The sequence below is a fragment of the Festucalex cinctus genome, chromosome 1 (genome assembly GCF_051991245.1).
Source record: "Festucalex cinctus isolate MCC-2025b chromosome 1, RoL_Fcin_1.0, whole genome shotgun sequence".
NCBI lineage: Eukaryota > Metazoa > Chordata > Actinopteri > Syngnathiformes > Syngnathidae > Festucalex > Festucalex cinctus.
The window spans coordinates 15,949,157-16,093,335 of record NC_135411.1 but is presented as its reverse complement, the minus strand read 5'-3'; the positions used below and the strand labels follow the sequence as shown (position 1 = coordinate 16,093,335).

Sequence of the window (144,179 nt, the reverse complement as noted above, 5' to 3'; positions counted from 1 at the left end):
CCTGCTGTCTTCCGCGACTGAATTATTCACCATCCATTTTGTCATTTATTCCTCGATTTTTATTTATTTATTTATTTTTTTAGCACCTCAGCAGTATCATCCTGGCTTCCTGGCGGCTCCAGGTGGCCGCCTGCCCACCTTCGGTCAGCACAGCCCACCACCTAGTCACTTGAAGCAAGACGACGGGGCCCCCCAAAGCGCCGCCACTGCCGCCATCCTCAACCTCTCCACTCGCTACCGGGAGAGCGGCGAGACGGCGGCCGCGCGGCCCCTGGCAACCTCTACAAAGGTAATCAAATCAGACCACTTGGAAACGGGCTGTTTAATGTGCTCATTCGAAAGCAACTCTGATTTGTGTATAAAAAGGGAAGACATCAAAAGAGAGATGTTGGCAACGAGAGAGAGAGAGGGATCAGGTAGTAAAAAAATATTAAAAAAGGAAGGGTTGACTGCACCTCAGCTTTAATGTACACACATGAAAATTAGTGTAATCATATGAAAAGAAGATTACAGCCACTCATCCTTTCTTTAAACTAAAGCTATTTGGACATCAGATGGTCTGGTGTTGAATATTATGGGAATAAAATCCTATATTAACAGATTAAAGTTATACTTTTAAAAGGATATGTGTACTTTTAGGAGATTTATGTCAAAGAAAAAGACATGAAAAGATTTAGGTCGGAATTTTACAAGGAGAAAGTCATGATTTTAAGATATTATGAGAATTAGGAATGGGTGAGTACCGATACTGGGTATCTGTATCTGGTCTGAATTCAAGATAGCAGTACTCGCTTGAACAGCAGCCAATACTAGTATCGGGTGGCCATTTTATGATCAGGAACTAGAATTTAGAAGAGGAGAAAATTGCCATGAGCATCATGCAATTTTAAGGGAAAACAAATGAATTGTATTTATTTTATTGAATTTTACGTTAAAGTACTAGTAGTATTAGTACCTAGTATCTGTATCAGTGACTACTCAAGAGTTGAGTTCTCGCACTGGTATCGGTCTAAAAAAAAAGTGGGTTTGAACATCCCTAATGAGAATAAAGTCAAATTATTAGGAGATTAAAGTCACGATATTAAGAGAATTTTTTTTTAAAATTTACAAGAATTAAGTCAGAATGTTATGTGGGGGGAAAAAAAGTCAGAATTATTAAACGATTTAAGTTAGAATTTTTAATTAAGTTGTAATATTACAAGGAAGTAAAGTAAAAAAAAAATCCCTGTAAAAAGTTGTAATTAAAACCAATTTAAGTTGGTAATATTAAGCACAAAAAAAAGCTACAATTTTATCTGAATTTCACGAGAATAAAGTCGATATCCTGTGGGATACGGTGGAATTTTTTTTCAGAATTTTTTTTATTAATATACGGTAAATAGATTACACCAGGAACAAGTCTGGCTTGAGCAAGAAATAGTCACAATTTAAAAAAAAAAAAGAAAAGGACAAAGTGTCCTAGTATTAGAAAAAAAGGCTAGAATTTTTCCAAAGTTGAAGTCAAAATCAGAAATGTGAAGGGAAAAAAAAAAAAAAAAACCTCCTAACTATTTACTTCACAGTCAACAGTCACTACTAATTTTTGGAGACCAAAGTGATTACATTAAAAGAAAAAGTTGTTAGCATACTGAATTGATTTGGAAAATGGTGCCATCTTATCAAAAGAAGATAACAGCTACTTAGGCGGCACGATGGGTGACTGGTTAGCACGTCTGCCTCCCAGTACTGAGGACTCGGGTTCGAGTCCAGGCTCCGGCCTTCCTAGGTGGAGTTTGCATGTTCTCCCCGTGCCCGCGTGGGTCTTCTCCGGGTACTCCGGTCTCCTCCCACATTCCAAAGACATGCATGGCAGGTTAATTGGGCGCTCCAAATTGTCCCTAGGTGTGCTTGAGTGTGGATGGTTGTTGGTCTCTGTGTGCCCTGCGATTGGCTGGCAAACAGTTCAGGTTGTACCGCCTACTGCGCAAAGCCAGCTGAGATAGGCTCCAGCAACCCCCGCGACACTTGTGAGGAATAAGCGGTCAAGAAAATGGATGGATGGGTGGATGGATAACAGCTACTTAAACGTACTATTCCGATGTTGTACAAATATATTTATTAGCTCACTGATGCATCCCAGCCGCATCCTGCAGGCACTCGTAGTAGTTGTCAAGAGATTTCAAAAAAAGTTGAATTTGCACACATGTGAGGCGGTTGCGTAACGTCGCTATCACCTTCCATACTGTACGCTGATGATTCGAGGTTGTTGTTGCACACCTACACCGCCGCGCCGCACACGTCCTCGCCTCCCTGGCCTGCTGCTGAGCTGACGATGTGCCCCCCCCGCCCCCACTCAATGTCAATGAATAAAACAGTGTTCGCAGGTTGGATCATCTGTTCCCCTTTTGCAGCTTAGTTGTCTGCGGGCGCAGAAAATAAAGAACAGCTTTCCTGTCTGGAAGGTTTGGCGAAGAGGACCAGACATATTTAGAGTGTTATAAATGCGACCACATATCTGCATATGTACGGTACAATCTAGAATATGGCGTCAGTACGGGTTCTGGACATTAGACGATTGAAGGACTTGGAAGTCAGCCTTAAATATTTCTTGACAAAATATGTGAGTCACATATATGTGACCTCACTAGTCTAAACTAAACATGACATTCTGATTAACTCATTCACTGCCTTTGACGGAAAAAGACGTCAAATGATGCAATGCATTTTTTCTGGGCTGGCAGTGAATGTGTTAATGTTACATTTTTGGAATATGAGTTATGAAGCAAAATCCAGCCATGTGCATCCATCTCAGGGAGCGGCCATTTTGTCACTTGCTGTCGACTGAAGATGACATCAATGTAGCTCAGCTCAGGCAACGACCAATCAGAGTTAACCAGTTTTCTGAAGCTGAGGTGTGATTGGTTGTTATCTGAGACCTGAGCAAATGTGATGTCATCTTTAGGCGACAACAAGTGGCAAAATGGCCACCCCCAGAGATGGATAAAAATGGCTTTATTTTGCTAACACTTTCCACTAACACAATATTAACCAGATAATCATATTTAGACCAGTGGGGCTGCATAGAACATATTATGTCAAAGAAATTTGGGGTGGTTGACTTCGCCCTCTATCTCCTAACTTTTTTTCTTTTCTTTTTTACTCTCCCTGCAGGACATGCATATAGAGATGGATGAAAACGGCACCTTAGACCTGAGCATGAAGAAAAGTAAGGAAAGCGTCCATTCCAAAGCGCCTTCGGACGACCAAGCGCATCCCGAGTCGGCGGCGGGGGCGGCGGCCAAAGGCTGCGGGGGCGTGCTGATAAGCCCCGCCTTCTATCATCAGCTGTGCGACAGGGACAGCTGGGACAGCCCCGTCCCCGTAAACTTCAGTCAAGCACATGTTTTGCATGACAATGAGGTAAAATTCATATCAGCTCAAGTCTCCGTATCAAGTTCACTTCTAATGGACAATTCATTAGCCGCACCTGCAAAACGGAATGAGATGCAAATGCAATATTTATAAATCATGCTTTTACAAAGATACTTTGGCTCGTATTTGATGTGACTCTGCCAAAGTGGTATCAATTCATTAAAAATAATTCGAGCATATCTAATATGGGAATCTGCTTCAATAGCGTATATTCAACTGAGTCGTAGCCAAGCAATCTTCAATGGAAAAAGCTTAGAGGTAGAAATTGTACTTTATCGAAATTGTAGAAATATCCTTTTTATTTATATGCGAAAAATTGTCATGGGAATCCAGCTTATTTCTGCTTCCAATGTCAAATACTTTGTGCGCGCCTCTCCTGCGCTGAATTTAAAAGGAACGTGGGGAGCCTCTTTCATTGGCTGGGAAACAATGTTCACTCCCACAACGGCATACCAAAACACCAAATGAAAGAAAACTCCACCCATGCGCACAGTTTGACGGTACTTTGCACTAGGCACTAAAATATGATTGTAAAATGTGTGTATTTGTCATGTCAAATTACAACTTGAGCTTTGCATTTATCATGATTTTCTCCTTGTAAAATGGAGACTTTATTCTTCATAAAATTAGGTTTTATTTTAGAAAAAAATTGCTTTTTTTGTAACCAACCAGGTGTATTGATGTAGTCTATATATATATATATATATATATATATATATATATATATATATATATATATATATATATATATATATATATATATATATATATATATATATATGTATACACACACACATAGGTTTATTTTTTTTTTTTTTTTTCATTTTAAAAATATTTAGCAGGTCAGCAACAAGCCATCATTAATATCAGGTTTACTTAGTTTTATAATTCCGCACATCTAAAATGTAAAAATATAATGATGTACTGATCAAAATATCATATATATTTGGTGTTGTCAGTTCCATTGGTTAACTCTTTTACTGCCACAGGTTATCAAAAAAAACTTTGATATGACAAAGGCTTTGATCATTCACGAAAAGAGATACAATCTGCTGGCCATAGTTAGTGTTTTTGATTCCACAACCCATTGACCGGGCAGCACTGCACTTAGAGGTTGCACTGAGAAAAAAATAAATAAAATAAAAACGTAGTTCATGTCATTTAACGTTTATGGCGGCATACGTAGTGATTTTACTGATCATTATTAAACGTTTTTGGCAATCAAAGAGTTAAACAAAGAAGAACTTGTTTGCTCATTGGCCTGAATATTTCTTAATCTGGGCTTTAGGGCTTTTGTTTTCTTTTAATTTCACTCATTTGTTGATTATATCTAGCACGTGACCTGCTTTCTTTCTATACAACATCTGGTGACTCTTGTCTAGAGGGTAGGAAAAAAAAATCCATACATCATGATAAATATTTGGATTAAGTGTGAGTTTAAATGGATGTATGGTATAAGTATCCTCAAGGGTAATCTCTTTGCCTTGCACTCTTACCCCGGGGTTTGTCTTTTAAGAGTATTATAGTGCCAAGGGGGGGCTCAGATTAATTAGTGACTTTTAGGTCAGTGCAGCATGACACCGATATCATGTTGTCTTTTGTGTGAAAGCAGGAGGAGTTCGATCAAGTCAGCGTGGAGGAGCAGCATTACCAAGGCGAGGCGGGCATGATGAAGGCCAAGATGCTCCTACGAGAGTCCAAGAAAGAGCTTTTGAGGTGCGTCTGCGAAAAACTTTGCTCAACACAGCCGTCGTGAGCTTACCTGACAGATGGTGGCTCGGAATAAATAGGTGACAGACAGACGCATATGATACGGTGCCGGCAAAAGTTTTAGGCCACCAGTTTTGTTTGAATTAACTTTTTTTCCAAGCAGTCATGTCGACTGGAGTCTGATGACGGTACTAGCGATAGACGGATAATCGGCCTGGCCGATATTGGCCATTTTGACGAATATCAATATTGGCCTTATTTCAAAATATGACAGCCGATAAAAAAAAAAAAAAAAAAAATGATGACGGTACTAGCGATAGACGGATAATCGGCCTCGCCGATATTGGGCATTTTGACGAATATCAATATTGGCCTTATTTCAAAATATGACAGCCGATAAAAAAAATAAAAAAAAAAAAAAAAAAAATGATGACGGTACTAGCGATAGACGGATAATCGGCCTCGCCGATATTGGGCATTTTGACTAATATCAATATTGGCCTTATTTCAAAATATGACAGCCGATAAAAAAAAAAAAAAAAAAATGATGCCGGTACTAGCGATAGACGGCTAATCGGCCTCGCCGATATTGGGCATTTTGACGAATATCAATATTGGTCTTATTTCAAAATATGACAGCCGATAAAAAGTGTATAGCTAAAACCATTTTAACCTCCGGGGACTATTTATTGAAATTTTCAGTTAACTTTATAAGAGATGCTGCTGACTGTGGGAGCCTTCTGAACCTTTTGTTTTTGTTCAACACTAAAACAAAGAAATGTGTTTCCAGTTTCCATTTAACTTTTTAAGATGTACTGATAACCTTGGGAGCGCCCTGAACATTTTTTTTAATTTAAAATTAAGTATATTGTCTAAGATTTTAAAAAAAGAAGAAAAAAAATTCTACATTTTGAAAAGTCTGAAAATTGTTCAAAAAGCATTAATGCTTTAAGATATAACAAAGTCAAGATTGGCATTTGTATTTAAAAAAAATTGATGCCAATATTTTTCCCCCTTTTTACTGGAAATGAACGGCTTCAAATATCGTTATCGGCCTCCTTGATTATTGATAATCGGTATTGGCCCTGAAAACAAAAACATATCAGTCTAACTCTAGACGGTACACACAAGTAGTTACCAGGGTTAAACAAAATATAGAATAGCACAAAACTTTGGCGATGATCTGAAGCATCAAATACAATTCAAAGTTGTGACTTGACTCTAAAAAAATATTTCTAGACCTAACATTAAACTTTCTTCTCAAACTGTTCACGAACTAAACTAATCTAACTAGCATCACTAGGCTCTAAAAGCATAAAAAAAAAAAAAAGAAAAAAAAAAAAAAGAAAAAAAAAAAAAAGCTTGACCACTTTTTAAAAATATTCTTTTTTTTTTTTTTATTGAAAATCTTATTATTATGACTTAATTTTCTAACATATTACTTTTTTCTTATTTCGAGATGTGCAAATTTTACAAAATTTTGTATTCGTCAGTCCGTCCTCTTTTTTTTTTTCTTTTTTCTTTTGTTAACCACACAGAGAATTGTTGAACCAACTTAAGTCAAGTCATCTTTAAGTTTACAAATTGAATTGTTGACCAACTTAAAAAAAGTCGCTTCACTATTAACACACGATTGAATGAAGTTGATCCAAAGCGAATATATTAAGTTTAATTGATTATGAGCCCTGCGATTGGTTGGCAACCAGTCCAGGGTGTCCCCTGCCTACTGCCCAGAGCCAGCTGAGATAGGCGCCAGCAGCCCCCGCGACCCTTGTGAGGAATAAGCGGTCAAGAAAATGGATGGATGGATGGATAATAATTATGAGTTCATTAAACTTATAGTTCAGTAAACTTATATATTCACTTGAATTAAGTTAATCCAGAATTAATTCAAAGTGAACACTGTATATTAAAAAAGAAATAGTTTTTGTCTTACATCAGCAACTTTTTACGCCCCAAAAGTTTACTGCTTAATTCTACTAACATTGTAACTTTAGGCACTAAAAATGTTAATATTATGATTTTATTCTTGTAAAATTACATCTTTAATCCGACAGATCGATGGATTACGAGTTTATTTTTATATTACAAATCTTTTCATATGATTTTATTCTTCTAAAATTACTTTTTTTCTTCTATTACTGGTACTATTACTTTAGTTGTAAAATATCGTTCGCTTCTTATTACCGGTATTAATTTATTTGTGTTACCTAATTCCTGTGAAATTGTAACTTTACAGTTGCAACATAATTTTATTCTTGTAAATTCTAACTTATATATATATATATATATATATATATATATATATATATATATATATATATATATATATATATATATATATATATAATATTATGAGTTTCTTCATATAATAGAAAAACTTTTCATATGACTATATTTTTATAAAATTACTTTTTTCTTCTATTACTATGACCTAACTTCTAAAATTTCGGTCTTTTCTTACTACCGGTAATACCTGATTAGTGTACCGTACAATTGTGATCTCATTCTTGTAAAATTGCAATTTTCTCGTTGCAACATTACACCTTTATTGTTGTCACATTAACTCATTTGCTCCCAAAAATGTATAAAAACGTTCTATTTTAAATATTGCCATGGTCCCAAAAACATATATTTTTTAATTTTTTTATTATTATTATTATTATTATTATTATTTTATTTTTAATGCTAGAGCATACAGGAGGCTTTGATGCAGCCTCTGTCATGAAGAGGTTGCTTAAAGCAATGGAAGTTATTACTAAATATGACCAGAAGGTGGCAGCAGAGTATAAGAGATCAACCAGGGTTATGTTGCAACAAGCTCTTTTCCCCAGAGTTTTCAACAGGTTTGTGAATAATGATGAAACTTAATATTCTAATGCTAATTGCTGCAAAATTGAAACAGATACAAATATACTTTTTCCTTCCGATGAAAGAAGAGACTCTAATCTTTATTTTGGTTGGTTCCATGTTTTTATAGCAATAGAATACAATATACTCTGTGTCTTGCAAAATCAGTCAAAATCCAGTAAAAGAGAAAATGACCGGGAGTGGATGAGTTAAAAGCAGCAACTACAATAATTCAAATAGCAACTTTTTCTTCATATGATGACCACCTCATTCTACACTTTATATTATTATTATTTTTTTGCTCTGGTAAAATGATGAAAACATTCCACCTCAAAGAGTGACCCTACCCGTGTCCTCTGGTGACATTCTCCTTGTCAAACGGCGTGAGGCAAATAGCGTGGGAGTGTGTTGCATCACGTTGTAACTGGTATGTCCGCAGGTTGATGTGGCCTGAGAGGAAATGTGTCACTTTGAAAAGTGAGTTTTTGCCTCTGCTAGTTGGAGTGCATGCTCTGCAGAGCCGTGAGCAGCGTTAGTAGGACCCTCTAGTTTGGACCCTCACTGACACTAGCGGACGTCATTAAACAAACATGATGACTTTCTTACTAAATGTACTAACCCCGCCCCCTCCCCGACTCCACCGGCCTGCTTCCTCCGCTTCCTCTTCCTCCTTCCTCCCTTTACGGGAAGCTGCTCGCGGTCATCTAATCTGTGTATGAAATGTGTGCCCTCCCGCAGCTGTCCGACCCCGGGCTGTGACGGCAGCGGCCACGTGACGGGGAATTATGCATCGCATCGGAGGTACCGTAATGAATCACTCGCTCATTAGCATGACACACCGGGCCAGGGTTGCACTTCTTTCGAATATTCAAAAGGATGTAACAAAAAATGGGGGAGGAAAAAAAAAAAAAAAAAAAAAAGAACTTTTTTTTCTCAACTTGATTCCCTTAAAAACTACGTAAACTAAAAATGATGACTTTATATATTTTAATGGTTTTATGCAAGGTTGTCTTTTATTTAGATTTAGATACAGTAGATGTGCCAACTAGGGCTGGGTATTGCCGCCAACCTCACGATACGATACGTATCACGATACAGGGGTCACGATACGATACGTATCGCGATACATATGTATCCCGAATAAGACACATTTTATTTTTATTTTTTTTTAAACAAAATATAGGAAAATTGGTACACTGAGACACGTGCCATGATAAGTTTATCAATAAATAAATGTTGACATTCTTCCTCTGCTTTTCTTAGCAAGACACAGTGTCCAATCACCGGTGAGCTATTTTTGCATTAATTGAAGGCAATTAACTTCAAAGACGGTACTGTTTTTTATTTTTTAGGTACAATGCAAGCCGCAAAGTCAAACGTGAACTGCCGATTTAAAGTTAACAAGCAATATCGATTCTGACGCCTGCGTATCGATACGTGTATTGCGATGAGGCCCGCAACGATATATTGCCGTATCGATTTTTTGAGCACACCCCTAGTGCCAACTATATTATTTTAAAATCATTACTTTTTTCCTCATCAGAACAGAATGACTTTTTTTCTTGTAATATTAATACTACATGAAAGTACAACTTTATCTCTGAAAAATTTATCCTTATTCTTGTAGCCTTACAAATTCAATATGTTTAAATTGTTTTTATCCTTCTTAATGAGCTTTATTCATAGAAGATTTTGACTTTGTTGCTCGTTCACTCTAAATAATTGGTCGTATATTAATTGGTGGTAGGCTTGCGAAGTGTGGACTTTATGAGGCACCGTCGCGTGCGTGCTTTAAAATTGTTGCATTCTATTAGGTCACCACTAGATGTCACTAAATAATACACACCTTCCTTTGAAACAAAACCACAACTATTTTAGAAAGTAACATTTGGCTAACTTGACTTTATTTGCCCAATTTTTCCTTCATTAATCACAGAAAAATGTCGCATTAATCACGTATTAACGCATATTAATCGCACTATTTTTTTGGACCGCACTTGAGCCTTGAACGTGACCGCGGATGGTTATATTGAAGGCTGCGCAGGTCAGTGATGAGGTCAATGCACGGCATTTCCTATGCCTGTTGTTCCAAAATGAGCGGGGTGACTCCAGTTGGTGTGCTCGGTGGTAAATTTCGCCTTAAAAAACACCCCGACGGGACTTTAGATAAAACAAAAGTAATTTGCTTTTAATTAATTAATAATTGCTGAATTGCACCCAATTGCAATTGTGTACATGCATTTAATCAATATTTGCAAATGACATTCAGATAATAAAATTTGTTAATGTCAAAATATTACGGTATTTTGTATTTATATTACGCGAATACTCAAGTAAATTGATTAATCGTGTTTAATCAAAATTAAAAAGTGTGATTAATCAGATTAAAAGTTTTAATCGTTTGACAGCACTCATTTTTACTCATAAAAAGACTCGCTCTTGTAAAATAGCAAAAAATCACAAATCATAACTTTTCTTGTGACTGGGATAACTACAGCCATTTTCATGAATACCGTGCGACTTGTTTGACCTTATTGACCTTTTTTTTTTCTTTTTCCTAATTTCTTTCGCTTTTCACTCAAAAGGACAGCTTTCTTCCTGTGAAAATTTATGACAATATCTTAAAATTCGGTATTTTCTTGTTGTATGACTTTAAGTAAAACTATAACTATTTTCATCAAAAACGTTTGACCAACTTTTCCCCACGTTTTCCTCATAAAATTTGTACTTTTTTATGACAACATTATGACTTTAGTCAAGCTAAACTTCACTTCATGACTGAAACAAATGCCTTCCTCATTAGCTTGCTGTAGCTATATTTAGAACACATTTTTTGTCTGAAGAAAAGCGCTTTCTAAATATTTGCAAACAAATAAAAAAGCACGTGCGTGTCGTTTAAGATGCTTTAATGCAGCGGTGTGATCAAAGCGTGCACTGAGATGACTGTTAGCTCTTTATCCTCACCGCAGCGTGTCTGGATGTCCCCTGGCTGACAAGACACTCAAGTCACTGATGGCAGCCAACTCTCAGGAACTCAAGTACGTATTTAAAACCTCGCCATTGTTGTTATTGTTGTTGTTGTTGGAGGATTTGACACCTCAGAACAAGCTGCTTCTGCTCCACCCTTGCCTCTCTAGGATGCATATTTCTACGTACTACTTAGCGAGAAGTTTGTTTTTTTTGGCATTTGCAGCGCCGGCTATTTGCATGATGAGCATGATGTGTGTCTCGGCTGTGCAGGTGCCCAACACCTGGTTGTGATGGATCCGGACATGTGACGGGGAACTACGCGTCGCACAGAAGGTAGCATGAGTGAGGGGCGGCGGGAACGCGCACGGCGACGGCGAAACACATTTGTCAGATGCGTGACATCGGAGCAGATGGTGAAAGTCTCACTCTGTGTCGCAAACGCGCTGTACTTTTTTCCATTTCACTTCTTGTGTTGCTTTTGATTGATTTATTCGGCGGGAGACGTCTTGTTACCAAATGGTTGGAATGTGTTGAGAAGGCAAAATTTGCGTGCAAATATAAATGAAACTTGTGTCTATGATATAATAATGACTTTGGACTGGTAATGCTACCATTAATCATTCATTCATTTTCTTAACCGCTTATTCCTCGCAAGGGTCGCAGGGGGTGCTGGAGCCTATCTCAGCTGGCTTTTCGGGCAGTAGGCGGGGGACACCCTGGACTGGTTGCCAGCCAATCGCAGGGCGCTACCATTAATCCTTTTCCTAAAATTGAAGTTGCAACTTAATTATTTGCGATCGTCAAAATGATTGATTACGGCTTCTTTTTTTTCTTTTTTTTTGCACTAAAATGACAATTTATTCACTTATTAATCACACAATTTTCTTATAAATTCTACTTTTGTAGTTTTGCAAATTATTCTTTCGATTGATTTCTGATTAATCGGATCTTTTAAACTCAGCATAAATCGGCCAATTTTTTTTCAATTAACATATTTGCATTACATTACACATTTTACACATTATGCACACCACACACACCACCATTATAAGTTCATTAAATATGTACTAATGAAAATATATCCAGCCAATACGATCATATGCATTAGCTGGACATTTTTCAATATTAGAGATGCTTAACTAGTGATTTTGATAATCTGTCAAATTTTTCGTTTGATGAATCCGATTTTTTTTTTAAATTCTATCCAAAATGTCATCCCTTATTTACAAAAAAACAGAACATTGTTTAAAATTGACCATGCAGAAAATACACAATCATAAAGTATGATTCAGTTTCTGATTTTGGTCTGTAACAAAAATGAGCGAAAAATGTTGATGGAATAAAATTGGGATAAAATCCAAAACATGTTTTCCGCTAAAAGCAGGGGTTTGCTCACAAAAAAAAAATTACAAAAAAAACATTGAAAAACTACACAATAGAACTTTTACTTAGAAAAGAACTATTTTCAAATAATGTAATGTTTTTTTCTCATAATATTAGAACCTTTTTTTTTTTATATCTTTAAACTGGAACTTTTCTCATTATGTTGACTAAAACTATAAAAACAAGCATTTTTGCTGTACAGCATCACTTCATACACTATTCAATGTGTGCGTGTGTGTGTGTTTTCCACATATCAGAAGCTAGCCCAGTTAGCTATCGTTTACCTGTGTACCCAACAAAACTCAGTGCAGCTCTGCTTACCTTTCGGTTTTGACACGAGGTGATGTGATAACAGGCAATAGCACAGATGAGGAATGTGGGCGTTGCTCCATGATAGTGATGTTATTTCATATGCTGTTGCTTGAAAGGGGCTCTGGATCTTCACCCAGTGTAGTTGATCCTCTTATGGGCCAAGTACACTGTGGGGGGCGGTTATTATGTAATTTAGTAAGAATCAGAAATGGTTAGATAGCAAAAAATAAATTAAATAACAACAACAACAACAACAATAATAATAATAATAATAATAATAATAATAATAATAATAATTTAACTCGTTCTTCACAACTTTTATGAATGGACAGGCAATCCTCAGACCCAACTAATTGTATACAAGTCAATAAAAAGTTGTCTCAATTTTCAATATGTCCCCTGAAATTTGCCCTTCTGTTCTTCCTTTCCAGCCTGTCAGGATGTCCACGTGCCAGAAAAGGAGGTTTGAAGCTCACCCCGAGCAAGGAGGACAAAGATGAGCAGGAGCTTAAGTAAGACATTTCTGTCTCTGTTGGCTCTTGTTTTGCTGGCTGTCACAAAAGCGGGAAAAGTGTCACGCTCGCGCAGCCTTCGTATACCTGCAGGCCATCAAGTTGCACAAAGAAAACCAGCGGCTTTTGTGCTCACATTAGTGAATTACTTCCCTGGGATTAGTACGCTCTGATGTGTTTTGTGGGATTTGAAAGAGAATATCAGGCTTATCACTCGCTCGCTCTCTCTCTCGGCCCTCTCCCTGTCGCTCTCTCTGAGAGCTTTCTTTGTAATTATGTGAAGAAAACGTCGCCGGCGGCCTCATCATCCAAAACAATCATGTAATTGACACGTGAGCCTTTGTGGACGTGTACATCTGGACGCTGATTTCTGGTCTTTTTAATTACTAATGCATCAGCTTATAGGCATTAAATGGGTATGGATCTCATACACATGAAGAGAGGAGGGAGGGGGGATGGTGGGTGCCCATATGGCACCGCCCTTTTGTGTCTACCTGTGCGTGTGTGCGTGTGCGTGTGTGTTTGGGTAAATACCCGAGTGTCTAATCTGCCAAACTGCTGCTTGTTGTGAAGTTGGCTGCCACAATAGCTAGCACTCACAGGGTTCTTTTTTGCTTGCAACGCATGACAAATAACTACTAGTATTACATCTTTAGTCTCCTAAACATAGGTTATTATTATTTCCAAAATTATGTTTTTAATAAATATATAATTTTGTGAATATATTCACATTTTGTTGTCTCTTGCAATGCTAAAGCTGATGAGAAGATAAAACAAGACATAAATGAAACAAAAGTATCTAAAAAAAAAAGAAAAAGAAAAGAAGACACTTCTAAAATTAGGTTTTCATCCCAATATTACGAATTTTACATCAGAAAAGTGTCATTTATTTCTTGCACGATTTCGACCTTTTTCCATGTAAAATTTAGACTTCTTTCGTAAAATCCTTTGAATTGAAAAAAGTTATTTTTTTATAATGTCTTTACTCTAGGAATATTTTGACTTTATTCTGATAAAAATGACACTTTTAAAATATGTAATACTATTCCTATATGTTAAATTTGTATTTATTTTTCTCCCTTGTTGTTTTACCTCAAAAGATTCCATGCATGTAGAAATGTTGAACTTTTTGTCTTTATTTTGTTACTACTTACGCTTGTAACGTTGCAACTTCCTTTCTTGTCAAATCAGATTTGTATTCTATTATTGTGAAATAGTTGTCTTTAAAGTAAAACTTTTTCCTTGAATGATTACATTTTTTTTCTTCATAAATCCTTTTTCCTGAAATATTTTTCACATAAAAATAATAAAGTCAAGTTTTTATTCTCATATTTCCATCTTAATTGTTTTGACGTTTTGACATTTTCAAAAAAAACAAAAACTTTTGTCTTTAGTATTATATAACTTTATCCATATAAAATTCTTACTCGTTTTTTTATTGGAATATTACAAGTATTTTCTTCATAAAATTCAAATATTTCTACATAAAGTCTTGTAAAATGGCTTATAATTTACAATATATTAAATTTTATAGAATACATAGTATAACATTTAAAATATACACATTGCAACCTTATTCATTTAAAAAAAAAATACACTTTTCCCACCATTTTGCATTTTATGGTGTTACTTTATGCTTGCTATATTACACCTTTCTTCCCCGTAAAATACCAGCCTTGTGTCATAAAATCTTTTTCATAAAAATCATAAACTGATGTTTTTATTCTTGTCATATTGCAACCTTATTCTGCACCCCACCGATCCCCTTTATCAATAATAGAAATGAGGACATTCATGGGCATATGAAGGGAGACAATTTGTATAATTCACTTCACTCCATGACTGAAGTTGACATGTGACATGCAACAAAACAAGATGAACAACAAGGCCTGCAAATGCAACTCTTGATGAAATTCCCGTCGGCGCGCTCCCATTAAAGTTCAGCGTGGATTAGTTACTTGCACTTAATGCGATTATTTGAGTCCATTTCCAGTTTTGGCCACTTCTTTTTTTTAATCAGCATTTGGCTGGATTAATCAAGTTAATGGTCGACAGATCTTCCGGTCCAGTTATTGAAAGAGATTGTTTTAATGATCTCAGACTGCAATTTGCTCCAGTATATAACTGTAGATTTTTGCTTTTGTGGTTATTTAGTAACACTTATACACTGGGCAGCCACTATATTAGGTACACCTGCACGAACCCAATTTGCAAAGATAATAATGCTCACTTTAGATTATTTTTTTTTTAAACAATGTCTATTATTGTGTTTGTAGCTGACAACAGTATTTTGAACTTCTCATGTCACTATATCAGCTAAGCAGAATATTAGCTTATTGCTAAAATAGTACGATATACATCGACATAATATCAAAATGGAACTAGACAAAGTGAAATTTCTGCAGAAATTCCGTGGGAATGCTGAAAAATGAATGCTAATAAAATATTTCCCAAGCGAGATTTGAACCACGCACATGTAACCACTTCACATAATTGCCATTGATACGTTTGCAATGTACAGTCAGAGGTGGGATTCGAACCCACGACCTCCTGATTACAGGACAATGCATTTTACCAAGTGTTCCACTGAGCAGTATCACAGAGCTGGTAATGATGAGAAATTGTATGTATGGAAGTGAGCTTGGAAAGTGGAACTTGGAAAAAGTTCAATATCAGTCCCATTGAAAATGAATGGGGAAAAGTTTATATTTAACATGAAATTATAAGTAAATCAGATGATATATTCCCAAGATGGCGTGAATTTTTGAAGCAAGTTGCAATTGAACGGTGTAAATTGGAAGTATTATGTGGGAGTTATGACACGGCAAAAAAGTGTGGAGAATAAAAAGTCGAATAACATATGTGGGAATGCTGAAGCAGTCCTACAATTAAATGGCAATTTTTTCCAACCCGCATGTCCGTTTCTCCATCAGGTGTCCGGTGTTTGGCTGCGAGGGCCAGGGCCACATATCGGGCAAGTACACGTCCCACCGCAGCGCCAGCAGTTGTCCGCTGGCCGCCAGGAGACAGAAGGAAGCGTCCCTCAACGGGCTTCCCTTCGCCTGGAAGAGCAACAAGCAGGAGTTGCCTCACTGCCCCCTGCCCGGCTGCAACGGCCTGGGCCACGCCAACAACGTGTTTGCCACGCACAGAAGGTAAAAAGCTCACCTTCGCGTCACGAGATGATATGGGTCAATGTGCCAGCATGATGCTAATTCTTGCATCAAATAGCTTGTCAGGATGCCCGCTGAATGCGCAAAGTATCAAGAAAAAGCACTCGGAAGAGGAGATGATGACTATTAAACTGAAGGCCAGCAGTGGTAAGTTTACACAAGTGGACACAAGCACACGCACGCACGCGAGCACAACATTAGGTACACCTGATCAGGTCTGCCAGTGTTGTTTTAAGTAGGATCTGACCGATTAATTGGCCGAGATGTTAGCTCTGTTGAAATCAGCAAAAGAATTTGCTGATTTTTGTCTTTTTTTTTTTTTTAAATACTTTTTTTTTTTTTTAAATACTTTTTTTTTTTTTTAAATACTTTTTTTTTTTTTAAATACTTTTTTTTTTTTTTAAATACTTTTTTTTTTTTTTAAATACTTTTTTTTTTTTTTAAATACTTTTTTTTTTTTTTTTACACGCTATCCGGAAGAATATTAGGGCCAGTGAAGGGGGGAAAAAAAGGTTGGGGAGAATGATAATGACATCAAACACGAACTAAAAATTGGCCAATTTGTGCCGGTTTTTCGCTTTATTGTTAAGGTCAACAAATTGTTGTTAATTCATGTTTTTATCAATGTATTTTTTTTTCTTAAAATCTTTTTCATATTGCTGCATTATTTTTGTCATGTTGCAACTTTTTAAAAGTCTTTTAATGTAACTTTACTTTTGTCATTCTCATATAAATTAATGTAATTAAAGTCACATAGAATTAGACTTTTTGGCATTATCAAATAATTAAAAAATAAAATATTATTGTCATGTGTATATCCAATAAACAATTAAAACTGACTTTTTTCTCCCATATTACTTTTTTATTATATTTTTCTCAAAAACTACGACGATTTTTCTTGTAATATTGTGACTTTGTTGTTCTACCCTGTCTTGTAAAATTAAGAACTTATTCTTGTAAAATGAAGACCTTTTTCTTGTAATATTGCAACATTTGCCCCTCCTTTTTTCCCTTGCTTTTTACTTGTGATATTTCTTAACTATTTTCACATAAGAAATTAATTTTCCAGCACTATTATATAACCAACTGACTTTGTATATGTGTTGTTATTCAATACAACAACATTAAAATAGTGTGATTATATTTGTTTGCAGCAAATCAAGCTTGCATGAAAGCAACTGTTTTATTTTGTTTTGTTTTGTTTTGTTTTGTTTTGTTTTGTTTTGTTTTGTTTTGTTTTGTTTTGTTTTGTTTTGTTTTGTTTTGTTTTGTTTTGTTTTGTGATGGGCGAGTACCGATACATGGTAGTATCGGGCCAATACCGGGCTATTTTAATGTATCGGGTACTTGCAATTAGGCTGGATACCTGTCACTGAGACCAAGGCGCCCTCTGGTGGCAGTCAAACTGGTATTTTTCCTCTGGATGGTTGTATTTTATATTTTATTTTTAGAGTAATCTATTTAATATATAACACAGTCTCATACCTAACAGTTAAGAGTTGAACATGCATTATTTTGTACTTCAATATATTATATGGGGATGTGGATGATTGGTTAGCACGTCCGCCTCCCTGAGGACTCGGGTTCAAGTCCAGGCTCCGGCCTTCCTGGGTGGAGTTTGCATGTTCTCCCCGTGCCTTGCGTGGGTCTTCTCCGGGTACTCCGGTCTCCTCCCACATTCCAGAGACATGCATGGCAGGTTATTTGGGTGTTCTGAATTGTCCCGAGGTGTGCTTGTGAGTGTGGATGGTTGTTCGTCTCTGTGTGCCCTGCGATTGGCTGGCAACCAGTTCAGGGTGTACCCCGCCTACTGCCCAGAGCCAGCTGAGATAGGCGCCAGCAGCCCCCGCGACCCTTGTGAGGAATAAGCGGTCAAGAAAATGGATGGATGGATGGATAATAATTATGAGTTCATTAAACTTATAGTTCAGTAAACTTATATATTCACTTGAATTAAGTTAATCCAGAATTAATTCAAAGTGAACACTGTATATTAAAAAAGAAATAGTTTTTGTCTTACATCAGCAACTTTTTACGCCCCAAAAGTTTACTGCTTAATTCTACTAACATTGTAGGCTCCAGCACCCCTGTGACCCTTGTCAGGAATAAGCGGTCAAGAAAATGGATGGATGGATATATTATATTATCTTTTGAAATATTCATTTATTATAATTATGAATCCTGCAATGAAAAAAAATATTTCTCAATTGCTCAGTTTTATTTTTGTCAAGTGGTTGCACAAAATAAAATCATTTGGTTTCCAGATACATTTTTTTTAAAGTAGTTTTATAGTCTGCTTAAAACATGTTTATGAATCTGGATGATTTCATTTCATGCTACAACTTGATGAAAGAAATTGAGCAAATTAAACAATTTTGTTCAGTGTATATTCAGAGCTGCGTTTTGTTTTGGACTTAAATTCTCGATTGCAAAGTGATTGTTCCGACTTTGTTAGAAATGAAAAAAAGAAAGGGCTTTCTTTAAAATTGTCATTGGTTTAATCCAAAATGTTATATATACCAAAACTCTTAGTGGTATCGGTTACTTGGTATCAGTGAGTACTCATACTAGTATCGGTATGAACATCCCCCTTTTTTCCCAGATATATTTACCAATTAAAATGTGTGCCTTGCAGGCATTGAAAACAAAGCAGACAGTCAACATTTGGAGCACGACATTGAGGAACTAAATGAATCCAACATGCAAATGGAGGCGGACATGAAGCAGCTGCAAACGCAGGTAAGCATCAACTCCTTCGCATATAAAAGTGGATCGCGCTAATATATGTATTTATATTTTGTTTTTAATGTGACTGTTGCGCTGCCGTTTTTGTACCTGAAAGCAGATCTCGTCGATGGAGTGCAACCTGAAGAGCATCGAGGAGGAGAACAAGATGATGGAGCAGCACAACGACGGCCTCCTCAAGGAGTTGGCTCGCCTCAGCCAAGCGCTCATCAGCAGCCTCACCGACATCCAGCTGCCCCAAATGGTACGACACGCACACGCACTCGCATTAGCCGGACACCTGCGCATTGCATTTCAATGGCGACACGTGTTTGGCTCGGCAGGGGCCCATCAGCGAGCACAACTTCGAAGCTTACGTCAACACACTGACGGACATGTACAACAAGTCGCAGCGCGAGTATTCGCCCGAGTGCAAGGCGCTGCTGGACAACATCAAGAAGGCCATCAAAGGCATCCACGTCTGAGTGCAACCGGCGAACGCCGCTTTGAGGGACGGCCACGTTTGGACTGCTTTTCACTTTGGTTTCTTTGATCCTGCTGAGATTTCCACTCCTCTTGCACTTGCTTTTCTTTTCGGCTATTTATTATTATCATTATTATTATTATTATTATTATTATTATTATTATCATCCATGATTATCGATATTCTATTTGTCCATCACTGTATTTATTATTATTATATCATCATTTAATTCATGTGTATTTATTTCTAGAGTTGTAAATGATTGAGAAGTTCAAAAAAAAATATTCCAATTTTGTGGCTCGCGTGTATTCCAGTTAGCTCTCCCTTAAAAAAAAAAAAAAAAAAAAAAAAAGTACTAGTACACCAAAAGTGAACCTATTTTTATGAAGCTTTTGTTTTCTTTATTGGAATGTGAATGTATGCTAGATGATGTTAACACTGCAATGCCACTGTACTGTACCTTTTTTTTCTCTAATTTATTTAAATTTAAATCAGCAAAAACACGTAACAAAAATCCACTTTTTCCATTACTATCAAATATAGTTATTATGAAACTGCCTTCTGTGCACACACACACATACACGTGAGGTGTGCATGTCGTACGTGCCTAAATGTATATGAAACCGTTGAAAACAGTTTAAAAAAAAACAACTACAAGTACTATGTTTTGTTTGTGCTAGGGCAGTATTACGTGGATGGTGTCTCATTTATTCGCACAGTATAATTATTTTCCGAATAGGAGGACAGTGTTCCCGATGACTGTTTCTATATCTCAGTAGCTGATTGCAAGATGGGGACAGACAATTATTATTATTATTATGATTATTATTATTTTGCAAACATTATGAGGTAAAAGCAAACAAATGGACTCCTGTTTATCTTTACATGTGCTTAAAAAAGCCTTAACACTTCTTAATTTAAAACACTTGGTATATTCTTCTATCGTGTGGGGGAGATTTGAATGGTAGCTCCTTTTAAAAATGGCAATTTACGTTTTAGTTTCATCAAATTACCCCCATAAAAAAAAGGACGTTACCGTGTTGATAAATCAATTCTTTGCACTTTTGTAATTCACAATAAATGCCATCTCACATATGTTCATGATACTGCATATCATAATATCTATACATTTTGCATCATTTTCCTCAAATTTACTTTGGCACTTGGAGGACGTTCCTGAAAACTAAATTATTTGACCAGCCCTGCTTCTAAATCTTGTATTATGTTTTTTGCTCTCAATTATTTTTCCCGACAAACAGCAGTGCACATTTAATTTCTATCCCCATGTCGCCAAGCTTACTTATTGCCATGAAGGGAAAAAAAAGTGACATCAGCAAGAGCCAAATTGTCCCAGCACCACTTCTATTTTATCCAAATATTTTAAAAATAATCCTAAAAATTTGAATCCTCAAATGTAATTCTTTATTTATATTTTCTTATATTGAATTCCTACCACACGCATTGTTTGCTCAGGAAGTTCTGTGAATAATATTTATTTATCCCCCCTACAATCTTCCTGTTAGTATTTGATGTTTTGTAATGTGAAATGCTTCTTTTTTGTGGAACGATTATTATTAGTATGATATGAGATTGTATTGTATTTTTTTTCTTCATTTTTCTTATTGAACATGACGTAATGATTTTCGTTTTCCGTTGAAGTAGTTTGTATATTCAAATTACTTTTACGATTTCATAATTGACACACACACACACACAAAAAGATATGCGCTGTGTTGTACAGTTTGTGTATGGTAGAAATAAACTTTTGAAACTGTTGCTTGTCTGTTTGCTTTCTTTTCTTTGACTTCCACTTCCGATCAAACCGGAAGTAATACCGAGAAAATTCATTTTGCGAGAGCATGTTTAGGTGATTAGGGGAATCCGCCGAGACTTGACGAGCGTAACATTTGCAAATCTTCCAACCATACAGCACAGCAACATTACGCGTTACCTTGTGTTTTAGCAGCCCCTGGTGGTCCATAGCAGGTATTACAACCAAAAGTGGGCCATCGGTGGCAAACCTGAAAGGAGGCAGAAAAATACATCATGTAGAAACTGGAATCATGTGTGCAAATCCAAGTTTGTGTTATCAAGAATAAAAACATATATAAAATTGTCTTATATTAACGTAATCCATTCATCCTCATTTGGTTCCATTTAATCATCAAACAATTATTCATCAAATCACCACCGACAAAACTGCAAAACAGTGAGGAGGAAATTTGGAATTGTTTCTTTACTTTTGAAAACTTTTTCCCCCCCTCAGTGCAATGCAACTAACCAACACCACCAATCTCATCACAGTGATTGGATTCTCAGTTGGATGACTCATGACTATAATTAGCTCTTGGAGAAGCAATTAGCCTAGGTGTTGTTTTTCCACAATGCACCTTGACATTCAAATGGTGTGTTTTGTAAAAACACGGCAACGTGATTGTTATGACCAATTTAACTAGAGCTCCGACTTTATTCATCAAGGTTCACATACTTTTTCTTGCAACTGTACACGTCACATGTCGAAGATATCAAAGTGTGGTTTGTGTGTTTCCTTTGGCGCTAAAAATGTTTGTTGTGGTCCTCCAAAAACAAAATGCACACTTTAAATAAACGGAAAATGTAAACTTCACATCTGCAATAATGAAGCAAAGTGTGACAAATCAAACATCACAAAGTACAATTTAGGAATAAACAAAGGAGTGTCACTTTCATGAGTTTTACAGTCACAAGTTTTAAAGCATAATCAAAATGACTAATCAAAATCTAAATATAAAAACGCACATTTAGAACTCACTAACATGATTGAGAAGTCATTGGTTATCAGCACATTCATAATCCGAGAACAAACCTCAGTAAAAATCAGTTCATTGTGAAGAATGAAGACATTTTTGTGTCATTGTGCTTTTTAGATATGATCAGAATGATTGGGCCTTTAATCGCCATGTGCAAAATGGTGTCAGCTGTGATTGGTTGTTAGCTAACAAATGCTAATTATTGCACGAGATAAGACGTTACAGTCGTACACTTATATTTAAGGTAGGCAAAACAATTCTGCTAATGATGTCACAGAACGTGACATGTCACACGTTTCCCTGTGATGTCAGAGAGGCCCCGTCTCATCCTTTGGTTGATATGGGGTGTGTGCGTGTGGTGAGTGCAGGCTTATTAATGAACTTAATGGCCTCACAAAGCCCTCAGATGTTCGCCACTGAACGTTTACATCAAGCTAAGCACCACACTGAAGGGGAAAGTATTCCGATTATTAACCATTTTACACGATTTTATTGACACCGAGCTGGACATGTGACTCCATGAACAAGTACTTTGAATGTTCTGAACTCTTGTTTACATGCCGGTGAGTAGAAAAATGCCGCCCGTAGGATTTGTGCGATGTGCGAAGTAGCGGACATTTTACCTCAATTGTGTCATATTTTTCACGTCATTTCACACAATGTACAGTAAATGAATGAACCCTAATCTGCAACCTATTTGGTTCCGCATTGTGATGCACCTTAAAAAACTCACTGCAAGCATTGAAGTCGCCAAAGGAGAGAAAGTAAACAAATTATTCACCTTAATAGGACAACCTATGAGCGGAGGTCGTCAGTCCCTTAAGCCGCACGTTGCGCACAAAGCACATTAAGTGTGACAAATGATGGCATTATGCCTTCATACAATAAACGCTGATGATGACCCTAATGGGCTCGAAAATCAACTTTGAGCTGACTCTTCTTCATGTACAATAAAAGAGATGGACTACTGTTGGAAATTGTTTTAATATACGTAGCATATTTGCAGATCGGCATATTTGCGGAGTTGTTTTTCGGCACCTATGCTCTGCTGGTTGCAGAAAAGCTAACCGATTTGGTATTTTTTGTTGTCAGGCCAAAGCAATAAAAGTATTACTTTGCCGCCATCTTGTAGAATCTACATGTTGCTCTTGTTGTTAGGTTGAATTCATCGATTGTGTTTCATCGTTTGCGTTTGAGATGTCCTTTTTTTGTTGGCAGTGCTTGAAGTCACCTTGTGGACATTCAAATTTGATGCAGCTACTAACACCCATAATCGTAATCTCAGTTTGTCTTTAAAGTGACAGTGTGTAGAAACTTTTGCCATCTAGTGGTAAACTAATAGAATGCAACGACCTCAGTTTGAAGCATATTTTGACGCACGCGCACGACGGTGCTTCAGGTAGACATACCACTAATTACGTATACAGTGTTCCCTCGTTTTCCGCTGGGGTTAGGTTCCAAAAAATACCTGCAATAAATGAAATCCGCGAAGTAGTTAGCTTTATGTTTTACAATTCTTATAAATGTTTTAAGGCTCTAAAATCCCCGACCGCACAATTTATACACTTTTCTCATTGAGGCATTTACATGTTCTCACATTTCTCTCTTGTTCAAACTTTGACAATGTTCAAACGTTCATAAATTTTATAAAATGGGTATATTACTGTAAAAAAATATGCAAAATTGCACTTTAAAAAAATCCGCGATACAGCGAGACTGCAAAAAGTGAACCGCGTTATAGCGAGGGAAGACTGTACATTCGCAAAATTCTTCTCCTTTGGGTATCCTCTAAGGCATCGCGTGACCTATGTAATAAAATTAACGAAATTAATGAACACTGAAAAATCTGAAATGTCTCCACACTGCCCCTTTCAGGCGTGAAAGTTCGGAATTTTCTTAACAATACATTTTCTTTGTGTTCATGTGCTCCTAAAAGTCTAAACACGGCATTCTAATTAATATTGAGTTTTGTGGAATATGAGTTAAACAGCAACATCATAACCTTGCCTGCAATCTTAATTCTCGCGGTATTTGCGAGTAAACAAACCCCCGAGAATCCATCTTATACCGAGCCCGCTACTAGTGCACCGGTGGTTTGGACGAATCACAAAGCAACACCAAGGCCGTGGGAAACAAACAAAGCGAACATGGCGATGACGGTGGACGAATGCATACAATTAATTTTGTTTTTTGATTTACCCATAGTTTCGCATTTGAAAGAAGAACAGCAAAGTTTTCATCCGTTGCCATGATTGGTCAAAACAAATGCCACATCACCCAATCAACTCTAAGTATTGTGCTGAATGCTCCGCCTCCATCCATCCATCCATTTTCTTGACCGCTTATTCCTCACAAGGGTCGCGGGGGCTGCTGGCGCCTATCTCAGCTGGCTCTGGGCAGTAGGCGGGGGACACCCTGGACTGGTTGCCAACCAATCGCAGTGAATGCTCCGCCTTTCCCGAACAAATCACATCAGAGTAGTCCCAGACTGATATTGTGGAGAACACTTTTGAGTGATTCATATTATCAATCTGGGTCTTGTCAGGTGAGCAAAATGTATAATGTTTTTATCCATCTCAGGGGGCAGCCATTTTGCCACTTGCTGTCGACTGAAAATAACATCAGAGTTGCTCAGGGCTTGCTTTGGTAACGGCCAATAACGGCTCAGCTTCATGTTAAGTTTATTTATATCGCCCTTAATCACAAAAGAGTTTAAAAGGCCTTGCCACACCTGTAGCTGACAAATATTAACAACATCCCCTAATCTTTATCCCACAGAAGGGCAAGGAAATAACAAAACAAAAAAACGACTAGGCTGCAATTGATGCAGAGTGGGCGGCAATTTACACAGTATATGGATATAATGACTAGATAGAAGAATGCGAGAGTCCAGAAAAATCTTCAGAAAATTGTGAGCCGTGATAGGTTGTAACCAGAGTCCTGAGAAACAGTGATGTCATCTTCAGTTGACAGCAAGTGGCAAAATGGCCACCCTCTGAGATGGATGAAAACAAGTGTATTTTGCTGCTTAACTCATGTTCCACAAACACAATATTACTCAAAATACCGTTTTTGGACTAACAGGGCTCCATAGAGCATATTAGTTCTTTACCACCACCTTATATTTTCTATAAGCAATTATAAAACCCCTTTAGGGGGACTGTCAATCATTTGTGTATTTTTAACAGGCTCAGTACCTTTATGGATATACTATCGTAAACGTTTATAATAAAGTATTGTAATTAATGATTAGAATTAATGTATTAGTATGGCACTTGGTGGAGTAAAATGGCCACGGGTTGAGGTGTCAGATTTGGTACGGAGTAGGATGGCTGTGCCTTGGCAGTTAGCATGGCTGGCTGTTTAAAATTGACTTTGTCCTATTATTTGCGTATCAATTATTTCAAATTATGAACCTGGATGCTTGTCAGACTAGATAGATAGATCAATTTGTGTGAGGAAAGTTCTTATTGACAGTCGCTGAAGGCAACACCTGATATAAGCTATGCAGACAGACAGACTGACAGAGGAGAATTTAATTTCAGATTGTCACTGAAGGCAACAGAGGATACATCAGTTGTTTCCCAACTCATCGAGCCTGCGCACATATTTTTAAATCTTACTGCACACTTACAAACAAAAATGTCACCAAAAATACAGGCATAATAAAATAGTGATGATCTTGTTTCAATTTACAAACAAGAAATTGACTTATTCGGTGTGCATGTGTCATTAATGTTCTATTAGCAGGTGTCACTAAGGGCCACATGAGTATCCCGGGGGTCTGCTCTAAAAATAGCTAACAACCAGTTATGACATTGTGACTTTCCAGGAACTTTGTTGAAATGTCTCATTTGAAAATAAACACTGGCACATTAAGGGACATTGTGACTTTACAGGTAATTTTATGTACCTTCTGCTATTTATTAAAGAGCATTATATTTTTAATATTAATAGATAGGTAGATGCATTTATTCTCGATAGATAGATAGATAGATAGATAGATAGATAGATAGATAGATAGATAGATAGATAGATAGATAGATAGATAGATAGATAGATAGATAGATAGATAGATGTAAATATCAACAATGCTTGTGCTTGCCTCTCTGTGGACGCGTCCGCACACCACGTGACGTGCTGTGTTTACATCCTCTCCTCTCAGCTGTTTCTTTCCACCACTCCGACAGAACCACTCGCTCCTTTCCACTTTCTCTTTCGGAGCCCGCTACCAACACACACAAAATCTTAATCTTTCGATGTTTCCTCGGGCCTCCATGAACCGCCGCATTGCACCCGGAGACGAGAAGTGACTAAATGCGACACGGCATCGTTGTGAGTATTGTTTGGTTTGTTTACACGCTAACAGGTTTTCCGCGTTGAAGTGCAAAGTTTGTCCACCTTAGCTCGGTGTTTCGTGGTTGTTACCTTTGTTATTTATGGTTGTAAAGTCGAAGTAAAAAGAGGGGGAGGGGGACATCTTCTAAAGCTGCTTTGTGTGTTTTTGGTGATGGCGCACTCAGGCCCTCCGAGCTAACGTTAGCTAGCTTGCTACTCCATAATTATCTTTCCATTTAACTCCAGGTTAGCCGTCACATTAGCCATCTTTAAATGTCGCTACTGCGCTTCCTTGTTTTGTCGTTGGCTAAAGCGAAAAATGAAAGTTATACCACGCGGTTTATTGTTATTGTTGCTAATAATACTTGTTAAATGCTTCGTGGTTGAATCTGAAAGCTCTTTTTTTTTTTACGAACCGGTTGACCTAGTCAGTCGCCGCTTTAAAAAAAAAAAAAAAAAAAAAGATTTGGGTTAATCGCATTGCAGGGAACTGGCAGTTGTTATTGCTGCGTTTGTGCTCAAACAGAACAAAAGATGTATGAGGATGCAACACACACGCCGCATTTTTTTTTGTGTCGCTTTATGTAACCAATGCCTGGTTCGCCACTCACTTCACACAGACGTGCTGAAAGAACCACAACAGACGTGATTAATAAGCGCTCTGTGGTCGACGCGGTGAGATGAACGCTGTTGTTGTTTTGGCTTCGTCGTCACACGCAGTGTGGAACAAAGCGTCGCGCCATTCGATTGGCCGAGAGGCGCTTGTCTCCTTGGCAACTGCGCCATGTGATTAACCGACAGGCTGATTGGCTAATGAAGGTGTCACTCAAATGGAACCCGGAACAACAACATTAACAATATAAAAGAAAACAATTTACGAGTACCATTTCGAACATCTTCATAGCTTATACACCACATTTAGTTAAAAAAAAAAAAAAAAGTAAATATATTTTGTTTATTGATTGAAAGGTGGCTGTTGCTATGGCAATAGCATATGACCAGCCGTCACGATATAATGATATTAATATGATGGTAAGAACATCAAATATGGTATCCCTGTCACTTGACCAACCTGTGCACTCAATTGGATCCAAGAACACGAGGGAAAGCATATAATCTTAAATTATACGTGTCAAAATAAAGCAAACTGGTACATTAATCGCTTGTTTATTGCAGGGGTTACGCTCCAGACCACTCCCATGATAGATGAAATTTCAAAAGTAGCAACCAAATGTTTATTTTACTATTTATATACATTTTAAAGCTTCATGCATCCATCCATCCATTTTCTTAACTGCTTATTTCTCACGACGGTCACAGGGGTGCTGGAACCTATCCCTGCTGGCACCAGGCAGTAGGCGGGGTACACCCTGAACTGGTTGCCAGCCAATCGAGCTTCATGCATATAATACCAAAATATATGCATGTGAGATGCATGTGTTATTATTACAGTACTGTAATATCTGTGCCTATTTAAATACGTAACCTGGCGTGTTGAGGGACGTTGCAGTCAGCGAATGAGTGTTCTGTCGTCTTGGCTGGCTGTCAACTGGCTAAACCTTTGTGTTGAGTGACTCAGCATCAGTTGTGGCAAGCTGCAGGTCATGTGTGATTATGTGCCCTATTTTTATTTTGCTACCTTTGTTCAGTAAAGCAACAGAAAGTGCTGGGCTGTGTTTATCCTTGGCTCCAGATTGGGGGTGGGCGGGTTACAATTCATTATAATCAGCAATGGTACGCTGTATTCAATTGAGCGAACAATTTTTACTTTATCCTAGATCTTTATGTAACTTTTGCGCTTACTGCTCTGCATTAATAGGCTATATAGAAAATATATATACAGTAGTGAATAAGCCGCGCTATAATTTTGATAAAAACAGTCTGTAATGCAGTGCATTGCTTATTGTTAAAAAAGAATTAAGAATAACAAAAAAACGGCTTAAATTCTCATGTCATATCATGAGCCAGGAACACCTAATAAACCATAGAAACCTACATTTAATATTGACTAATTAAAAAGAATCATAATCCCCAAATTTTTCTCATCCAAACCAATCGCATATATCTAAACTGAATTGTTTATGTGTAGGTGTGCACCACCAGTTCTAATGGAAATGATACATTTCCACACTGGAGCACACTCATGCTTAATTAGCTAAATTAAAGAGATGTGAGAAGGGCTCAAATGGTAATTAAAAATAAACAAACAGGTCTGTACTGCTCTGAGGTTAATTCGCACGTAATGCGATCTCAAAAGGTGTGTTCAGAGTGAAGTACACGAATAACAGCAAACAGTGCACAAACAGCACCTGTTGCATGTTAAGTTGCTAAATAAATAACAATTTGGTTCATCTCGTAAATAGGAGGGTAATCCTCTCATGTGCTATTCCCAGTTTTAGTGGTTTAGCTCTGCAAACGGCAATGAAGTATAGTATAGTTGCTTTTGAGCATTTGAGGTTTTGGGAGATCTTGTTGTGAGGTGGCAATTACAAGATAAATTCCCAATTTGATACTTAGGTTGTTTCACGGGGGGCCCGTTTCCTGCCGTGTAAAGTTTTGCATCTAGTTGGAAGCAAAACAATGTGGCGGCAAATAGTCTCATGTGCTGCGTAGCACTGCTGTGATGTCATAATTCATGTCGTTGTAAGTACATTTCCTCTTCTGTGGTAATCATCTCACTATTCCTTTTTGCCACCTCTGGTTGCCACACACGCGAAAAAAAGCAGAAGTCATGTGAGTGTAGTAGTACAGTATATGAGATAAGCGTTTTGGATGATCAGAGCTGTGGTGTTAAGTTGACGTGAAGAGCTCATTTTTTCCTGAGGATCCGTTTGGTCATGCGGCATGATTCACTGTGGTGTCCCTGTGCGGCTCTGCGCTGTCAGACATGACCCGGGTTCACGTCCAACCCCCACTTTTCCGCACAGGGGCCAAAGAGGACATTTTTATCACTGGATGTGTCAAGCCGTGGTGTTCTTAGGCTGGATTTATACTGTATGGTTTAAGTGACAGAATTCTAGTGCACAATTTGGATACAGTGTTGTAATTGTGCCACTTGCTTTCTCATTACACTGCCATGACACACAATGTCCTCCAAAAGTACTGAAATGTCAAGTCAAACACCAGACCTTAACTCGATAGAGCATGCATTTTATCTCCTGATGGGAGAAGGTAATAAGAACTGAAAGAGACTGTAATAAAGGCCTGGAAAAGCATTTCAAATGAATGGGTCGCAGGCTTGTTGCAGTTTTTGCAAGTAAGTAAGGGTTATGCCACCAAACGTTATTCACCTTAAGTTAATTCAATAATGTCTGTTCCATTACTTTTGCTCACTTGAAAAGTGGGTGGCTTCAAACAAAAGGTGCTCTATCCTGAGTTAACACATCTAGATGTAAATACCAATACATACGTAGATGGCAACTTTTGTTTCATTATACAACAAAAACAAAGGAAGCGACCTCTTGTTCCAATACTTTTAGAGGAGGCTGCATGATATGTGCCATGGCAGCATAAAGAGAAAGAAATATGGCTAAAAAAATTATATAAAAATAATATAACAACACATATTTTCCCAAAACAACACAAACATTAAATGAACATCTGCTGGAAATATGAATTACAGTAAAAGCTTAGACAATTAAATATGGTGTAAATATATTACAAAAAAAAAAAAAATTATAATGGCAGCCACTGGAGTTATGTTGGGGTTATCAATCCAACAATTTTCTTAACCCACTTCCTATCCCAGCCCTCATTTAAATCAATGGAGGACAAGTAAACCCAGGCCAACTGATTGTGTGATGATCTTAGTTAGTAAAATTGATCACGTATTACCGTATTTTCCGCACTATAAGGCGCACCTAAAAGCCTTCAATTTTTTCAAAAGCTGACCATGCGCCTTTTAATCCAGTGCGCCTTATATATGGATCAATATTGAGCCGCAACAGGTCTCGCTGTCAAGACGCTATCGGTGACCCTGCACGATCGGTGACGCGCATGCGCGGAAGATCCCGCCATCTTGGATCGCTAGCTAATACTAATACTTTACCTCAGAGAAAATAATAAAACAGCTGTTTATTCATTTTGGGAGTGAATGCAGTTGTCAGAAAGCTGGTTTGTAATCTATTAATAAAGTTTGACTGACCTATCTGGCTGTTTTGTTGACATTCCCTTTAGCGCAGCACCATCTAATGGATGCATAACATAACCCCAGCCTCTACTGTAGCGCCTTATATATGGAAAAAAGTTTGAAAATATGTCATTCATTGAAGGTGCGCCTTATAATGCCTTATAGTGCGGTAAATACAGTATTCGCAGGGAATAAGGACTAAGACCTACTACAAATATTTTTAAAAACGCACACAAAACAGTACGTTTATAATTGCCCTTAGATGCCACAAGATGACACTAAAGCACTAATCCTTTATCAGACATGGTTTTTGTCTGTTATACTCCTTCCCTTGTTCATAGTTCCTTGGAAACCAAAAGATGGTGCCAAAACACAGGGCTTTATAGCACCACCGTTTCAGAGAGAACACCTACAACAGCAAAAAAGTTCCCCCATAAATTGAGCGAACGAATAGGTAAATTTGCAAGTACAGAATCGGGAATGGCCAGGGACGCGCACACTACATGAAAATACGAAACCAGGTTCAGGCACTTGGACCAACAGTGTAAATCCAGCCTTAGAGTAGCAGGTGGATTTTCTCCTGTAAGAATGTACCGCAGTGGGCCAAAGGCGCTTTATTTGTACAAGATTGTGCCTGACCTACTTTTTCTTCTTTGCACTAAAAGTGACAGAAAATGACCAAGCAGGGAAGGCAGAAGGAGGGGAAACAGAAAAATGCGCAGCTGCTGATGGTGAGCAAAATGGATGCTGATGGAAAATGACCTCAGCGCAGGCTTCCCCTCCTTGCTATCGAGTGGCCCCGAATGTAAATTTATGGGCTGAGTCAGACGGAGAGATGCTGAGAAGGCACAGAGGAAATTCGAGAGACGTCTTCCCTCGGGTGTATCGCCAACGACGCACAATTCGCTGTGGGGAAGAGTGGAACTGTATCAAAGCTCTGTAACAGCATCACACTAGCACTCTGATGTTTACGCCAGGCACTGTAGTAGGATTGTAAAGAAACCAGAATTAATGTGATTGTGTTTTTATTGTGGAGGGGGATATATCCTGGTGTTTTTGTTCTCAAGCCAAAGCATTAACAGCTTTGGTGCCATCTGGTGGCATCTTAAGTGTCAAGGAAATTTAGTTGCTCTGTTTTTATGTGTATTCTGTTCATATGTACTCGGCTAGCCTGCAAATTTCAAAAATTCACGTATAATTGACGCCCATTGAAATGCATTGGGGTTTTTTCTTGTAACACCGAAAAAAAAAAAATCTTTGAAAAACACTGATAAACCTCCAATATACATTGTCCACAAAAAAAAAAACAAAAAAAAAAACAGAGGTTGCCCAACAAAAAAAACAGTGACAATTTTAAATAATACAATGCCTCTAAACGATAAATACATTATCAAAAATAATTATCAATTGATTTGATAACTGTGGTTTTTTTTTTTTTTTTTGTTAGTTTTTTTTAAACTGGGTCCTCAATCGATTCAATTTCGATTCAGAAGAGTTCAGTTCGATTTTTTTCCGATTCGATTCACTTCAATCCGACATCGATTAATTATGGCACATCAATTCTTCTTAAATGCAAAGGACATGAAAAAAAACTCTACAAATATTAAATTCCAAATTAAACTTTGCAGAAGCAGTAACTGGTCAAATGATTTAGTTTTATTAATGAAAGTAAACACATGTTTATAATCACTTAAGTGTTACACAAACATTGATATCAGCAAGGATAGGATGAAAATATTTTCAGAATCTAATTCAATAATTGTAAATATAAATTAAAAAAAAATCTGAATTGTCTTTAAGTGCAATAAGTCAGATCTTTCATAAATGTACGAAAATACTTTTGAATAGTCAATTTAAAAAAAACAGTAACAAAAAAATGTGGCCTTTAAAATACTATTGTCTTAAGAATTTATGGGGAAAAGTGACATAAAAAATAATTCATGGTTTAAATTAATCGATATCGGGGCTTGAAAAGAAAAACTGATTTGATGTCGATTTTTTTTTTTTTTTTTTAAACACAGCCCTATTTTTTGCTACTTGTCTGTGACCTGCATAAGCCACTAGGTGAAAATCACCGTACCAGAAAATTCGGTGACATTAAATTGCAAAGCTTTTTTTTGCCATTGTCATCAAATATGGGCAAATTATCACGTCAAAGTGTGACAATCATTTCAAGATTCGCCATGAAGAAGGAGTGTAAGGGCCCATTTATCGCTTCTTGCTTCTTTAACATATATATATATATTTTTACCTGTGTTTATACCATTTTCGCCAGGTCACCTGCTGCCCGGAGATGACTGTTGCGTGAGAAGTCACATCAGCTGGATCTTTTTTGGGCCCAAAACACTTTTTTGTCGGCATGGGGGGAGCCGTGAGCGCCGGGGAGGACAACGATGACCTCATCGACAACCTGAAGGAGGCGCAGTACATTCGCACGGAGAGAGTGGAGCAGGCTTTTCGCGCCATCGACCGCGGCGACTACTACCTGGACGGCTACCGGGACAGCGCGTACAAAGACTTGGCGTGGAAACACGGCAACATCCACTTGTCGGCACCGTGCATTTACTCCGAGGTGATGGAGGCGCTCAAGCTGCAGCCGGGACTTTCCTTCCTCAACCTGGGCAGCGGGACGGGCTACCTGAGCACCATGGTGGGACTCATCATTGGTAAGCTTGCCATACGGCATGGAAAACAGTAAGGATGATTATATGATCTATCTATCTATCTATCTATCTCTAGCAAGCTAGCTATCTATAGCTAGCAAGCTAGCTATTGTTATCTATGTAACACTCTCTCTCTCTATCTATCTATCTATCATCTATCTCTAGCTAGCAAGCAAGCTAGCTATTGTTAGCTAGCAAGCTAGCTATTGTTTATCTATCTATCTATCTATCTATCTATCTATCTATCTAGCAGCGAGCTAGCGAAGCTTTTATTTATTTATTTATTTATTTAACTATTTATTTTTCTTATGCGGCAATTAATTGGAGTTCCTTGTTATTCGTGCAGGTCCATTTGGTGTGAATCACGGTGTGGAGCTCCACAAGGATGTGGTCGAATATGCCAGGGACAAACTTGACAGCTTTATAAAGACCAGCGACAGCTTCGATAAGTGAGTGTTGGATTTATGCACTGCTGTCAATTTGAAGCGGGAAATCAGTTTTGATTTAAAAGATGCCAGGGCATGAAATCGAATCGTTCCACTTTAAAATATATTGAGATACGTATTGAATCATCTTTTATTTGAAAGATATATTCTTTTAAAGAAATGCCACATTTACAGTCCAGTGTTCCCTTATTTATCGCGGGTTCATCTTTCACGGCCTCACTTTTTTTTTTATAGTGTGCTTTTTGTTTGTGTTTTTTTTGTTTTTTGTCTTTGTGCAGCCGTATCTCTCGAACCCTACCTCCGACCGGGGACATACAGGCATCCATGGATTTTCATTTTCGTGGGTAGTTTTTGGAATGTAAGACCCGCGATAAACGAGGGAACACTGTACTGACAAATTCATTCATATATATTTTGTATGTAGGCTACTGTATTTTTCAGACATTAGTACTTCGATTGCGCAATATGTGCTGCATTCGAGGATGGTCGGAAGTCGGACTTTTCCGAGTTCAAACCAGACAAACTCGTTAGCTTTCTTCATTCATAAATATTTGACATAACTTCACGTAACGCAACGTATGTGACAATATGCCGCTATCTCTCGGCATGAAATTATACGGTCAACTACTGAATTGTATGGAATGCTTATGAAATAAGATAAAAACAATAAATGAAGCAAAATTACGAGAAGGTAAGTTTGCTGGAGGTCAAAATGAGTTTTGAGGACCAAAATAAAAAACAATTTACCACTATCCGCCATTTTGGTTGTTTACTTTCGCCTCAAACGCTTTCAGGTCGGAACTGGGAAAAACCAACTCGGATATATCCGACTTCCGACCGTCCTCTAATGCAGAAATACAGTAGTCCACTTGCAAAATGCACAGTGTGAATATGAACCGCACTAAATGAAAAATAGAAAGTCCGCTTTTAGGTCCGGACGAAACAAGCGGACTACAGGATTTCTCTGGTCCGAATACACCCTTAATTGAACTTGTACTGCACTTCGGCCTCTTGCTCAAACCGTTTAGTTAGCTCCGCCCCGGCTGACTGACGGGTGAGTGTTCGATACTCCGTGATGTGTTTTAAAAAAGTTAACGTCATAAGACAGCACATCATTAAATCTGCAAATTTTATTGAAATTTTTTTTTTTTTTAATCCATTTTGAAAAATCCGTGTGGGCGGAGTCGAACGTTTAAGTCTACCTGACTTGGTGGTACGCCTCGAACTGCACTCTGCATGCAGGGCTACTTGCTTCAATTTGAACTGAGCCGTATCATATCACTCATGTTTTATTGGAACGATACACACCGTATTTAGGTTTCCAAATATGATAGCAAGCCTCAAGTACAAGAACAGTTAAATGTTTTTGTGTCCTAGTAGTGAAGCCGAGCTGTGCTGGGTGTGCCTGTTGATGTATTTCCTGTTGTTGTTGTTTTTTTTTCAACCTGCATGGCTGACTGTGGAGAGGAAATTGATTGTGCATGGCCCAGCTCAACGACTTTGCCATTTTGTCTGTTCCACATTCTGTGTCAAGTGATTCTGTTGAACCCACATAAGCACACTGAAACATATATGCACACCCGAGAGTGGGTAGTAGATCCATTAGTAGTGTAGTTTACGGCAATAGAAAAGAGCATACTGTTGAAACGGAGACACAAACGTCCATATATTCCTTAAAGAGAATTTTTTGATTTTTCAATGTTCAATCATTTTAAAAACCCACTATTAATTTCAATACTATGTATAAAAATATGTTCTGTCACATCAACGCACATTTTTTAAATGTAATGGTAGGTCTAGTGATCGCAAATTATATTACGTAGGTCGCGCCACGCCAGACAGGAGGCTGACATGTTTCACCGCTCTCTCTGCTGCGGATACGCTTCAAACTTAGATCATTGCATTTTATTTGTTCATCACTAGATGGCAAAAAATAAATACAAATTCTACACACTGTATCTTTAAGTATTGAATGAGCTGATTTTATAGAACCAAAGTTCAGATGTAGGTTTTCACAAAAGCTATTTTTCTCTGGATTTTTTTCTTCTGGAAGTGACTGAAATTCTGGAAATTTGCATATCGTCGCTGCTATGTGAAAAACACTTATGTTCATTTTTTTTCTCCATTTTTTTTTGTTTTTTTTTTTTTTTTTTTTTTTTCGGATGAAACTGTATGCAGACATTGTTTTTTGGGATGCAACTGAATACAGACATCCCAAAAAACTAACAATAAAAAAAAAATATTGACATAAGTGTTTTTCACATAGCAGCGACGATATGTTCTTCTGCTGATTATTAGACAACAGAAAAAGGTAGAATCTTTCAAAAAATAATCATTGAACACATTAACACAATATTCTGTGGGTTTGAAAAATCACTCAATGCTCTTAAAATAAATAAATAAATAAATCACTGACACTGTAGTGTTGTAATCAACGCAATCGGGTAGTGGGGTGGGCTGGGGTGGGGGGGGGACTATCCACCCCCGTAACTCCGGAAAAGGTCATCATGACAAAAACTTCAAGAACAAATTGCTTGAAAGCTAACAGGAAGCTGGCTATTTTAGTGGAAAGAAGACAGTTTTAGTGGCATCTACTCGATCAAATGCCTCCTAGTTTTTATTTTTTATTTTGGTTTTGCTTATGATGTCAAGAAATGTATGTATTTATTTATTTTTAGTGTTACACTGTGTTCCTGTATATTTTGTGTATTTTCTATACATGATAGCCACATAGGGCTCGTCGTAATTGGGCTTAGACGTTTTGTATGTTTCCATCTGATGTGATGTGCCCTCCCCCCTGCAGGTTTGAGTTCTGCGAGCCCGTTTTTGTGGTGGGAGATTGCCTGGAAATCTCCACAGACAGCCACCAGTATGATCGCATTTACTGCGGGGCCGGGGTGCAGAAAGTTCATGAATATTACATGAAAGTCCTGCTCAAAGTCGGGGGGATCCTTGTGCTGCCCATCGAGGATCAGGTGAGACTGGCAGACTCTTTATGCTGCTTTTTTATTGGAAACCAGCATGCGTATCAATTTTTCATGGCTGATTGTGGAGCTGCGTAATAGGGGCTTCTGCTGCATTTAGGATGCTGATAGACAAGGGAAGCAACTTATCATCCTGTATGAAGTGATGATTTGAGGGAGGCATATATTTCTCTTAAGTAGACACAAACACCAATTGATTGGTGCTCAGTGCCTATTTAAGAGAGGCGTTTATTTGTTCTAAGCTGATGATGCGCCTGAAAACTAATTGCCACACCTGCCAAAGAATTGTAGAATAGTGTCTATTTGAGGGAGGATTTTATTCACTTGCTGCGACTGTCTAGTTGAAGGAAGCGACTGGAAGTGGATAATGTACCTGCAAATTAATTGAAACATAACATCTTTTTGAGAAAGGCCTTCATTGTGGGAATGCTGAAAGCATGCTAAGTTAGCGTGCTAATGCTAAACTAATGCTTAGTTAATGCTTAGCTAATGCTAGTGGTAATTTAACATGCGAAGCTAATACTTATGCTAAGCTAATGCTAAGTTAGTACGCTAAACTAATGCTAAGTTGATGCTAATTTTTAAACAAAACAACAATTATCGGCTTATCGGTAATCAACATCGGCACTTTCTAAATTATAGGTTTATCGGTATCGGTTGAAAATAGTATTATCGTGCATCCCTAATAAAAATTATTTTTAAATGCACTAAATACACAACTTATATAATAATATTACTACTACTACTACTACTACTACTACTATTTATGTAATTACTTTGTAATTGTAACATTTCCTTCATAGGCATTCAGCTATTATCATTCAGCTTTCAGCATTCCCCCACAATTTTTCCAGAAATTGCACTTAGTCTAGTTTGTCTTAAGCAGATGACACACCTGCCAACATATTGGGGCTCAGTGTCTATTTAAGGGAGGCCTTTATTTTTCATAAACAGATTACACACCTGCAAATTAATTGAAACAACATCTTTTTGAGAGAGGTCTTTATTTTTCATAATCAGATGACACACCTGCAAATTAATTGAAACATCTTTTTGAGAGAGGTCTTTATTTGTCTTAAGCAGATGACACACCTGCTTCTGTATTTTCAGGACTATAAGCCGCTATTTTTTCCTTCCTCTCTGACCCCTGCCGCCAATTTGAGGGTGTGGCTAATGTATTTTTATTAAAAAAATTTAGCCGCGGATACCTCTGTGCGAACGCCTGCTCCTAAATATCTAATTTCACAATGTACAGTACAGTATCCGCGCCTCATAGTCCAGCGTGGCCAATATGTGAAAAAAAAAAAATCCTCACCAGGTGGGCGCGACTTATAACCCATTGTGCTTTATAGTTGCATCTACTTGAGGGAGGTATTTATTTTTTTAAGTGGAAAGATGCATTTTTTTCACTGGTGAACGGTAACCATCTGAGGGAGGAATTTATTTTTCTTAAGTGGATGACGCAGCCACCAACTAATTAGACCATGGTGTCTCTTTGAGGGAGGCGTTTGTCTTAAGTTAGGGGTGTCTAAACTTTGTCTTCCGAAGGCCACATACAGAAAAATAGAAAGACCACTTTGAATTTTATTTATTTATTTATTTATAAAAAAAAAAAAAGAAAAAGCATTGTGGCCATGTCAAAAATGATTTTTAGTATAAGAAGCAGGCCGCCAAAACATGTATGGCGGGCCACAAATGGCCCCCGGGCCATAGTTTGGACACCCTTGTCTTAAGTGGATGCATTTGAAACTAATTAGGGCGGGGTTTCTATATGAGAGAGCCGTTTGTTTTAAGCAGATGATGTACCTGCGAATAAATTGGGGTACGGCAACTATTTGAGGGAGGCATTTATTTATCTTGAGTGCACACCTACTATCTAATTAAGGCACATGTGTTTGAAACGGCCTTTTCACTGTCTTAAGAAGACTTACCTGTCAGCTAATAGAGTCATGGTGTCTATCTAAGGGAGGTGTTTATTTAGCAAGTGGGTCGATGTACCCGCCAACTAATAGGGAAGGGTGTCAATTTGATGGAAGCATTTAGTTGTCTTAAAGGATCAACCCTCCAACTGACTACATTTGGGGAGAGCGTCCATTTAAGGGAGGTGTTTAATTATCGTAACCACCTATTGATTGGCACTCGGCATCTATTTGAAGAATGCTTTTGTCTAAATTGCAACTAAGTGGGGAACAGTTGTGTGTATGTCATTATTTGAAGAAATAAAAGCATAATCACACTCGCTCCTTTTGGAGCCCATTACAATAGATGAAGAGGACATCTGGCATGAAGCTTTAATGGACCCATTGTCCGCAATTTTAACACCTCTGTAATTATGACATCCCCTCCACTAGATTTAACATTACCATCCATGCGTGATGAGAGCGTGCACTTTAATTGTACCTTGATAGCATTTACGTACACCGCTCACATTAGCAAGCGTTTTTGTGTGCGTACAATAACAATGCAATGGGAACTTGATTGCCTCTTTCAATTTGAATTGAATTGAATTGAATTAGAACGAGCACAAGAGCGAGAGTTTGGGTGCTATATTGGAAAGAAAAAAATATGGTAGATAAATTATAGGGGTGAAAGGTGAATAATTAAGTTTAGTAAAAAAAAAAATATATATATATTACATTGTACATTGTGACTTATTTCATGTTTATAACAAGAATTTTATGTTACAAAAAATCTGATTGTAATGAGAAACGTGACAGAACTAGCATTTTTTTTTTTTTCCACAGCTGACCCAGATCACCAGGACGGGCCAGTGCACGTGGGACAGCAAAAACATCTTGGCCGTGTCATTTGCGCCGCTGGTCCAACAAAGCAGAGCTGACGGCGACAAGCCGGACAGTGTCCAGTTGCGTGAGTTCCTCCGATTCTCTTCACATGTCCTTTTTGATCAAAATTGCAGATATGCAGAACGCAGTGTACAGGATTACTTCAATAGCAGCTGCTGACACATTTGTGCTAAATAATGAGCTGATTCAAACTTGGTTACAGTTACGGTGTCAAATTCAGCGAGGTGTTTATTTGTGGCTAATGCACCTGCCAACCAATTGAGACATAGTGTGTTTTTTGAGGGGGGGCTTTTATTTTTCTGAAGCAGACAACGTACCCACCCACTAATTGGAGCACGGAGTCTATTTGAAAGAAGTGTTCATTTATCTAAAGTACTTACTGGGATGAATCGTTTATTTGAGGGAGGTGTTTATTTTTCCTAAGTTGAGGATGTACCCGCCAACTATTTGTGACATGGTGTCTTTTTGAGGAGGTGTTTATTTGTCTTACATGGCTGATGCACTTGCCGACGAACTGGGGCATAGTGTGTATTTGAGGGAGGCATTTGTTTTTCTGAAACAGAGAAAGTACACGCCCACTAATTGGGGCACATAAATCACTTATTTGAGGGGATATTTATTTATTTGCTTAATTTGCAAGTAATTGGGTCACAGTGTAAATTGGAGATGTTTATTTATCTAATCTTTAATGGACTCTGCTACTAATTGAGGCATAGTGTTTATTTGAGGGAGGCTTTTATTTTTCTGAATCATGCAATGTACCCCCCCACTAATTGGAGCACAGAGCCTATTTGAGAGAAGTGTTCATTTATCTAAAGTACAACTAACTGGGATGAATCGTTTATTTGAGGGAGGTGTTTATTTTTCCTAAGTTGAGAATGTACCCGCCAACTATTTGTGACATGGTGTCTTTTTTGAGGAGGTGTTTATTTGTCTTATGTGGCTGATGCATTTGGTGACGATCTGGGGCATAGTGTGTATTTGAGCGAGGCATTTGTTTTTCTGAAGCAGACAAAGTACCCGCCCACTAATTGGGGCACATAAATCATTTATTTGAGGGGGGTATTTATTTGCCTCAATTGCAAGTAATTGGGTCGCAGTGTAAATTGGAGGTGTTTATTTATCTTCACTGAATGGATTTTGCTATTAGTTAGGCATAGTGTTTATTTGAGGTAGGTGTGTATTTGTCTTAAGTGGATGCACCTGGCATCAAGGTCTCTGTTTGAGGGAGGTGTTTAAAAGTCATAAGTGGACCAGACACTCAGCGACTAATGGGCTCTTTGCACACTCCCTGAACTTAATACCACTCCTTTGTGAGCGCTCCAAGCTGATTAATCCAGGTGTGTCTGGCCATTGTAGTCATGGTTACTGAGGTCAGGCACACCTGGATTAATCAGCTTGTCCACTCATGAAAGACAGGAAATGAAGGTGTGGTATTGACTTCAGGAAGTAGTGGAGTTGTGCAAAGAGCCCAGTGGGATATGATGTCAGTATAGGAGGTGTTTATTTTTCTGGATTGAACAAAGCACCTGCCGACTAATTGTGACACAGTCTATTGGAGCGAGGTATTTTATTTGTGGAAATCACAACTAAATGGAGCACCGCATTTATTTGAAGGTGTTTATTTTGGTCTAAAGTTTGGGGCATGACATCTATTTGAGTGAGGTATATTAGAACTGCCAAATAATTGAGGGCCGTTGTCCATTTCGAGGGAGGTGTTTATTTTTTATTTACAAATGTATTTGTTTCAGTTGGACATAAAATTTGAGGCTTGGTGTTCATTTGTCTTCAGAGTTTGACACATAAGCTAAGTTTCTCAATTTTATAGATGTGTTTATTTGCCCAATTTACAATGCACTCATTGGGGCACGCACACATTTTTCAGGGAGGCGTTTGTTTTTCTAGAGTGGATGACACGCCCCCACCTACGACTTGTTGGTACACGTCATCTATTTGAGGGAGGTGTTAATTTGCTGCAAAATTGATTACGGTCTCAGCTACGTCTGTAACACGAACAGCTTGAACATGCTGTTTCACCAACTCTAAACATCCTATTATGTGATATAGGGATGCCGATACTTCAAGGTATCGGTACTCGTGACGGTGACCGATACTTATGATCAGGAGCTGGAAATTAGAAGAATAGAACATTAATTACATGCACTTTTAAAGAAAAACACTATTTTGGGATATAGAGTACTAGTGGTATCGGTACTCGATATCAGTATCGGCAACTACTCAAGATTTGAGCACTCTTACTGGTATCGGTCTGAAAAAAAGTAGCATCGAACATCCATAACTGTGATCTCATGTATCAGTTTGCTGCGGTGACATTCCATTGCCAGCAACACACGCAAAACTTGCGTTTATGTTTGTGTCCCTCTTTGCCATCAGCCCCCGTGACGGTGCGCACCCTGCAGGACCTGTGCCGCGTCTACATCCGCCGCACCCTGCGCGACTTGACCGGCGGCGGCGAGGAGGACAGCCAGGGCCGGCGCGCGGAGGGGGCGCAGCGGGCGCCGCAGAAGCGCAAGCGGCGGCACTGCCGGCGGCGGCGCATCAACACGTACGTCTTCGTGGGCAACCAGCTGATCCCGCAGATGGTGGAGAGCGAGGACGAGCACGCCGACGACGAGCACAAGGTCGGCGAGGCCGCCGTGGAGGAGGAGGAGGAGGACAAGGAGGAGAGGGACCTCGGCGACGTGGAGATCCTCAAGCAGGCCAACGTATTTAGAGACCAGATCTTGGCTCTGCCGCTGCCCGAGTCCCTCAAGGAATATTTACTGTACTACAGGAAGAAGTGACTGAGGCGCACACGTAGCATTATTTCCACTCTTATCGTGATGGCGGAACTCCACGGCACCGATCACACTGGATGATAATGTTGACATTCCCCTTTGTATATCTTGCGTTCCATTTCATTCTTTTGTATATAAAACGTACACGCGATGAAAATGACGATTTCAGATGAGCTCAATTGAGCGTGCACTGGAACCTCCAAAGTGGAATTTTAACAGGGTTTTTTTGTTTTTTCTTCAATGAAACCATTTCCCTATCATTTATTTTCATAAAAACCTAAGTATTTTAGTAGCATTAACATTGTTGAAAAGTGTAAACATAAACGTTATTAAATATTTGTATTTAAATTAACTAGGGATGTCATGATATACAAACATCACAATGCAATATCAGGATATGATAAACATCACGATATTGTGGGGAGGATGGTGATATTAAAAATGCTCACGATATTGTAGAAAAAATGAGCTCATACTAAAAAAAAAATCACACAATATTGTGCTTTTGTACATTATAGAAATGCATATAAACAACCTACAATCTAATAACACTTAATATTGAGGCACTTACTCGCTAATGCACGCACACATCGAGTTCTTCCACACATTGACTCGATTGACAAGCAGATTACATTCCCCTTCATCTGACCATTAGCGTGGATTTTAAACATAGAAGGGCCAAAACATGCCATATGAAAATTAAACTGCACTGAAAAAAACTAACCACCAGAGGGTGCTAGAACTGCACAAATGGAAACCAACTCGACATTTTTTAACAGATGTGCTGCTTTTAAAATCGTGACTGACAACGATATATTGTGGCAGTTTTTATTATCGCGATATCACGATATTGCCGTTATCGTTACATCCCTAAAATTAACATACCTAATATCTAAATAAGAATTGGTGCGCAGAAGTCTAGCGGTTCGCTCATCTGACTCTCGTGTGAAGTTTTGGGGTTCAAATCTCAACTTGAATGTTCTCACTATGCATGTGCTTCCTCCTGTATTCCAAGGATTCCGAGACAAAATAACGAAAACCAAAATTGGGGAGAAAAAAAAAACATTTTTTTTATAATGAAATAAAATGAGTGCTTTTGAAAAATAATAAATTGAAACTACTTTTTACGTTATAAAATTATCTTTTTAATTATAGCAAAATTGTTTCGTTTTCATCATTGTTCATTAATTCATGCATGACCTTTAGGGGATTTTAAATGTCATTATTTTGGTATTATTGTACAGACGTACAGAAGAGGAAAGTTGGAACAGTCATTTGGGAATTTTAGATTAGTGTATTTATTACACGAATGACGTTTTCTAAAACTAATGAAATCTCATCTAAAGCATGGGATCCCCCCCCCCCCAAAAAAAAAAAACAAAAAAAAAAAACTAACTCATAAAACGAAATAAATACCGTCTAAAACCGAATTAAAATGAATTGAATTGAAGAAACAAAAGTCAAGCCAAAATCCCAAATTGTACTACTACTGTCGCGGTGCCCTTGAGCACGGCAACTGCAAGGCTGTTGAGTTGCGGCACTGTTTGCATGCCCCTTTCACACTGACGTCTCCTCATGTCTGCAAATGTGTAATTTGGTTGTGTGCAACACAACATTTATAACAGTGTGAGAGTTGAATTTGCCCTTAAGGGATTATAATGAGTACAATAAATTCAATTTCTTGTCTAGAAAACGACCTTCTCCGTTTTTCCTGTTGGGAATCATGTCAAGTAAATCCTACCGTTCCCACGGCCTCTTAATTACCAATGTTTTAAGCATCATTAGCATTCCTTGCTTCCATGCAAGTGTAAACACAAGTATTGTATAAAATGAATATTGTTTAAGTTAAATTGGATGGGTTAACTAAATCTTAACAGTCAAATAACTCACCCTTAGAAGATGTAATCGAGAAGCAACAGGAAAGGCATATATGCTGTCACCTAGTGTCAAAGTCCCTAATTGGAAATAATGTAAATATGAATGAAATATCCATCCATCCATTTTCTTAACCGCTTGCACCTCACAAGGGTTGCGGGGGTGCTGGAGCCAATCTCAGCTGGCTTCGGGCAGTAGGCGGGGTACACCCTGGACTGGTCGCCAGCCAATCGCAGTGAATGAAATAGTCCCATAACAAAACCATGCTTAAATGTGCAGGCAGGAGTTTAGTTTTCATATTAGCCAATGCTACTCAATTATTACTTCAGGAGGGAAAAAAATATTTTGCACCCCTCAACTCTCCACCACAGCTATAAATAGTATCATAATAAGTATCAACATAAGTACGGTTCTGCAGGGGAGCTAATATTCCTTACACACTGACAATGACAACGAGAGCATCACTTTCACCTACTGTCGTGGATGTGCAATTGCATTTTATTCTAGTAGGCTTTCGAAAGTGCTTGGGCACAATATGGTGTAGTTAAAGCGCATTATAAAAACAGTTCATTTACCATTTTGCAAAAAAAAAAAAAAAAAGACGTTTTGTGACGTTCCACTTTGGAGGTTCTACTGTATGTACTAATTACAAGGAAATAATTGTTTCGTGATCACCAGTAATTGGAGACTTTTCTACCTAAGAGGTGTCAACATGTTTTTTTCTACGGGGACACCTTTTAACGCAATCTTTTCTAACAGGAGCGCTGACTTGACGTGATGTGGTATTGGTTGGAGCGGGAGGAGAGGGATCCTTCCGTGGAGTGTCGCGAACACACGAACGCACTCGTGATTGATTCATTCATGCCAATCAATTGAGACGAATCTGAAGTGATTTTATCTTTTGTATTGAAAGCAATGCAAATTTTAAAGCCTTTTTGTATGACAAAGCACCTTATTGTGGTTTAGGGTGATTTGTGTGCGGGGGGGGGGGGGGGGGGGGGATTTTTACTGCAGACTTGTAAAATATTTGATGAAAGTATGATTGGTCTGCACCACTTGTATAGCGATGGCGTTTTTTTTTTTGTTTTTTTTTTGTAAGTGCCAACGTCACATGTAGGAGGCGACATTCCACGTTTTTGTTTTTTTTTGTTGTTTTTTTTTTTGGTCACGTGTACTCTGACTTTGTCTTATTTTGAATGCGTAATTTAGTGTTTAAAAAAAAAAGGCTGAAATGAAAATTATATATAGATATACATATATGGATATAGTCTATACAGTTTGATTTGGGGTTTGTGGTAGCACCTTCTTGCTGTACTGTATAACTTGACACTGGCAACTCTTGTACACCAAAATTCCACTGCTGTTTGTTCAATAGGTGAATATATACAATAGTCTTCATTGATGACAAATATTCTTAGAGGATGAAAAAAATTGCTGATGATTATTATTTTTTATGTGTGTGTGTGATGATGATGAGACCCTGTGTTCTACTTTTAACATTCGTCAGAAAGCTTTTAAAGTGAGCAATAATTTATCATCAATTTTAAACCCATGTTTAAAACTTATGACACATTATGGATTTATTTAGGTCGACTCTAGAACCTCTAAAGTCCAACACGACCAATATTGTGACGCTGGTTGACTTAACCGCTGTTTAATCAACTAAAGAAGAAAACAAGTCTTACATTTTCTTTAAAATATGTTCTGTGTGTCCCCAGTAGTCTAAACACGGCATTCTGATTTATATTGCGTTTGAAGAACATGAATTAATCAGCAAAATTTACCTGTTTTTAATCCAGATCAGGCGGGGCGGCCATTTTGTCACTTGACGTTGACTGAAGATGACATACGGCTCACTTGTTGTCCGAGTTTGGTCATGTGACGTTTCTACACTGATGCTGCATTCGGGGAAAGTGGGAATATCCTATTCGATTGTCCCATTACGACCTCAAAGGGTCCGAGGTGTTGGAATCTACCATTCCACTAAATTGTTGTTCTGGTTAACGCAGTTAGTTGTTGGATTACGTGAAGTTACTTGTTTTGAATAACTAAATTTGTCGTCATCAAGAGATAAAGATGTTTAAAATCATGTAAATTATGTTTTGCCGTTTACAGTCTTCATCTCTACAATGAGAGACTTGTGGAGTCAGATTAATGGTGATGATATTTTTCAATTTGTTCGACTTTGGAGGTTCTAGTAAGAAACAATTTGCTAGAGCCAATTTTGGGGTTTGGACGCAGAGCCAAAATGCATCAATATCCTCGGAGCGTGATTGCGTGCAGTTCATTTAGAAAATGTGTTGTTTCTCTGTTGGATGTTTGGCACCAGAATAAAGGTCACAATCACAATCTGCCTCTCTGTCACTTTAGCTGCAGTGTCTCATTTGGCGTCTGAATTGTGAGAATGAGGAGGACAGGAAAGATGCTAAAGTTTAGCATCTTTCCTGTATTGCATTGACGACAGTTTAGCAGCTAAACTGTCGTCAATGCAACACACTACGAATGTACACGCAGCTACGCGGTGTCAACACAAGCAGGGACAACGAAGCTACAAAAGATTCATTTCTCACTGCAAGTCATGACGCCCTCTGCGATGACACACACAGCTTGCTTCTTGCTAAAAAAAGGTAAGACCTTGTCACAATCGCCACTCTGCGTGCACATCGCTGGCTTCCATTCCGCTTTTCGTCAGAGGGGTCGACAAATCTGCAAAAACTCAAAACTTAAATCATGTTCCCTACCCCAGTCTCAATCCTATCCACAAACCCCTACTAGCATAACCCAGCCACAATAGATCCCTAAAGCTTGTTTAGCCCGTTAGCCAAAATGCTAATATTTTGCTACTAAGTGTGAGTCCAACAATATGGAGGACCAAAACTGCCAAAATTCGAAATAAATAAATAAACAACTAAATAAATAAATAAATGACTAAAAGTGAAAATAAAAATGAATATAAAAATATAATTCGAAAATTATATCTTAAAAAATATAAATGGAAATAAATCCGTTTGTATTTTCACTTTTAGTCATTTATTTATTTAGTCGTTTATCTATTTATTTAGTCATTTATTTATCTATTTATTTAGTAATTTATTTATTAGTGTTATTTATTTAGTCATTTATTTATTTAGAATTTTGGCAGTTTTGGACCGTACAGCCAAGTCGAAATGTTATTCAAATGAGGGGGTGGAGCTAAGCGTGTCTCGCGTTGGACGCCACCGTTAAAAACTGCTTGTCTATCTTGACTGCTTGACTATCTTGTCCACTGTCTGCTCTCACTTGTCTAACAACTCAAGTCGCAACCCAAGACACGCTTAGGACCGCCCCCTCATTTGAATAACATTTTGACTTGGCAGTACGGTCCAAAACTGCCAAAATTCAAAATAAATGACGAAATAAATGCCTAAATAAATAAATGACAAATAAATTAATAAATGATTAAATAAACAGATAAATAAATTGCTAAATAAATAAATAAATGACTAAATAAATAAATAAATAAATGACTAAATAAATAAAGGACAAAAAGTGAAAATAAAAACAGATTTAGTTCCATTTATTAGATTTTTTTGGCTAACTTGCGTATTCTATATTTTTTTATATTCATTTTTATTTTCACTTTTAGTCATTTATTTATTTTTTTAGTCATATATTTTTTTGGCATTTTGGCAGTTTTGGTCCTCCAAACAACAAAGGTACACTTAACCCAAACTAACAATAACCTAGTTTAGGCGTTTACTTGTCTTAAATAATACTAAATTAAGCACGTGTACTGGGAGGTGTTTATTTTCACTAATTACTAAATGGGACACACGTCTCCTGTATTCAAAGGAGGTGTTTATTTTTCCAAGTACAGTACTAAATGTGGTGTATGTCTACTGTAGTCAAGGGCAGTGTTTATTTTTTTTTTCAAAGTACCAAACGGGGTGTTCTACTGTATTGGAAGAAGGTGTTTATTTTTTTGCAAGTACTAAATGGGGGCATACTTCTATTGTATTGCAGGGAGGTGTTTATTTATTTTCCAAGTATTAAATGGGGGCACACATTTACTGTAATCAAGGGAGGTATTTATTTTTCCCAAGTACTAAATGGGGTGCATGTTGACTGTATGTAGTCAAAGGAAGTTTTTATTTTTTTGTAAGTACTAAATGGTGTGTCTACTCTATTCAAGAGAGGTGTTATTATTACTAAGTGGAAAATTCACCGATCAATTAAGGTAGGGCACCTATCCATCTGCTGGAGGTGATTATTTGTCTTATAAGTGGACACATTCCCCTATTAATTGGAGAATGTATCGATTTGAGAGAGGCATTTATTTGTCTTTGAGCATCGTAATGTACAGTAGTAACATGACACTGCCCATACAATAAAGGAACGTGATCGCCAGCAAGCCGTGTTATAAAAGATCTCCTTTATTGAATCATAACACAGTATGTTTGTGAATAAAACATCTGCAAAAAAATAAAATCAACTCCTCTCTCATTAATCGTATTTTCTTTGAAGAGTACTACTGCCAGCATCATCTTTTGCGAAACACATTAATATGACTTTCCTTTGCCTTAGACGTTCATTTCAGCACCCACCACTTTGTTTTATTCACTGCCATTGATATCATTTTTCATATTTACAAACTGGACTCCAAACTCGTGTAAGCAAACAAAAACATCATAGCTGATTATATTCTTCTAAATTGGTCCGTAGAGTGAATTAATAATGGAGAGAGGATGCTATGAGCTTATTTAGCTACTTCTCAAATGAACCCCCAAAATCATACCGGTTGTTCTTTTCGGTCATTTCAAAGTCAATGTTTATTTACACTATCACACAAATTTCTGTGGGAAAAAAATAGTTAAACTCCTCTAATTAATTTAATGCTCCCTGAAAATGAAATGAATGCAAACTCCTACTGCAGATCACATTTTGCTACTACTGTCGCAAAGAATGTGGACAAAAGTATTGGGACACACGACACCTGGAAGTGATAGAACAAAAATACTGTCATGACTATTTTCATGTGCGTTGCTGCAAAAATCCCTTCAAAGAAACTACTGCAAACGATTGTGGCAATTTGCATACAATCACTACCGTGACTATTTTTCGCATATGCAAATGACCCTCATAAGAAACAATCGCGATGTGATGATAAAAATGACGAGCAACAGACCTTTTGGTTTGGCTGTCATGACTCCTATGTTGTGCTACAAACGGCCGACACGAGCAGCATAACATGCATTGCTGTGACTATTTTCTTTCACTCCAAAACAATCGTCAACAGAAATGATCCTGATGCTGTGATAATGATAGCAACAAGCAGCATACACTGCTGCGACTATTTGACTGTTTTACTGCAAACAATGACTCTCAAGCTAATCTTTCTCTGAATCTTGTCATTCATATAGCAGTTTGACAAAAAATTGAAAAATAAAATTGATGAACACCATTATTTGTCCCAAGACTTTTGTCCGTGTAGTGTAAATAGTTTGAAATCTTCAATAAAGGTTCATATAAAAGTAGATTTAATTTATGTGTCAATCATAATATTAATATTACTAACGATATCCAATGAGCAGGAGTAGAGTGATTCCGCTTACAAAGATGTTGAAATAAATGCACACTTGGTGTCCATGAAGTCTTTTTGTGTTCACACGTCCCAGAAAGGCTTTTTTGTTTGTTTGTTTGTTTGTTTGTTTGTTTTCCGTATGACATTTCAGGCATTTTCCCGAGGAAGTCTTTGTCTCTGCGTCTAAAGTGTCCTCTTCAAAATCTTCTCATGGAGTCTTTTTTTTTTTTTTTTCAGCGTTTGAGGCTCCGGTCACGACAAAAGCAGAAAGGCTGCGTCAAGTGTTCTTGTATTTCAGCTTGGGAGTGTGCGAATTGCACGAGATGCAGGCCAGAGAAGGAATGCCAGCGTTGGCCGCCGTGGCCTGGCACTCCACAAACATGGGGTCCAGGCACGCCACCTTGGCGGCGAAGAACGCGTGAATGCAATGAAGTACCGCAAACAGGTTGGAGAACTCCAGCTCCTGCGGGAGGCAAAAAATAAATAAATAATCCAGAAATCAGGGGACACGCGTTCTTAAAAATGCCGGGTGAAAAGTAACCTGAAGTGGGTGAAATTAGTGCTGGCTTGAACTCATTTCGTCCCAATAACGTGTAAATACGTTTTTGTTTTTTTTTATGTTTTAAGTGTCCTAAAGACGTATTTATAATTTTTTTTTTTTTTTTTTTTATGCTAGAGCATACAGAAGGCTTTAATGCAGCCTCTCAACTGCAAAGAATGGTTGCAGAAATGGTAGTTATTACATAAACGGCCAGTAGGTGGCAGCAGAGCAAAGGAGATCAACTAGGGCCATGTAGAGAAAAAAATTACTTATAATTTTTACGGATCCATCCAGCCACCACTGATGTTTTTTTTGTTTTTTTTTTAAAAGAATGTTGCATTAAATTTACTGATGCATTATTATTAGTATTATTAATAATAATAATAATAATAATATTATTATTATTATTATTAATAATAATAATAATAATAATAATAATAATAATAATAATACTTTGGCAATACACAACAAAATTCTCCTCGCCAAGCCTCAGATCACCCAAATACCAGCTTCAACCAAATCTGATAGGTCCAAATAATTAAGCCAACCATGTTTTAAAAAATCAAAAATCAAATATCTGTTTGTGTAACTGCAAACAAGTCCTTAAACCCGCTTGTTAAAATGGACTTGCCTTTGCTTCAATAGATTTGGAGTCTTGATTTTGGAATAAAAACTTGATCTTGCTTTTGCCGTCGTCTGATGAGCCTTTCAGCTGCGAGAACTTGTATCTCCAAAGGACAGCCTACAATGTAGAAAGTCACAAGGCACATATCGTTATTTAGTTTGTGCATTAACTCATCATGAATAATTCATGTGAGACTGACACCGTTGCTTGTGTTGCATGCCTTTTATTATTGCTTCCGCTCGGCAAATAATAGCAGCAAAGAAAAAGAACATGAATATGGATGAGTGAGGCCTACACTAATTGTTTATGTTAGTGTAATCATCCGGAGGTGGAATATCGCAATCAGCTCTGAGGTTTAACAACGGCACATGAAAATCGCTATTGAAATGTACAAAATTGAATTGCAAAATTGACACTACTCAAATCAGACATTTTTTATTCATTGTTTTGTTTGGTACACCCACTCCAAAGTGTGCACCGCTTCTCCTTCAAAATCAGCTGGAATAGGAAATGGCCCTTTTGAGGACAAGCACTTTAGAAAATGGCTGGATTTTGTTTTTATTTTACAAAATGTAGATCATTTCATCACTTTAAAACACAACAGGCGCAACTGTGCATGTTATGCTGACTGCCATTACTCTCAAATCTCGTTAGTTTCTTTTGAAGGTTGTTTGCAATAAAACATCTTAGACATTCATTTAAAAAAAAGAAAAAAAATGTCTTGATCGATTTGGTGAAGTGAAATAGTAACATTTTAAGACAGTTCAGTTTAAGAAGCAAAAATGTTCCCGACATTTTGTGCGTCATGTTCAGGCCTGATTTGATATTATAGCACTGCTTTAAAGTAAGGATGTCAAAATTAGTGTGTTCATTTAAAATTTCTTTTAACACCACTAATTTTTTTTAAACGCGCAATTAATCACCACCCCCTTACTTGGAGAGCCTGTACTGGGGGAATTCCAGTTGCAATGCAGCAGACACGTCCACGTCAAAATTTAGCAGTAATAAATTGAATAATAATGCATATGTTTGTGGAGCCTGGGGTCAAGTTGTATTTTACAATTTAAAAAAATGTGCATAATTTCACAAGTTACTTCATGTTAAAGATTAGAGAGCACTTCATATGAAAAGAAAATGCACTGAGCTATCACCAATGTTTTACAAATGCAATTATGCCATCTAGTGGCAGAAGAATTACTTCAACACAAATCAATATCACACTTGTTTTACAGTACAGTACATCTTTTTTTTTAACTCAATTTTATGAATTGTTATGAAATTTCTGATCAATGACTGAAAGATGCAGCCATATTTATGTTAGTTTTATATTTTTTTCCACTTTATGTTAACAAGAGTATGAAGCTTTTTAAAAAAGTACTGTACATTTTACTATACATTTAAAACAGACATCAAATTTGCGATTAATCTTAACTATTGAAGTCATGCAATTAATTATGATTTTAAAAAAAATTAATCGCCTGAAACCCCAACTTTAAAGATTGCCATCTTATGTCAGGCTGCTCTTCTTTCGGTTCTGCTCAGAGCAGGGGCGGAACCATTCTACTGGGATACCGGGGTGCGGACTACTCCAAAATCATGAAAAATCCATGCTTGACCATCTTTCATAGAAAACTGTGATGTAGCAGCTTCTCAGATGAAGAATTATTATTTGATGGCGTGTTAAATAAAGTTGAGGGATGCCAAAATGGTCCTTGGGTCCATCAATTTTTCTGTATGCAACCCTCAAAGTAAAAAGTTTAGACACCTCGAGTCATTCACACCAGTGTGGGAGGAATCCACTGTACCTGAAGAAAACCCATGATGACATCATGCAAACTTCACACAGGAAGGCCTGAGACCCGATTCCAACCCTGAAGTTCTCAAGTGTGATGAAGAATTTAGTCAAAATTTTGTAAATCAAAGCAACAAGCAGCATAGCATACACTGCCATGATAATTGCCAAAGTGTTTTACTGCTAAACGTTCCTTTCAGATGTTGTCATTACTTAACGTTCTATGGGGACACGTCGGTCTGGAGCATCTGCATACCCGTGGCTTAGGAAAGAACAGAACTTCCTGGTCCTTCCCATACATCTGCTGATTCATGTAGAAGCACATATTTTATGCCTTCATTTATTGAACACATCAACACTAAGTGCTCTTGGTCCATTAGGAAGAGTACACTATTGGCAATACGCTCGGCCAAGAAAAAAAAAAAAAAAACTTGGAATGTATTTTGCTTTTATTTATCATAAATTACCCTGAAATAAATGTTCAGCTTTATTGCTTTTTGTTGGATGTTGTTAACAAGAAGCTGCAGTTGATCACGTGAAAGGTGATTCTAACTTGAGATTGGAGGTGAATTCACCAGTGGAAAATTTGTGTCCTGAGTTCATATGTTCACTTTTGAGAATTTAACAGCAACAGCCATGCTCAAGCATGGAGGTGGCCAATCTATTTAAGTACCCTTGGAGTTAATTGCGGACTTCCAAGCACTCATGTTGTCAACTGGACCGTGTGTGTGTGGCCGGTAAATAATATTCTGAGACGGAATGACTCATTGTCACAATGTATATCTATCTATCTATCTATCTATCTATCTATCTATCTATCTATTGTTAGCTAGCAAGCTAATATTGTTACCTATGTAACAATATCTCTATCTATCTATCTATTGTTAGCTAGCAAGCTAGCTATTGTTAGCTAGCAAGCTAATATTGTTACCTATGTAACAATATCTCTATCTATCTATCTATTGTTAGCTAGCAAGCTAGCTATTGTTAGCTAGCAAGCTAGCTATTGTTAGCTATCAAGCTAATATTGTTACCTATGTAACAATATCTCTATCTATCTACAGTATCTCTTAATACAAAAGGTAATGCTAACAAATATGGTAGCTACGTCATGTTTTGGGAAATGTACTGCTAATGCTAACCCTTTACCAGCTCAGGTCAGATTTATTCATCTAGGTATAATGCTAATGTTAGCAATTGTACCATCTCAAACTATGAAAAATTGCTAGCACACGTCTTTCACTCACTTTGGAAGCGGCGTCAAAGCACACAAAGCCCATGCTGAAGTCCACTGTTAGTCCCATCAGGTGGCTCTCCATGATGCAAGCGTACGTTTTACACTGTGAAGAGGAAGCAGAAGAAGAACAAGCTGTGAGCTTAGCGGCTAACGTTATCGTTACGCTTATCCCACCCACCTGTATCCGCTCCACTTCCAGGTAAGTGGCCATCTGAAAAGCCTTTTCCCAAACGAGCAGCTCAGACTCCAGCTCCACGCTGAAGAACAAGTCCTCGCCGCTTTCCGTCTGCACGCTGAAGCAGTGCCTCCGCTTGTCCACCAGCTCATTGTCCTGATCACACAAAGAGACAACGGCGTGTTGGTAGCTAGCGCAACATTAGCTGTGACAGGGTTTCCTGGATGTAAAGACAATCTCCGCCTAATTTCAAGCTCTAAAACCATTGATATCGTGAAAACTGTTTTTTTTTTAACCATGACCTGTGGAGTTTGGGTTTATTTTTTTAAACTGCAATTGCAATTTTATACCAAGGAGGTGCTGTATCAGAAAAGTTGGACACTCCTGAAACTGTAGAGGAGGGATGGGGAACTGGCAACAATATTTTATTCAATATTTATGTATTTATATACAGTATATATTTATTTATTTTCTTCTATCCATTTTTTTAACCGCTAACTCCTCACAAGGGTCGCCGGGGTGCTGGAGCCTATCCCAGCGAGCTTTTGGCAGTAGGCGGGGTACACCCTGAACTGGTTGCCAGCCAATCGCAGGGCACACAGAGACGAACAACCATATTTATTCATTTATTTACTTATTTATTTATTTATTTTGAGGTGGGAGTTGGCAAATGCACATTGTAGGTTTTTCAGCATTTGGGGGCTTTACAAAAATAAATAAATCAATATAAATTAAATAAATGGAGTTTTCAAAATAGAAATACAAACCAAGTGACATATGTAGTATGTTTGTATATAGAGTAGGATTGTACAGAGTATCAATAGAAAAACTTATAAGTAAAAAAAATACAAATTATTTTTAAAAAATGTTTACGTTTTTTTTTTTCTTTGGCGAGACGGACAAGTTTTTTGTAGAATGAGAGGTTGTTTGGGTATTTATTTTATTTTTTTTGTGCGTGAAAGAGTTTTGTGAGTATGAAGTTCCTGTGTGAGATATTTTTGAGTATGGGTTAGCAGTATTTTTTTTGGTGATTGAGTTTTTTTAGTGCGTCAATATTTTTGGCCTTTACAGCACCTCATCAAAATTTGCAGGATTTGTTCGTTTTTTGTTTTGCCTTTTAAATAGTTGCTAACGCTAAAAGTAGCTACTCACTATGGGGGGGGGGGGGGGGGTGTTCTTACCTTTAAAATCTTGCACATAATTTCATAGACGGTAAAACTCTTCTCTGCTCTCGTCCAGTCCCATGTTGTCACCTGTACATCGAAGATAAATTAATAAGATATGTAAATTTATGTTTATTGAAGACTGTTGCCTATAAAAGGTTGCTACATCATGAAAAATCTTAAATAACAAAACAGTTTGTCTCAAGGCCTCTATATTCTGCCATCCACTCACATTAGCATATTCCATTTACATCAGTCTTTCCCTCATCTCCATTACTGCGCTTGTCATAATTGCTTTACACAGAATGATCAGTAGCTTCCTCTTCAACAATGCACAAAATAATAACTTACTAAAAAAAAACAACAACAACAACGAAACAATTCCTACCGGAGGAGCAGAGAACTTGAAGAGTGAGGACCCTCTCAAAGCAAGGAATTTTGGTGAGTACATTCGGTCCTGGACGGAGTCCTGCTCCTTCTCATCGGCCCAGCCCATGTAGACGATCTGCGCCGATCACCGCGTGGAAGCAAATGTGACGTTTAACAAGGACAAAAAAACAACATTAAGGTGCTGTAGAAGAGCGTTGTGACTGTAATGCGCCCATTCTAAGATGGTCCTAACACCAATAGGTGAATGTGTGAATTGTGAACCGTGACTATGCAGAGGATTAATGTATATTTTAAAGCATATTTTCAGAAGTTGACTCAAAGTTCAAATGCTAATGGCGCAAAAATGCTAATCAACGGCGTGACAGTAAGCAAGAGATGAAGGAGGGAGGTTGGCGGTGGCACTCAGGGGCTTTGAATAGACGAATGTGACAAGTAGAAATGTTAGAGGATGATTTGACGACATCAAGTGGTTCTGTGTGGCCGTCAAGCTAACATGTTTGCGGCTGTCGTCTGTTTGATAGATGACAGTTTCATTTGTGTCATGTAGATCCACGTTAGCGAAAGCAGGCAACACAGTAGACTGACTGACTGAAGGCAATTAAGTTGTTTTTTTCCCCACCTCCCTGGATTATGATGCAAACGTTTAGCTCGAGTTGCAATGCTTTGGCGCCAATGAAGCGTGTCCTTTCTCTGACTGGCTGACCTGCTTACACTTTTGAATATGAAAAAAAAAAAATCATAAAATGACATTGTTTTACCTGCTGGTTGACTGGAAAATTTCGGTTGATCTTGTTCACCTGTAGAGAATAAACACGTCATTAAAAGCACATCTGAAGAGGATTCAGCTCTGTGAGCATGTTTTTAGTCACAACAGAAAATGTACTGCTAATGCTAGCATGTGTACCAACTCGGCTCTAATTTGACAAGTGTTACTGTAACGCTAACAGATGCACCGGCTCAAATTGATTTATGGAAATGTAACGCTCATGGTAGCAAATGTACAATCTGAAATTAAATAACATACCTGTTAAGACAACTGTAGTTGTTTTACTGACAGAAATATATTTTGCCAAAGCTAGCAGGTGTACCAGCTCACGCAGTTAACAAAGGCAACAGTAACTCAGGTCAATGGGGTAGGTGCCATGGACTTCCGACTTCCGGGTTTCACGCGTCAGCACCGTTTCTGGCCACTGCTGGCCTCGTTCCAACACTTGCACCTCCTCCGCCCAAACCAGGCCAAAAGTATAATGCTAATTCTGATGCTACTGCCCAATTGAAACAGCGCTGATTTAAAAAAAAAAAAAAAAAAAAAAAGGTGAACTGTACTACAGATAACACTTTCCTTCATTTAAGTCTAATGCTAATACTAGCATTTGTACCAACTCAGACTAAGTTAGCAAAGTTTAGCTGCTAACTCATGTACAGACTCAGACTAATTTAAGGCAATCTAAATGCTAATGTTAGTGAGGATTAACATATGGAAGTGTGAAAATAATGCTAATACTTGAATGTGTACTAGAACTTAACTTCAATGCTGATGCTAACGTGAGCATCAGGTCACCTGACCCGCTGGTTAACTGGCGTGTGTGATGTTAGCTGTTAGCTGGGGTGATTCAGCTCCACTGCTAACGTAAGATGTTCGGGCTACCTTCAGGGTGAGTTGCTGTTGCTATGCTAATGTGTAAATTTTCATATATTAAAAGAATCAACAATGTTCAGTATCATACTTCTGTCTACAGATAGTCATCTTGATTCATGTTTGGTTAGTGTGTCAACTATAGGGTCCTCCATAGATTGGTTTGGATCTTTCTTAATTAAATCTACTGAATTTAGCACAGGTGGATTACAGTTTAGCTGTAGAAATGGCTCAAGGATAATCAGTAAAAACAGGATTCAATTTGGGTTAATTTAGTTAGAGTTTCATGACAAAGGCTGTGAATAACGAGTAGGCCTGACGTCTTACTTTTTTATTGTTAAAAACAAACAAAAGGTCAAACAACAAATCTAATTAAAAACAAAACAAAACATTTTGAGGTGTTGTGCAGAATTCAGACTAAAAAGACACCCCGGATGTGCTGCATAAATTGCCTTTTTCAAAAACAGATACTCATTTCCTTTCACGTTTAAAGGTGCTAACACATCATTTCCGACCATTATTTCACATCACTAGTTTGAATCCACAATGGAGTGCTTTATTCTGCTCTCATAAGAGCAGGAATTATGCACTTTTTTTTCTCAATGGCCTTCATCCACTGCTATCATCTCCTCCTACACTTATTTAATGTTCACCCTCTTACAAATTGCTATCATTGTGGCATGGAAACACCCACATGCCTCTTCACTGCTCTTGCTGCTGCCCTTTAATTCATGCCGTGCTGTCGCCTATACACCAGCGCAAAAGGTTTCTTCTGTGTGATGTTTTAATTTCCACGCAGGTGCATTTGACACAATGCCCTAATAATCTAAGATCATTTTACTTTGAATGGAAAAAAATGAGCTGAGGTCACAGTAAAAACTTAATGGACCGTTATTTTCTCGTGATAGGCAACCAAGCACCTGTATTCATTCGATTTCGGTCCACTACAAAGGCATACAGAACAAAAGCAACTCCGCGCCTGTTTAGGATTTCATTGATATGGCACTAAAAAGTCCTTTTTTTCACGTGGAATAAAAGTATCTTGACACCCATATTCCAGCCAGAATCAGCAGGATACGGAACAAAACTACCTCAATAGTCAACTCGTCATAATTAATCATCCTTCGAATTCAATCGGATTCTTCCTTTGATCCAAAGGTCAAATATCACTTAAAAAGAAAAGAAAAATAGGGTCCAAAACTACTTTGGTGGTTAGATTTCATACAAAGTGAATAGTAGCACCCTCTAATTCTATATTATAAATATATTAATTATAATTATTATACTGTCCTAAAAAAAAAAAAAAAATTGCACTGAAATCATTCACAAATCTAATAAAACCCAATAATGTAACAATTTTACCAATAATGTAATAACAAATCCTGACTGATCATTTAACAACATTTTTACTGAATTACATTATAATGTAATTTAATAAAAATGTTATTAAATTATCAGTCAGGATAGCCCAGAAGACGACAGTGTCTCTGTTCAAAAACAAGATTCAGGAAATTATAGTCGACACCTGTTATTGTTAATATAAGCACAAGTGTTGTTTCATTTGTATGTTTTTGTATTGTGTTGTATGTGTTCCGGTTGGGGAATCGTGTCCAGGTCACGTTTGTAAATGAGAATTAGTTCTCAAACATTTTTAACTGGTTAAATAAAGGTTAAATAAAATGAATAAACAAATAAAATAAAATAAAATAAAATAAATAAATACATAAATAAATTGTCAGTATCTGAGCTGTCACGCTCTGCTCTGTTTGTTGTTGTTGTGTTACAGCCATCTGACCACAAGGGGCACCAACGTGACTCACAGCTGTTGTCATTCATGTAATCAGTCTGTGTACTTAAGAGGCAGTCCAACCAGCTACCAGTTGTTAGACTATGGGGTATATACCACGGAAGAGGCGGGACTTCCGACTTCCGTGATTTTGCACACGAGTTTGGTTCCGGTCCGGGTTGCGAGCGCGCAACCGAGGGGCACAAAGTCGGAAGTAGTGTTGTACCGTTTTTTGGCCCCCGATACCGATTCCGATACCCAGCTTTGCAGTATCGGCCGATACCGATACCATACCGATACCTAATGTTTTTTCCCCTCAACATGAAAAAGCTGTCCTGGTTCAGAGCATTCAAGGGCATTCAATAGGATATCTTAGATCGGCATGCAGTGAGCATGTCACATATCAGTGAATGTCAAGATGCTGCATCCAAAATCCTATATTAGCTTTGGAATTAATGGTATCGGCATGTTACTTGTGAGTAGTCACTGATACCGATACCACTGTTTTAATGCAGTATCGGCACCTTTGCCGATACCAGTATCAGTATCGGAACAACACTAGTCGGAAGCACAAGTGTTTTGACACAACCCACACGTCGCAAACCGAACCGGAACCAAAGCCGATGTGCTTCCGTGGCATATACCCCATTCACTTGCCAGCCACCAATAAATGTCCAAGTTAGCTGCGACTGTTTTATGACTGCGATTCTCACCTCTTACTATGATGTTGCCTTGCTCTTGTAAGTTTTCTAGTATTGTGATTTTTGTATTCTGCCACTCGCCTTTTTGCCACTTTAACTTGATCTCCTTGCCTGTTTGGTGCAAGCCTTTTAGTTAGAGTTACTTCCACGGTTGTTGCGTGCCCTTTTTGTTACCATTTTTCCTCCTTGCTTTGCAAGCGATTTCTGTTTGGATTTTTGTATGTGTCTTTTGTGTAAATAGATTTTGTAAGCTGCTCTGCTGTCCGCTTTTTTCGGATCCGCACTCGCATCATAACATAAATAAGTCTGCGGCAAAGCAGTTCTAACAAAGTGGGCGGAACTTACTTTGAGTAACTCTCTGCTGAGTTGGTTTAACTCTCTAAATAAATTGTCCCTGTCAAATAGCTCATACACTGACCTCCATTTAAATCAGTTAAAAAATGAACTTTGTGTGGTTGAAATCAGTTTTAACACTCCAGTTTTTTGCTATGAATGCGTTTTTAACAGTTTTAGAGTCTCAAACCAGAAAACGAAGAACTTTGGACTGAAATTGAAGTTTTCAAGACCAAACTGAAAATGTAATGGAATACGGTAACATATTATTAGAGTACAATTTTTATTATCGTTCAAAATGTTATTACAATATGTCAGTATTTTTTAGTATTGGTGAAGTTATTATATAATTAAGTGCAAATATTATTACATTTTCAGGCATTATTAGATTTTCAGGAAAGGATTACATGATAGTGTGCTACAGGGCTGTACCTTTGATATGGAACAAAACTACTTGGGTGGTCAGATATCGCTCAAACTCAACAGGGTTCTTCCTTTCATGCGCACCAAATCTACTTCTGTGGTCAGATATCAGTCAGAATCAATGATCTCAGTCAAAATAAGGTCATTCCTTTCATCTTTAACTCATTCATTGCCAGTCCAGTAAAAAAAATAGATTTTTGACGTGGATAGCCGTCAGTGGCAGTGAATGAGTTAACGAAAGTCGCTTGATAGATTGATACCAGTATGAATCAATGGCATCGCTCAAATAGGATCCTTCCTTTTGATCCAGAACAACACTACCCCAGTAGTCACAATTGAAAATCAAAAATCAATACCAGCTCTCTTGTCACCATGGCAACTACATCACCCTATGACAACCTAGCCTCCTGTCCTTACCTCTTTAAATGAAAGGGTTACGGCGTGTGTACAAAATGTCGTCCCCCTGTAATGGACTCTATTACGGGAGTGTGTTGTCCGTGCTCGCGTACACTCGGCTCACTGTGCACCTTTTTGCTTGCAAAAGGCCACAGGAGCGCTTGATTGTTTGGTGAGTCATCCCCGTTAGTGCCGCGTCCACTTCAATTAAGCAAAGCTCCGTTATTTGCCCACTGGACCCAACACACACGCTCACACACACACATGATAATCACACGTCTCTAGTTGTTGTTGCCAGTGCTACAGTTAATGACCTCCCTTTCACTCAGACGACTTCCTGATATGTGGAACATTTATGTCAGACGCCACCCCACGAGAAGAAATATTCATTTTGTGCCGCTTATCATGTCACGCTGACTTGAATACTCGTCTATATTATATGCTGGGATTTGCACCGTTTGCGGTCTCATTAGCAAGGAAAGAGAAAAAGCCAGGGAGCTCACGTTGTGCTTAGTGAGAGCCGAGATGTTGCCGCCGACAGCCTGAAGCCAGTCCAAGCGGTCCTCGTCCGAGGGGAACTGGAGGACGCCGCTGCACACGCCGTCCACGGCGACGACCTGGAAAGCATTTTTCCTTGGGAAGGAAAAGAAGGGGTGATGACACAGCATAATCCAATCAATCAAGCTATCTAGCTAGCTAGAAATGTCTGATTGGACAAATTTACCAGTTGGAGTCAAATTAGAATGAATCTGTCCAGAATTTGTCCAAAATGGCTGCTTCAAAACAAAATGGCTGACTTTTTTTTTTTTTTTTCAGTTTTAGGCATGGGTCCTTCCTTGAGACCTTTTAACGTGCCCTGTTACGATAGACCACCAAATTCTGTCAATCAATGAAATTGTTGTTTAACTCATTTGCTCCCAAAAACATGTAAACATGTTCTATTTTAAATATTGCCATGGTTGCGAAAACATATTTATATTTTTTATGCTAGAGATGCAGCTTCTGACCTGAAGAGGTCGCTTAAAGCAATGGTAGTCATTACAAAAAACGGCCAGCAGGTGGCAGCAGAGTATAAGAGATCAACCATGTTGCAACAAGTTCTTTTCCCCAGTGTTTTCAATAGGTTTGTGAATAATGATGAAACTCAGCTATATTCTAATGCTAATTGATGCAAAACGGAAACAGATACAAATACACTTTGTTCAAAATGGTAAATGAGTGCACTTTTGTGGTGCTTCATTTACACTGTTCGGTGTCCAGTGCGGTTTGCAAAGCCTCGCTCATTCTCTTAATTGAAAACGTATTAGCATTAGCATTAATCTAGGGAAAGGTTTACCTTTTTAGTTTAAAATGGCTTACTTCAACATACAGGATCTCTCATCGTAACCTGGCCAACGGTAGAATTCAAGTTTATTTTTATGTTTCCTTTTTGCTTTGCTTCAGTAAATCCATCTGCATTGTGTCATACAGCTAGCTAGCAATAAGGTCCAGCATCCAAATATGCACACCTGCTTCAGAGGTTGCGGTACACACACTTGCTTGACCTTTAGAACTTCCTACAAAAGAAATAACTCACATAAACTAAATCTTATTTGAAATGCTAACAAAGTGTCTGCACAGATTGATAAAGAAAACAAGGTCGTGCTATCGTCTCCCTTTAACTTATCTGCGGCACTTCTATGTCTGTGTGATCTTTATTCTTCATGTTAATTCAAATGTAACCCGTGCCTGCAGAATGGCTGATGTAATGCTTAATATATATTTAAATAAAAACAAACAAGTGGCCTCCATTAAGAGTCGATGCACATCCCCTCCCTGCTGCAGTGTAGCGCTGATGGAAGTGTATCCAAGGACAGCTTAATGGCACCATAAATCAAGCAGTCTGTGTTTAATACGTCCGTCCAATAGCAGATGGTCACGGCTGATGTGACATTAGCTGGCTGTTTAAAGGGACATACAGTAACACGTGCGAGTAGACGCAGGCCGAAGTGAGCCAAACCTGCACACGTCAGAGCCCGGCATGTGCTGAGAGAGGCGGGAGTGTAGCAACGGGAGAAGGCGCAGGTCCACCCATCTTTTCTCCCAGCGGAGGCCCGGGGAAGTGGGCCACGACGAGCAGGACAGCGTATCCTGTAAGGGGAGCACAAAAACAAAACACAGGAGATTATTTGGCAGGGTGTTTTTGGAGCAAAATATCATCGTTCACTTCACACATTCAGCCGACGTATGTTTCATGTCCACATCATGTCAAAATTCAGTAAAACAGCTGGGAGCTAACGGTATTGTTTCTGTAAAAATGGCTGGGAGCGAATGAGTTAACATTTTTTAGACGCCAAATTTGAAGAGCTGTTATGTGTTAAAGTGTGGATGGTTGTTCGTCTCTGTGTGCCCTGTGATTAGCCGGCAACCAGTCCAGGGTGTCCCCCGCCTACTGCCCAGAGCCCGCTGAGATAGGCGCCAGCACCCCCCGCGACCCTTGTGAGGAATAAGCGGTCAAGAAAATGGATGGATGGATGTTATGTGTTAATTCTTTCGACATTGAATGTTATGGGGACATTTTTAGCATTTTTATGATCCACTGCACATGCTCATCCTCCTCTTTTTCTAACCAGTTAATTACTTGCATAATTTAAAATAGAAAAAAAATGACCCCAATATTTTGACATGAATGAATGTTCTGAATGTCACACACAAACATTTACATTAATAAATGCTTTACTTCAATGCATGTAGGTATGTTTATTGCTCAAACACAACCTGTGCTACCTTTAATGTAATCATCAGATGTCAGTTAAAGGATCAGCTGCGGTCAAAATTAATAGCCTGATTGATTAATCAGCAGTAATACATGATTAATGCAAGAATTGTTTGTGATTAATTAATTATTTAACGCTTTAACTTTGACAGTACTACTATTAATTAGTGTTGTTCCGATACCGTTTTTTAGCTCACGATACCGATACCCACACCCGTCACCATGGGCGGGCCATAGGGGTCCGTGCCCGCCCACCAAGATGATTGTGCCCGCCCAGTTGAGGCATGGATGTGTAAAATGGTTCTCCTTTTTTTTATTATTATATTTTTCCATTCATTCGGTTTAGCACTCTTATATCCGAGTGTCAGTAAACTCAACAGAGGTCTCGCGGTGTCGGAGGTATGTTACGTTTGTGTTGGCTGCTTCAGTTCATTGCTTCTAATGCTCGCTACTCGCCGAATTGTTCTTGTTTTTTGCGTCGGCTACGGCCAACGGTGGCCGTTTGTACAAGTAACGTTTTCTGGCGGCATTCTTGCAAGATGTCACAATATGAAGAAATAGCGGTATGGTTTTGTTTGATTGTCTTATCTGCTACAGCCATCACAGTCTTACTGAAAATAATGCTAGGTATGCCTTACGCTGACTTATACGCATACGCGACAAATATGTCAATGTTGGCGTTCAATGCAAGAGTCATGAACATTTTGTACAAGTGAAGCTGCATGTTTCTGAGGACGCTGGCGCACAAGACAAGTGAGGAGGGACATACTACAAACTTCTTTCGTGTCGGCAACTAAAGAGTCACTTTGAAAAAAAAGAAAAGAACTACGGAACCCACATGTCGTTTTGGCATCTACAATGAGGTAGGATTTTGCTTTCCTTTTTTCTTTTCAATTCTGCTGCAGACACCGTTCAAACAGGTGGCCCGTTCGAAGCAATATGTCAGCACATCCGCCCTATTGGATGTGGCAATTGTATTTGCCATTACATCGGCAAAAATAGTAAGATTGACTTTGAATGGGATAATATAATCAAAGGTAATAATAATTCCTTATTAATCCAATGAGTTGTGGCTTGATGATACATCTCCAAGGAGAAACAGAAGGAGGCATCTTTACAAATAGCTTCACTTTGCCTCATCCAATATGGCTGCGGCGTCTACGTACTCACGACGCCACTACAGTCTACTTTATGTGTGTGTACTGTAAATGCGGTCTATGATAATACTGTCAGCGGGTGCCATTCAATGGATAGATGCACGACAGTGCTACATAAATGTATCCAAATATATTGGGCGTTAATGCTGTCAGTATGGTATTCATAATAATTGGGCCCGCCCATGCATTTCATGTGCCCCCCTTAAGCCTGGGCTCTGGTGACGGGTCTGCCGATACCCATCTTTGCAGTATCAGCCGATACTGATACCATACCGATACTTAAGGTTTTTTTTTTTCCTCAACATGAAAAATCTGTCCTGCCATTGGTTCAGAGCATTCAAGAGGGCCAATAGGATATCTTAGATCGGCATGCAGTGAACATGTCACATACCAGTGAATGTCGTGCACCAGCAAGACACAAGATGCTGCATCCAAAATTATATATTAGAGTTGGAATTAATGGTATCGGCATGTTACTTGTGAGTAGTCACTGATACCGATACCACTGTTTTAATGCAGTATCGGTATCGGAACAACACTACTATTAATACCTTTGAAAGTTTTTTTATTTTAATAAATTTACAAAAATAATGAACTCTTTAGAACGTAATTATGTATTCCATTTTAAGTGAAACAACTAATTGAATCCATTTTGGAATGCAACTGTAACATAACAAAAAGTGAAAAAGTGAAGCTGGGTATTACGGATGTCTTCATTTTACCAAACTTTGACAATAACTTTGCATCCTCTTCACTTTATATTTTTCAAATCTACTTTACCCCGTTATGTTTGTATGGAGGTAAATCACATTTTTGTATGAAATAGGCTTAGTGGATAAACTTCCCTTGCCTGCCTAGGTATCCCTGCTACCGGGCTGCATTGACTCCTGCAAAGAGGCTGGAGATAAAGCCAGACAAGTACCGTGTTATTTGGATGGTAGTTCAAGTGTAGGCCGCTATCACACAAAGGAGACGAGGTCCCGCTGCTCTGGTCGCTGGGGATGCCTGCATGTCGGGGGGGGGGGGGGGGGGGGGGGGGAAGACAATAAATACACAAAGCCGTGAATAAAAACTTTTTTTTATCGGAAAGCTGCCGCTGCTCAGCGCCAATTTGTATGCAGTCGAGCGGCCAGTCAACCTGGCCTATATACGCTTATGAAAGGCTTTTGTAAAGGCTCTCATGTCTGATGACAGGCTGAGACTTTCCAATGCAAGAGCAAATCAAGTGCACCACAATGAACAGTGTCATTTCCTTCACTTCATATTTGAGTCATTCGCCTCGTGTCAAATGTGTCTTTTTTTATGTTTTGATCCGGTTAGCAACGTAGCAGCAGACAGTAGCACCGTGACGAGACAAAATCTTTTTTTACTTTGTGGCCCAATGAAATTTACGGCACGTCAACTAGTTCAAATGTTGTGTGTTTTGAATTTATCTGAAAGCAACACAATTTTGTTGTGTATTCAGAAAGGAAAATACAAAAATTGAATATGCATGCTTTTGACATGATAGTGACCACATTCAGCTGGCCTCCACCAAGGTTTCAACAATTTGCCCCACGAAGCGTCTTTCCTGGATTTTTTTTGTGCAAGAGAGCAAGACATTTTCAACACTTTAGATTGGTCTATAATTTAAAAAAAAATAACTACTACACGTGTGGGCGGACTAATAGTATAGATTTTTTATTTTTTTTCCCCCACAAATTGTGATTTATGATGTTTAGGCACAACACGAACGATATGCAAAAATTGATTTATTTATTTTTTAACTGTTTTTTTTTTTTTTTTTTTTTTTTAATAAATGTATAAAAATTTCTGAACTTTTTTCACTTTCCTATTAGCGGGAATTTTGTGTAAAAGTCTTTAAAAAAATCTAATTTAATGCATTTTGGAATGATAACAAAATGTAGATGGTAAATGAATTTATTATTATTATTATCATCATTATTATTATTATTATTAAATAATGCACATGTGATGTTTTTGTTTTTTTTCTTTTTTTTTTTGGGGGGGGGGGGGGGATTTTCATAAATGTACAAAAATGTATGAGAAATTCTACTTCTCAACATCCTGTTTGTTGTCTCATGATTCCTATCATCAATTTTTCTTACGCACCTGCACTATGCAGAAACATCTTTTGTGTTATGGTATCATATAATGGCCATATAGTGATATACTCTACATCAAGATAACATCAGTGATATACATTGTATTATTTCATGCCCCACCCAATGAATATTAATAAGGAATCAGACCAATAAGCAATATTGATACATTCTTAATCCTTCCGTAATTATTACTTTTAGGATTATTTTATAACTTACACATGCAGTCCTCACTCAGAGGCAATTTGAGGAAGGCTGGCGTCTTCTTGAGGAAAGAAACTGTGAGGGTTACTTCTTCACCAGCATTCCTCAACACCTGAACCTGCAACATACAGTAGGTATTTTTAATCATGCTGCAGGAGTTTCGTTGTTTCGCATTGACGTCACGATAAGTTAAAATAACTTTGTTTTTTTCTTTTTTAAGTAGCAGAAGCTCACGCGTCGGGTAGATGCAGATAGGCGCTGACAGCTTACCACTTCCTCGTGGCGATAGCTTCTCACGTTGATTCCGTTTATCTGCAAGCAACAGCGGAGTGCAAGTGTAAATACAGTCGGGATTGTTCTGTTGCTGGCATTGTACCATCGCAAAAATGATTAATGAAGGCGGCAAAATGTGTCTTATGGAATACCTGCGCTGGAAATTACGACTGGGAAATGTACATCCTTCAATATGAGACGTTTTTATCGCAGCTAAATGATGTATTGCCAGCATGGAGAGCTTTTCTATATGGACAAATGCTAATGGGATCTTACATCAACATTATTGTTATTGGGATTTTTATTATTATGGACTGGCATACTGCACTTGAACTAGTACTTTGCATTCTGTCTTGCTGTAACCAATTGTTAGCAAGGTAGCATTTGATCAATTCCCATTTGAAATAGTATCCAACTGCAGGGCATGATGTAAAAGCCTTATCAATCTGCCTTAGTGCCTCTTCTGGTCAGGTTGCTATCTTCTCTGTTAGAAAACCAAATGTCAGTAGGTTAGTATTTTAGAAATGGCACCCCACTGCAGGGCATGTTGCAAAACTTTTTATTTTTTATTTTATTTTTTTTTAACGAAAGCTGCTGTCTTGCATTTTAGCCATTCACATTCAAAATTAAAGCGTAAACATTTTTAACTTCTTCCTACTCCCTTTTGAACATGTAAACTGAGATTAATTGATGATTTTATTGCTGGGTTTCTTTCTTTTCTTTTCTTTTTAATTTCAGTTTTTCTGCTGTTTGCTTGTTTATATGTTCAATACATCAAATCAAATAAAAGCCACATACATGATTAAAAAAAAAAAAGAGGGGGGAAAATAACTAGTTTGCTATCTTGCAGTATGTTAGCACACCAACTCTTAGCATGTTAGCATTTTATACATTTCCATTTGAAATAGTACCCAATTACTGAAACTATTCATCAATTTGCCTGAGTTTTCCTGGCAACTGTTAGCATTTTAACGTTTCCAATTTGAAATAGACCAGGACCTTCCTTCACATGAGCACAGGGATACCACAAGGATGTATACGCAGCCTGCTGCTATTTACACTGCTAAGCTAGCCCGGTGTTCAAACCTACAGCACCAATCACATTATAATCTGTGCAGACAAAAACATTCCACCTCATTCTGGTGTTTTGTGGGCATATTTTGTGGCATTATGGTTTAAACTATTGATATAGGCAATTGCAATCACTTTTAAGGGAGCGTTAGCAGTAATTATTACTTGTAAGCATACCAGTTCATATCAGGTTTTATTTATTTTCATTTGAACTGTGGCCATGATGTAAACTTTAAATAAATAAATGAACGAAAAAAATGTTTTGCCTTAACTCTTCCTATACTCAGTTTACTATCTTGCTATGTGTTAGCCCATCATGCTGTTAGCATTCTACCTATCTTAGTAGGCTTTAGCACTACAACAGCTGTTAGCTAACAATTTCCATTCTGTTGGGAATTGTTCTACAGAGGAAGCCTAACTCCCAACAAATGCCGGGTTGCACATTAGCTCGTGACAGCAAGCGCATTTAAGAAGCAGAACCCGATCAATGTTAATGGCCATCTGACAAAAGATGTGGAAGTCAAAGATCCCATGTTTGCTCTAATTTTTCTCGCTCAGGGTTGATTGTGTTATGTTAAAACAAGAATCTATTGATTACCAGGCAAAATTATTGGATAATCTTCCAACTCTAGTGGAGATTAATTGTTCTTTGTCAAAACAAGAAAAAAGGCTTTGTAACTTTTCCACCAATCTTCCTCACTGCTCCAACTGTCGTCCCACTTTTAGTTGTAAGTTGGACACAATCACATTACCACGTGCCATTAAGTTAGTCAAATGAGATGCCTATAATTAGCGCCAAGTGTACCTGGAGGATACTATCGCCAATGAAAAGCAGCCCAGAGAGTTCAGCTGGAAAACAGGGAAAAGAAAACATAATCAAAAACAGCACTTGAATTGTAAAATGGCTGAAGTAACAAAACTTCATCTATAAAACGACGTTTTACCTTTTTGTTCTTTGGATATTTTGGATATCACCACAGGGATTTTATGCTCGGCACCACCCTGATATACATGGAATGAAGGTCAACAAAAGTCCAAGTGCTCAATTTTGATTAAATCATTTGCTCCCAAAAACGTATAACTATGTTGTACTTTCAACATTACGAGTTTCCCAAAGACGTATTTATACGTTTGTAATGCTACAGCATACAGAAGGCTTTGATGCAGCCTCTGAACTGCAGAGAACGGTTGAAGCAATGGTAGTTATTACAAAAACGGCCAGCAGGTGGCAACAGAGTATAAGAGATCAACCAGGCAGGGCCATGTTCCAAACAAGCTGTTTCCCCCACAGTTTTAAACAGATTTGTGAATAATGATGAAACATAGCTATATTCTAATGCTAATTGCTGCAAAACGGAAACAAGTAAAGTCATTTATATATTTATATAGCACTTTCAAACAGCTTTAACTGTCACAAAGCGCTTTACATAAACACAACATAAAACAAACTATTTTTGCTTATTTAATAATACGCCATCTTTGATTCACTCTGCTTTCAGTGTAGTGTTAAGCACTTGCTTTGACAGATATCTGATACATATCAGCTATTTGATAGAGGCCTAATTCCAATCTGAATATAACTGATTCAATGCATGTTTTCCCCCAAATGACTCTGCCAATTGTGCAAAAAAAATAGAAATTATGTCACTTAAACCATGCAGTGTCAATTAAGACTCATTGTGAATTCATTCAGAAAAGACGTCAAGTCCCCGAGCATCGAAATTACCTTAATGCTGAGACCAAACCCTCCGATGGTCTGTCTCCGGATTGTTACAGTCCTTTCCTGGAACACATGTTCAATTAACCGCGCTTCAATGACATTTCCACATTTCATCACGGCTGTTCTTTGAACATCTCAGTCCTTTCCTTTAATGTTTTATTGGTCTTTTCATTTTTTCGTTTTACTGCCACTGTGACACCAACAATGAAAAGGCCGACAGGACACGAAAACATACGCACAAGGACAGATTGGCCAAATGAGATTGTGTAGTTGCCACAGAATGCACACACGGACAATTTCTGGGAAGTAGTGGTAAAATGAAAGATAGCTTAATTGTTTGAAATGAGTGGCTGCCCAATTATAGTCGGAGCAAACCTGTACGATTGAATTTCTCCAAGCTGTTGTTGTTTGTGTTTTCTAGTCTCCTATCAATCTTTTCATATTTTGTTCTACCACCGCTATGCAGCAATCGCCCATGTTTAAATGAGGAGCTGCAAAGTTTAAATCAGTCCCCATTGTGACACCTATGTGAACTTATTTGTGTCTATTAGGGATGTAACGATATCCAAACATCACGATACGATATTATCACGATATGGAGGTCATGATACGATAATTATCACAATATTGTGGGGGGGTTGGCGATATTTAAAACAGATCGCAATACTGAAAAATAAAGCCCATACTAAAAAAAAAAAAAAAAAAAAAAAAGCACAATATTGTGCTTTTGCACATAACAGCAATGCATATAAATCACCTAAAATCTCTAATAACAATATTGAGGCACTTATTTGCTAATGCAAGCACACATTTATCGCTTCACAAGCAAATTAGTTTCCCCTTCATCTGACAATTAGCATAGATTTTAAACATAGAAGGCCAAAACATCCCGAATAAAAATTAAATTCCATTAATAAACTAGCCACTAGAGGGTGCTAGAACTGCACAAATGAAAATCAACCTGACTTTGAACAGATGTGTTCCTTTTAAATATTGTGAACATGACGACGACGATATTGTGGCAGTTTTAATATCACGATATTGCCCTTATCGTTACATCCCTAGTGTCTATCACAAAACAGAGAATGACACAAAACTGTTTTTTAAGAAAATAATAATTAAAAAGTCCCCGAAACAATGCAAATACAGTCATATTTTCCCAATTTTGTGCTGTCATGTAACAAAATAGCTGCGATATGTGTGGTGACTTCAGTGGATATTCTTCTGTTGCTGTATCTCTTTTTCAGTTGTAAACTTTATTGGCACTCGATGAGCAGTTGTCTGATGGCACACTGAATCTTAACTTTACAAGCCAGCTCCCTCCAGCCGCTTTCAAATCTACAAATCCCATCTCGCAAAGCGTCACACTGATAAAAGTGGTATGCCAACTGAGGGGCGTCCAACTCCAATTTTGACCGGAATCTTTGGGAAATATAGAGCAAAACTCGCATAAAGTCTGAGAATGCAAACCGTTATCATGCATGGCACCCAAACCCTAAAGTTCAATTTAGTGAGAGTGCCTCTCTACTTTTTTATGAATAGGGCAGAACGTGACTGAAGCCATTTTGGCAGTTTTATCGAAAACTGGCCCCACATGTCTCCTGGATCATTTGTAATGAAAAGGCTTCTTGATAGTGATGATTCTCTGAACACTGTTGCCGGGGGCAACCATTCATCCCATCCATCTACTTTCTATAGAGCTTGTCCTCATCAGAGTCACTGGTGAGCTGAAGTCTTTTATGTAGGGTTTATATAGTCTACACTATTCATGCTGATATTCACAGTATGGACAGTTCATAGTAGGGATGCACCGAAATGAAAATTTACTGCAAAAATAGAAAAGCAAAAATGAGAAACGCTTGGCTTAAAATATGTCTGGGTCACGCCAGGGTTAAGTTTGAGTTCATGACCTGTTAAGTTTGGGTTCATGACCGTCAGGTCAAGTGTCTGTTTGGAATTGATGTAACAGCATCTAGTTTCAATTGGTTTTAAGTTATGTGACAGCTATGTGATGTCGGAAGCTTTGTGATGTCAATCTTTAAACCTTTACTTAGTCACAACCAATCAAATCGATTCACTGTCTATAGTAGCTGTCTGAGAAGTTTGTGTGTTTGTCGGATTATTGCTTCTGTTACCACTGTTCTTCTATGCATCTCCACAGCCCAAGGGGGCTTGGAGTCTCGTGATTCTCGATGCATTCTTTCTCGTCTCGTTAAGTTTGTTCTACGCCTCTCGATGTTATGCGAATAAAGAGTTAAATCTTATTTGTGTCTGCGCTTTTGGGATCCAACCTCAGAACCTAACACGGCCTTATACTAAATGCCTACGAGTTGTATATGTCTAATTTGTACGTATGCCGTATAGTTTATACCACAGGTCTCAAACTCCAGTCCTCGAGGGCCGCAGTCCTGCATGTTTTAGAGGTTTCTCTCCTCAAAAACACCTGATTTATCAGCAAGCTCTGCAGGAACCTGATAATGATCCTCATTATATGATTCAGTTGTGTTGGAGGACCGAAACCTCTAAATCATGCAGGACTGCGGCCCTCGAGGACTGGAGTTTGAGACCTGTGGTTTATACTAGTGTTGTTCCGATACAGTTTTTTGGCCCCCAATACTGATTCCGATAACTAGTTTTGCAGTATCGGCCGATACCGATACCATACCGATACTTAAGTTTGTTTGTTTTTTTCCCTCAACATGAAAAAGCTGTCCTGCCATTGGTTCAGAGCATTCAAGGGCCAATAGGATATCTTAGATCGGCATGCAGTGAACATGTTACTTATCAGTGAATGTCATGCACGAGCAAGACACAAGATGCTGCTTCCAAAGTCCTATTTTAGTGTTGGAATTTATGGTATCGGCATGTTACTTGTGAGTACTCACCGATACCGATACCACTGTTTTAATGTAGTATCGGAAAAACACTAGTTTATACAGTAGTCTGCTCGCGAGATGGGAGGAGCAAGATGGCCACCCCGTCATTTCAATGGCTTGCACGGGTGTTTATGGGCTTGGGCTTTCGGCTCTCCAGTCATATATTCAGATCAGTGATCAGTACTGACGGACTGACAAAATTTACCGACACACCCATCTCTGTTTATTAGACGTATTTGGGTTTTATAGGTTAGGCTTATGCTAATGCTAACTGACACATTCTGACTTGCAGTCTTTTCAGCGTTCTGATAAATTGAACCCCATTGTTTAACCAACTATTATTTGACACTTTTCTATCAGCAACACAGGCAGTCGGAGCCTTCAGCTGTTGTTTGTTTGCAGTAGTTGAGCGTGTATGTGCGAGCGATGTCAGCGGTTACTTACGCTTGAATAGAAAGGTTCTCCCGACACGCAGATGACATCTTGCTCCTGAATGGTCAGAATATCTTTAGCCAAGTGCAGTCGGATATTAAACGGCTCCTCATTACCTTCTTGCATCAAATAAATCCCAGTCTTTGCCTGCGAACATTGAGAGAGATAACATCGTTCATCAGGGCTAAATTAAGTGGCCATGAAATGAAATGTCGGCGAGGCCGCTGGTGGCGAAATGAACATTGGAACGGCTTTGCCGTTGTGCGTTATTGCCTTGGCTTTGCTTGTTGATGCACATAAACACAATCCTAAAGAGAGAAACTTTTCATGGCCTTAACACACATAAACAACCAATGAAATGGAGCAGGCTCTGTTGTCACTTCCTTGCGTTAACACAAGCAGCAGGACTGGGTTTCCAATCACGCATTTAAACGCGCTCATTTGCATACATCTGCATTCCGCCGCCGCTTCCCCATCCCCGGCTAATTACGATGCCTGTCTGCCCTTGACTTGAAAGGGTCTAAATAAAGAAGGCACCTTCACCTGACAGGACCGCTAAGAGAAAAGGAGCCGCCCGTGTCAGCGCGCTTGTCGCCCGTCATCGGTTAACAAGGCCGCGCCGCATGCATGCAATATGTTAGCTCCACCGCAGGTCAGTTATCTTTCACTGCTAATGAGCGACGCGGAGGAACGAGGCCTCCGCTCCCCCGCCTGCAGCTGCGGGGTGACGGATGGAATCAGAGGAAGAGAGAGCGTGCTTTCCTTCGCCTATTTCGGACGAATGTGTGTGTGCGTGCGCGTGTGTGTCATTAGGCAGACAAAAAGAGGGCATCGCTCAACGCAGACGAGGTCAGAGAACGCCGCACGCGGATTAGCGCCGGTGACCTTTGCCGGAGCTCGCATTGTTCCTAATTGGCCTCATCTCGTTTTTTTGTTGCATGCCTTGCTAATGCTATACCGTCTTTAACCACATCATCGTCTGTAATCAGGCATACAGTGTTTTCCCAAACTTTATCAAACCAAGACACATCATTTACTGATTTTATTCGTTCATATTGGCTCTATTAAAAAATAAATAAAAATTTGGGGTGTCAGGCGATTAATTTTTTCATGATTAATCGCATGACTTCAATAGTTAACTCGTGATTAATCGCAAATTTTATATCTGTTCTAAATGTAGAATAAAATGTACAATAACATTTTTTCTAAGCTTTCATACTCAAAAAAATGTTCAAATGGAATTCCCCCAGTACAGGCTTTCCAAATAAGGGGCAGTCATTAATCGCACGTAAAAAAAAAAAAAAAAATAGTGGAATCTAAAAAATAACACACTAATTTTGACAACCGTAAAAAAAACGAATTGATTTTTTTTTTTAATCAGATTTTTAGCAGATTTTTTTAGGGGTGTCAGGCGATTAAAATTTTTAATCGTAATTAATCGCAGGACTTCTATAGTTAACTCGTGATTAATTGAAATTTTTATATATGTTCAAATATACAATAAATGTTTTCATACTCAACATAAAAGTGGGGAAAAATGGGTAAACTAATAGAAATATAGCTGCATCTTTTAGTCATACAATAATTTCATAATTCACACAATTGAGTTAAAATTAAAAAGATGAATTGTACTGTAAAAAAAAAAAAACAAGTGTGGTATTGATTTGTGTTTAGGTCATTTTTCTGCCACTAGATGGCATAATTGAATTTGTAAGATGGTGACAGCTCAGTGCATTTTCTTTTCATATTATCAGCTACCTAATCTTTAAAATGAAGTAATTTGTGAAATTCTGCAATTCTGGAATTGTTGACTAATGGGAGTGCCCACCTGGCGTGTGCTTCACCGCTTTCTGCGAATGCTCGATAATGCCAGCCAATGACGATGCTTACCTCTGATAAATTTGACGTGGACGACGTGTCTGCTGCGTTGCGACTGGAATTCCCCCAGTACGGGCTTTCCAAGTAGGCCTAAGGGACGGTTATTAATCGCGTGTTAAAATAATTAGTGGTGTTAAAGTAACTTTAAATTAATTAACCCTAGAGCTAAGCATTTTTCAACTAAAAAAATCAAACTTAGGAGAAGAGATTAAAGACTAGTGATGGGCATTACAGTTCTTTTAGATGAACTGAAACACTAGAATCAGTTCATTTAAAAGAACCGCTCAAAAGATTTGCTCACCGAATCGTTCCTGAACCGGAAATGGCAACACGTTCACCCACTGACTCATTCACTCACTGATCCGTTCACGTCTTCGCGAATGGGAAGCTTCCTCAGTGACTCGTTCCTGAAAACCAATAGAGAGGCTGCATGTGTCGTAAAATCCCGCCCACGTCTGACGCTAGCTTCTGATTGGTCGTTCGCGAAGACTGACGGCATGAGCGTGGCTGCTCTCAAACGAACTGAGAAGAGAACGAATCCCTTCAAGAAGTGACCCGTTCACTCACGTTCACTGAAAAGATTCGTTCTAAAGAATGAATCGGTTGTAACCGTAAAGACTCTCTGCCCCGGTTAAACCATTCGCTTAGTGGGACTATTAGTTTGTATGGTTACACAATATGACACCTTGAGGAAGTATTCAAAACAAACAGCATGCTTGCTCAACCCTCTGCTTGTTAAAGGAACACAAGGCTTATGAAAAACTAACCAGCTATTCTGTGAAATGGTTAATTTCAACTCTTCCCTTAAAAAATTGCCAATTTATGTTGAGCAATTATGATTTTATAGCACTTTTTATGAATATTTTTGCGTTAAGTACTGTATGTGGCATTTTGAATAGTCATGTTGTGATCATCGTGACGTATTGCATGCGTATAATACACATTCAATGACATGGCTACCAGTGGCATCAGAGACTCAAGAGGAATTATAATGTCCCGCGGCGGACATCAAAGGTGGAATTACGCCTTACAGCAAAGAAGCACTTCTTCAAAAGCTGTACAGCTATGGAGGACACACAAAAGATTTGTTTCCAAACAAAAACCAGATAGAACTGGCAGATCCAGCCGCCGGCGAGTCGACATGGACGTAAACATCCGGGTGACTTGTACTCTGCTAGGCTAAGCTACATGTCATGTGCTAAGCACGCTTTAGCCCACATTAGGAGCGGCCTTGGTCAGACTGCAAGACAATAGCCTGATTTTGGCCCGACCGACGTGTCGCGGACAAACGGGGCATGTCGTAAACGATTTTGGGTTGTATTGAGGTAGCGTCGCCCGTGTAGTGTGACCCGTTCAACGATTGGTCGCCTGTTGTCCGGGACGGTTCACGACCATCACGACGAAAATCTAGCATGTCATAATTTTTGCTCGTCTTGTCTTGTCGCGCAATGTGACGTCGTCGTCGTCCGTTTGGTTCCACGGCATTGACCAATAGTGAGAGGGTGCGAAATGTCAATCACACACTGTCGTGAAAAACAAAAAAATCGCATAGTCTGAGCTCGCATTAGTTTTTTGAAAGTCTTGAAAAATCGTGTTGCAACAGATTAATAATCACATGGCTTCTAGCAATCTATTTGAACTATCTTTAGGAGAAAACATTCTAATGATACATCCCTCGACAAAAAAGTGCTTAAGGATTTTTTACCTTTGGACTCCGACACCTCATCAATATTAATATTATTACTTAATAGACCTTTGTCCTGCCTTTGTTACCACCGACCATAATGTACTATTATTAGATCCACTTGGTATTAAAGGCTTCAGGAAGAGCACACCATGTAATTCATGCTAATGTGACCACTGAGTATTATAATGTTACCTGTGGCGTCCCGCAGGAATCTGTACTTGGCCCTTTACTACTCAGAATGTATATGCTGCCACTCGGAGATGTCATACTTGAATATGGCATCAGCTTTCACTGTTATGCTGATGATATTCAACTCTGCATGCCATTGGAGCGTTCCACAAAAATAGGGGCCCCTTATAATACTGGCCCGGAAACTAATTAGTGACTCAAGCATCCCTTGGTTGCCATGGTAATAAAAATCAACAAAAATCATACTTGCCATTAGGGGTGTGCCAAAAAATCGATTCATAAAAGAATCGAGATTCTCATTTATGAATCGAATCGAATCGATATTAATATCCAAAAATCGATTTTATTTAAATTAGAAAGGAAGAAGAAGGGGAAAAGGCAGGTGTAGCCCACATGTTGTTTTTGTGGAAAAAGGCACTTACAATACAAAATTAATCAATGTTTAAAAAAAACAAAACAAAAAAAAAAGAGAGACTTTAATGTCTCTGTTTGTCATTTTGTCTTGCAAAGCAGACTGGAGTAGATCATGACAATGTTGTGCATATCTGTAAATTGAAGCAGAAATCATTCGTCAATCAAATCATTTTGAATCGAAAATCGGATGAATCGAGAATCGAAAATTGATTCTGAATCGAATCGTAGACCCAAAAATCGTAACCGAATCGAATCGTGAGACGGTCAAAGATTCTCAGCCCTACTTGCCATTGGCGACCACAGTGTATTTCAGGCGATTTACAGTCCTTTATATGAGGCAGGATCACCTCTAAAAACAAGCTATTTTTAGTGAGACAAGAAATAAGATGTGTAAAGTATGCAATTGTTCTTTGTCATTACCTGTCAATTGACTCCTGGAAATTGTTAAAAAATAAAATAAAAAAATAAACACTATAAAGAATTAACTACTGAGCTCATTTGAACCCCGTTGCTAACCAAAACATTAGCACCTGAGATACGTAACAACAATAAAGTGTGACTTTGTAAATGAGTTCCCCGTGCAGTATTAAAACTGATCTTACATTCTCAACATCCAGTCGACTGATGTGGTCACTTCTCAGTGTTGTCTGCACCCATTTCTATGTGTTAGGGAACTGTGCAATTTATTTGTTACGCCCAATTTGTTCTTCTCTATTCCTCTGTAATAGCCCTTTTCATTTGGTTTCAAACACCACTTTCACTTGACATAAATTGCAATATACCACTAACATTGTTTAACATTTATTCCCAAAATAAAGACCTGCCCCCCTAATAGTCGCCTACGCCCCGGTTGAATAAGTAAAAGCCCCCGGCCACTATTTGCGGGAATAAGATATATACACTTCCCTGCATTAGCCACTTGTAAAAGCAGAAAGGGAAAAAGAAATAAATGCTCTCCATTCCCAGAGATTGATTAAATGCTACCAACCTCTTCATTTGAGGTCTTGAAATCCATGTGCTACCGCGCAGTGAGGGATGCTGCAGAGGAGAGAAACACAACAGAGTTATAGAGCGGCTGCAGCAAAAGCCCACAGCCAATTTAAACTAGCTTTGTTACCAGCAACAGCGCTCACAAAAGGGGGCTAGACGTTCATTGAAATGCTACGTAAAATCTCAGGAGATGTCTTATTCGAGGAGCCGAGAAGCAAAGGATCTTAAAAAACGCTTGCATGGAGCCCAAGAGCTACAGTACTGTATATCGAAGGATGTAAATAAATAATGTATAATGAAAAATTATGCAAAAGAAACAATATTTAACAATAACAATACTAAAAAAAAAAAAAGATTAAAAAAAAGTCCAAATTGAAGAAGAGCGGGGGAGGGTATTATAAAGGGGCTTTAACAAGAAATTATTATTTTATTTTATTTTTATATATATTGCTTAGAATTAGATGTTTACCAGGTAATACCTAGACCAGGGGTGTCCAAACTTTTTCATTTGAGGGCCACATCCAGAAAATCAGAAGAACGCAAGGGCCACATAATGCTATGAGGAGAAATTGTGTTTAGTCCTAAAAAATGTAGAAATAATTTATTTGTGCTTTTACATATTTAGAAAAATGCTACAGTATATAAACCAATTTATTTGTAATATGGAGGTAGCGTTATTATAGTTTTGGAATTCTTCATTTTAGTTAGTTTTTATTAGGTTTCAGGGTGGTTCTATTACGTAGTTTTTATTAGTTTAGTTCTTTAAAAAAAAAATGCTTAGTTTTAGTTTAGTTAGTTTCAGTATTAGTATTAGTTTTTTTATTATTTTATTTATTTTATTTTTTTATGTGTATTACGTGTGCGCAATATTTAAAAAACACCATGGGAGCAACGTCATCCGAATGTGCTTTTCTATTGGCTGCTGCTAGATGACGTCACTTCTGTGCGACATACTTTCAAACGTCATTATTCCGGTTTATATCAAAATAAATCTACTAAAAATCACAGTTAAAATCATCCCCAAAGGCTCATGCATTCAATTAATTACCAAAGACTAAAACGAAGGACATGTTTGCTATAATTATAGTTAGTTTGAGTTAGTTTTGTAAACATGCCCCTTAGTTTTAGTTGCTCAATTTAATGAAATACGTATTACAGAGGTTCAATACACATGGAGTGACATATTTCAGATTTAATTTAACCATAGCAGCATGCAATGAGAAGAAGAAATTATAGAGAAAGAAATAATAATATTACATTCAAAACTCTAAATGATTTTTCAAAAAGAAATTGGGTGCAAATTAGCCGTCTAAAAAGTATTTTCATGTGTTAAATGAATATGTATGCAATGTATGAGTTTGACTTTTTGAATTGAACTACTGAACTCAGTTAACCTTTCTATATTCTCATTCATTGAGATGTACCAGTTAAAAAAGAAAAAGAGAGAAGAGAAAAATTGCCTTTAAATGGATGAAAGGCAGCACCCTTGAAAAGCACCTTTATATAAGACTCAGAGCACTCAGAGTTGAATGTATAAATGTAAATAAGTAACTTATGACACGTTTTTTTTTATTAAAAATTATGTCTAAGTAATAACTGACTAGTATGAATAAACAAATCAGTAGCAGTCTTGAAAGCCCGAATGTTTTGTTTTGTTTTGTTTTTTTAATTATTAACCCTTTCCAGCTGCCATACTTCCTGGAGAAGATGAGCCAAACTGTATAGTCAAGCTAGTATTGATACAAGTTGAAATAATATGTATGACAGTAACTATATAAAGATTCTTTGTGCATAAAAAAAAAAGAATAAATCGCATAGAACAGCTGTACAGACGGAGGTCTTCAATTTTTGTGCTGCTGTTCCAGTTACTTCATCCTAAATGTAAGCCGCCCCCTGATCAGAAGATCTAATCGTTTGCAGTTGCTCACCATACGGCGTCGATAAATGAGCTTGGCCAATGAGCCGCATGCTGGTTCATCAAGAGATTATTTCATAAAGTGTAGCAGCCTGCTATGGTGAATTTGCATTACAGCCACATGATTATATTTGTTTGTTTGTCGCGCAATCATTTGTCCATTCACACGCACATTTATGAATGAAAACCATCAATCCATCCATTGTTTTGACCGCTTATTCCTCACAAGGGTCGCAGGGGGTGCTGGAGCCTATCTCAGCTGGCATTGGGCAGTAGGCGGGGGACACCCTGAACTGGTTGCCAGCCAATCGCAGGGCATGAATGAAAACCCGAAGGGTAAAAAGCCCGCACTAATGCGTCTATATTTTATCCTTCTTTGGAAACTTTACTCCCCAGAATGAGTAGCTGAGAAGCTCTGGAGAAAAAAGCAGAAAGCGTGAAGCAGCGTGGAATAATTTATGATAGCAAAAGGTGAGGATAAGGCGTCCTAATAAATGTTTCAATCCATTTCTCTCCATATATAGAAGAGTGGTTCTTTTGCACTGGAGCGAGAAAGAACGCGCCATATCTGAGTCGCGCCTCATTTGCACAAAGCCGCCCTCTCCCTTTTAATCAGACACGACTGCCACTTGACTCGACAAACCAGACGTGGAACATAAAGAGCGGGCCCCCGTGGGACCCGGTGGAGGGACACTCACTTGACTAAGAAAGGCCCCCAACTCTTTTTGATGTGGAGATCAGGCCATCCAACTCCCAGCTGATCCCAGATCAGAGTGACGCCGCTGCCAGTTGGCACCGTCGTCCGCATCCCCCGACGGACGCGGCAATCAAGGGCTGAGGGAGGGAGTACCTCAGGGCGTCATCCCGGGGCCACTCGCAGGCGCGGAGCTGCGATAAAGAAGCAGAATCGGAAGAAGAGTCAATTCTCCTGCGAGGAAACCAGAGTGAATGTTGCTGATTAAACACTTCAGGGGGGAAGGGACGTGGAACCAGATGCAATTGGCGGCGTCTATTACACGCGTGAACGGGAGATTTTCGAACAAGCTTCATTCTGGAGAAGAATGTCTGGCTCTGTCAAAATGCAATTAGCTCATATTCTTGCATTTTGTAAGAACAGCACGCGCCACTTGTTAGGATACGTTGCTGGCTGCAGGCCACCTTTCTGATGAGACGCAATGTTGCCGCCATCAGAAGTGCTCTACAGCGTGAAAAAAATTAATAAACACAAATATACTGGTTGGTTCCAAGCTACATTCCATGCATAAATCATCCACCTCTTATTATTATACAGCAAGAGAAGTCTTAACAGAATTTGCAAACGTGCATGTCTCAAAACTCATCTGGACCAGGAGTGAGCGATTTGCAGATCTGAGGAGAATAAAAGCTGAAATGTAAAGCAATGACCTTCACGAAACAGCCCAGGGAGGCACTCAAATATTAATCGCGTGTTGAAGTCAAACTCAAAAGCTTCTTACACGGAGGTTACATCTTTGCCCGTGTGCTGGAAAAAGCATCACTTTTCACTTTATCAAAGCTGAACTATGACTCGGCAATGCGGCAACAAAATCATTTGACTGATTTTAGTCAAAATAATATATAATAAATAATATAAGGAATATGTTCAGTTTTACCGTTGGACAATTTTTGAATAGGCGCGCGCGAGGGCCGCTCTGCTTGAGCCGGGGTCCTTTCTTTGACAGAGCCGGTGTCGGGTAAGCTCGCAAACTTTTTTTTTTCGGAATACACACAGTCTCACAACGAACGTGATGAAGTATGGCGTTGTCAAAAGTCCGAAAAGTATACACTGAAAACTGAATGGACTGAGGCGTATGCTGTAATTTTACCGGCATCGAGTACTACGAGTGTATCTGCTTACGAGCGCTCACTGCGCGTGGCGTGGATTTTGAGCGCAACACAACAATCATTTTACTGACTCCGGAATGGTCGAGGAATGTTTAGAAGCAATGGCAGACACCCTATTTGAAGAGAAAGGAGAGCAAATCAAATACACCCTTCCAGCTGACGTCACCCTCTTGGGGGGCAAACCCATAGAAAGTACAAGGAGGGAGCAACGTTTTCAGTGAACGATTTGTCTAAACATGACAAAAAATACCAAAAAACGTCCATAGTTATCATAGTTACTGCGACACACAAGACCCAGCCGTTCTTAGCCAGTATCGGCAAAAGTTGGAGTTGGTTGGTTGGAGGTAAAGCTCCATATCTACTTTCACTATCGGCCGAGTCAAAGCAAGCCACAACGTTCCCCCGAGTAACTTATCACAATGTTTTAAGTTTTCTCATTGTGAAGAATGAGACGCCATCAAGAATTATCAAACCAGTTGCGTCGTAGTTTCACGCTAGCCACCATGCTAGTCTTTTACTCCCAACTGTCTTTCGCTGGGTTTAGAATTGCTGCCGGCATTCTCGTGGGATTTGTGAGTTCACAAACCCCCGAGAATGCATCTTCTTTTTTTTTTTTTTTTTTTTTTTTTTTTTTTTTTTTTTTTTTTTTTTTTTTTTTTTTTTTTATATAGCTATAGATGATAGCTAGCTAGCTAGATGATAGCTAGCTAGTTAGATAGATGGATTAGACAGACAGAGATAGATGCTAGATAGCTAGCTAGATTTTTTTTTTTTTTAATTGTACAATTTTAAACAAGTTATCCCGAGAATGCATCTTACACCGAGCCCGCTGATTTTCACCGATCCAAACCCTTTTTTTGTACGGGCCAATCAGAAAGCGGTATTGTGTTCGGGGGCGGGATATGCGGCTGTGACGATAATAAGACGCGCCAAAGCTGTGGGAAAGAAATAAACCTAACATGGATGAATGGACGCTGCAATTAATTCTGTTCTTGCAGAATTACGCATCGTGAGAGTGGCGATTTGTGCATTTTTAACTGGTAAAGATATTTGTGGGGTTTTTTCCAACCTATGACAACAAGGAAGATGACATTTTCATCCGTTGCTGGTGTCAGTGTAAGATGTGATCGGGTCGCCTGCAGATGACATCACGCTACAGGATTGTCAGAAATTGTCCTTTTACAATTGTTCAAAAGAACAAAATTTATGGACTAAAATTGTAAAAACGAGTGGAAAAAAAAATAGATTGAAGCACCTTCGCGCTTGCCGGTGACGTCAGTACAGCAGTGCTAACGAAGTTAGCTTCGGTTTGGTTTATTTTTTAGCTGTTCATAAATCAATCACAATCACAAAAAACAGTCTTAATAATAGGAACACATTAACAATTCAAACTGACAATATTTGTCATATCTGAGACAATTATTTTGTGTATTTATCTTTTAGTCAATTTATTTTATTATTTATTCAATATATTTTGTGTTTATATTCTTAGGTTTATTTACATTTTTACAATTTAAGTCTGTACATTTTACTATTTAAATTACATATTTAATATTTTCTTTCCAATGTTTGACGTCAACTGGATAATTTCCTGCCAATCCTGTATGATACGGCAGCCCGATCACATCTTACACCGACACCGTGATTGGTCAAAACAATTTGGTAGACGTGCACAAGTGTCGCATTGCCCAATCAGCTTGAATTATTGTACTGAATGTCCCGCCTTTCCTTTGAAGATCACATTGGAGCATTACCAGATTGATATTATGGAGAACTCCCTTGAGTGAATCACAACTTTCAATCTGGCTATTGCCGGGTTATGAATTTATTTGTGAGATGATAATTTTGTTAGTTTTGAAAAAAAAAAAAAAAAACTAGCCCTAAACAAATCCAAATCCTCGCCTTATCCTCTAAACCTTTTACCCTAATCCTAGCCCTATGCATAACTCCGATGCCAGTCCTAACTTAAACACTCTTAAATACTAACCCTAACCCCATTCAAGCTGATTGGCTAGGGGAGATTATGTGCTTATCTTTTGCCATTGCCCAATAAAGGGTTAAAAAGTATTATTGTAATCCTGCCATAACTGAACTCTTGAATCGTACGGCCGTAACATGGACTCAGCTGCTCGATAATTGTATTGCACTGGCTCCATTTGATGAAAAAAAAACAAAAAAACAACAACAACCCTAAATTCACATACGGTGTAGTTCATAATGGTTTATTGATCAAAGTATTAATTATTGAATTAGTGTGGCCATACCTGGCAGCTCAATCAGTAACTGAGTTGCCACTCTGGTGTACTCTCATGTATACAGAGCAGAAGGGCAACAGTGATGGGGAAAGCCAGTGATGTGTTTTAGTGTTTTAAGTGTGTTGCAGCAGCAGCAGCTTGTGTGATGGATGTGCGAGGAAGCTCATATAAAAATAAATGTGCTGTCTGAAAAATGTCTCTCATGTTTGCGAATGCAAAGGTTAAATAGACCTTTTGTTACCCTTTAAGTTGAGTCAGCGCAAGTGCTTTTTTCTTTTTCTTTTTTTATAAGCACTCCATCAGATATTTGCAGCGCCACCAACTTTGCCAGAGCCGTGTTGCCTCTGACACAATGGAGAGGAGATTGGCTGAATGAGGCAGAGATGATACACGGGACATCTCCATCTCCGAGACTTGATGATGAATGGCCGCCGCGCGTGGGAGACGAGGCAGCTGTCTGCAACGTGCGCGCTCCTCAAAATCTAGTTTTACTGGAAAATGGATGCTGGCGTCACTTCCAGTGCATTCTACTTCCTAGAACAAACTGTGTGTGCTCCCAGAGAAAGCGTTTCTGTTATACGGCAGCTATCTACTTATTCCGTTATGATGAAAAGGTGACACACATACCCACTTTTTGAGAACTACAAAAATCAAGAGGGAAAATATAACCGAATTAGCCTGGGATACAGCCGTTGAGTTTATATTTGTACTGTAACGTGAGGGAGTTTGAGGTAAGTTAAACATAGGGATACACTAAGTCACCATTTGTTTCTCAGAAACCATTAAAAATGGAGCTTGTGACTACCGGTAAATGTTTAGGGAGAACACTATTTTGTGGAATCGATGAAGGTAAAAAAAACAAACAAGCTTTTTCACATAGTGCAAAGGATAAGTGGTTCGGAAAATCGATGGATGGACAAATGGAAAAATACTTCATAGGAAAATTGCCACAATGGCAACATTTTTGGTTGTCTGAGGTAAAACCACACATAGGAAACATCAATAAGAAAATATTTGAGGTGGTTAACTATAAGTAAACAATAATTTAATATTAATATTTTGAGGTAGCAAACGAAACAAATAAGTTAAAAAAAACAAAAAAAAACATCAAATGCTGTAGTTGGTCTCAGCTACACTTTGTTGTAAAACAACTACAACTGAAATGTGCAAATATATCTTTTAAGGCATACAAGGATTTAGAAAGTGCACTTTGTGAAAGTGCACTCACTGGTTTGATGACTCCTGATTTTTTTTTCTTGCCATAAAGCCAAGCATGTGCTCCTTTGTGAGTCTTGCCCTTCTTGGGTTGTAAATGAGCCCTTATGTACTAAATACATGCTCTGAGGCACAACTCGAAGCAGCGATACAGGTACACATCCACTGAGTATAAAGCTAACTGTGAGCCCGCGGCTAATTGCTAATAAAACAACATTCTCTGAGCATAAGCTAACCGTGGTAGCTGGCTAATGGCTAATAACAAAACATCATTCACTGAGCTGAAAAGGAACCCCGGCTGTCATGACAAGTTTGCTCTATATTATTTATTTGGTTGTTACTAACGGCTATCAAGAAAGCAAGGTAAGCTTCCATTCGACGATCAAAACTTTTGAATGCGTCTGTTGAATGACGAGAGCACCGTGCGGGGGACCGTGACTCTCTTGATCGCACGTTCTTTTGGAACACGACGAGGTTTACTTTGCTTTCTTGATAGGCGTTTCACATTGCTCGGCAGAGAACCACCGCCATTCTACATCTCTACGCACGGAATGCGTTGCGACGTAAATAATAATAGCGGCGTACGCCCAAATAATGTTTCTCCAAAATGTATTAAAATGAAAATTATTTTTTGAAATATGAGTTATGTTAGTAACAACCAAATAAATAATAAAGAGCAAAGTTGTCATGACAGTCGGGGTTGCTTTTAAAGCTAACCACAGTAGCCAGCTAATGGCTAATAGCAATACAAGGCTTCTTGCTTTTTGATTGTCCAACAAGACTGTCTGGTTTGGCCCACCTGCCGCTGCACTGGCCGTACTTAACAGCTGTAAAACGTAGCTGAGCACGCAAGGTCGCAGTGCAAGCTCTCCTGGCTGCCGCAAGCTGTCTGTCGAATAGGCTGCGCTGCTTGTAGAGCGTGCGCGGAGGACGCTGCGGGAACGCACACCGTCATATTGATACCATGACAAATTAGTATTGTATTCGGACACGACGTGTAAAGTATCAATACTTTTTGATACTGTTGACAACAATAATTTGGAGTGAGCAAGCCTGCGAACAGTCCACGAGCAGACGCAACGCGATGGCAAGCAAGGGTGGCTAGCAAGAACTAGCTGGAGCAGCTAGCGGGAGATGTTAGCAACTACGTTTGTGACGTTCTTCTCCTTCGGTTTTCCGTAGCAGATAAGATGACAGTGAATCATATTAGCGTTTTGTAAGGCACGGCACGACCTATGTAATATAATTAGCAATTACTACACAGTAAATTCTGTGGAGTAAATTTGACTCTATTTAGAGTGGGACCAAATGGACTTTGTTTTAGAGTAATATTTACACTTGGAAGAGAGTAAAATGAAGAATTAGAAAAACTAAAAAGGTTGTGAGTTTGTTCCTCAACCCTTGAGTGACTTATTTTTTTTAGTTTTCTATTTATTTATTTATTTATTTTTAAATTTTACTCTAAAATGTAAATCTTAGACTACACTAAAACTGAGTCTATTTGGTCGCTCTCTAAATAGAGTCAAATTTACTCTACATAATTTACTGTGTAGAACTATGATGATATTAGAAATGTACGTTAATGTGATAGAACATATTTTTTTGCATATTATTGAAAGTAATAGTTTTTTAAAATAAATGAATTATTAAATGGTAATTCATATATATAGTGCTTTTCCACCTTACAAGGCCCTCAAAGCGCTTTACATTCAACTACCCATTCACCAACTGATGACATCAGCAGCATCAGGAGCAACTGGGGGTTCAGTATCTTGCCCAATGATACTTTGACACGGTCACAATGGCATGAAATCGAACCCACAACCCTCTGAATTCCACTGAGCCACGCCCCCCTAACTTATTTATCACTAGATGAAATAATACGCACTGTACGTTTACAATTCTTCACACCATTCCATAATAACAATATAGACACAAAAAAAAATTGGCGGGGGTACATTTTGTAAGTCACTTCAAAATGATCACATGCACATTAGTAATCAGCATTTGCCATGAAGCTCAAGTATTTTGGACATGATTTGGCACACGTGTCTATATGAAGTCCCACAGGTTGACAGTGTATGCCAGAAAGAACACAAACCAAGCATGAAGTCAAAGAAATTGTCTGTAGACCCCCGAGATGAGCTGGGGAAGGGCACAGAAAATATTCCGCTGCTTTGAGGGTCCCAAGAGCTCCAGGAGAACCTTCCAGAAGGGCGAGCATCTTTGCAGCAATCCACTAATTAGGACTTTGTCATGAAATATAAAAAAAATAGGATTTTTTTTCATGTTATCATTATGGAGCATTGCAAGTAGAATTTTTGAAAAAAAAGGGGGGGGGGGGGGGGGAATTAATCGATTCCATTCTGGTATAAGGCTGTGAGCCTGTGACACAACGCAATGCGGAAAAAGTGAAAAACATTATCCAGATGCATTGGATGTGCAGCCAAATAGTTCCTTTCCCCCCTAATATTATTCAAATGTCAACAGTTGTCCTAATTTCTATAAGCGATAATGAAGCATGAAGCTCAAGGGATTTCTTTGGCCGAGGTCTGCGCTGTACTCAATGTCATTTAAGCTGTAGTAACATAATCCACTTTATGTATATAGCTGGGAATGGTCTTTTTTTTTCTCTATCTGGAAGCACTTTGATGGCTTTCTGGCTCGGTGAGATGCAGGTGGCACATTTGATGCAAATGACAAAAGAAAAGAACAATGATGGGAAAACACAGCAAATGGTGACATTTGAAGGCACTGCGGGGCTTTCATCCCAATGAAAATATAAATACTGAATACCGAGAGACACGAAATGCAATTTGTTTTCTTTCAGTTGGGAATAAAGCAAGAAAATGTTGATTAATGCATCTGAATTTTGGTCTTCTTAACCAATAATCAATTAATTGATTAATACACACACTAAAAAAATTGTTTTCGTAACCCACTCGGTGGTTAGCTGATGATTTTGAGCAGATTGGGTTACTTTTACTTAGTTTGTTTTTTTGTTTTTTGTTTTTTTGTGGACCAAGCAGAGGCGATTTTAGGGTCTGTTGGGGCCCCAAGCAGAAGTGAACTAACGGCAAATTGCCACAATATTGTCGTCATTATGTCACAATATAAAGCGACACATCTGTTCAAAAGGCAAGGATGTATTCCATTTGTGAAGTTACAGCACCCTCTGGTGGTTAGTTTATTAGTGCAGTTTAATTTTAATTAGGCATATTTTGGCCACTGCGGTGGTTACCACTCCAATAAAATCAGCCATACCAGCAAATTTTGTTCAACGATTCCATCAAAAAACACAACATTGTGAACTGGAACATGATATTTTACGCCGCTGAGCAAATAGGAGCATGTTACAATAAAAAGCCTATTTCTTCTTCACTGTTATGTACAAAAACAAAAATGGTTTTGTTTTGTTTTTTGTTTTTTCCAATATCCTCCTGACTACCAGGGGAAAAAAAAAAAAATTCTCCAATCATGTTTATTTTGATATTCCCCAATCTTTGTGAAGTAACTGGAATACTGCAAAAGAAGTTTTTTTGAAAAAAAAAAAAAGGTTTTATTTTTAAGCTATGATGTGTCTATTACAAAGGACATTTTTTAAAACTTAAATGCTAGCCTGAAATACAGTTAAAATAATTCAAACAATACTTTAATGTGTTCTTAAGAGTCTTATAGAACACATGCTAACAACATTGAAAGCCTAAATTTGTTCAATAAAAAGTGTTATACACTTACTTTTCCTGTTCCCGAAAAAAGTGTGTGCACTGAGGGAAGCCCCACCCCTACACATTTGGTATCATTGGAAAGCTCTGAATGTCCTCTATAGAGCACAAAAGGAGTTATCGCATGCACTGGGTGGGAAATATTCAGGTTTAAAAAGGTCCACTACAGAGGACAAATTTGAATGGCTGGTAGTCAGGAGGTTAAGAGCTCTTTTTTTTTTCTTTTTTTTTTTTTACAATATCTTCTGTTTTTATACAGTATTGTGCATTTTTTTTTATATTGTCAACCTCCCCACAATATAGTGATAATTATCATATTGTGAGGTTCACATCCTGATATTTATCGTATCGTGACGTTTGGATATGGTTACATCCCTATAGAGAAGTATCCTGATGGTTTCTGAATTTCGGTATTATTGGGGAAAAAAGTTTAAAGTATCATTTAAATTTCATTCCACTTCATGATTGTGGCCCCCTTGGTGTTGATTCTGCGTAAATAAATACAATTTTAGATTTTTATGTTTGAAGTCAGAAATGTGGCAAAAGGTTAAAAAGCTCAAGGGGGCCTTATACTTTCGCAAAGCATTGTAAATAACTAAACAATTCCGCCAATTAGTGTTACTTTTAAGACTGCATTCCGCCCTTTGTGTCCATTGCTTCCATGTTTCTCTGGCTCGAGCTCAGACGCTGGGACGGATCATTCAGTGGAGACGGAGAAGCGTCTCAGCGCGTTTTCAATCCTCCGAGAACATTTGTCAAAATAGAAGCGTGTCATGAAGCCCCCGCGTCGCCCTCCAGGCCCCGCCAACACGATGAGTGATGGGCAGAGCAGTAAATTAGTGCACTCATTTATAGGCTGAGCTCTTGGCCTTCCTGACTGTGATGCATGTCCTCCGCCAGAAGATATCAACTTGTCGCGCACGCGACACACAAGGTGAGGACACTCCGAGTCAGCAGTTTTCCCATAAGACGCAAGCTTTTTCCCCTTGGTTTTATTCCAGGACGCGACTATAGAGCGACTTTGCATGGTTCCAAATGGCCTCATTCATCTTCCTGTGTGGCCTTTTTATGTACAGTCCCTGTGTTCATCTTTAAGCCCCGCCTGCTTCATCCTGATTGGTCAGCGGCTGTAAGCCTGGGCAGTGGAAGCAAAGCGATCACGTTGCAGACTTCATGTTGAATCGTGGTGAGTAACTCACCATGATAGTTTCATGATATTTGCCAGAGATTATATTAAATTACAGCTATTACAGGAGTAATAGCCGCAATTCAACAAAATGCTGTAGTTTCATAATCTGTTATTTTGCGCTACTTACACAACAGCAGATCGTGAAACTGCTGCTTTTGTTGAGTTTGTTTGATATCACACCAAAGGTGATTTGATCAACATGTGCTAGCTTTCCACAGGAAGCTCCTCTCACTGTCGCATGTGGGAAGTTTGACGAAATTATTTTTTTTCTCCAAAGACTTTATTTGAATATTTTTAAAGGGGAAGTCAACCTTAAACATTTCTTGACAATAATATATTATATGTGACCTCACTAGTCTAAACATGACATGCTAATTAATATTACATTTACGGAAAATGAGTTATGCAGCAAAATCCATCCGGTTTTATCCATTTCAGGGGGCGGCCATTTTGCCACTTGCTGTCAAGTGAAAATGACATCACAGATGCTCAGGTTTCAGGTAGCAACCATCACACCTCAGCTTCAGAAAACAGGCGAGCTGTGATTGGTCGTTGCCTGAACCCCAAGCAACTGTGATGTCATCTTCAGTCGACAGCAATTGGCAAAATGATATCTGGCTTCTGATATTGATAAAAACAATTTTAAAAAACTGCTGGATTTTGCTGCTTAACTCATATTCCACTAATACAGTATTAACCAAATACCGTATTTAGACTAATGGGGCTGCATAGAATATTATATTATTGTCAAGAAAATTTTTTGGGGGGGGTGACTCCTCCTTTTAAGACATCCTTTTTTTTTTAATATATTTTTCTCCCAAAACGTTTCACCTAAAAAAAAAAAAGTTTCTTCTAAAAAATTCAATGAAATTCCTCCCCCTAAATATTATTTTTGCCTTTTTATAAAAAATAATTGTTTAATTATTTCTCTCATAAGATAAAATAAGACCTTATACCATTACAAGTTTAATCTCTTGTTTATACAATTTTTTTTCAGGTACCGGTAGAAAAAAAATCCGTCGATTTGTGGCCAAGTAGTTAGCACACATGCCTCACAGTTTTGAGGGAAGAGGTTCAAATCCAGGCTCCAGTCTTAGCTTTTCCAGTTCTCCCTGTGCTTGTGTGCATTTTCTCCAGTTTTCTTCCCATGTTCGAAAACCCATGTGGTGCGTGGAGTGTAGATTCACTGAAGACTCGAAGGGCTCTATTTTCACAGACAAGTCCCTGTGCATGCTGCGTTAAAACAGGCGCATCGTCATTTATTTTTATGCTGGGGCAAGTCTAGTCGACTGTGTTTGATACTGCATTGCGCCTCGTTGGGTGTTAGCGAACGCGGCTACCACGCCCCCGGCACATCTCGCGATTTGGTCAACGAAGACTGGATTTAAGACTCCCAAAAAGTGCCTGGCGTGGGTGGTAGGAATGTAACGAGAAGTGCAATATCGTGATATTAAAACTGCCACAATATCGTCGTCGTCATGTTCATGATATTTAAATGCAACACATCTGTCAGGTTGATTTCCATTTGTGCAGTTCTAGCACACCCTGGTGGCTAGTTTTTTAGTGCAATTAAATTTTCATTAGGCATGTTTTGGCCCTTCTATGTTTAAAATCTATGCTAATTGTCAGATGAAGGGGAACGTAATATGCCTGTGAAGCAAGTCAGTATGTGGAGGAACTCGATGTGTGCGTGCATTAACAACATAATATAATAATAATAATAATAATAATAATAATAACATAATAATAATAATAATAACAATAATAATAATAATAATAATTAGGGATGTTCGATACCACTTTTTGTCAGACCAATACCGATACGCAGACCCTCAGTACTCACCGATACCGATACCAACTGCCGATACCAGTAGTACATTTTGACAAATAAAAAAAATCACTAAAAGATATTTTTAAACAAATATATTTCCTTTAATTTTGACAACAACAAAAAACAGCACAGTCACTCTTCAATAGTCTTAACACTCAAAATAAAACACAATAATGCTCTTTTAGTTTAAGATTCACAATTTGAAGTATTTCCAAACCGGTGAAGTTTTGGTGAAAAACTGCTGCAAGCTAGCGCCAGTTACAGGCAAGGAGGACTCACTTAACGTCTTCCCCCTCTGCCATCGGTCACTTGTACTCGTCTGCGTCACGAGAACTCGAGTACTTGAAAAAAGGCTGGTATCGGCCCGATACCGATACCTGGTATCGGTACTCAACCTTTCCCTAATAATAATAATGACATAATATTGATATTATGTATGAGCTCTTTTTTTTTTTCTTTTACAATATTGTGACCTTTTTTAAATATCACCAAACTCCCCACAATATCATGATAATTATCATATCGTGAGCTTCGTATCGTGATAATATTGTATCGTGACATTTGGATATTGTTACATCCCTAGTGGGTGCTGTAACAACATTTTGGTGGTCATGAGAGGAGCCGCTTCGACTGGCCAGGAGTTGGCTGCATTTTGACCTACAATGACACATAAATGGCACAAAACAAATGTTAAGCAAAATACCAAAAGAATGAAAAATATTTCCTCCTATATCTAATGTTGAACATACGCTGGGAACGTCTGACAGATGATGGTCCATGGCTAACCGGATTGGGTAACTTAATCGTGTTATCAGACATAAATGAGCACAAAGCCTTCTAATATGCCACTAAATAGCATCTTAATTACTACACTGCATCTGTGCGAGCGGATCCTGAGTGCAAATACACGCATGGTAGTAGCCGAGGCCGGGAAGCGGCGCCGCTGCTTGAAAAGGCTAAAGGCGACATACAAAAGAGTGCAGGGACACATCTGCTCCAGTGCTCACCTTCTAAATATATACGGCAGCCTTCAACCTTTCCTCAATTGGCCTTCCAATTATTTATGAAGTCAAACTGAGCGACGAGTTAGCTGACTGATCTTGGGCCGTACATGAAGCTAAATGTACATTTTATTGGTGATTAAAGTAGCAAGCGTGAAGTTGGACTTTCGCGTACTCGAAGAGCTAAAGAGCTCAAACGTGTAGAGATGAACGGCTGTAACTTTTCACTCCCAGCAGAGCCATTTTAATTCATCTATATTTTAAAAATCCAGCATGAATACTTAATCCTGATTTGGAAATTAGATCCAGTGCAGTGAAAGCTCTAAAAACCATCGGTTGGATTAGTCCGAATATGACTACATTTTTATGGAAATGTAGGCCTCTAAACTTCAAGGCCGAATCAACGTTTGACACGTATTTTGCTTTTTTTGTAACATTTACTTCAAAAGATGGAGCAACAACAACAAGAGAGGCTGGCTGTAAATCATAAAGTGTGGAATTTTTATTTTACGATAAGTGAACAAAGTACCTAAATATTCGATTCATTTGACGTTTTATAGTCCGAATCAAAGCGCCGGCAATCAATAACAGCCCATTTCACTGAGCTGTGGTGTGGAAACTTGAAGTAAGAAACTTGCACATCTCCTCCACACAGAGATCATGTCATAGTTGAGCACCTACAATTAACGCCTGTGCACCCCAGGGCAAAGGTGCACCGTCTGCTGCATATCAGGCCAGCGCCTCCAGGTACGGAGAAGCGATGCTGAACAAGCATCAGCGCTTCAATCCAATGCTGGAAAGGTCTAAAACCAACGAGGATGATTACATTTTTTTTTTTTTTTGCAATGCAGATAGACATAAAATAAAAATATTCATTGCTCTGTGATTCCAGGCAGCTATTCTATGCTCCGATACTCGAAACATCCATCCATTTTCTTGACCGCTTATACCTCACAAGGGTCGCGGGGGTGCTGGAGCCTATCCCAGATGACTATGGGCAGTAGGCGGGGGACACCCTGGACTGGTTGCCAGCCAATCGCAGGGCACACAGAGACGAACAACCGTCAACACTCATAATCACACCTAGGGACATTTGGAGCGCCCAATTAACCTGCCATGCATGTCTTTGGAATGTGGGAGGAGACCGGAGTACCCGGAGAAGACCCACGCGGGCACGGGGAGAACATGCAAACTCCACCTAGGAAGGCCGGAGCCTGGACTCGAACCCAAGTCCTCAGAACTGAGAGGCGGACGTGCTAACCAGTCAACCACCGTGCCGCCCATACTTGAAGCAATCATTGAAAAATACTAGTGTTCCGATACCGTTTTTTGGCCCCCGATATCGATACCCAGCTTTGCAGTATCGGCCGATACCGATACCATACCGATACCTATGTTTTTTTTTTCCTCAACATGAAAAAGCTGTCCTGCCATTGGTTCAGAGCATTCAAGGGCCAATAGGATATCTTAGATCGGCATGCAGTGAACATGTCACATATGAGTGAATGTCGTGCACCAGCAAGACACAAGATGCTGCATCCAAAGTCCTATATTAGTGTTGGATTTAAATGGTATCGGCATGTTACTTGTGAGTAGTCACCGATACCGATACCACTGTTTTAATGCAGTATCGGCACCTCTGCCGATACCAGTATCGGTATCGGAACAACACTAAAAAATACATATACAGCTAGTCCTGGTAACATGCAGTATGATTCACTCCAAATACTCCAAAACGACATGGTTCAACTACTTAGTGAAGATACAATACAATTCACTTCAAAATATGATACGGTATGATACAAGTGATTGCCATTAAAATACAATACGATTCACTTGTTATGCTGCGATACAATAAGATTCTGTTTAATTTACTCCAAGTACAATGCAATACAATTACGTCCAATAATGATGTGATACGATTCACTCCAATTAAAATACACTTAACAAAAATATAAACGCAACACTTTTGTTTTTGCTCCCATTGTTTATGGGATGAGCTCAAAGGTGCAGTTTTGTTTTATTGGGGGAGTGGGTCTCTTGCCTCACAAAAGAGACTGGTTAAAACAAAACTGCACCTTCCAGTAGGCAGTCTAAGGCACACCTATGCACTAATCATTGTGTCTAATCAGCATCTTGATATGGCATCACTGTGAGGTGGGATGGATTATCTCGGCAAAGGAGAAGTGCTCACTAGACTCAGACTGGTTTGTGAACAATATTTGCAAGAAGTGGTGATATTGTGTATGTGGAAGAAATTTTAGATCTTTGAGTTCATCTAATAAAAAATGGGAGCAAAATCAAAAATGTTTATATTTTTAATGAGTATTTGACACCATAAGATTCTAGTCAACACCGATACAATGCAATACTATTTACGCCGATTATGACAATATACAGTATGTCACAAAAGTGAGTACAAGACACCCCTCACATTTTCACTTAGGGGTGTACTCACTTTTGTTGCCTGTTAACGGCTATATTTTGAGATATTTACATAATAAATTTACACTGCCAAAGTGTCATTCCTTCAGTGTTGTCCCATAAAAAGATATAATTACATTTCTGCAGAAATGTGAGGGGTGTACGAGGGATGTATTGATAACGGCAATATCATCCATCCATCCATTTTCTTGACCGCTTATTCCTCACAAGGGTCGCGGGGGCTGCTGGCGCCTATCTCAGCTGGCTCTGGGCAGTAGGCGGGGGACACCCTGGACTGGTTGCCAGCCAATCGCAGGGCACACAGAGACGAACAACCATCCACACTCACAAGCACACCTAGGGACAATTCGGAGCGCCCAATTAACCTGCCATGCATGTCTTTGGAATGTGGGAGGAGACCGGAGTACCCGGAGAAGACCCACGCGGGCACGGGGAGAACATGCAAACTCCACCCAGGAAGGTCCGAGCCTGGACTCGAACCGGAGACCTCAGAACTGGGAAGCGGACGTGCTAACCACTCGACTACCGTGCCGCCCCGGCAATATCATGATTTTGTAATTGCCAATAGCACATCTGTTCAATAGGCGAGATTGTATTCCATTTTTGCAGTTCTAGCACCCTCTGGTGGTTAGTTTAAAAGTGCAGTTTAATTTTAATTAGGAATGTTTTGGCCACTGCAAAGGTTATCACTCCCATAAATCAGTCATACCAGCAAATATTGTTCAACATCTCTGTCAAAAAAACATTTTTCACCAGCTTCAGCATTTTGAAGTTACTACATAGACCATGATCCTTTGCGGCGCGAACCCAATAGGAGCCCACGACAATGACATGTGATGTGACATGTGACATGGCCAAGCTTATTTCTTTGTCACTTTGGTCATGTACAAAAACACAGTATTGTGCTTTTTTTTCCAATATTAACTTTTTTTCTTTTTTACAATATTGTGAGTTTTCATACAGTATTGTGTGTTTATTTATTTATTTCTTTGTCACTTTAGTCATGTACAAAAACACAGTATTGTGCTTTTTTTCCAATATTAACTTTTTTTCTTTTTTACAATATTGTGAGTTTTCATACAGTATTGTGAGTATTTATTTATTTATTTTATTTTATTTTTTTAATAGGCAACCACCCCACAATATCATGATAATTATCATATTGTGCCGTTTGGATATCATTACATCCAATTCCCTCCATTTGGCATGTGAATCAATACAATTCACTCCAACTATACGGCCTGATATGCTCAATCCCAAATGTAGCCGAACTTGGTGCACTTCTTTGCGACGTGCTGTTCTCTGCTTTAATTAAATGTTTGTGATGACGTTTGAAGCGATGGCTGGTGAATGGATCTGAAACGAGATCCGTTGCCGTACAGTTATGATGATGCATCCAAGAAGAACTGAAGAATTTGTTTTGTCTGCGTATTCAACGTCGAGCGCCTTTCATCAAGCAAAAGCTTTCACTCAACAGGCCACACACAAGCTGTGTTCTGCCATCATAAGCACAATTGCAATCTGGGTTAATTGCTGCTCGCGGCTATTTGACTCCTCGCAGGTTGAGTGAATTGACGAAGTTCCAAGGCGAGCGAGTAGCACAATTTACAGAGCACAACGCTCGCCTTCAATCAAGCTGCTAGCGGGTGGCGCTACTTTAACCAACATACGTTCAACTCTTGGCCTTCATCAGATGTGAGCTGACGTGGTTGCTTCCATGCAATGGCGGAGCCAGAGGGGGGGCCGGGGTGGCACGTGCCCCTGCTGAAATTTGATTGGACCCAGCAGACGCCAAATGATTGACATATCACGGCACCGGCGCAGTGACGTCGCACGCCTGGCCGACGCAGCCTGCCAGCATTTTTTTCAAGCAGACGCCTACTATTTGTTATGCCCCTCCTGAACAGTGGCTGGCGCTACTTACGACAAAGCATTATAATCCACCTCACTAGGACTCTGGAGAAGGAGAATCATCTGTTTTAAGGAGCAGTCTCCTGAGTACCGAGAATGCATGTTGGCGTTTGGCTATATCATCTTTGTTTGCCTGTGAGACGTGAGTGACTGTTTAAAATAACTTTTATGTTCAGATTATGGGTGTCAAAATTGTCACGTTATTATCTCGTTAACTTAAAGTGCCTTTAACGGCACTATTTTTTTTTAACGCTCGATTAACGACCGCTCCTTATTTGGAAAGCCTCTACTCAGGGAATTCTAGTCACCACGCAGTAGAAACGTCCACGTCAAAACTACCCAATAGAAAAGCACTGGAGCTAAAATACAGTGTTTAAGGGGCAGAATATAGGTGGAGGAGCCATTTGGACTGTGTCTCACCACTACCACCCGTGCCTTGCTTTGAAAGAACGCACTCGTTTAGCCGTTGCGTTCGCACCGAGCACCAAGAGGCGTCCATGGGCACTCTGAAACCCCTGTGAGAGTAAAGAGCCGAATGGACGCCGTCTTGACAGTTGGAGTGAGCCCAATCCTATTTATCTTTAAATGTGAGGCGTATTTTATTCAGCATCTCCACAAAATATCTCATCAAGGTGAAAGTGAAACTACCGATGTGTTCGCTGTAACAGTAGAGCGGCCTCAGCTGCGTCTCGCATCCGAGAACTTAACAAAATAAAAGCGTCCGACGTCATAAAAAGGAGTCACTATAACACAATTTAGCAGTAATAAATTAAATGATACTGCCTAATGTGTGGGGATTGGCGTCAAGTTGTATTTTACAATTTTAAAATGTGCAGAAACTCGCAAGTTACTTATTGTTTAAAATTACAGAGCTATTAATATGAAAAGAACACATCGGTCGTTTCTGGTTCCTATGCAGTAAAAATTCGTCATTTTATAATGCACATCCTATTTCACTTAACAAAATAAAAGCCTAGCGCGAATGCATATATTTGTGGGGATTGTGTTGTATTTTACAGTTTTAAAAATGTGCATAATTTCACAAGTTACTTCATGTTAAAAATTAGGCAGCTCCTAATATGAAAAGAGAAATGCATTGAGCTTTCACTATTGTCTTACAAATGCAATTATACCATGTTGTAGTGATAGAAACATGACCAAAACAAATCAGTCACGCTTTGGTTTGGTTTTACAGTACAGCACATATTTTATTTTTATTTATTTTTTTAAACTTTTTTTTCTTGAATTGTTATGAAATTACTCTATCAATGACTAAAAAAAAAAAACATATTGAAATTGTATATTTTATTGTAAATGTAGGTATAAATTGAGATATAAAATGTGCAATTAATGTGTGATTAATAGTCAGTTAATTATTCAAGTAATGCGATTAATTATGATTACAAATTTTAATCCACTGACACCTCTAGTTCAGATAGATTGTTTTGGACGGACATCAATAAGCAACGTAGTTTTGTGCAAGCTAAAAATAAGTATGTTGTTGTTGTTATGCAATACAATAGCACCCTCCAATGGTTGAAAGTTCAAACAGACACTAACTGACGTTTGCATTTACAGGTAGAAGTGGAGGATTTATTAACATTATTATTAATTAATCACATTAATAAATTATGTGGTTGTAAATGAAGTAGTAGTTGGAGTAATAAATTTATTTTTCATAGGGTGTGTGGAAAATGAAACGACAAGGAGAGTTTGGCACTTAGACAGGATCTTTAGTCATACTGTAATACAAATTTGCATTATGTTCATATTATAATGTTATGTTGATAAAAGTACTGTAATTGCATGAATACAGTATCTGCGTGTGCGTGCAAGTTCATTCAAGTTAAACAGTGCTGAATTATTATTTTTGTACATTTTATACATTCTTAATAAACGGCACATTATGTGCAAAAATCTCCCCTGTGCTTAATATGTACTTAAATATATTTGAACTTCGATAGAGACTCCGATTGAAATAAATTTTCATGAAAACAAATTTGGCATCATCTTTGGATGAAGTATCCTTGCCCCCCCCCTGGCCCCCCTATTTATAAAAGTCTGGCTCTGCCACTGCTTCCATGGAAATGGAAAATGACGTAATCAAGCTTTATTGGGGGAAGGTGGTATGGTCGAGATAAACAAAAGCTGGATACACATTACACACACATCGATAATCGAGCCTAATTTAACTCATTTACTTACAGACATTTTCACTGAAGCACCCCCCTTCACTCCCGACTGTTTTATTGGATTTTGACTGATTTTGCAAGGCCCACAGAATATTGTGTTCTATTGCTATAAAACATGGAACCTACCAAAAGAAAGATTGAAGTCTCTTCTTTTATCAGGAAAAAAATAAAAAAAATATTTCTATCTGTTTCCATTTTGCAGCAATTAGCATTAGAATATAGCTAAGTTTCGTTATTATTCACAAATCTGTTTAAAACAGTGGGGAAAGGAGCTTTTTGCAACATGGCCCTGGTTGATTTCTTATACTCTTCTGCCACCTGCTGGCCTTTTTTGTAATAACTACTATTGCTTCAAGCGTTCTCTTCAGTACAGACAGAGGCTGCATCAAAGCCTCTTTATGCTCTAGCATAAAAAAACATATACATACGTCTTTGGGAGCATGGTAATATTTAAAATAGAACATATGTATATGTTTTGGGAGCAAATAAATTAAGCATTTTCTTACTTTCTCTTAAAGGTTATACTGAACGATTATCCTGTTGTGTGATTTTCCTTGAGGGATTTTCAGGATTTTCTTCCCGCCACGATCTGTTCGCAAAGCTTTTTTGAATGGTGATGTGCTGTTGGTCATCACAAGTATACCACAGGATGGCTATAAAATTAGGTAATCAAGATTTTTTTTTTTTTCCTCGTCATGTGTGGGCTCACTCACATTAGAAATTCAGTTCAACAGGTGAAGTATTCCCCCGCAAATTGCGGCGATAGGAACCGAACACTGAATAGCAAAAATTTGCAAGTAATTGACACCACCCAAAAAGGTTTATAATCGCCTATCGATGCCACAAGATTATGACAAAGCACTGTTTTTGTCTAAATGAAACACGTCAATTCACTGTAACATAATTCCACGAAATGAAACTCCTCATCTCAGTTCAATTAAAGGGATAGTTCGGATTTTTGACATGAATCTCTCTTTCATCCTCACCTCCAGTGTGTGCGATCAGCACTGACTTACCCCTGACAGCGTTCTGTGACACCAGTTCTGGTCCGGTGTTGGACGAGAGGAAAATAGTCCAGTAAGATGGCTGGGGTCAATTAAATAAAGCGTTTTTATTTTAAAAACAATTTGTGTTCAAAAGAGTGATACATTTGCATCACAATAATCCTTTCTGAAAAGAAGTCAGACGCCATTACCGCCAGGCACTACTTTTCTGTTCGTTCGTATCACTGCACGGCGCCCCGCATGCAGCTGATAGACGCGCACTAATCTACAAGTTGTCTTTTCGAAGGCGGAAGGTGCGCGGATCAGCTGTCTGCAGCGCGTCGATCAGCTATCTACAGGGCGACACGCAGTGATACGAACGAACAGAAAAGTAGTGCCTGGCGATAATGGCGTCTGACTTCTTTTCAGGAGAGAGTTTGTGATGCATATGTATCACTCTTTTGAACACAAATTGTTTTTAGAAGAAAAACGCTATATTTCCGTGACCCCAGCCAGCTTGCTGGACTATTTTCCTCTTGTCCAACACCGGACCAGAACTGGTGTCACAGAACGCTGTCAGGGGTAAGTCAGTGCTGATCGCACACACTGGAGGTGAGGATGAAATAGAGATTCATGTCAAAAAATCCGAACTAACCCTTTAATATAGTTATTTGGTCCCAAGATTCTACAAAAGCACCACTTTTGTATAAATTAAAGCGCATCAACTCTCTTCAACTGTCATGTCTTAGTCACACCAGGGGTAAGTTTGAGTTCATGACCTGTTAAGTTTGGGTTCATGACTGTCAGGTCAAGTGTCTGTTTGGAATTAATGTAACAGCATCTAGTTTCAACTGGTTTTAAGTTATGTGACAGCTATGTGATGTCAGGAGCTTTGTGATGTCAATCGTTAATCCTTTACTTAGTCACAACCAATCAGATCGATTCACCGTCTGTAGTAGCTGTTTTAGAAGCGTGTGTGTTTGTCGGATTATTGCCTCTGTTCCTGTGTGCATCTCCACAGCCCGGGGGTGCTTGACGTCTCGTGATTCTCGATGCATTCTCGTTGTTTCTCGTCTAGTCAAGTTTGTTCTACACCTCTCGATGTTATGTGAATAAATAATTAAAATCTCATTTGTGTCTGCGTTTTGGGATCCAACCCCAGAACATAACATCAACAGTCAAAATCTTTGTGGATGGAATATTTTTTTAATTTCACTTGCATCTGGTCTGGCAAAATATATATTGCCGGCCATTGAAATTGTCCTATGAGTGCACCCACTCTGGTGGATGCCCAGGGGCTCCCACCCCTTTGCACGCTACTGGTGCCAAAAGTAATTGTTAAACCTGTTCAATCAATAAGATGGCAACCCCTTATGTATTTTTTCCTCATCATCTGAGTTCTCATATTTTCACATAAGATGTTAAAAAACAACAAAAAACGTTATGTGGATGCCACGCTTTGGCAACTATGTCTAATCCATTTCTTAATTGCTTCCCGCATCGCCGTCGCGCACCTCCAGATCAGCGGCTGCACGCCGGGCGCATGCAGATGAGGCCGGTGTCTTCACCGGGGTCGCCGCTTTCGCTTCATTAGCCATCGCTCCCTGCTAAGCCGGGGCTAATGGCTCCCCGATCGCGTGACTTTTGCGGCCACGGGCCACCGACGCTCGCATATATCGCTCCCGTCACTTGGACGATGTCGAGCGTGGACACGCGGTGACCTGCTACGAATCCCACCACTCCGTTTTTCTCTTGCCGGGGGGGCTGTGAGGTTAGATGGCAATGAAGACGTCCAGCAGCGCAGCCTCCCGACTGCTCACTTGCTCACTCTGCAGTGGTGGCACTCGTGTTGTTTTGGATCAAACGGAAGGAGTCTGTGCCTGCCCTTCATGCTACAATCTACACTACGGTCGACCACATGGATCGTCACTTCGACTCTTCATTTCGCACCTTTGCCAGAGTCGAGTTACCCCGGGTTTTCACCGGATGCGGTTGCGGTGCGGTTGCGGTGCGGTCCGGCGACGCAAGCAATTAGATTCCATTCATTCGAATGGTGCAGTTTACACCGCTTGCGGGTGCGTTGCGTGTCGACTGCGGAAGGCCTGCGGCGTGCCGCAAGCCTTCCGCAAGGATAGACCTATTTTCTATTTTTGCCGGACGCCGCAGCGGTAGGCCTCCGGCAAATGGCAAGCTAGCACAAAACACATCGAGCGGGACAGGAAGACCGAGGCAGTTTCAAAATAAATTTCCGGTTACCTTTCAGAATAAAACACTCGCCAGCTCCTATTTCGCAAGTTTTTCAGCAAAACGTGACGTGGGCGTCGCCGGGCCATGTGCTCATTCACGGTTTAGACGCCAGCGAACATGGACGAGGAGAGGTTTATATTGGAGGTGGAAAACCACAAAATAATATATGACACGGCACATCCTTTTTATAAGGACTGTAATGTATTGTGAGTTTGATGTTCGCGATTGCTTGTTGTGCCCGTCTCGCTTGCCGTACTGAGCGGCAGCCGGACGCGGAAGACAGAAATAAAGAGTGGACCCGCACTGACCCGACTCTCGTTATTAATATACTTTACAAGGACAACCAAAAAAAGGATGCTGCATGTTATCTCATAGCAGAAGAAGAAGTAAAGGTTAAATCAAAAGAAGTCCACCTCTCGTTGTGAAATGCCACATGATCGCGCGCGCGCGGTCCCGCGAGACACGTTGGGAAGTGGGCGGCGACGGAGCTGCCGGACCGCAGCTGTGCGGAGCCGGTGTGGATTGACAAAAAAATTGACCCGTCCGGAGCACGCAGTCAAGACGCACCGCACCGCAACCGCACCGCAACCGCATCCAGTGAAAACCCGGGGTAAGCCTTATGAATAATCATTCTTCATCTCGCCAAGACATTTCAGATAGATCTATTCTTTCAGCTTTGGGGGAACACTTTCGGGAAGGGCCATAAAGGTCCATAAAAGTGTGATTAGTTGGGTTTGGTGTGGAAGCAGCCCATCAAACACCTCGAAGTGAAATGATGCGCCATAATCAGGAAGCTGTTACAACTCCTGAGGGGGCAGCAAGCACATACAGGGAGTCCTTGCTTTACGACTGTCACGACTGAGGGAGGTTTCCAGGTTACAGACGAATGAACTAGCTATGTGGTTATCCAGCTCAAAAAGGCACACTCAAGTTATTTTTCATTCATTGCGTGGAAATGCTTGTCGTGTAATTAGTCACTGTAATCATGACTTTACTGCTGCGTTAGCGCAGGTATCCTGAGCAGCCCTCCCTGAGCAGACTGAGTACAGTTTGGCAACAGTCCCTCAAAAAGAATCCAATGCTGTTGGTTTCAAGCCGTTTATTACACTCCAGTTGAGGTTAACTGTAAAACTAAGCACATAAATGAAGAAAATTACACGTAGTTCAAACTCAAATACAAAAAAACACTTTGTTTAGCTTATTTCCCAAACATCGCTAGCTCAAAGCTAATGCACACTGGGAAACGCCTTTGACTTGCTAACGCTAATTAGCACGCTACTCGCGGCATGAATATCCCTTAAAAAAAGTAGTATTCATACAAAAATGTTGGAGGAATGTACACAGACAAGCATCTTAATCGAGTGGAAGTGAAACTTAACTAATTTTAGATTTATCATACTGTATGTTTTCTTTCTTAAGAAAACAAAACAAAACAAAAAAAACAAGCCTAGGTTAGCCCATCAATGGATGTTCACTGCGGCATGCATTGCTGCATTCTTGTAGCCTACTGTATTGTCTTCTTGAGGTTCTCAAAAATATAGCTCTCATGAAAATTCAAGCTCAGGGGTGTGATATTAATAAACTGGTTTACAGGACTGTCTCAGTAAATTAGAATATTGTGATAAAGTCCATTATTTTCTGTAATGCAATTAAATAAGCAAAAAATGCCATACATTCTGGATCCATTACAAAGCAACTGAAATATTGCAAGCCTTTTATTATTTTAATACTGCTGATGATGCTTTTTTTTTTTTTTTTTTTTTTTTTACTTGGTCGAAGGAAATATTGTAATATTTTGAGATAGGATATTTGAGTTTTCTTAAGCTGTAAGCCATACTCAGCAATATTAAAATAATAAAAGGCTTGCAATATTTCAGTTGATTTGTAATGAATCCAGAATGTATTGCATTTTTTGCTTATTTAATTGCATTACAGAAAATAATGGACTTTATCACAATATTCTAATTTTCTGAGACAGTCCTGTAAAATAGCATTTTGAGAAGTTCATAGTAAAGTTCATACCAAAATGTTCATTACATTAAATTAAAAACATAGATACAATCAAATAATTTAATCCCCCAAAAATAGTAGTTTAACTCCCTCATTTAATCTATTAAAAAATCTTTTATTAAGAATTGAGAGTTATTAGGAATCAAATTGAAGAACTTCAGAATAGACCAAATTCAAACAATGTCCAACCTTATAGTTAGGACGATGATGTCACATTCCAAGTTATGTACATTGACATGTTATGTCACAACTGTAGAAATGGAACTCCATTGTAAAACGAAGACCCCACAATGTTCTTGTAGTTTTGATGTGGCCTGGTATTCTTCTAAAATCTTTGTAGAATGTCGGTTCATTGGGTGATGTATTGTACATTGGAACCATTAATACCGGGTCATACAATTTGGAATTCAACTGAAAATATGTGTTGAAGTCGGACAAATAAGTTTAAGTTAGAATCGCCACTATATGCATGATGACCGTTTCATGCTAGATGTTAGCATAGTGCTCAGCAAAAAAAAAGGTTGTTTGTTTGTGTTTTTATGAGTTTTTTCCAGGTAGTGATTGTTTTGACAACGTAATGAATTGTTTTGATTTTCATCATTTACTTTCAACCATTTATTTCAATTACTTTTTATAGAAACATTGTTGGATTCTGAGCAAATGTCACAAGAAATTATGTTCAGCTAGATTTCATGTACAATTCTGGCTTTTCTGTGCCAGTTTGACAATGAAAATAGCTGCGAGTATTTGCATTTCAGTGACTTTTCACTCTTCTCAGATATAATCTATTCACCGGTTTGCTGAGCTTTTTGGGGAAATCTATCCACCATTTACTTGCTGAAAAACTCACCAATGTAAACAGGCCAAAGCCATAATGTAAAAATAATGCTTTGCCGCCAACTTGTGGCATCTATAGGCGATAATAAACCTTTTAGGAAGGCGTCAATCAGGAATGGATTTTCACTATTACTGCTATAGCTTCCAACCAATCAGTTATCCACCAGTATGCCTCTTTTTCCCCTTTTCCATTTAATTTAAAAGCAAACATTCTGGTGCAGCACTCAGACCAAAGGGGCCGCCTTGCAGTCCATCTCGTGGTATGGCCTGAGGTGGGCAACACTGGGAAAAGGCTCCCATCCATAATTGATGTGTTGCCTGCTTCTCATGATGCCGCCATAGACAACCTATCCCACTTGTATCTTTAAGGCGATTAACGTAGCCTGAATTTTAACGAGCCAGCAGGGGTCGAGCGGAAGCGACGGAGGCAACAAGAGATTATCGATTAGGCGGGTAGGAAAAGATAAAGTGCGGAGGAGCTCTTTTGTCGAGTCGGTTTTCTCCCTCAGCCATTGATCACAGCGGTCGGAGGGGAAACTTTGTAGCGCTCTGCTCAGGCCAATTAGCATCGAATTCACACTGTGACACAATTCTGGACGATTCATCTAATTTTCTACTTATCCAAAGTGCTTTTTTTGATTTAGAACAGGATGACAATTAGAGCTGGATGGGGAGGTGGTCAATTGCATGTCTTTGCGAGACCTTTGGTACATCACACTGATTGCTGCTGCTGACCTATGACCACGCACCCCCTCTGCTCGTCGAGGGAGGGGGATAACGAGGGAGAAAATGTGTGGATTTGCAACTCTCACAGAGCGTCTTAAGGCAGAAACCCGCTTCAAGCTCGATCACAGACGAGCAAAGGCCAGAGCTTTCTCACACAACATAAATCATGTGACACACCACAGATTTCAGCAGCTTTGGACCTCACATCACCCCCCCCCCCCCCCCCCACTCAAGCTCCCTCCTGCCCCTAGCCTTCGTTTAATGCATGAAGGAGTGCTGAAACATTGTTGCAGGGATTTGAAGCGCAAATATGCCCAACCCACAGCACAAAAAAAAGAAAGAAAAACATGAATTGAAGTCACACCTATGGATGCTTCATTACGGAATCCATTCTAAAGGCGATTCATCACCGTTTGCTATAATCACCACATAGGGCTTACCTGATCGAACAGGTGCAGCCAGGCTGCTGTTCCTCTTCACATCAATGCATGCAACGGGTGTTACGGAGCATCTGAGCCAAGCCACAATGCCTCCCCTGTGGCAGCATCGCCCACATCGCGCTCCACTCGCCTCAGCCTCCGAACACAACAAGGAGAGATGGAAAGGATGGAAGAGGTGGAGCAACCTGCGCGCCGGATCCGATTTTTAGTGCATCTCCGCCGGCTTAAAAGCGCTGGCGCTCTCGGTCAACATCCCCGCTCGCCTCGCCGCCACCCTCGCGTCGCCCGCGCCGCCAGCGGGGCGACTCAAGCCGGGGATCGGCCGCCTGCTCGCCGTCCGTCCACTCGCGCTTAATCGCCAACACGCGTTGGCTCCACTTTTTTTTTGTTCGCCCCTCTTTTCTTCTTGTGTAATCCTGCGCAGTTTGGGGACGTTTGACTCTCGTCCCGCATCACAGGCGCACTGAAGGCGCGCAAAGATCTCGTGAGCACGCGCACACACGCGCGCGCGCACACGCCGCCTGTGCGCACACTGCGGCTCTATGTGTGTGTCGTTACGAGTATCTATCTATCTATCTATCTATGACACAAAGTAACGAAAGAGGTGTTTGGTCGAATGCTTCTTGGTGCTATCTTGGCAATATGGATTCGCCAAATCTTCTGTGCCAAACAGCATTTTTTGTTGTTGCTACAAATTACGTAGACTCGCTATACTACTGGTGTGCAACCCAAGGCCCCAGGACCAGATCCGGCCCGCCACATCATTTTATGTAGCCCGCTTACCCCGGGTTTTCACTGGATGCGGTTGCGGTGCGGTGCGTCTTGACTGCGTGCTCCGGACGGATCAATTTTTTTGTCAATCCACACCGGCTCCGCACAGCTGCGGTCCGGCAGCTCCGTCGCCGCCCACTTCCCAACGTGTCTCGCGGGACCGCGCGCGCGCGATTATGTGGCATTTCACAACGAGAGGTGGACTTCTTTTGATTTAACCTTTTCTTCTTCTTCTGCTATGAGATTCCATGCAGCATCCTTTTTTTGGTTGTCCTTGTAAAGTATATTAATAACGAGAGTCGGGTCAGTGCGGGTCCACTCTTTATTTCTGTCTTCCCCGTCCGGCTGCCGCTCAGTACGGCAAGCGAGACGGGCACAACAAGCAATCGCGAACATCAAACTCACAATACATTACAGTCCTTATAAAAAGGATGTGCCGTGTCATATATTATTTTGTGGTTTTCCACCTCCAATATAAACCTCTCCTCGTCCATGTTCGCTGGTGTCTAAACCGTGAATGAGCACATGGCCCGGCGACGCCCACGTCACGTTTTGCTGAAAAGCTTGCGAAATAGGAGCTGGCGAGTGTTTTATTCTGAAAGGTAACCGGAAATTTATTTTGAAACTGCGTCGGTCTTCCTGTCCCGCTCGATGTGTTTTGTGCTAGCTTGCCATTTGCCGGAGGCCTACCGCTGCGGCGTCCGGCAAAAATAGAAAATAGGTCTATCCTTGCGGAAGGCTTGCGGCACGCCGCAGGCCTTCCGCAGTCGACACGCAACGCACCCGCAAGCGGTGTAAACTGCACCATTCGAATGAATGGAATCTAATTGCTTGCGTCGCCGGACCGCACCGCAACCGCACCGCAACCGCACCGCAACCGCAACCGGTGAAAACCCGGGGTAAGGCAAGTCGTGTGCGTCGACTTGATGTTTTTTTGCTAAAATACTGAAAGTTGCTAATTGTCTTTTTGACTTTTGATTGACTTTTAACTCATTCACTCCCAGCCATTTTCACAGAAGCAATCCCGTTCGCTCCCGGCTGTTTTACTGAATTTTGACTCATTTTGCAAGGCCAACAGAATGTTGTGTTCAATTGCTATAAAAGCATGGAACCTACAAAAAGAAAGATTAAAGTCTCTTCTTTCATCAGGAAAAAAAAAAAGTATGTTTCTATCCGTTACCGTTTTGCAGCAATTAACATTAGAAGAGAGCTAAGTTTCATCAGTTTTCACAAATCTATTTAAAATTTAGCTTTTTTTCTAGATGGCCCTGGTTGATCTCCTTTTCTCTGCTGCCACCTGCTGGCCGTTTGTGTAATAACTACCATTTCTGCAACCCTTCTTTGCAGTTGATAGGCTGCATCAAAGCCTTCTGTATCCTTTATCATAAAAAAAACGTATAAATACGTCTTTGGGACACTTAAAACATTAAAAAAAACTTATCTACATGTTATTGGGAGCAAATGAGTTACGTCACAAGCATTTTTTGTTACCCTTTTAAAATTGACGGAAAAATAGGGGAGACCGGAGCAAGTTGTACCATGGGTAAGTTGTCACATTGTAATTTTCTTCTCCACCAGAGGGCGCAATGAAAAAGTGGAATACTAGTTTTCTTCGTATAAATGGTCAGTGGTTGTGTACTGTCTGAGAAGAGAATAGCACATTGTGTGCTGACATGAGTGCCAGTTGTCTGTTTTGCAGTACCCAAAGTAAATGTTTTCAACTTCATATATATATATATATATATATATATATATATATATATATATATATATATATATATATATATATATATATACTCGTTAGAGGTGAGAGTCAGGCATCTTGTCATGCCTCAGTCACTGCTCTGTTTTAAGCTAACTTTAAACTAGAGGAAGTATTCGCCAACATGGTTGTTTGGGGCATGTTGTCTCAGTCATTTTGGGGTTTGTTGTCACATATGCAAAATTAGAACAGTCTTTGATTCTAAATATACTTTCTACTTGATTATTTTACATTAATTCCAAGATTTTGTCATGTGTTGAAGGTTGGATCCCAAAGCGCAGACACAAATAAGATTTGAACTATTTATTCACATCGAGAAGCGTAGAACAAACTTGACTAGACGAGAAACAAAGAGAGTTGCACAGAGGGACAGGAAGCAATAATCTTCAAACACAAACACTTCTCAGAACGCTACTACAGACAGTGAATTGATCGGATTGGTTGTGGCTAAGTAAAGGATTAAAGATTTACATCACATAGGTCCTAACATCACATGGCATCTTTCAAGTTGAAACCAGATGATGGTTACATCAGTACGAAACAGACACTTGACCTCACGGTCATGAACTCAAACTTAACCCTGGCATGACCCAGACATGACAGATTTTACGTAAGTAAAAAACTGTTACAAGATTTGAAGAAAAAAGAAGCAAAAGTAGAAAAATGTGATTAATTACAGAAAATTGTGCGATTAGTTAGCTTAAAAACTGTACTCATTTGACAGCACCAATACATTGCCAGTAAAGATGATTCTGATTCTAATATGCCAGGAAGACATTTTCCTCGCCTAGTTAGCACTTATTTGTATTTTAGAGAGTTGCAGTTGAGGTTTGCAGGACAATATGGCCAACGGTTCACTTCCCAGAAAACCTCAAACAGACTGCACAGATCTCCGGTTCACAGGGCCGCCATAATTGCCCTTCAGCGTCAAGGCAGTATCCGTGGCGTCAGCAAACATGTGCACTGGAACCTGAACATGCACGAGACGGTTTATGCTCAGCGATGAGTCCAGAACGTTTTGCTGATTGCTGTCCCGATGAAGTCACTTTTTTTTTTTTTTTGGGGTGAAGGCAGCGTGATGATGACCATCTTGGGTGTGCTGCTGGCAACACAAGCACATTGGCTTGCAACGAACGCTGGTTGAAGAATGAGATGCCATCCCGCAGCAGTGTGCGACCACCAGGCTAGTAGTGACCAGCATGGGGAAGAGTTGCCAGGCTTTTGTGGCTCTTCCAAACGCAATTGAGCCTCCTGATTGCTGAATAAATCAGATTGTTAAATTGCCAAGGTTCTTCAAATTCAATCATCCAAACAGCAGATCAAATGCATGCCCCTTACAAATGCGGCACCATTTAAAGAGGAAGTCAGGTCAAAAAATGTCTTTACAATATGTTCTTTGTGCCCCCACTACTCTAAACACTGCACTTTGATTGATATTGTATTTATGGAATATGAATTCAGCAGCAGAATCAACTTGTTTTTATCTAGCTCAGGGGGCGGCCATTTTGCCACTTGCTGTCAACTGAAAACATCATCACAGTTGCTCAGGGCTCAGGTAACGACCAATCACAGCTCATCTTGTGAACGTCACATGACCAAACTCAGAAAACAAAACGTAGAAAATCACACACACACAACATATTTTTCACACTTTTCCCCCTAAGTATGTCAACAAAATAAAAGTAAAATAATTTTTGATTTTATACATATGTATATATATATATATATATATATATATATATATATATATATATATTAATGCTGTCAAACGATTGAAAATTTTAATCTGATTAATCACACTTTTTCATTTTGATTCATCACGATTAATCAGCTAAATTACTTGCTTATTTGCATAATACAAAATACCGTAATATTGTGACATTAACGCATTTTATTATATATTATTATTATTATTATTTATTATATATTTATTATATATATATTAGAGCTGTCACAGTTAAAGCATTAATAGATTAATTAATCACAGAAAATTGTCGCATTAATTACGTATTAACGCATATTAATCGCACTATTTTTTTTGCCCGCAGTTGAGCCTTGAACGTAACCGCGGATGGTTACATTGAAGGCTGCAAGTCAGTGATGAGGTCAATGCACGGCATTTCCTACACCTGTTGTTCCAAAATGAGCGGGGTGACTCCAGTTGGTGTGCTTGGTGGTAAATTTCGCTTTAAAAAACACCCCGGCAAGACTTTAGATAAAACAAAAGTAATTTGCGTTTAATTAATTAATAATTGCTGAATTGCATCCAATTGATATGATGCTGTTATGTTTTGAGTAGCGCTGTCAAACGATTACATTTTTTAATCAGATTAATCACATTGTAGAATTTTGATTAATCATGATTAATCACTGACTTAAGAAAGCTTTTTTTCCCCAACATTTTTGCCCGCTGCACACGCTCATCCTGCTTTTTCTAATCAATTAATTATTTGCATAATTTAAAATGGGAAAAAATGACCTACGGTATATGTAAACATTTATTAAATTATTTACTTTAATGCATGTATAGTGAAACCTCCGCTGACGAACGCTTAAGCTCACGAACTTTTCGCCTCACGAACATTAAATTGGCGAGCATATAGTCTCTGCTGACGAACTAGTTTTCGGCGGACGAACCAAACCACGCGGTCGAACAGCACCACGGTGGCGGCCACGAGAAGCTGACGCACGCTCACGGCGTCCCAGTTCGTCACCCCCTTTCTTTTAGTGCGGACGCGGTTTGTGTTTGATAGACATTTTGAGTGTACTTTTGCTATTATGGGACCGAAAAAGACCCCACCACAGGCTAGAGTTAAGCCTAATGCTGCGTTCTCACCAAAAGCGAGGGACGGCGGCGCGTTTGCATTGTATTCAATGGAGTTCGCGCCACTAAAAAAAGCGGAAGTGCTATCACGTACCTCAAAAAAGGAGAAAATAGTGCCACGGCTGTTTAGTCCCAGGAAAGAAGTGAAAGTAGTTGGCGGTGCTCACTTTTTTGTTGACTCGCTAAAGTGCTCCACTTCCTTGTTCACCAAGGGACACGCCTCCTCCGCTCCGGTGAGCACGAAAGTGCGAATGAGCGGCAACCGTTCCGTAAACACTCTACGCGATGAAACGCTCGCGAATGAAGTAAGTCTACCATTGCTACCATCCTTAAGAACTACCATCACAAAGTAAAATAAAACGACTTTATTATACAGTACAATTTATTTCTTTAATTACAATACAATAGCACATTTATTATACATAAAATAAGGTATATTTTTGTGTAGTTTTAAGGCTTATTTAGTAGAAAATTATGTTTTATAGGGACCTGGGAACGGATTATTCTCATTTTAATGGTTTCTTATGGGAAATAAATGTTCGGAAGACAAACTTTTCGCCTTACAAACCCTTTCTGGGAACCAATTATGTTCGTGACCTGAGGTATCACTGTATATATATATATATATATATATATATATATATATATATATATATATATATATATATATATATATATATATATATATATATATATATATATATATATATATATTAGGGCTGGGAATCTTTGACGGTCTCACGATTCGATTCGATTCCGATTTTTGGGTTTACAATTCGATTCAGAATCGATTTTTGATTCTCGATTCAAACGATTTACGATTCAAAATGATTTGATTGACAAATGATTTCTGCTTCTTCAATTTACAGATATGCACAACATTGTCATGATCGACTCCAGTCTGCTTTAAAGACAAAATGACAAATACAGACATTAAAGTGTCTTTTTTTTGTTTAAACATTTATTAATTTTGTATTGTAAATGCCTTTTTCCACAAAAACAGCATGTGGCCTGCAACTGCCTTTTCCCCTTCTTCTTCATTTCTAATTTAAATAAAATTGATTTTTGGATATTAATATCGATTCGATTAATAAATGAGAATCTCGATTCTTTTATGAATCGATTTTTTTTGGCACACCCCTTAATATATATATGTACATACATACATGTATAAACATATTAGGGCTGTCAAAATTAAAGTGTTAAGTCTGGAGATTAAAGCGTTATTTTTGTATTTATATATTTTTTTTAACTCAGTTAACTCAGTGTGCAGCCAAATTTGGAAAAGTCACTGGCGGGAAGATAAATAAACATGGACTTATACGTAGTTTTACTTTCTGATTTACTTGCTTGGTGCTTGTTTTAGAACTCTAAAGTGATTTGTACACTCTGCCGAGCCAAATTCAAATTATTAGCAGTAGGGATGTTCGATACCACTTTTTTTTTCAGACCGATACCGATACTCAGACCCTCAGTACTCACCGATACCGATACCAACTGCCGATACCAGTAGTACATTTTGACAAATAAAAAAAAATCACTAAAAGATATTTTTAAACAAATATATTTCCTTTAATTTTGACAAAAAAAACAGCACAGTCACTCTTCAATAGTCACTCTTCAAAATAAAACACAAAAATGCTCTTTTTGTTTAAGATTCACAATTTTGATGTATTTCCAAACCGGTGAAGTTTTGGTGAAAAACTGCTGCAAGCTAGCGCCAGTTACAGGCCAGGAGGACTCACTTAACGTCTTCCCCATCTGCCATCGGTCGCTTGTACTCGTCTGCGTCACGAGTACTCGAGTACTTGAAAAAAGGCTGGTATCGGCCCGATACCGATACCTGGTATCGGTACTCGCACATCCCTAATTAGCAGGGTTGGGAAATCCAGGTCCAGAAATGAAAAACCCTGCCACAGATTGGCTTTAGCCGCAGGTGCTTCTACTTAACTGGCAGGTAAACGAGCTCATAGCACCTGTGGCTAAAGTCAAACTGTTTCAGGGTTTGTTCTCTCTGGACATGGATTCCCCAACACTGCCTATTCGTTGGATGCCTTTGGCGTATCTTCTCAGAGCAAAATTCTCTGCTCACGTTACCTCTACGGGGCCTCGCACGCCGATGCTCATGAGCAGAACTAAACCTGTAAGCCAGAATTTTTAAAAGTAATCCTTATTTTAATGATGTAAACAACATTATATTCACTGTCACTAAAAGTCCACACAACATTATGGAGCAGTGCACGTGTCATATAGTTTACGAGATTGCTCCTCTCGCCAGTTATTGATGATGACTGCCACCCTACAAAGCAGAAATCTAGGAAAAGACTCGAAATAATCCACACTGCTGTGAATATAAATTCTTGAATGGAGTGTTTAAGTATGTTTCGCTTCACTCATACTTAACTTTCACCTAAAATAAACTTCCAATCACTTACTCTTTGTAAGAGTAACGCCACAAAAATGTTGTTGTTGTTGTTGTTGTTGTTGTTTTTAAATACACTCTCCCATCTTATCCAAATCATAATGTGCACTTTAATTTGTTTGTAGTTGTAAGGTGGATGATGATGATGACGACGATGATGATGATGATGACTGACTGTAATGTGGATGTTTAATGATCATTTGGGGATTTTAGGAGATTTATGTGAACTGGCTGAGCATGACTAAAACGTAGAAGTCAATTACAATCAAGTGACAAAGGGAAGTGAGAAAGTTAGTGGTCGACATTTTGGTGTACTAGAGGGGAGAGGGGGTGCTCATGAATAACTAGTGAGTGTAGCAACCACATTAACTGTGAAATGTGCATTGTATGTACATGCTATAATATGCAATGGACTTTTTTTTTTTTTTTTTTTTTTTAATTTGTGGATTGTTTCCAGACATTCCCTTTATTTCTATTGTACTGGATGTTGTTTATCCTGAGAAGCAATCACATTACTTACAAAATATGAACATTGCATTTGCCTGACTGAGCCTTTTTGACTTTGTGGATCATTTTGTATAGTCATTGTGGATTGTGGAGTTTTTGCTTTGCAATGTTAGTACTTCTGATGAAAAGCTAGGGGGTGTAACTAGATGATAAATGTTTTGCACATGTGCCGGAGACTGCTGTGGATTGTTTTGTTTGTTTGTTTGTTTGTTTGTTTAACTTTGTGGATTATTTACAGCTTGTGTCTTTATTTTGTGCAAGGCGACAGTTATCATAAATTACTGATTCGTGAGGCAATTACATTATCATTTGAATCTAGTGGAATATACTAAAGTTTGTAGCCAGTTTTAGTGGTTCTTTTTATTTCTATTGTGCAGGTAACGCCATCATGAAGAACTGGTGTGAAGAGCAATCACATTAACAGTGAAACATACTGTGCATGTGATAGTGTGTAGGGTTTCTTTTTTTGTTTTTTTTACTTTGTGGGTTGTTTCCAGACATTCCCTTTATTTCTATTGTATAGGATATTGTTTATCCTGAGAAGCAATCACATTATTTACAAAAAAAAAAAATTGCATTTACTTGAACATTTTTTTTTAATTATTATTATTAAAAAAAATTTAGTGGATTGTTTGTAGTCAATGTAGATTGTGGATTTTTGTGCTGCAATGAACTTAGTACTTATATAGGGAGTGTAAAGAAATGACAAATGTTCACACGTGCCTGAGAATATCTTGGACTTCTTTTTTTTTTTTTTTTTTTTTTTTTTTTTCTTTTTTTTTTTTTTTTTTACTTTGTGGATTATTTTTTCAGACCTTGTGTTTGTTTCCATTGCGCAAGGTAACATATATTGTAAATGACTGATAAGTGGCGCTATTGCATTAGAATTTGAATGCAGTTGAATATGGTTTGACTTTGTGGATTATTTCGAGTGGTTGTGTTTATTTCTATTGTGCAAGGTTAACATAATCATGAATAACTGCTGAGAAGAGCAGTTGCATTAATTGTGAAGCATGCATTGCACATGAGTGTGAAGTGGATTTTTATACTTTGTGGATTATTACCAGGCAGTCTGTTTATTTATTTTGTAGAAAATGTCGTTCATCGTGACGAGCAAAAACATTATTTACAAAATAGTGTGACCAAGGTTTCATGTTTTTTTGTTTTGTTTGTTTGTTTGTTTGTTTTTTTTTTGTTTTTTTTACTTTGTGGGTCATTTCTATTCACTGTAGATTATTTCTATTGTGCAAAGTGACACTAATCGCGCATAATAAGCTTCCAGTTGTGCGAAGATGTTCTAGTAGTCTCAATTGGGAATGCAGTGGAGGTTGCCAAGGACGAGGCCTCCTCTATTGCGATGTGTCAAAACACGCGGCTGCACTTTTGAGCCTCGGCGCGTTGACGAGCGCTGCGTGCCTCCTCGTCTTCATCAGCACAGCCAGACTTGCAAACGTTTTGACTCAGAAAAACGCTCGCACGCCAACGGATGCGCCATATTGATTTCTCGGCATCACTCTCAGTGGAAGCCTGGCGTTATTACACACACGGATAACCTTCCATCGCCTCAGTCATCCATGCAAGGCCAAAACTATTTGTGATGTGCAATTAAGTCGGAAAGATCAAGATAAGGCTCACAATTAACTTTTAAGGTGGCCCGGACATGAGGGGGGTTTTGCATATCTGCGGTGGATCGAGCTTCTCCACATCAGTACAGCTCAGCTTCTTTCTTTTTCCTTTTGTTTTCCCTCCTCGCCAACTCAGATGTTCTTCAAACGCCCCCCAGAAGTTGAACACAAGGGGGCGTCGACTGCCAACTTTGCTCCACTTTCATGTTCACTTCCCAGCAAGCAGAATAGGGGACTAATGTCATTATCATGGTCGACCTTGAATGGGGATTCGAAGGAGCTTTTTTTTTTTTTTTTTTTTTTTTTTTTTTTTTTTTTTTTTTTTTTACATTTGCATTTCAAGGAGCAAACTCCTTATTACATTAGTGGCTGTGGAATGTGCTGCATTAGCTGAGGATCTAATATGACAATGTGGATGATGCACACGTGCACTGTGGCACTTTGCAGTGGACGCGTCAACAGCGTCACACAGTTATGCACTGCATGCTAATATGACCATGACAAAAGAAATTAACGCCAGAGCTTTTCCAATAACACAAAAATCGTTCAGAGATGGAGAGAGTCCTCAAAGGTTCCAATCGGGAATCAATACTTATTTGAACTCCATTAAAAGTATCTGCACCTCTAAGTCAATCTTAGAGCAATTATGTGTTTTTAAGTTAATTGTTTACAGTTGTGGTCAAGTATAAGTATGACTTTAAATTTTTACTCAAGTACAAGTATATACAAATCTACTCAAATAAAAGTACATTGTTGAGAACAAAGTTAGACACTTGTACAGAAAAACAAATCTACTCGAAAGTACAATTACTATGAATAAATGTACTTGAGAAGAATTTTAATGTACTTATCTGTACTAAATGAAAGTAATTGTACTTTGACTCAAATACAAGTAAAAGTAGACTTACTTTGAAAGTGTCCTCACGTTGCTATGAGCGTTTTCATATCTACTTTACAGTACTTTTGCCTGGACTTGAGTAAAAGTTAAAAGTAATTGTACTTTAGACCTACACCTTTTTTTTTTTTTTTTTTTAATTCAATTTTTTTTGTAATTATTAAAATTTGCAATGCACATTTACTAAATCTTAACAGCAGTCGTTTATTTATTTATTTATTTATTTATTTATTTTACAGAAGTACAAGACACTTTACATTACATTACTCCGGTAAAATATCTAAAAATCTAACACGTTTTTAAGTAAAAGTATAAGACACTTTCACCTGCACTTGAGTACAATCTAATAAATATGTAATTTTATTTGAGTACCAGTTAAAATGCAAGAAAACTTGTATTCTAGTAAAGTACAATTATAGTGAGGAAAGTAGTAGAGGAAAGTAATTATACTCTAATTTAATTACGTTTGACTAGAATATTACAGTAGGATTATTTTTGAGTAGTTTTTTTTTAAATACATGTTTAACAAGCTCATGCAAAAGTAAGTGTTACTGAAGTTACGCAAGTGAAAGTGTCAAAAAATCAACTCCAAAGTACATTTTATCAGTGATTTCACTTTTACTCAAGTACAAGTGAAAGTACCTCAAAATCTCAAGTAAAAGTGTGAATACTTTACCTCCTTTTTCTTGTAATAGACCCGTTTTTGTTTTAACTTAAAAGTACTTTTCGCTTTTATTTTCTGTTTGAGATCTTTTGGGCCAAGAAACTTTATTGACATTCGCAGGCCAGGCTAACAAAAGTTGCACCTGTTTCGCTTCGTTACCCCCGCCCACTTGCCTTATATGGCGCGCCAAGCCCCCTTCCACGTGCTCGCCTTTTAATTGGTGCGACGCAGGCGTGCTATGCAAATGTCGGCTTGGCGGCCCCGCCCTCGCACCTGATCTCAGGACTATTTACTGCTCTTTAGCGCAACTCTCTGCACTGCACTCGCTGGCCTCCAACATGACTCTCCTCAGCTGGACTTGAGCAGGCAGGATTTCCGTCTTTTAAAAACCAAAAACGCCCTTTTCTAACGTCTGCTGTTTTTTCTAACGAGTGGGAGGAAGAAGAAAAAAAAAAAAGTTGTGTTGAAAATGCCGCGCTCCTTTCTGGTCAAGAAGCATATCAACTCCGCCAAGAAGCCGAACTACAGCGAGCTGGAGAGTCCAACAGGTGGGGAGAGAAAAAAAAAAAGAAAAAAAAAAAAAGTTTTTCAAAGTGAGATTGTGGGCAAGTTTTGCTGACTCGTCTTCTTCCGTTTCAGTGCTGATCATGCCGCACTTCTACAAGGCCCTCCCGCTGCCCGTCATCCCCCAGCCGGAGTTCCTGAGCCCGGCCGCGTACAGCCCCATCACGGTGTGGACCACCAGCAGCCTCCCGCTGTCCCCGCTGTCCGGATACCCTTCCTCGCTCTCCTCGTCCTCCTCCAGCAAGGACCACAGCGGCTCCGAGAGCCCGCGCAGCGACGACGACGAGCTCGGCCCGGGCCAGCCGCAGCCGGACGCCGACAAGTTCCAGTGCGTGCAGTGCGCCAAGTCCTACTCGACCTACTCGGGACTCGTCAAGCACAAGCAGCTGCACTGCGACGCGCTGCAGGCCCGCAAGTGCTTCACGTGTAAATACTGCGAGAAGGAGTACGTCAGCCTGGGAGCGCTCAAGATGCACATCAGGACTCACACGTTGCCGTGCGTGTGCAAAATCTGCGGCAAAGCCTTCTCGAGGCCCTGGCTGCTGCAGGGACACATCAGGACGCACACGGGTGAGTTGGCCTTGCTTGGGCCTAACGCGCGGGGTGGGGTGGAGATTCATGTTATTAAGTGTGATAAGGTGCTCAACGTACATGATTCCAATGCAGCCAAACACTTGGGTAAAAAAATAACCCAAATTGGGTCAAAAGGGAATGACCAAACTTTTGAAGTTATTCATAGAACCCCAAAGGTTTGGTCAACTGAATAAGACAAAAACCAGTACAAAAGTTGGGTTGTTTTGTACAATGAATAAATAAACAAATAATTGGGATGTTCTGTGGGTCATACACTTGACCCCAACTTTTTGGGTTATTTCAAATGAATAAGCCTAAAGTTGGGTCAAATTGTTGTTGTTGTTTCGGTTATTTATTTGACCCAAATGTTTGGGTTAAATAAATAACCCAAGAAGTTTGGATTGGTCCCTTTTTGACCCAATTTGAGTTATTTCTCAACCACTTGATTTTTTAGTATCTTTTTTGAAGACAACTTTTAGTTTTCAACTTTAGTTAGGCATTATTGTGACCGGTTTTCGGCTTTTTGATGGTTCTGACCAAGTCATTTCAAAATAAGATACTGCCCAGGGGAAACCTGTGCACCCGTTTTAACATTTATACAGTGTTGGCACACCACCAGGCACGTACCCATTTTTTTTTATTTTTATTTTTTTATTTCATGCAAGAAAAAAAGTATTGTATGACATGATTATTTTCTGCATCGACAGTTTTCTTAAGAGGTGCACCCCCGTTGACATCCAGGCAGAGTTGGTGCACCCCTCCAGGACAAAACATTATGTTCAATCATGTTTTAAATTTTACAATCAACATTTTTAAAGCGACACCTCACCTTCAACATCCAGAAACACAATAGTTGGCGCACCCCTGAATGCACATTTAAGCTATCAAAGTAGTGCACCCCCTTTAGCATTCAGAGTAGACACACCACTTCTATCTCACATACATTCACATTTATAGTCATTTAATTATTATTAATTAATTATTTAATTATGCTAGATTTCAGAATGAGTATTTTTTTTAAGCAGCGCACCACCTTTGGCATCCAGAGTTGGTGAACTCCCTCTCTAACACACGTCTGTTTGTAGCCAATGAAGGGATTATGTTTCATTGTGTTTTCATTCAGACTAAGGGTTGTTTTTCACCGTGCACCACCGTTGATATCCAGGCAGAGTTGGTGCACCCCTACAGCCCCCGCCCACAAAACATGATATTCAATCATGTTTTAGATTTTAGAATCAACATTTTTAAAGCGACAACTCACCTTCATCATCCAGACACACAATAGTTGGCGCACCCCTGAATGCACATTTAACCTACCAAAGTAGTGCACCCCCTTTAGCATTCAGAGTAGACACACCACTTCTATCACATTCACATTTATAGTCACTAAAGGCATATTTAATTGTGCTAGATTTCAGGATGAGTATTTTTTTTTTTAAGCAGCGCACCACCTTTGGCGTCCAGAGTTGGCGAACACCCACTCTAACACACACGTCTGTTTGTAGCCAATGAAAGGATTATGTTTCATTGTGTTTTCATTCAGACTAAGGGTTGTTTTTCGCCGCGCACCCCCTTCAACATACACACGGGGCACCCCTTATCCCCTGCACACATCCGTTTAAAAATCTAATATTGTACTTCATGTAGTTTCCTTTTACAGTTATCTATGGCGGCCTTTTCCAAACTTTTTTTGAAAGTGCGCACCCCCTTCACAACCACCTTAAGACAGACTTGTTTGGTGATCATAACAAAGCCCACTTGGAGCCAATAATGGCATCATGTTTAATAATGTTTCCAGAATCCTTTTTTTTTTCTTTTTTAAAACAGCGCACCCCCTTTTCACGCTGTGACTAAGCTGGCACACCAGGTTATAAGAAATACAATACAAGGGAAAAAAAAAAAATTTCATCATGTTTTTTAAGAAGCAATAGCGTATTTTTTAAAGCCATACTTTAATATCGTCTAGATTATTATTATATTATTTTTTTTTTTGAGGAAAAAAAAATTACATCACCAACACACGACAAAGTCCAAATTTGAAAGTCATATTCGTGAGAAAAAAAAAATAGAATATTACGTAACTCAAGTCAGGTTTTTATGAGAATTAACTTAGAATATTACACATGGTTATAATTTATAATTTTCTTGAAAAAAAAGTATCATTGTTGAATGTTGGATGTGTCAACTTGGATGCTACGCCACATTTAATCGGGCAAACACAACACTCACCACAGTTTGGGAATCCCCAGAAAGAATTTTTTCCTAACAAACCTGCTACAACAACAACAAAAACCTCATCAAAAGTTTCACTGTGGACCACATCAACTGCTGTCATGACCTGCAAATGGCCCACGAGCCTTATGTTGCTCACTTTGCTCTACAAATGCTTCCCATTTGCACATGAGTGTGTCTTTAACGTCTGCCTCCTGTTGTGTCACTTCCTGCCAGGCGAGAAGCCCTTCTCGTGTCCCCACTGCAAGCGGGCCTTCGCCGACCGCTCCAACCTCAGGGCTCACCTGCAGACCCACTCGGATGTGAAAAAGTACCAATGCAAGAACTGCTCCAAAACCTTCTCGCGGATGTCGCTGTTGCACAAGCACGAGGAATCCGCCTGCTGCGTTGCGCACTGAACACACCCGGATACTCGCTTCCACCACCGCAGGACCTTTTTGTTTTTTCTCTTCTCTCTGTTTGCGTGTTTGTTTTGAAACCAAATTTCCATGGGCGGGAGAGTCGTCAGGGAATGTTTTTGGTGGTCCATGTCACCGTTTCAAGCCTACCTGTGCTATTCATGCACTTTTGGCATGTCTACAATGTCTTCTGTGCCTTCATTTTGCAAGCATAAAAGACACGATGGGAATACTGAAGCCATTCGGGAACTTTCTTTTTTTTTTGCACAGACATTACAAACAGATATCCAGCACTCGCGTGGGGATCTTTTGTTCCCGCCTTTAAAAGTGCCTCACGTTTTACTCACATGTATTTTTGGCTTTTATAATATTTTTATACTATATTGAATGTAAGCGTGACTGCGATGATTGTATATTAAAACTGCAATGCAGGTTTGTTTTCATACTCTCATGACACTTTGGGAAATAAAAGTCTCATGGCATTTTTTTTGTCAAAAGTTGGTCTCAATCGTACGTGTTTTGAGGATATTTAATCCAAGTGCATTTCGAAAGGGAAAGGGGGATGTGAGTCAGCTCTAAAAATCAAGCCTGAACCCGTTTCCCGGGCCCAGCACACATCAAACCGTGTTGAAATGTCACACGTAGCAGCGATATTGATCGGCACTTACTTGCGAGAAAGTCTTTGAGGTGCCGCCAAGCCTTTTTGGGCCAACTGTGTGCTCTGTTTCCACCCGGCCAAACACGCTAAGTTTGACGCTCGTTTTTTTTCCACATGGGAAATAATGTAAGGTGAATTGGTCGGTTCCGGGGTCAAACTGTCACTGCCGTAATAGCTAACTCGACAGGCAGCGTTTAAACACTCCTGGATGTCATGTAAGCGTTAAAACAAGTTAAACCCTGTAAAATAAGACTCAAATCGAGCAACATAAGCCTGATGGATGGCAGATGGATTGTCATCATGTGGCAAAAAAAATTAAAAAAAATTGTAAAAGTCATAATATATCTTATGCAAGTATACATACATGTAATTTCATGAAGAGTCAAATTTTTCACTCAAATAAAAGTCATGGTTTTTGGGAATGTAAATATTACACAAATGAAATAATAATTTTGCAAGAAAAGATTTTTCAAAAACAAAGTTAGAATATTTTGAATGTTGGAATTTTGTGGAAAAAATAGGTCCAATCTGTCAAGTAAAGTCATAATCTTGCACAAAAAAGGGTCATATATGTACTACTTTGTAAGAAAAACACTGCTACTTTTTAAAGGCAGGGTAAGCGTGAGTGAGTGAGTGAGTGAGTGAGTGAGTGAGTGAGTGAGTGAGTGAGTGAGTGAGTGAGTGAAAAAAAAAATCCGTGCGTGATGTCAAGTTGTCGCGGGAGTGACGTCATGCAGCCGACAAATTCGCCCGGCCCCGTCTGGCGACAGTGAGTAACGCCCACCCCGCCACCCCCCACTCTGTGAATGGCTGGAGGGGTAAACAACTGTCCACAGAAACGTCCCGCTGTTGACAAAACAAACACAAAATGGCAAAATACAGGCTCTGGGGTTTAGGAAAAAATCACCTCCACACATTAACAGAAGCCCAGAGGTGTCGATTGAGAAGGAGTTCATGTGTATATATATCCTGCATTTATATAGTGCATGTTCCTGAGTGAAAACGGAAGACCCTGCCTTTAAATGGGAAGTAAAAAAAAAAAAAAAGATAAAAATATGTTCTATGCAGCCCCACTAGTCTAAATATAGTATTCTGGTTAATATTTGTGTTAGTTAAGCTGTCGAGTGAAAATGACATCAATGATGCTCAGCGCTCAAGTAACAACCAATCACAGCTCATCTTAAAAAAAAACACAAAAAAAAACCAGGTGAGCTGTGATTGGTTGTTGCCTGAGCAACTGTGATATCATCTTAAGTTGACAGCAAGTGGCAAAGTGACCGCCACCTGATATGGATAAAAATGGCGTGATTTTGCTTCATAACTTGTCATGTTTAGCGCAGTGACATCACATCTGACATAATATTGTCAAGAAATGTTGCAGGCTGACTTCCGTTTTAAAGGAAAAAAAATAGTTAAACCCAGCTTTAAAAAAAAAAAAAAAAAAAAAAAAAAAAAAAAAAAAAAAAAAGTAGTATTGTTTGACAAAAATGGTGATTTAGGGCCAGGGGGTGGCCATTTTGCTAATTGCTGTCGACTAAAAATGACCTCACAATTCCTAAGGGCTCACCTGGTTGCTGTGTTTAGTCATGTGACCTTCGCAAGATGAGCCCTTAGCATAGACGTCTATAATAATCTGGACTGCTAATGCCGGCTACTCGCTGTAGCGAGAAGTGAAGGCACTGGTGGCCATTTTTTGTTGCCACTCGCTAAGATCACCTAATTTGAATAAAAAGATTTATCTGCTACATTTTTACGTTATTTTGTCTCTATGGCGAAAATGCCACAATATGTGACCAACAAGTCTAGGAGAAGCTCTGAATGCACATTTCATTGGTCAGAATGTGATTATAAATGTTCTCTCCTAGGATTTATCTCTGAGCGCTACTCAAAGATTCATCTGCATATTGTTGGAAAACCATTGCATCAACAATGAAATGAAACCAAAGTCCATCAAAGAAAAATATTGCTGTAAAAAGTAAGCATAACTTCTGTAAGTCACGCCTCACTATACTATGAAGGGTCGACACAACAAGTGAAGTTCGTTCTTTGAGAGGCTCTCATACAGTGCTTGCAGACAAAAACAATACCATAAGTTGTCAGTAGCAGTGGCAACGCAAGATGGCTCCCTCTTCAGACGTGAGAGGGGACTGGCAGTCCATGTTAACTCATTCACTCCCAGCCATTTTCACAGAAACAATCCCCTTCGCTCCCAGCTGTTTGACTGGATTTTGACTGATTTTGCAAGGCCCACAGAAAATTGTGTTCTATTGCTATAAAAAGATGGAGCCTACCAAAAGAAAGATTAGAGTCTCTTCTTTCATCAGCAAAAAAAAAAAGTCTATTTGTATCCGTTTCCGTTGTGAAGCAATTAGCATTATAGGTAAGTTTCATCAAGATTCACAAACCTGCTGAAAACACTGGGGAAAAGAGCTTGTTGCAAGATGGCCCTGGTTGATACTCAGCTGCCACATGCTGGCCGTTTTTTGTAATAACTACAATTGCTTTAAGTGACCTCTTCAGGTCAGAGGCTGCGTAAAAGCCTTCTGTATGCTCCAGCATAAAACAACAACAACAAAACGTAAAAATACGTTTTTGGGACCATAGCAATATTTAAAATAGAACGTGTTTATACGATTTTGGGAGCAAATGAGTTAATATAGTATATGTACCTGTATAGGCACTGTCATGTCATTTTCAGTCAATAGCAAGTTGCAAAATGGCCGTCTCCCGAGATGAATACAAACGGGTGGATTTTGTTGCTTAATTCATATTCCACAAATGCAATATTAATCAGAATATATTTAGACTAGTGTGGGCTGCATGGAGCATAATTTTATAAAGATTTTTTTTTTTACTTGACTTCCCCAAATAAAGATGTGATTTTATGACATCATATTTTTTTTAATAAAGTCATAAAATTAGGGGAATTTAGTTATTATTGCACAAACAACAAAACTTTTCAAGAAAAAAATTAATACATTTACAAAAGAGCTTTATTTAGTTAAAAAAAATCACACAAATGTCATAAAGTCATAATTTTGCACATAGACGAGTCACATATTGTATTTAAAATCTTAAGTTGGTAATGTCCTTATTTACAAGATTTTTTTTTTCAAGAAAAAAGTATTAACTTTTAACTAAAAATTAATACATTTACAAAAGAGCTTTGATTAGTTAAGAAAAACTTAATATCACGCAAATGTCATAAATAATAATTTTGCACATAGACAAGTCACATATTCTATTTAAAATCTTAAGTGGTTAATGTCCTTATTTACAAGATTTTTTTTCAAGAAAAAAAGTATTAACTTCATATGAATAACTAATTTTTTTCTGACAATAAATAAATAAATATAAATACGTATTAATTAGGGCTGCACAATATATCGAAAAAATATCGATATCGCGATATTGGCCCTTGCAATATGCATATCGCAAAGGCATGCAATAAGTTTTATATGGAATTTTATGCTTTTTATATGAATTTGACCAGTCAGATGCTAACTAAAATGTGCGTCGCCATTCAATAGTTGAAAATTATTAAGACATAATTACAATTAATGAACTAAGATTACATTAAGGTTGCTTATTTTGCCAGATGAAAAATGTTTTTCTTTCATTAGGTAATAAAAATGTAATTTCTTTAGGTACATGTTAAATATCGCAATAATATCGATATCGCTATGTTCAGGAAGTATATCGCATATCGCATGTTTTTCCAATATCGTGCAGCCCTAGTATTAATAACCTTCCTGATCAGTCATAATTTTTAGAAGAATCAATGTTTTGCAAATGTAGCAGGTATTCTACATAAAATTGTTGTAAACTATAAAAAGCTATACGCATCAAAGCCCTCATTTTATAATAAATGTGTTGATTTTGTTTGAACTTCACACAATGAAAGGCGTAACCGTTTACAAATATTTTGAAAAGGCTTGTTTTTTTTCATGAAAAAAAATAAATAAATCCTGCTCTATTGAGAACAGACTCCTCATTTGACAAGAAAAACGCGAGCAAAAGCGCGCTTCCGCTTCACTGTGGTTCTTATGAAGCCATCAAACAAGTTGCGAGCTGAAATCACTGCAGGGGGCCGACGGGCACTGAAGCTATTTGGCTTTCTATGCGGCACAGGCTTTGACAGGCTGCTTGAAATTCTCAAACGCTTGCAACAAGTATTAAATGGACGTCCTCGGGCTACGTGCGGGCGTCTCGTGGCATATGCTAATCGGCGCGCCGCAGCACATGGGGAGCGTCGTGCCAGCTTCAAAGGACGCCACCAAACACATCACCAGCGTGTTTGTTCGCGCGTGCGGTTATTTGTGCCGGGAAAAACGACTGACCTGAGACGTACGATCTGACAAATTGACACTTCTGAGTCACCGCAAAGCTCTCCCAGGTGCTCCTCGGCCTCGGTCAGGTGGCTCCTCGCTCCCGTGGTGAGCGGCAGGTGCAAGGAAGGGTACGTTTCTTTCGTGGTCACATCATTCGTCTCATAGAAAAAAAGAGTGGCATCAAGGGGTTACACATCGCAAAAAAAACAATATAAAATGTATAGAAACTACTCTACATGTAGTCTGTGTTAGATGCATGCCTGTGCCTTTAACTCATTCACTGCCATTGACGGAAAAAGACGTCAAATGATGCATTTTTTTTTTTTGCTGGTCTGGCAATGAATGTGTAAAAAAAAAAAAAAAAAAAAAATCAAAGTGGCCCTTGCAGCTTTCTATTTTTCTGTATGTGGCCCTCAGAGGAAAAAGTTTGGACACCCCTGCTGTACATTAAATCAAAAATTAATTGCTTCATTGATTTTTACCATGTTTAACTGACGGAAAAAAAGATGTCAAATGATGCATTTTTTGCAGGTCTGGCAATGAATGTGTTAAGAGGCGGGGCCTGGTAGGTTGGCAGGTGATATTGGTGAGTGCGAGTGAGCATCTAGGTGTGAGCTGTGGCTGGCAGCATTCTGTTGTGCTGCCATTTTGTATTGTATTGCCACTTTCTTTGGACTGAAAATAACATCACAATCCTTCTGGGCTCAACTTGCCAATGTCACATGACCAAACCCAGAAAACAGGTGAGCTGTGAATGGTTGTGACCCGAGCTAGGTGCTGTGATGTCATTTTTAGTTGACAGCAAGTGGCAAAATGGCCGCCCTCTGAGATGGATACAAACGAGTGGATTGCGTTGACAACTGGCATACATTCATTCATTTTTTTTTTTTTTTGCCCTCAATGAGGAAACATGAAGTCAGTCAAATGTTAGATTTGGCTGACAAAAATAAGTGGCATTTTCTTTCTTTCTTTGTCCCGTGTTGTGGCTCAAGGGCAGACAAGATGTAAACCTCTTGACTAGTTGATTTCCAACAGACGCACGAATACACAATCATTCCTTTTATGTCTTCCATTCCATCACATGTGGAGTAACTGTCCTCACATGGCACATTGAAGTGGCCGGAGGGGCCAAAGGGGGGTGCTGAGTGGGGGTCATTAAAGGCAAAGCCCCCCGCTGGCTGGACGATGAATCAGCATGTGTGATTCCTCCGCAACCGACAAGTGGAACAAATACAATTAAGGCTGTCGTCAGAGGTTTGATTGTCCCGAACACCCCCCCCCCCCCCCCCCCCCCCCCCCACCAATAAGCGCCTGGAGGAATGTTGCTTGTTAGAGACGACCCTATTTCATTCCCAGTGGCGAGAGTTTCAACACGAGCGACTAATTGTGTCGCGTTATTTACATCGGTGTTCCATTTCTTCAACAATTGGAACGCAGATGTATAATTTCAGCAGCGGGGAGGATGTTTTCTTTCAATTTCAGCTGTGTAAGGCCATTAAATAATGAGAATAAAGTTGAATGCTTTCGAGGGTTAAGGGAGTTGAATTTGGAGGAAAAAAAACATAATTTTAGTGAACTCCCATTTATACACTGAAGAAAAGTACAAAATTGATTCACTGATTCACATTACAGAGCAATTTGTTGTATTCAAGACCCACATGATATCAGTGATTCGTTCCATGATTACATACAAACTGAATCCACCAAATGAATGGACTGGCCTCTGCCTTCACCAGAAAAAAAAGTTGGAGTCTACCATTTTTGTTGCTTTATAATCAACAGTAAAACAAACTTGGCTGATCTCATATCGAAAATGGGTCATTGCTGCCATCTACTGGTGACTGTGCGTCATTTAAGTTGTGTCCAAGCTCAAAATTTACAGTGTAGCAGCATCAGAACCTCCCCAACTCATCTCCATTGAAAAACCTAATTGACGGGTATACTCGTCAATGGCAATGAACGATAATTTGAATATGACAATTGGTTGCGTATGCGGGCGACACGGTGAGGAGTGGTTACCACGTCCGCCTCCCAGTACTGAGGACTCGGGTTCGAGTCCAGGCTCCGGCCTTTCTGGGTGGAGTTTGCATGTTCTCCCCGTGCCCGCGTGGGTCTTCTCCGGGTACTCCGGTCTCCTCCCACATTCCAAAGACATGCATGGCAGGTTAATTGGGCGCTCCGAATTGTCCCTCTGAGTGCCCTGCGATTGGCTGGCAACCAGTTCAGGGTGTACCCCGCCTACTGCCCGAAGCCATCTGGGATAGGCTCCAGCAGCCCCCGCGACCCTGTGAGGAATAAGCGGTCAAGAAAATGGATGGATGGAAGGGTTGCGTATGATTAAAATGTGGTGAACTGATGTAATTATCAAGTTTACCTTCGTCTCCTAAAAAGTAATAAATACACATCACTTTACCATATTTTAATCATATACTACTGATTTTAATGTTTAAAATAAGTAAAATAATAATAATAATAATTGTATATGTTCCAGAAACACCTGAAAAAAATCACTATATACAGTGACCATAGGGAAAAAAAACATTAAAAAACATAAAAAAAAAAAAAAAAGGTTTATCCCTCCCTCCAAAAATCCATTTAAACTTCTTAACGCAGCAATTGTATGATCTTTGTGTATTTCTTATTCTTTTCATTGTTGCCCTAACCTACATAAATTACACTAAAAATCACAATTCGACTTCAGTTCCCCTAATTTTTCCTTATTAATTTGTTCAAGTCAAATCAATAATGTGCCTGAAAGCTGTGCTCCAAAAAATCCATACTAATCTTTGGCAGTCTTGAAAATGAAGCGATTGTTTGAAAAGAAGATAAATGCATACGCGGACGTCCAAAGATTATGTTGAGTGCATCAGATGAGACAGATGAGCGTGTTGTCCTAATCAATAACAGCTCAGCTTGTGTTGCCGTCTCACTGATCAGAGGTCACCTATCAAAGTGTTATGGTATTGATCAGATTTGCTTGATCGGGCTTCCATGTGACCGCCTGCAGTCAAATGTCAGAAAATATGGCATAATATCTGCATTTTTTGTGTCTTTTTTTTAAATGGACCCAAGCGTTGCTTTTGATGAATCCAATTAACTTTGAAAGGAAGGTGAGGAGTTCCTCAGGGTGCAATTGTAGGTCAATTTTCTTTCTTTTTTTTTTTTTTTTTTTTTTTTTTTAACCTCATGCCATTTAGAAACACTACATTATTTATTTTGCTTCATTCGGAGGGATCCACATAAAAAATAAAAATAACAAAAAATCACTCACAGCCTCAGGCCATGTCTTGACCTCTTGAGATGGCGGATGCACAGTTACAGCTGATGAAAATGCAAAAACACATACAAACATATACACAAACACTGACTCTCAGACACTTTCGGGTGCAACGGAAATATGCCATGAATTATTAATTGTCAGTTTACGCTTCTGGCTTTGGTGCCACTTTGTAATTGAAAGTCTTTTTTGTTTTGTTTTGTTTTGTTTTACGGAAATTACAAAAAACAATTTGTAAAGGATATACTGATCATACAAATTAATTTATAGCCAATAGTGTTTTCCACAATACTCAAAGACATTTATTGTTCATCTTTGGTTGCATACAATTTGCTTTAATTGCCATATTTTCCATGCTAATTGCAATTGAAATTTCCTTACTTAAAAAAAAATAAAATACTGGAATTATACAATCCTAGTGAAACACAAATACACTGTACAAATAGAATACAATAAAAGAAGATTATAAAAACAAACCACAATTGAACTGAATTAAAATCTCAAGTAAATACAAATTTGCACGTTATTTCCACATGTCTTAGTGAACTTAATTTAATTCCGTGGATGCAATTTGCAACGCGAGTCAAAGGTGACTCAAATGTCAATCAGTAAAATACAGTAAGTATAAATAATAAGCAAATAAATTAGAGATCTGCGATTGGCTGGCAACCAGTTCAGGGTGTGCCCCGGCCACTGCCCGAAGCCGGCTGGGATAGGCTCCAGCACCCCCGCGACCCTTGTGAGGAGCAAGCGGTTAAGAAAATGGATGGATGGATCAATTAAAGCTAGCAATCTGTTTTTTTCAGGGCTGATACCAATGTTTATTATTAGTAGTGAAGGAGGCCGATAACCGATATCTGAAGCCGATATTCATTTTCAGTCAAAAGGGTGGAAAAATATTGGCATCAAAAAAAAAAAAAAAAGCCAATCTTTGTTGTAATGACTTAAAGCACATTTATTGAACAATTTTCAGACTTTTCAAAATGTACAAGTTTTTTTTTAATCTTAGACAATACCAAAATTTAAAAATACCTGAAATTTTAAACTTTCACATATGTTTGTTTTAATGTCAACCAAAAACAAAAGGTTCTCAGAGTCAGCAGCATCTCTTATAAAGTCAACTGAAAATGTAAATCAATAGTTCCCTTAGTTTAAAATGGTTTTAGATTTACCTTTTATCGGCCGTCAGATTAAAAAAAAAGAAAAAAAAAAAAAAAAAGCCAAAACCGATGTTCGTCAAAATAACTAAAATAAATACATTATAATACAATTTAAAGTAAGATAAAATAAAAAAAGATGCCTAAAAAGACGAAGTACAGTACTTCGCCTGGTAACGACGTTTTGTCATCTGCAAACAAACTGAAGCGCTGTCGCTATTATTTCGTGTGCGTCTGCAAACAAAAGGTTTACAAGTCGCGCAGTGAAACAACAAACGATCCTTTCATAATCCGTTGTTATTTTCAGCAGCGGAGAAGGAAGAATGCAATATTAAAAGCTACTTTTCCTTTTTGTCACTTGATGTTTTGACAGATGCTGCGAGTCGCACATAAATTGAGTCCTCTGGAGCATCGCAGCGCCAACAGACTGCCAGCCTGTCACTAGTTGCTAATCATGATGAATTTTAGGCGGCAGTCTCATTGTTTAGTTAGGAGGAGGTGGGGGGGGGAATATCAACGGATTAGCAAGATTGGGAGCATTTGGATAATAAGCCAAATTGGTCAAACGTTGATTTTAAATGACGACACGGGGGTTTTGTTTGTCCGCGAGGATAACCGTCCCGGCTTGAGGCCTCCAGGTTGGCACTTGGATTTCCCGAGCTGACTCCTCATTCCACTCTGTGAGGCAAATTAACAGCGGAGGATTTTAAAAGCAAACCTGGAGAGAACTTTAAACGTCTCCTCAGTGAGATGAGATTTGCTTTGTAATTGTTGCAAAGCTTCCCTCTCGTCGTTTAGTTGAATTAATAGCCCCCTTCGCTTGTGTTTACCTGCCTGCATCTTAATGTGTTTACTTAGTTTAAAAAAAAAAAAAAGCATCACTGGGTGTTTTTTTTATGATGAGGCAGAGGCGAAAGCAGCTAAATCTTCACTTTATTTCACACCACACGGCTGCACTTATTAAAAAGTAAACAGCCTCGCTATTATGTTTTGATTGCTTATTATTTCTCAGCATTTAAAGCAGCCCTGATTTTATTTTGATCAGAGGCCATTTCAGTTGTTATAAAGCCCTCCATAGGGCCATACAATAAGAGCCAGTCCATTTAATATGATATATTATGAGTACTGGTGGGTAAAATGCACCTTTGAGTTTTTAGTTGTTTTGAGAAACGCATAGTGGGCCGTAGGAGTTGAAATGATTGGTTTGACTAGCTGACGAGCAAAGTTCACTCAAATTTTCCATGCGTTTGAGCATTCGTACAAACTCCATCAGCATTTAACTCATTGACTGCCATTGACGGAAAAAGATGTCAAATAATGCATTTTTGCTGGGCTGGCAGTGAATGTGTTAAACACAATGTGCCAATATATTTTGTGATTATATTGCAGCCTCCTTTTTTCATTTTTTTTTTTTTAAGGCAAATGTTGCTTAAAAATCCATCAATATTGGTTACATCTCATCTTAAGTCATTGACTGCCATTGACGGAAAAAGACGTCAAATAATGCATTTTTGCTGGACTGGCAGTGAATGTGTTAATAGGGGTGTCATTTTGACGGTTCGCCGGGACGGGTTGCGCCGCTGGACTTCCGTAGTTGTCGCCGCTGCCGCAACTACCATTCAGCACGGAAGCTACAAGCTAGATCACCCTGGCGAATAAATACACTGGAACTTTCCCAGGCATGAAATATTGAGACTGTCGGGCCTCTATGTCCAGAACGCTGATAAGCTGTCGTCGAGACCAGTCCGGGATGCCCTTATGTCCCCTGGTAGGACGTACGGTTCGGGAGATTCGTCCGCCCAAATACCTCCAGGGGACCGATGATTTTCAAAAACTTATACCGCCTGCGATGGTTCTCATTCCGTGTCAAAATTGTGGGATTGTTGGCCCTCGATCTCCGGAACGGAACGTCGTGGAGCGACGACGGGACATACACTGTTGAAAAGCTCTTGGTCAGTGCATTTGGGCTATGTGGGTCCCGAGTGCCTCTGGGACCAGTATAGGAACAGAGGAGACTGTCACTGCACAGCGACATTCTAATACGAAACTGAAAGGGAATCACGATGCGTGTTCGCTGGATCACTTGGGAGTTTCAGACAGCAAGTCCGAACAAGACCAGCCCACCCCAGGAAAAGCTTATAGTAAAAATAAAAATAAAAATAAAAATAGGCTGCTAGATATAATGGTGTCATGACGTTTTTGGCAGTACAAGCCTGATAATCGAAATCAATAAAGGTCCACGACCCGTCTGCCTCAGAAAAGCAAGAGATGGGTTTTATTTGCTACTCAAAACAGCGAGTAATAACCATATTGGGCTCAAAATGATGGCTCTGGGATATCTAGTTGTTTTGAAATTTTGGTAGTGCTAGTGATTAAATGAAAGTTTATTTATAAATAGAACAAAGCCTGTTGTAATGTCCTAGAATTCAATTTCTTTATTTGAGGACATATAGCAGATATGAGATTAAAATAGATTAATTAGATTAATTACAAATCCTGTAATTATCCATCCATCCATTTTCTGAACTGCTTGCTCCTCACAAGGGTCGCGGGGGGTGCTGGCGCCTATCTCAGCTGGCTCTGGGCAGTAGGCGGGGGACACCCTGGACTGGTTGCCAGCCAATCGCAGGGCATACAGAGATGAACAACCATCCACGCTCACACGCACACCGACGGGACAATTCGGAGCACCCAATTAACCTGCCATGCATGTCTTTGGAATGTGGGAGGAGACCGGAGTACCCGGAGAAGACCCACGCGGGCACGGGGAGAACATGCAAACTCCACCCAGGAAGGCCGGAGCCTGGACTCGAACCCGAGTATCTTGTAATTAACTCATTCACTCCCAGCCATTTTCATGTTCTATTGCTATCAAAGCATGGAACCTACCAAAAGAAAAATGTGTCTCTTCTTTCATCAGGGGGAAAAAAAAAAATACAGTATTTTTTTTTTTCCAAATACAAAATACAAAATACAATACAAAATACAGTATTTTTTTTTTATGTTTTGTAGCAATTAGCATTAGAATTAGCTAAGTTTCATCATTATTCACAAACCAGTTGAAAATACTGGGAAAAAGAGCTTGTTGCAACATGGACCTGGTTGATCTCTTATACTTTTCTGCCACCTGCTGGCCGTTTTTTTTTGTTTTGTTTGTTTTTTTATTGTAATAAGTACCATCGCTTTAAGCGACCACTTCAGGTCAGAAACTGCATCAAAACCTTCATACAAAAACTCTAGCATACAAAAACCTAAAAAAAAACGTACAAATACGGTTTTGGGAGTGAATGAGTTAATAAGATTTAAAAAAAATTATCGCCTGACAGCACTACTTACAATATAAATCAAAGTAGATATCATTGAATGCAGATTTGTGACATGAATAAAATTATCCCTAGTTTGTCCGATTTGGTCACGGATTAATGTTGTGAATGGGCCCAAATTGACTTGTCCAGAAATCATCCATCCATTTTCTTAACTGCTTTTCCTCACAAGCGGGGCTGCTGGAGCCTATCCCAGCCGGCTTCAGGCAATAGGCAGAGTACACCCCGAACTGGTCGCCAGCCAATCGCGGGGCACACAGAGACGAACAACCATCCACACTCGCAAATGGATGTAGTCATCCATTTGGCTGGGAGTCAACCAAAAGTGTGAACATTGCCGACAAGTACACTTGACTACTCGGTATCAACATTTAACGCTTGAAGGTGACAATTCACTTGCTTTTGGCATCTCGTCTTCCAATCGGCCAATTTACAGATGACTTTCGACACGGCCGTCTGCTATGACTCTCTGTGGAGCAGTCAAATCTCCGGCCAACACTGCGCCAGTCTTCATATAGTACAAAAATGAGGTGGCTGTGGAAGAGCATTTCAGTTAGTGTCACTAGCGGCTGCTATTTTAATTGCTGCTAGTCTTCAAATATTCATAGCGGTAGCAGCGGGGCCACAGGACTGGCGGGGAGGAACAACTCTGTGCTAATGAGGACCGTACTCATCATACACGTTTCTGGATATGATACAACGACAGTGCAACACTTCTACATTGGTATAAATACGAGCGTATGGATGCTACAATCGTGTGATAAAATTTGACCAAAAATGAATCTTCAGACAAGAAGGTAAAATAGAAATGTCGAATTTTTTTGGACCCTGTAGAAATGTGTCTTTCATGTGAAAAATTGAATTGTGATGAAACGTGTTGAAATGAACTGTTTTAACGGCTTTTCCACACCAACTCAGGCAGGTGCAGTCCTAACCAAGACTTGTTGCATGAATTGATGAAGCCTACTCAGATGAGGGGCAAAACATCTAAAGCTACGTTCACACTGCAGCTCTTAATGCTCAATTCCGTTAACTCTTTGACCGGCCAAAACGTTTCATAACGATTAGTAAAATCACGATGTATGCCGCCATGAACGTTAAATCAACTGTTTTTGTTTTGTTTGTTTGTTTTTTTATCAGTGGGCAGTTCACCGTCGAAGTGCAGCGCGCGCTGCCTGGTCAATGAGTTGTGGAATCAAAAACACGGACTACCTATGGCCAGCAGATGGCAGCATTGTATCTCTTTTCAATGGGCTCGATGTGTATGAAATTACAATTAAACATGACGAAATCTGATGAAATAGAACGTTTTCAAGGATGACGTAAATGATCAAAGCCTTTGTCATATTAAAGTTGTTGTTTTTTTGATAATGTGTGGCAGTAAAAGAGTTAAGTGCGACCTCAGTTTGTCTGATGTGTGAACGTTATGCGACCGCATATTATCCCACGTATACAAAGTCACTCACAATGCTGTGTTTGCCGAAGTAAACACGTATGGTCCAGCCATCTCATATCTACAGAGGAGTGATGAAGGAGGAGGTAGAAATAATATTTGGGGTTTTTTGTCTCCTTTAACGATGACGTCATGTCATTGCCACGCGTAATAAATGAGCCGTCTGTGTGGTTAAATTACTAATATCAACACAAATGTCAACTTTATACTTCATGTTTCAAGTGGGATTAAAGTCAAATATAAATAAATATAAACTCACAACTTTTACTCAAAACAACTTTGCTGATTTACGTACGTCTCTCGAATAATGCCCCCACCAGCGTGGAGCACATATTGGACTTTTGATGACGTAGAGGTCAGATCTATGCAACCTGGCCCTTCAGACTGCGGTCGCATTGCAAAAATTTGGATATCTATCCGATCTAGGACCACATATGAAAGCGGCACAGGTTGGATAGGAAAAAAATCGGAAGTGAGCCGTTCACACCGGCATAAAAAAAGTCAGATACAGGTCGCATTTGGGCAAAAAAAAAATCGGATCTGGGTCGCATTTGTCTAAGATTAACAAAACAGTCGAGCTGCCATCCATTCAGTGCCCTGAGAATGAAATGAACCGGATGAATGAGAATACTCACAAGCAATTTTAATGAAAAAGACGAATAATGTAAAAAAAAAAAAAAAAAGAAAAAAAAGAAAGAAAAAAGAAAGAAATCTAAACAATTTTTTAAAAATCTATTTCAATCTAAAATTTCAAATTACGATATTTGGAAATTTCTTTTTTGTCATCTTGGGGCTACAAAAGTATTTTTGGCGTTTTTAGTAAAACTAATTTTATTTCATTTTGAGTTGTTCTTTTTTCAGTTAATTTTAAATAGTTTGTACCTAGTTCAGATTTAGTTATTTATTTTTTTATCAGTTCGTTTTTATTGTATTTATTTATTTATGTATTTACATTGTTTTTATTTATTTTTTTTTTTACCTTTTTAATCCAGTTTTTAAAACATTTTATATTTAGTTTTCATTTGTAGAGCAGATGTTTTATTTAGTTATTATTATTATTTTTTATTATTTTTAGTTTAGTTTTAGTATTAGTTTTATTTTTTGAATATATGAGTATTTGTCGAGTGCAAGATAAAAAAAAATGGTTACCAAGTATTTTGTAACCATCCTTCTTCTGCACAGATGTACAGCATTATTGAAATAAATATATTTAAAATAAACCCCAAAAGTTCATATATATATAAATATTATTATTTTTTGTTATAGCTATTTAAAAGTAAGATGCAGTTTGTTTTTTTGTTTTTTAAAGCATTTTATTTTTTATTTGAAGTGAAGTTTGAAGTGAAGTTTGAAGTTTATTGAACATGTAAACATAACATATAAACATAAACAAATAGTAAGTAAAAATTAAGAGAAAGAGAAGAAAGAAAAAAAATCATAACAATTTATTTTATTGCGTGAAAGAAAATGTTTTTGCAATTTTAGCTATTTCATTAGTTTTCGCTAACTGTAGTAACCTTTCTTGGGACAACGTTTCCTGCCTGCAGAGAGGGTAGCAGACACAGGCATCAAAGTGCAGATGTTCCAGGACTGGCACGTCCACTCTGTGACCTGGCTTAGCTTTAATGGCTGAATGGTGAAATTGAATACTGCAGCGGCTTGAGAAAAGTCCGCCCTGTACTTCGGTATGACATAAGCCCTCCAAACCCTATTAGGTGGCATCCCGCTGCACAGGGTACACTTGAATATATTCACCTCCAAGGAATGTCCTCGTACTCCTTCGAAGGATGTGCAATCCCCACACACTTGGGAATATGCTGTGAAATGTGTGCGAAGCAGCGGAAAGGCCATCTCAGCAGATAGTTTGGGTTTCTCTGCCCTCCTGCCTGCCGCTGCTGCTTATCTGATCATCACTGGAGGGAAAAGGTGAGCATGGAGCGCAAACAAAAGGCGCTTGAATAAACTAGCTGGCGGCCACATTATTCAGAGCGGGGCTATTGTGCTCGGCCGACAAGCCCGGACAAGGAGACGCTTCCACGCTGACGGCCTTTTGCTTCTGCATGGGGAAAAAAATGTTTTTTGTACATGATCCTAATCTGGACTGCAGAAATGACAACATTACATCGCGATTTCTTGCGCCTTAAAGGAAACATTCAGCATTTTTTTTTTTTTTTTTTTGCTCAATTTAAAACAGGTGTCTGATAATTGATCAAGAAAGCACATTTTGTACTAATAAGTACGGAGAGTTAAGGGTTAGGATTATATATTCAAAATAAGGAGTATTAAAAACCTACACTACATAGAGGCTGTGATAGTTTTACATAGAGCCTGACCAATTAATCGGAGTTTAGCACTTTTAAAATCTGCAAAATTCGGCCAATTTTTTTTTTTGTGTGTGCCTATTTTAGTAGACTGTTTTTTGTTTTGTTTTGTTGTTTTTTTTACACATGAACACAAAAAAATCTACCATAATTTGGCAGATTCTTGAAGGTTTGTTTGTTTGTTTTTTTTAAACACATTAACACATTAGAACGTACGACAAAGATAATAAAATTCAAAAATTCTGAAGAAAAAAAAAGCACAAATTTGGTCAATAATTTATTTCCTTTTTTATGTTTTTGTTTTGTTTTGTTACTGTTTTTTGTTTATTTATTTATTTATTTTTTACCTATTAAGTGACACACTAAAACAATGTAGGAAAAAGATAATGACATTCAAAAAGTCACACCTCACCCCCCAAAAAAGGCAAAAATTCGGCCAATTTTGCAGACTGTTTTTTTTTTTTTTTTTTTTTGCATTTTTTTACACATTAAAAAAAAAACCAAATAAAAAAACCAGTCAATTTTTGCACTGTTTTTTTATTTTATTTTAAGTTTTTTGTTTTGTTTTTTCTTGTTTTTTGTTTTTGTTTTTTTTAAGTCATTAATACTTTACAACACAAGACAAAGGTTCAAAAAATTGCCCCCCAAAAATCGGCAAAATATTAGCCATTTTTTTGGGCCATTTTTTTCTCTGTTGTTAGTTTTAAGTCAAATGTTCTGCCTGTAATACATATCTTTATTGTTGTCAGCGATAAGGGGTTTACAAAAAAGACATTATTTTATTCATTACATAATTTTTTAAGTAATCGGCCCATTAATTATCAGAATTTTATTCTGTCAAATATCAGAATTGGCATTCGTCTCAAAAAGCCTACTTTTCTGATTCCTTCTATAATATCATACAGTACATCAATGCAAAGTACTCCAATTGCTCTGCTTGATGTTTGCATTGAGATGAGGTTTCTATTTTTGGAAGTCCACCCTCGCCAGGCGGCTGCAGATTTGCATGGATTGACATTTTGCAATTAAGCACGTCATAAGCGCACCCCCGCCACCCCGACAAGCAGATTGTTTGCTTTTCCGAGCGAGTAGTCCCGCTTGCCATAAATATCCCGGCGCATTCCTCCGCCTTCAACCTTTGAGCGTTGTGGTGGCGGAGATGCTGCGGCCGGCGCACGTCCGTGCTTTCATGATCACAGGGCAGCTGCTGGTGCACATCCAGCTGCTGAGCGCCCCGCAAGAGAACCGCGCAGGCTGATAACGGGACGCTGACTGATGATGGGGGGGGGAAGGTTACGGCTGTAAAGGCAGCGCACGGTGCGGGAGATAACGCTAATGATGCTGAGATTAGCACTCATTTCGTGGGGAAAAAAGGTCTGGCTCGAGATGTGATGTGATCATGTCGGTATGAAGCATTGACGTTTTTATATGAGGAAAACAAATGATGGCCGTATAGTCATTAGAAAATTAAGTAGACAAAAAACAGTGTTCATTCGTAACTTTTACGATTTATTATTACACTGTTTTTTGTCTACTTAATTTTCGAATGAATCGGTAATGTGGCCCAAATGTCTAAAAAAATGGGGTTTTGTGTTTCACTCACCCATGCGCAAATAATACCCCGTGGCATTATGGGGAGGTATGCTAACTTTGTAGCATGTAGCCTACAAGTACGTTCAAACATATTTGCGAGTATCTTAAAACATATTTGCGAGTATGTTCGAACGTATTTGCGAATATGTTCGAATATATTTGCGAGTATGTTCAAACATATTTGCGAGTATCTTAAAACATATTTGCGAGTATGTTCGAACGTATTTGCGAATATGTTCGAATATATTTGCGAGTATGTTCAAACATATTTGCGAGTATCTTAAAACATATTTGCGAGTATGTTCGAACGTATTTGCGAATATGTTCGAATATATTTGCGAGTATGTTCAAACATATTTGCGAGTATCTTAAAACATATTTGCGAGTATGTTCGAACGTATTTGCGAATATGTTCGAACATATTTGCGAGTATGTTCGAACGTATTTGCGAATATGTTCGAATATATTTGCGAGTATGTTCAAACATATTTGCGAGTATCTTAAAACATATTTGCGAGTATGTTCGAACGTATTTGCGAATATGTTCGAATATATTTGCGAGTATGTTCAAACATATTTGCGAGTATCTTAAAACATATTTGCGAGTATGTTCGAACGTATTTGCGAATATGTTCGAATATATTTGCGAGTATGTTCAAACATATTTGCGAGTATCTTAAAACATATTTGCGAGTATGTTCGAACGTATTTGCGAATATGTTCGAACATATTTGCGAGTATGTTCGAACGTATTTGCGAATATCTTCGAACATATTTGCGAGTATGTTTGAGCGTATTTGCAAATATGTTCGAACATATTTGCGAATATCTTCGAACATATTTGCGAGTATGTTCGAACGTATTTGCGAATATCTTCGAACATATTTGCGAGTATGTTCGAACGAATTTGCGAATATGTTCGAATATATTTGCGAGTATGTTTGAGCGTATTTGCAAATATGTTCGAACGTATTTGCGAATATGTTCGAATATATTTGCGAGTATGTTCGAACGTATTTGCGAATACGTTCGAACATATTTGTGAGTATGTTCGAACGTATTTGCGAATATGTTCGAACATATTTGCGAGTATGTTCAAACGTATTTGCGAATACGTTCGAACATATTTGTGAGTATGTTCGAACGTATTTGCGAATATGTTCGAATATATTTGCGAGTATGTTTGAGCGTATTTGCAAATATGTTCGAACGTATTTGCGAATATGTTCGAATATATTTGCGAGTATGTTCGAACGTATTTGCGAATACGTTCGAACATATTTGCGAGTATGTTTGAGCGTATTTGCAAATATGTTCGAACATATTTGCGAGTATGTTCGAACGTATTTGCGAATACGTTCGAACATATCTGTGAGTATGTTTGAGCGTATTTTCGAATATCTTCGAACATATTTGCGAGTATGTTCGAACGTATTTGCGAATATGTTCGAATATATTTGCGAGTATGTTCGAACGTATTTGCGAATACGTTCGAACATATTTGTGAGTATGTTCGAACGTATTTGCGAATATCTTCGAACATATTTGCGAGTATGTTTGAGCGTATTTGCAAATATGTTCGAACGTATTTGCGAATATGTTCGAATATATTTGCGAGTATGTTCGAACATATTTGCGAGTATGTTCGAGCGTATTTGCGAGTATGTTCGAACATATTTGCGAGTATGTTCAAACATATTTGCGAGTATCTTAAAACATATTTGCGAGTATGTTCGAACGTATTTGCGAATATGTTCGAACATATTTGCGAGTATGTTCGAACGTATTTGCGAATATCTTCGAACATATTTGCGAGTATGTTTGAGCGTATTTGCAAATATGTTCGAACATATTTGCGAATATCTTCGAACATATTTGCGAGTATGTTCGAACGTATTTGCGAATATCTTCGAACATATTTGCGAGTATGTTCGAACGAATTTGCGAATATGTTCGAATATATTTGCGAGTATGTTCGAACGTATTTGCGAATATGTTCGAATATATTTGCGAGTATGTTTGAGCGTATTTGCAAATATGTTCGAACGTATTTGCGAATATGTTCGAATATATTTGCGAGTATGTTCGAACGTATTTGCGAATACGTTCGAACATATTTGCGAGTATGTTTGAGCGTATTTGCAAATATGTTCGAACATATTTGCGAGTATGTTCGAACGTATTTGCGAATACGTTCGAACATATCTGTGAGTATGTTTGAGCGTATTTTCGAATATCTTCGAACATATTTGCGAGTATGTTCGAACGTATTTGCGAATATGTTCGAATATATTTGCGAGTATGTTCGAACGTATTTGCGAATACGTTCGAACATATTTGTGAGTATCTTCGAACGTATTTGCGAATATCTTCGAACATATTTGCGAGTATGTTTGAGCGTATTTGCAAATATGTTCGAACGTATTTGCGAATATGTTCGAATATATTTGCGAGTATGTTCGAACATATTTGTGAGTATGTTCGAGCGTATTTGCGACTATGTTCGAACATATTTCAATACGTTTGAACACGTTTGCAAGTATGTTCGAACATACTCGCCCGCCAAAAATGTTTGCGCCACTTTGGCAGCTCTACGCTTCCGTCAAACACAATACGTGTACTTATTATATAATGTATTACTGCCAGGAATGTGGCAGTCAACCAGAGACCTAACAGCCCATATCTTAGACTCCTTAATTCCGATTTTAAAAAATGATTGTTTTTTTTGTAGAAACAACTGTTAACTAACTGAATGCAGTGCATCACTCCTTCCCCTTTAATGCTGAGTCAGCACTAGTATGAGGAACACAACCAAGCACTGGAATGTCGATGACGTGAGGTCCTATGATGGTGAAGGAACTTCACTTGCCATGCAGAGCGGAAATATTCCACCGGGGTGACAGAAGTTGTGTCCCATCATACACCGATCGACCCCCCCCCCCCCACCCCCACCCCCAACCACCACCACCACCATCAGCAAACTCCAGCAAATGGCGAGGTGCTACCCTAAAGTGAAGCCCACAGCAGGTGCCATGCTGTCAAAAGCCACTTGGCGCCTCGCCTCCCTCACACCCCACCGCCACTATCGCCCACCCCGCACCACCCCGCAGGGGAGACTCCCCCGAGGGTCTGTTTTGTTATCAGCATGCGTCGACTTTGAAGTGAACCGGGGGCCACAATCTG

At 38.8% G+C, this 144,179-nt stretch overlaps 4 protein-coding genes and 1 long non-coding RNA gene across 20 annotated transcripts in view; 3 read left to right on the top strand and 2 right to left on the bottom strand.

Annotated features, from left to right (window-relative positions):
- st18 (ST18 C2H2C-type zinc finger transcription factor) overlaps positions 1-21,305 on the top strand; it is a 68,522-nt gene extending 47,217 nt beyond the window's left edge. For 2 of the 6 annotated variants that reach the window (XM_077519423.1, XM_077519460.1), the window contains exons 11-22: positions 84-289; positions 3,151-3,399; positions 5,021-5,127; positions 8,710-8,772; positions 10,941-11,009; positions 11,212-11,274; positions 13,068-13,148; positions 16,082-16,303; positions 16,380-16,468; positions 18,957-19,060; positions 19,164-19,310; positions 19,390-21,305. In XM_077519423.1, coding sequence (XP_077375549.1) covers positions 84-289; positions 3,151-3,399; positions 5,021-5,127; positions 8,710-8,772; positions 10,941-11,009; positions 11,212-11,274; positions 13,068-13,148; positions 16,082-16,303; positions 16,380-16,468; positions 18,957-19,060; positions 19,164-19,310; positions 19,390-19,530 — 1,541 coding nt within the window. In that variant the 3' untranslated portion in view covers positions 19,531-21,305. The remainder of the gene's footprint in view (positions 1-83; positions 290-3,150; positions 3,400-5,020; positions 5,128-8,709; positions 8,773-10,940; positions 11,010-11,211; positions 11,275-13,067; positions 13,149-16,081; positions 16,304-16,379; positions 16,469-18,956; positions 19,061-19,163; positions 19,311-19,389) is intronic. The other 4 variants (XM_077519449.1, XM_077519441.1, XM_077519433.1 and 1 more) reach the window with 4 other exon arrangements.
- Positions 1-27,363, bottom strand: part of LOC144017676 (uncharacterized) — a 121,270-nt gene extending 93,907 nt beyond the window's left edge. For both annotated transcript variants that reach the window (XR_013283227.1, XR_013283229.1), the window contains exons 1-5: positions 27,268-27,363; positions 26,424-26,546; positions 21,481-21,550; positions 19,157-19,298; positions 12,646-12,803 (exon numbers count right to left, since the gene is read on the bottom strand). This is a non-coding gene — a long non-coding RNA (uncharacterized LOC144017676). The remainder of the gene's footprint in view (positions 1-12,645; positions 12,804-19,156; positions 19,299-21,480; positions 21,551-26,423; positions 26,547-27,267) is intronic.
- pcmtd1 (protein-L-isoaspartate (D-aspartate) O-methyltransferase domain containing 1) lies at positions 22,735-42,832 on the top strand. 3 transcript variants are annotated; one of them, XM_077519483.1, is made up of 6 exons: positions 22,735-22,881; positions 33,061-33,451; positions 33,795-33,897; positions 36,698-36,869; positions 39,623-39,746; positions 42,077-42,832. In XM_077519483.1, exons 2-6 carry the CDS (start codon positions 33,145-33,147, stop codon positions 42,484-42,486), a joined length of 1,116 nt encoding a protein of 371 aa, XP_077375609.1. In that variant the 5' UTR covers positions 22,735-22,881; positions 33,061-33,144; the 3' UTR covers positions 42,487-42,832. The 3 variants fall into 3 exon arrangements, with proteins under 3 accessions (XP_077375609.1, XP_077375618.1, XP_077375600.1); XM_077519492.1 differs by lacking the exon at positions 22,735-22,881 and adding an exon at positions 26,453-26,653 and having other exon boundaries at positions 39,623-39,741; XM_077519474.1 differs by lacking the exon at positions 22,735-22,881 and adding an exon at positions 26,453-26,653.
- Positions 42,833-48,746: 5,914 nt separating this feature from the next.
- Positions 48,747-108,182, bottom strand: sntg1 (syntrophin, gamma 1). Of its 7 annotated transcripts, XM_077519391.1 has the most exons (21): positions 107,647-108,182; positions 81,475-81,664; positions 78,860-78,909; positions 75,883-75,988; positions 75,594-75,671; positions 73,716-73,850; positions 70,402-70,458; positions 69,620-69,677; positions 69,481-69,524; positions 67,602-67,643; positions 67,347-67,449; positions 65,948-66,030; positions 63,113-63,243; positions 61,617-61,746; positions 56,597-56,635; positions 55,837-55,953; positions 55,467-55,538; positions 54,289-54,441; positions 54,121-54,213; positions 51,088-51,198; positions 48,747-50,378 (listed from the first exon to the last, which is right to left on the bottom strand). In XM_077519391.1, the coding sequence occupies exons 6-21, from the start codon at positions 73,827-73,829 to the stop codon at positions 50,193-50,195; spliced, it is 1,533 nt and encodes a 510-aa protein (XP_077375517.1). In that variant the 5' UTR covers positions 73,830-73,850; positions 75,594-75,671; positions 75,883-75,988; positions 78,860-78,909; positions 81,475-81,664; positions 107,647-108,182; the 3' UTR covers positions 48,747-50,192. The 7 variants fall into 7 exon arrangements, with proteins under 7 accessions (XP_077375517.1, XP_077375465.1, XP_077375501.1 ...); XM_077519339.1 differs by lacking the exons at positions 75,594-75,671; positions 75,883-75,988; XM_077519375.1 differs by lacking the exons at positions 75,594-75,671; positions 75,883-75,988; positions 107,647-108,182 and adding an exon at positions 83,459-83,496.
- On the top strand, positions 98,326-123,365 carry snai2 (snail family zinc finger 2). 2 transcript variants are annotated; one of them, XM_077519410.1, is made up of 4 exons: positions 98,326-98,353; positions 119,549-119,664; positions 119,756-120,250; positions 122,702-123,365. In XM_077519410.1, exons 2-4 carry the CDS (start codon positions 119,586-119,588, stop codon positions 122,881-122,883), a joined length of 756 nt encoding a protein of 251 aa, XP_077375536.1. In that variant the 5' UTR covers positions 98,326-98,353; positions 119,549-119,585; the 3' UTR covers positions 122,884-123,365. The 2 variants fall into 2 exon arrangements, with proteins under 2 accessions (XP_077375536.1, XP_077375527.1); XM_077519401.1 differs by lacking the exon at positions 98,326-98,353 and having other exon boundaries at positions 119,406-119,664.
- The last annotated feature ends 20,814 nt before the right edge of the window (positions 123,366-144,179 follow it).

What these genes read in the sequence shown, in the direction of transcription:
- pcmtd1 (XM_077519483.1), top strand. Translation starts at nt 33,145, where the DNA reads ATGGGGGGAGCCGTGAGCGCCGGGGAGGACAACGATGACCTCATCGAC. An exon ending in TGCTGCCCATCGAGGATCAG is followed by an intron (nt 36,870 to 39,622) that starts GTGAGACTGGCA and finishes TTTTTTCCACAG; the next exon opens with CTGACCCAGATCACCAGGAC. An exon ending in GCCGGACAGTGTCCAGTTGC is followed by an intron (nt 39,747 to 42,076) that starts GTGAGTTCCTCC and finishes CTTTGCCATCAG; the next exon opens with CCCCCGTGACGGTGCGCACC.
- sntg1 (XM_077519339.1), bottom strand. Translation starts at nt 78,886, where the DNA reads ATGGATTTCAAGACCTCAAATGAAGAG. An exon ending in GCTATCGCCACGAGGAAGTG is followed by an intron (nt 67,450 to 67,601) that starts GTAAGCTGTCAG and finishes TGTATGTTGCAG; the next exon opens with GTTCAGGTGTTGAGGAATGC. An exon ending in TCTGAGTGAGGACTGCATGT is followed by an intron (nt 66,031 to 67,346) that starts GTAAGTTATAAA and finishes CCCGACATGCAG; the next exon opens with GCATCCCCAGCGACCAGAGC.
- snai2 (XM_077519410.1), top strand. Translation starts at nt 119,586, where the DNA reads ATGCCGCGCTCCTTTCTGGTCAAGAAGCATATCAACTCCGCCAAGAAG. An exon ending in CGAGCTGGAGAGTCCAACAG is followed by an intron (nt 119,665 to 119,755) that starts GTGGGGAGAGAA and finishes CTTCCGTTTCAG; the next exon opens with TGCTGATCATGCCGCACTTC. An exon ending in ACACATCAGGACGCACACGG is followed by an intron (nt 120,251 to 122,701) that starts GTGAGTTGGCCT and finishes ACTTCCTGCCAG; the next exon opens with GCGAGAAGCCCTTCTCGTGT.